This window comes from Perna viridis, chromosome 12 (genome assembly GCF_037379345.1).
Source record: "Perna viridis isolate PV_CMFRI_1.1 ecotype Kerala chromosome 12, ASM3737934v1, whole genome shotgun sequence".
Taxonomy (NCBI): Eukaryota; Metazoa; Mollusca; class Bivalvia; order Mytilida; family Mytilidae; genus Perna; species Perna viridis.
In genome coordinates this window covers 20,299,418-20,434,014 of record NC_142456.1, presented here as the reverse complement: position 1 = coordinate 20,434,014, position 134,597 = coordinate 20,299,418, and the positions used below count along the sequence as shown (strand labels likewise).

Below are 134,597 nucleotides of genomic sequence, written 5' to 3'. Positions count from 1 at the left end.
GGCATGGAATATTGTAAAAAAAAAAACAAAAACAAAAACAAAAACAGCAAATTAAAACTGTACCTTTTCTGCTCATTTGTTCATGATTTAAATTCTAAACGTTCGTGCGAAATTGCATTTTTGAAAAAAACAGCCAGTTAGTGCATGGAAATGACCCAGTCCGGCGAGGACCAAAATCTTTCCGGATAGCTTTCACACCTCTTTACTTTCACAAGTAATGCGCTATACCCACAATCAATATTTTCACCAAGTTTCACCATTTATTTTTAAGTTTTACAAAATTAGACAGGGTAAATTTTGTGTACGAAACAGTGCACCCCAATCCTATCTGTATAGTGCAACCTGAGGCTTATTGCCAATCAATTGTGTGTTTCTTTTCAACCACAAAAAGTTCGTTGCATCACTTAACTGAATATAAAATGCCTAGTCGCTGAAAATTTACACCGACCTCTACACCTACCGCCATCTTGGTAACAATCCAGGAAGGCATATGTTTGTAAATATATGTTCTGGTTTGAATTCCAAATGTTTAAACATAACAACACAAAGAAATAATAATATGCAATTGCTTCTTGCATATGTGATTTTGTGTTTGTATTGAGCTTAGAAGGATATACATATACCTTGTAAGTATATACGAGCATTCAGTGAACTTTGAACTGATGTAAAATGTAGGATCCATGTACTGTTTAATCGTCTATTTATGAAGAGATTATATAAAATAAAACTGACCATTGTCTTGTAATATGTTTGCTTCGACTAACTTGACAAAAGTCTCAATATGTCAAACAATTTTACAAATAAATAGCCTTCCTGTTCATATCCTTATAAATGGCAAGGGCTTTTTATAGGGTATTGTTTCATATAGATAAACGATTTGTTTTGACATTTTATATGAATAAACATAGAACATATTATAGGCAATGTATATACATGTAGCCTTCGATAACAACTGGCGCCAGTTATTGTCAGAGTGTTGTCCCCACCGAAAATAATTTAATTTCAGAAATAACAAGCTTTCTGGCTGGACAATAATTTTGTGACTGTTACAATTTTTCGGCCTTTTTGAAATATTAACCGCAACAGCAGGTTATTTTAAAATGTGCACCACGTGATTGAGGTTATTATAGGGTTAAATGCTGTTTTTGCAGAACTTATCGATGTGTAAAATCGGACTATTCCGAAGGACTTTTATGTCAGGTTTGTGGGTGAATGGTCCGACATTACACATCCATCAATTCATAAAAAAACAGTGTTTAATCCTTATAAATCCAGTTCCATGTATATTTAATGTAATAGTTTTTTCTTGTAGACTATCTTTCAGTGAAATTGACACTCAAACTCGATAAGGCAAATGGCGTTATTGAACCGACGTTATATGGTTGCCAATTTCAATATTCAATGCATTTACGGGGTACTCTATTCTTTAAAAAAATGGTGTTTTAAAAATACAATACCAAAAATGAATGGAATAAAGCAGATAATACCGTTTTAAGCCTCTAAACGACTCTATCTTTTGTCGAAGCGATGGTAGACAATGGCGGATCCAGGATTTGAGTTTAGGGGGGTGGGTGGGCGTGGATTGAATTAAATGCAGTGCAAAGCAAGGCAAAAAATATTATGGGGCGAAACTTGTGGTAAATTGTTTCCTACCGATTTAGGGCGGGGGGGGGGGGGGCGTACGCCCGGTACGCCAGTCCTTAGATCCACACCTGGTAGACTACTAAGACATGTTGTTTACGATATGTACGTTCCATTTACACTTTTAAAAACAGTAACGGAAGAAAACAGACTTAGTGTCCGTGCCAGTTGAAGATATGTCAATTAATATGTAATTTCATATTGGCCCTGTCATAGGTTTCGGTCAATCATAATGGTCTCGACAGCCGTATTGGCCCTCGTCGATGCCTCGGGACCAATACGACCGCCTCGACCAATATGACAGACCTCAAACCTATAACAGGGCCAATATGAAATTACATATTTATTAATATATATTATTAACAAACTATCAAAAATCCGCTAAAATATGTCATAAACTGACCAATTGATATGTATTCAAACCGGGAATCTATACGGAGTCAATATGGATCAAATCAGGGCCAATACGGCATCATTACTTCCGGTCGTTTGACACCGCCATTTTGATTTGGAATTGGATTTAATGAACTTCGATCAGTCACCAGGACTAACAGCTGCAGAAACACTAAAAGATATTTAAGACTGATTAATGCAAATTAAACTACATGTTCTTGGTAAAACACGAAAACAACTGTTCTACAAATCATCAAGTTGAGTTGGTTAATAAAATGGTCAGTTAATATGTAATTTCATATTGGCCCTGTTATAGGTTTCGGTCAATCATATTGGTCTCGACAGCGTATTGGCCCTCGTCGATGCCTCGGGACCAATACGACCGCCTCGACCAATATGACAGACTTCAAACCTATGACAGGGCCAATATGAAATATATTTTATTAACATAAATTATTTCATACCGAACAAGTGATGTATTAAGTACGAATATAAAGGCCAACCCGTATGTAATATACATTCTATCGTTCCAAGTTTTTTAGGGTGTCAAATTAGAATTATTAGTTATTATATATATAAAAAAAACAAAAACAAAACAAAACAAAACAAAAATAAATAAATAAATAAATAAATAAAAATTGGCTAAGAAAGGAAAGAGCAGAAAAGTGCCTGGCAGTCCTTTTTTTTAATTATCTGGATCCGCTTCTGCAACATGTTACTCAGGTCTTATTGGCTTAATTAAGAAGATTTTATTGCTTTACCAGAAAACAGATCGGTGCTCCCCATAGAGGTCCACAATCATCGTCGACCAAAAACTAAAACAAAACTTCCGTTGGTCCAAGAAACAAAGAAAATGGTAACTAGTAAAACTAGCTTGTGAGTGACAATGTGGTACAAAAATAAACTAAAACCGTCAAACAGGAAGTTGATATCGCAGCAGTCTATACTATGATATACCTAAATGAAGTAACGATCAAAATATTGCGTGGCCTTTATTCGTATAACAGCAGGAAAAACTGTTTAATGAAAACATTGTGCATGGACGGACGGACATCATGATGTCATTAAATGCTTTCCGAAAAGCGGGGTAGATATAATACATGAAACAAAATGCAATAAATAAATAAATAAATAAATAAATAAAACATAAATAAATTAAAAAAATAAATATAAATAAATAAATGAAACATAAATAAATAAATAAAAAATAAAGAAAAAAAAAGAAAAAAAGAAATAAAAAAAAGAAATAAATAAAAAAGAAATAGAATATCAGCACAGTAAATAAGATATCAAAGTATACAAATTAACAAACTACACACAGAAGATATATAAAAATAAAAACAAAAGCAGAAAATTATAACAATGATTCCGATAACAAATAAGACTTCATGGTGCTTAGGTACACCATATCGACCGAGTTCCATTCCATAGAGACCTCGGTTGATGCATCGTAATAATCCGTTTTTCAGACGAATTAACTTTTGGTTAAACCTATTATCTATTGCATCTTGGAAAAGTAGTATACAGCATAATCCACTCGTTTCAAAAACAATACAGATGTCTATCAACCCCTTGGAATAAAATCGGTCGTTAAGCAATGATTAATGAGTACTTCTAAGGACTATTTTTCTGCTTATCTTTCATATGGTTATGTATAAAACCAAATAGTATCACGCATTGGAAGCAACTTGGGGATTCAGAAAAAAAGACACAATGACATTTAGTGTTCATTTCGGTATTCTATCGTATGAATTAAGTATGGAGATATGTTAGGACAATTTTTTTATGGTGCAGAGTATTTCCTTAAAAGCAAATAGATTATTCCCTTGTTTCAAATCATCATCTGAAATAAAGAACAGGATAACTGCGCTGAGTATAATTATACAAAGGTGACTTAGACTAGATTCATCTCACCAATCATTTATGACAAGAAATAAGTCGATGAACAATGTATAATCTTCAAAATATGATGACTTTAAGAATTATCAATAGTTGAATCGTTGTTGTTTTAAATTTTGGCACAAGAGAATCGAACTCATAGAACACATATTAGTAAGTCTGGTAAAATATAAAACTGATTTTTCATGATCTTTAGGAAAAAATGTCATGTGATCATTCTGTTCCTATGGTGATGGAATACACAATTAAAAAAAAATTATATCCTAAATCATGCGAATACTTAAATATGATATGATCATAGTATGTTTTAAAGCGTGCAACCACTGCGGTTTATATCAAACCGAATGAAAAATGCATTCTAATATGACGTGTTGCCCAAAACGGCGAAACACATATGACCAGCGTCGTGGACGTATGACTTTTTTTTTCTGACGTCAGTAGATAAGTTTTACCCAACATATCGACGACACAATATAATTTTGCTCCAAAATGGTCGCCATTTCGTGCAACATATTCGTTGAGTCTATTCACAAATATAACTCGATTCATTATACCTTCAAAGATCAAGAAATAAACCCCTAATATTTATTCTTTCTTCGTGTTGTTACATTCACAACTATTTGGAGTCTATAAAAGGAACAAATAACTACTCTAAAAAATCTTCCATGATTATAGCCGATTTTAGAAATCTTCGAAAAAAATTATCAATACAATTTGATTTTCAAGATTCATTGCAATTGTTTAAAATGGCTCCCGGCAAAATGGCTAACTGACACAGGAATGTCAATTTCTAGAATTTCATTTCTTTTTCATATACGATTTTATTTTGGATTCGTATAATAATATTGATGCTGATGAGAGTTTACCACTGGTTTGAAATATTATTAAATATGAGTAGCATTTTTTTTGTATTTATTCTGTAAAAATTCAGATAGCACTTGGCTTGTCTCTTCATCCCCCGTATTATGTAATCCAGACACGACATTCATTAGAAAAAAAATACACTTCCGGTGCACCAAACTCATACTTTCTGTATTTATTTATGTGTGATTTTTTTTTATCTTTTTCTCGGTTGTTGTTTGCATCTGCGTTATCTTCACTTTACAAATTTCACGCTCCTATCCATTTTTGGTCATTAATGTGTCGTTGTGTCATTATAATGTGATGAAGGTGAAACCTGTTAACGCTCCCGAAGAAACATTAATTAAAAACAACTTTAATAATTTTTGTCAGCTCTGATTTGATATTTTATACTTATACTTCAAGTATGGCAACTTTTGTAATGATATATATTTGTCCTAAAGCATTATACTGATTGTCGTGGTCTGATATTCTATTGGGCGAAATGTCCTACATTCATAAGGAATTATTGGTTGTCATTGTCCGAAATGTCTTTGGGTCGAATTGTCCGGCACTGGTTAACATTATGGTTCTTATATTTGCGAAAAAGTCTTCAAGGATTTCTTTTGTTACATTTAGTTTTGCTTCATTCTGTTCCATTTTGTATAGTTAAATTACGTTTTTTAACGATTTGATTCATTGTATCGAATTGATTCGTTTCGATTCTTTCTTCTATTGACTATTTTCGTTTCTTTTTGGTTCGTTTTCGTTTCGCAGTTTTTATGACCCGAGAATTATGGGTAATATTAATTACGTAATTTTCGTAAACATCTAGACGCCATACTGCAGACTATAATGCCAACCCTAAATTGGAAAATCTATTATTCGATCTGTATTTAATTATCGAAACTAGCAAATATTTTCCGAGACTGGTTGGCTCTCAATCACACTTTTAAAAGTATACGCAAATAAAGCTGCCATTATGCTGTTTTTCAGCTCCGGTAAATGCAGGTACAAACCGGATATTAATGCTTTTTCTTGCCATAAGTATGCAGAACCAAGTTGATAATACAACCATAAACGATCCCTTGGGGAGCGTATTATTACTTTTTGATTTGATTTAAAAAAAAAGGTCTTTTTCCATATATTGTATTACTGTTGTTGTTTTGGCATTTCAGACCTTACAACAAAGTATGTTTACATTTGTTGAAGACCGATTTTTTTTGGTGATCTCTGAAAATATTTTTTTATGTTGGATTTAGGTTATACTGTACGCTGGTGCATTTCACCATTTCAGTTCTTTATTTTCCATTCGTCACTGTCTCGTGATGGTTGGATATCGTTTTTACACTTGACCTTACGTAAAGTGAAATTATAGCGTGTGTGTGTGCATTTTATACCGCTGCTAACAAATTGTGTATGTCGATCGTTGCGAGTAGATACTCGGTGCAATAAATTGGTTTTTAGTTGGTTAATTGCTTAAATTTTACATCAAGGTTCCAAATTATAGAAGAAGGGATAATAGTATTTGTTTTGTTGGCCGAGTGCAATAGAACACTTGATCATTCTCAGTACCAAAGGACAAATGTTCTGGTCTATTGCATCCAACCCATTTAATAACTGTTTTATTACCTAATTTGTCTATGAGATATAATAAAGAATGGAAATGGGAAATATGTCAAAGAGACAACCATTCGACCAGGAATAGGAAATTGACCGCTCCATGTTTACGAATTGGCAGACGAGAGTCACATCTACGTTTTTACAGGCTAGAAACCACTAATTCCACTTCCCATAGGCTTCTATGCTAATTTCACAATATTCAATGGCTTCTCTGGACTTTACCTTAACTTTAACCTGCAGAGGACTATATATCAGCATGATTCTACATATGTTAGCTCACAATCCTCAGAATGGCATATAGGGTTAGCAGACTTGCAGTGCAGTACTGGTCACCGGAAGTAAAGTGTCTATAAATAGAATGGGAAATCCCGGTGTTTTCACGAGATATGGGTATATTTAGAAATCATTATGGAGATTAGGCTTCACATCACAAGAAGCAAAATGCACCTATAAAATGTACAGAAATGTTTTTCCTTTCAGAATCTGTTTAAATTTTTTAAATGAGATCAGAACTTTTTTCACAGCACTATGAGGAACAGGGGTAATTTCTGCGTAGGACTAATTTTGCGTACGTTCCAAATGCTCATTGGTTGAATTGGTGGTCTGTAACCTTACACACGAGTTTTTTGTGTGTAAATTCCAATTCAATGAAGCGCTTAAAAAAGTTCAACCAATCAAAAGGCTTAGATAAAGGTCATTATGGGGTCAGTGCAATAGACTCCTCAAGGAGACTATTGCACCGTGCAATAGTACATCGACAGTGCAATAGATCGCCCTGTCCTGAATAAATTTTGAAAATAGAGAAAAATATGTGTATATTTAATAAACAAGATAAAACCTCATAATTAGGTAATAATTATTACTATCTCCATTTTTTCTGCACCTCGGGTTTTGTCGTAAGTCATGATCTTCAATTTTTCCTTCGATATCAGTTACGCTTACTCAATAACTGACGTCGTCATCCATCTACAACCTCATACAAGACCATGACATTTTAATTACTGCCCTTTTCCCCGTTGGAAAATTATAGCTTAAGGTGATAGGAAGACTGAGTAAGTGTAGCAATTAGGATAAGAGAAATAGTTGACTAGTCTTTATTTGTTAAGATGAATATCCCTGTTATCATTACTAATGTAATTTAAAGGGCTCCACTTTGGGAAAACTGAACAGAAAAGATATCAGTTTTTAAATTACTATTTTCTGTTTGTCGGAAAAGAACAAAACTATTTATTCACCGAATTACAACAACCACCTCTTAGCTTTGTTATCACTTTATTTTGATAAGCAATAGAATTAATTATATGAAATGGTTTACGTATATATGTTACAGCACGAATGAGAATCCAATAGGAAAAATATACTAGTACCTACGGAAATTTCTGACTTATCCTAAATAAAGTGATTTCAAACGACGTTCACTTAACAACTTCGTGTGAAAAGGCTGGATTCACATTCACATTTCGCGTGAATTCTTTCACCAATTACTTTGCTCAATTCATGTGAAATTTAGGTGGCAAGCATGTGAAATTATATGTAAATCAAGTGAACAAATTTTAGATTCCACTGAATGTCTAGTTAGATTGAGATGAATATTTCAGTTCGTTTGTTTCTGACACACAAAAAAAAACCAACAACAACAAAAACAAAAAACAAAAACAAAACAAAAGCAAAAACAAAAACAAACAAAAAACAAACAAAAAAAACTAAAAGATAATTATTTTGTTCTCATTCAAACTACAAAATAAGATGATGTGTCAAAAGCTTTAACAGTAAAAACGGAGATCTCTTATTTGAAATGAGCGGATACTGGATCCTCCGGAATTTTTATTACAACGTATACTATTTTTTTTTTTTTTTTTTGTGTGTGTAAATTTAAAGTTAAATCAGTTTACTCCTTCCCAATATTATGAATACATTTAAAAAAAACTTTGTGGTGTACTAATTTTCGCTACTTTTGTGGCTGACAAATAAGCTCGAAAACTGGTAACTACAAAATTGAATCTGGTTAATTTGCAATCGCAACTTCTCTCGGCCAATCTCGTTGTTTCCGAGCATAGCCGGGATTGGCCGAGGATGTACCGATTGGTTATTTTGAAGCGCCAATCTTTTATTTAAACCGTGAAAATTGCTAAAAGCGAATGTGGACATTCGACAGAATTTACCAAAATCAATTTGTATACAGTATGATAAAATGTATTTTTCGTCTAAAGTTAATAGGTTGCAGGAAATCCAAATACATAATATGATACCTCTCATTCCGCATTGCTAGCTTTCCTTTCTGTGGCAATATCCTTTCAGCACCAGCAACTCTTTTGTTCTAGTCGAAAATTATAGTTATATGCTTTCATGGTATAAGTTAATGGCATATCGATATCCAATCATACAGGTGAGAAACTAAAATATGTATTGCCCTAAAGCATTGGACTTGCAGAGGAAAATTTCTCACAAACAACAGTGCTGAAATAGAATGGTGTGAAAGTGTATTTTTTTACTACTAATATAAAAAATACAAATAGTGCGGAATATTAAAATGCAATTCAACCAATTTTCAAATGATTAAATCTTTTACTCAATTGATTTAATTGGGATTAGAGGGACATTCAAATATAATATGTTTAATCAAAATCAGAAATATTTCCTAAGAATGTTAAATGAGTGGCCACTGATTTTAGAAATCATTAAAAAAAAGCCTTCTCTTGACATCGCTATCCTAATCAATTCACTTTTATCTAAATTTTACCTTTTTCTTTGTGTAAAAACAGTGGATGATCCAAAAGGTGTTTATAGGTAGAACCCTCCTTTTCCCAAAATCAATATATTAATTCTCGAGTAAATGTGGTGAAAAAGGAGCAAATTATAAGCTTGAATTCGCTTTTTTACATTTTACCAAATCACTAGATCCAGCCCTAAAATACATTTATTTTCTGGTTGTATATGATTCGTGGGAGGGAATATACCATTTCCCTGTGATTTCTGATGTATACAACCTTATATCGGAAAGCAACAACTGTTCTTCTTTTGGTCATGTCATGAATAACAATTTAATATTTTCGTTGTCAATTTCAGGAACTAGAACAGACGTTTAAGATCGTATTCCACCACTGATATAAAAAGCTATGATTTATTTAACCCTTAGAGACCATACAGATGCCTTTTCTTTGCTAGAAAGCTCGTTATTAGAAAAGTAAATTCTTAAATGTTAAACATATCGAGTTACTTTACTTGGATAACAATTAACTTTCTAGACACATTTGTTGAGCTGGAATGAGTCCTTATACTTTTATTCGATTCTCCATGGAACCAGTTCAGATAGCATTAGAGTGAGCATGTTATTGTTGTGTATTGAAGTTGTCAGATACATGGTACATATACAAATGTACCATGTATCTGACAACTTCAATACACTATGGGAAAGTGATACTACGGATAGTTTCTACTGATCTTAGAACTCAACTTATATTGAAGTTGTCAGATACATGGTATATGGAAACACTTAAGTACCTATATAATGAAGAATAAATAAACATGGCGAAACGGAATTGACAAAAAGCATTTATTTATTTGTTTAACACTTCATTCCCTTTCTTTAATAATTCAATGGTTATTTTTTTTCTTTCGAAAAAAAACCCCTATAGTATTGTCCCTTCCGACTTGTTGGCAATTATGTGAATTTTACACAAAGCGGTCTCCGTAATTGGATGGTTCAGACTCCCGATTAGACAAACTCATGATGTATTATTTTATATGTCATATGATATATTTTACTGTAATATTGATAAGTAGCTTGCCTAAAAGTAAGGCGTTGACGTGTTTTTTGATGCGTTGGACATTTCTTTTCACTAGTCATGACAATAATGACGTTCTGTGGAAAACACACACGCAAATATTGTTCACGTGAAATTTATATGAAAAGAGTTCTCTTGACCGTAAACATGAAGTTAATATGATTTTCACCTGCACTTGAATTAATATGAACTTCATATGAAAAATTAATATGGATTTAACCTGAACGCTGTCACAAAATTTTATTTTTATTATTACCAAGTGAAGTTGAAACAATGTATGTGTACTCCATAACCTTATGTTTTAAGTATTTATTAAATTATATCAGTGCTGATATCCTCTTTTGCTTGAATAACCGAGGAAGAACAGTTGATTTCTAGGATCAGTAGAAATTATCCGTAGTATCAATCTCCCATGTAACATTAATATGACAATAGTGTCAATTACGTCCATATTTGTCATACAAGCAACCCACAACATTAAAATGATTATAGAAACTATTCAAATGTCAGGTTGATGATTCTTAGTCACAGATATGTACTTGTATTTAAAAGCAAATACTTAGCAACATTTAAATGACAAAAAAAAAAAACCAAAAAATTCTGCCACGGCCTCGACTTTTTCTGCTGCGAACAGATATTTATGAGGGCTTCGTGTTCAAGTGAAATTAGTCTATATCAATTTTTGACAGTATTATTGAATAATAAATAAGATTTCGACAAGAAGACTTGCGCACATTTTGTAATATCGTTGGGGTCATTTTTACATTTCAAGTGCTTCTGAATAATGCACAAATGATACCAATTACTCAGAATGCTTTTATAATTACAGGTCGGTTTATCTTTTACGTATGATTCTTTAAATGCAAAAACTTATCTCTGTCAATATATACGAACTTTTGTCTTTGTTAACGCGTATATCTCTTCTTGTCTCATTATGCTTTTCAAAGTTTTTTAAGCAAGTAGTCACAAAATAACACCAAACGAATAAAACGTCGATTAAATTATAATTAAATATTCCTACGAAAACACTACTTTATACCGTAATGTGAATAAAATAAAAGAGTAATCACGGGAACCAAGGTTATAACGGTAATCAAAAGAATGCAATCCAGGGACAAAGACCAGACATGGAAAACAGATATACTCAACAAAGTAATTAAAATCATACATACAAAGTAACTGGGAGCATGGACCAGGTGCACCGGTAGGGTAAGCGTCATCTGCTTTTTTAGAAACACCCGCCGAGTTGTTTATAAAAAGTCAAGTCCGGGGTAGACAAACGAGGAAAGGAAAACTATGAACCGTTGAATAAATTAGTTTTCATAATGCAGTTGGATTTACCATAACGATCCACGAGTTCATAATCAAAAGAATCCAGGGACAATGACATAGAAAACAGACTTAAACAACAAAGAACATAAAGTTCTGATGACAACAAAGAACATAAAGTTCTGTGACTGGAGATAACATTACAAGAGACAAATTATTATGTCTTTCAGTGTAAGTTTTTGTAAGAATCAGGCAAAATGGGATGAATCAGGAAAACGCACCGACCTGACAGTATAGTGTTACTCAATGATGCTTTCTTATTTAAAAAGATCATTATTATTGACTACGCAGACTTTTTGTATCGCGCTAGAATTCTATCAAATGGGCTTCTGGTGCAGGGTTATGTTGCTGCAAGATTGAAGTCATCACTACAAAAGTTTTATGGTCGTCATCATGAACTCAAGGATCGTTACGGTGTATCCATCTGCGCCATGAAAACACAGTTTTTAGTGGAGTCGGAGTTGCTCATATGCTTTTGTTACTTTGTATATATGATTTTAGTTACTTTATGTTTTTTGTTGTGTATGGCTGTTTTTCATGTCTGGTCTTTGTCCCTGGATTACATTCTTTTGATTACCGCTATAACCTCGGTTCCCTTGATTACTATTTGATCTCTGCATCATTGAATTACTAACCAATACTTCAACTGAGTGTTAAAAAATTAGGATTTTGACAGAGCTATCTGTCCTTGAAATGCCATTTTTTTCTGTGCATTTCTATGAAATTATAACACATTTTACCGAAGTGATATGGAAAATCTTGTGTTTTTTCCTTGATTCTGATGGTGCAAATAATCAACTTTAATCTTCAAAGTTGTGTTTTTGTTCATACCATGTTTCACCCACTGTCTGATTCTGACATTTAGATGTACATGCCCAACAGCAAACGTTACTTCTTTCGTGCCAACTGGTTATACAATCTTATCATCTCCATAAGAGTTATGTACTGACAAACAGACATGAAAACTAATTTAAAGATCACGAAAGTAAGCGTTCTATTAATTTTAGAAACTATCAAATTATACTCTATGGAACTAGCATTATAAAAGAGCAAACGTAGATATTTTGTAATTTCTATGTAATTTAGTCATGCATGACCGATTATCACACGAAAGGACAAATGATTATTACTAGAAATAATCAAATATCACTAAACAAATTTAAAGACTTCATTCACACGAAATAACATTGTATATCGATATATGCATATGCATGATTTCTGCTATGCCTTCAGATATTATCGATAAAGGTTAACCAAAGCTGGAATATTCAAGACATAAGGAAAATATATTAAAGTATCGAATATACAAACAAGGATCAAACCATTAATTGTTTGGACAAAATAACACTGGGAATTCTCCAAAAAGCTAAAATCAGTTAACTTATATAAACTGTTGTTTTTTTTTATCAATTTGTATTTGCCTGCCTGGATTATAAAATTTGAGTTTTGCTCTTAGCATGAATACTATCGATTCAATTGTCCAATAAATACAGAAAACTAATACTAGCAAAGTACGTTAAAAAAGGATACTAAAATACCAGTTCTAAATACGTTCTTTATCGTCTCGATGTTTTTTTTGTTTTTGTTTTTGTTTTTTTTTTGTTTTTTGTTTTTTTTTTAATTTAATTTTTTTTTGCGTTTGTTTTGTTTTGTTTTTTTTTTGGTTTCTAACAATCAAACAAAACAATATTACTGTTTTAAATGTTTTTAAAAATCTATGATACATACATTGGTGGTTCACTTGAAAAAAAAGTGAAAGTTTGTTGCGATCATTACATATATATGTAATGAATGAGCATCTAAGATAAATAAAAATGCCAAAGTATTCCGCCTGTATATTATGGTATAAGCAGTCTATTCTACGTAATATTTTTAATTCTAGTTTGATATTTATATTGCCACAGTTGGATGTGTATTTTTTAATTGTGTGCATAAAATAACTTTTATTGTATTGTTCGTTCAAAAGACTATTCAAGGAGGCCAAGATTCTCATGAAAATCAAACGAATGTAATCAAAAGCACTTTGAGTATTTGTGTTTACAATACTTAGTATTATTGTTGCGTAGGAGGTGTCTTTAGCTACGAATAGATAATTATATATTTAATTAACTAAGGCACGAAAAAAGATAATTCTCATAAGAATAGGCCACGAACTTAATCAGCTATCTTCGTCTGATCAAAACCCGATAATGTCACTTTTATTGAAATTATTGTACCTCATCAAGATGTAACCATTTAGTGTTTGGTATTTGGGAATTGGAATGCAAATGTATTTGTACAACGTCTAAATGTTGTCGGAATGCAATTTCTGCTGCTAAAACAAATATAAATATTTAAAGGGATTCTACCAAGCATTAATAAATGGTCACAGATATAAATTCTAAAGACTAAAACATATGGTGGTACGTTATTGTGCGAAGCTTTACATCTATGCTTTTGGTCGACTTCACAATTTTATGATATAAAACTACAAGTCCTTCTCTACTTCTTAGGAAACGTTAAAATTCCTAGTCGCGTGAGCAGATATGCAGCACGGCAATTTAATCTTAAATGACTGCACTATTGCAAAAGATATATGCAACGAAAGTGAATGTCGCGTGCAGTTCTAAAGATAACTTATATTTGCACTTTTAATACATTGAGATATACGACAAATTTTCACTTAACCTTTACTGTAAGGTTTATTTCTTATTTGAATTGATTTATTGATCTTATATGAGTAAACGAAACCTTTACGTAATTTCCCTATTTATTATATTGATGAATGCTTTGTATTTGAGTATAAGTTATAATTTAAATGGTATGTCAGAGATATAAATTTTAAATGGGGATGGGACTTGGGACTTGATTCGTACATTTGGTTTCAATATTGAGGGACTAAAACACATGTTTCTTTATTTATTTCAAAATTATATATAATTTAGCTCAGATAAAAGTTTGAGCGCCGAGGAATTAACAGAAAACAGATTATAGATGTTAGGACATTGTAATGATAAAGAGTAATCGAGGGAACCAAGGTTACAGCGGTAATCAAAAGAATGTAATCCAGGGACAAAGACCAGACATGGAAAAACAGACATACACAACAAAGAACACAAAGTAACTAAAATCAAACAAATAAAGTAAATGAGTAACTCGGACTCCACTTAAAACTGGGAGAATGGACAAGGTAAGGTAAGCGTCCTAAATAATAATAAAAAAAAACATGAAAGATTCTATGTTGAGAGAGATATTTGCTATTCTGAAAGGTAAATAACAACGGAGAATTGTGAAGGGGAATGTTGCAATGACTCGGCTGACACCAAACATCCAAATATGAGCTTATTTTCTAAATACTACCCCTCCCCCTTTACAGACATGTACACCCATAAAAAAAAAATACAAAAACACAAAATAGCAAGATATAACGTATAAATGCGTTGACTTTCATTATACCAAATGATTTGGATTTTTATCTCATATCAGTGTCTGATTTCTAACAGTCAATTTTTAAGATTTCCAAGACAAAAACAAAAACAAATATTTTTATAAGTACAACTAAAACAAAATGAAAAGAAGTTCTTTAAATTTGCCTTCCACACAGCTGGAATAATATCCTATGTAGACTTTCTTGTGAAAATTGTGACATCTCACAAACGTGTTCAATACATCTTGCATCGATAGATTACATCCAATTTTGCAATCACTGAACCAATTGTCTTAATTAAGTCTCATTCTCTGTAAGAATCAGGCAGTGGATGAGACATAGTATAAAAACCCACCATTATGAAAGTTACGTTTGACTATTTGTACCATCAGAATCAAGAAAAAAAAAGACAAGATTTATCATATCATTTTTGTTTTTGCAAATTGAGTTATAATTTCACTGAAATGCACTGAAAATGGACATTTCAAGAGCAGATAACTGTCAAAATCCTAATTTTCTTACACTCTACTGACCTACATGTATTGTTTAGCGAATCCAATGATGCAGATATCAAATAATTGTCTTTTCAAATAAAATGTCTTTGCAGTGGGAATGCCGTACTGACAGGAGGGTTCCACTTATTGGTCACGTGGGAAAGGGGAGACAATGTAATTTTCGTTTCGCGTTTTGTTGTAAAGAAACCGGAAGTATACATGCTTGCTAAAAAGGCATAAAACACACCCTTTTCACAGAGTTAATCACTAAAATATTTAAAAATAAATGTTTTTCAAAGACTTAAGATATGTTTTAGAGCAAACACAACCTAAAGGTGCAACGTTTTGTCGGAACGATAATTTAAAAAAGGAGGACGTGTTTTTTTTTTCTTTTATGTTAGGAATACCCCTGGGCTATAATTAACTGACACAACTGCATCCCCTGCCTTCTGATTGGTCAATAATGTCATTTTATGATAGGAATGACGCAGGGCTTTCCAAAAATACTAAATACTACCCATCATTCTGTGTGAAGCGTAGTAAATAAAGTGGTTGAAAATTTTTTGGGTCATCTAGACGATGTTACAAACGATTTGAAGCTATGTAGAAAGATACATGCTGTGAGTGTTGTGTACAAATGATACCTAGCCCAAAGCCAAATAGCTCATCATGTGTTTTATGATTTTTTTCGCTATCACTATCAACTTCCTTTCTCGTAATTCATTCTCGATTAAATCATATTTTTTTTCTTTACTCTTGAAGGACATATTAACGTGAACATTTATTTCTTTTTATAAATTGTGTGTGGTGGGGGGAGGGGGGTCTTTTGCAGTGATATCTGTGAATTCTTTAAAACACTGGTTGTTTTGTCCAGTTAAATTATTAAATAACCGTCTGATATTTTAGAAAGCTAGGTCTGCAAATTATAAATGAAAATCATGAAAAATGCACTTTTTAAAAGAAAATGTGGGAAGAAGGTTGTACAGGAGCTGTAGATCCAGAGATTTGTAAAATTAAAGAGGACCTTTTTTCTTCCTTCAAAGTATTTCTTCATTAAACATTGAGGTGTCAGAGTTTTCATATCCCCAGTTTAAATGAATGATGCTTTCTAATTCCTGTCCATCTGCGTGACAAAATCAGAGCTTTCAAAGCATGAACTAAATATTTTCCAAAAACCAACGCACACACACACAAAGAATATTAACACTTGTTGACGTCCAACTGTACTGTAGAAATTTGTCATTCTTTTATAATTTTCATTATTATGCATATAAAACTACTGCATAATTACATTTTATCAGTCAATAGATAATTTTCCTACTAATATATGGGATTTAAAGATACATGTATTACACAATGTTAAACATAAATTTTCTGAAGGTAGTATATAAGAAAGGGAAATGATTTTCTGTAAAGGACTTTCGTGGATATTTGTTCCTTCTAATGTAGGTCCATAATTGTAATAATTACAAGATATCAAAATATGTTAGTTCTATATAAAATATAATGTATAACTTTCAAATTGGTGAAATATTTAGTCAGAGTATGTTTATTCTTGCAGAAAAGTGAATTCTCTTTGTGAGAGGGATAGCTACTCGTCAACAATTATTTTGATCGGTTGGCATGTAGCATCAATACCAGTAACTTCAGATTGACAAAGACCACATAGATGTAAGAAAGACACAAATAATTAAGGTTGACTTGTGCATACATGTACATTTGTATTGAAAAACAGCTTCTACATTCATACATGATAACAAGTGTCTCAATGTCAGAAACTTAAAATATTGCCTTGTGTGATTAACAAAAGCAAACTGACACAGATTTCTGTTCTAAAGCCGAAAATACAACTATGAATCTGTATTAAATCTTAGCATATTGAACCTGAGCGAACGACTGCTTCTTTTCAATTTAAAATTGGAGATGCTAATAATTTCCTTAAATTAACTTTTGTTTTATCTTGTTCTTAAATATTCATTTTACAAACGAGGAAATACATCATGGTAAGTATTAAATTTTTATACACGAGACTTCAATACATTTGTAATTTCACTGTTTTGACAAATGATTACACATGCATATTTATAAGTGGTGAAGTGTTGTCCAAAATATCTTGAAATAAAAAAAATCTACAACTTTTTGACAGGTATCAGCTCGTCCATTGTGCCAAGCCGTTAAAATGGCCGTCAAAATCTGAGTTATATCTTGGTCATGTTTGGAGTTGAATAGAATAATGACGGGTGTTTCTGGAATCGAGAGGCTACATACACATCTTGCCGTCGTAATTTGTAAAAAACAATCCCGGAGATGCAATTGTGTCAGTTATTTCGGATAGTGGTATTTACCCGCCAACCCTCGCCGACGAAGCGCCTGACCATCCAGGTAAATTTTGAAGAAAGTTGGCATAGAAAAATGTTGACAGTATGTCAGTCACCTCGAAACATATGTTTTCTTATACAAATCAGTTTATCTGGATCTAAATTCTAATAATTTATGACAAAACAACACAATTTTCAGAGCCGCACGATGTAAATAAAGATCAACTGCCAAGACGATACTTGCGCCAATACGAAAGAATCGGTGATAGACTTATCTTTCCGGTGAACAATAAAATGACTACTTTTCTACCTCCGCAGAACGCGGCGCTCCGACTGTAGAGTGAAATCATATTGTCAGACAAGTAGGTTTTTCACATGAATATTTCTGGTTTTCCCCATTTTGCCTGCACTTTACCTACACTTAAATACTATTGACTATGATACCCACTTACTGAACATATGTTTCAGTATCACATTTTAACAATGTTTTAGAATTAAAAAATTGTGTAATGTTTTACTAATTTTCAATGATCTGTGGGTGTAATAAAGTAAATCTTTGTTTTGAGCCACAAATAAATGAAACCTCATTATACTATACTGAACCAGATAACCCGCTTTACCTTAATTGGAATTAAACTTTCTTTTGAATATTTATACAATTTGTACAGCAATCACCTGTCTAAACAAAACGCTTCCTTTAGTCCATAAGTGGTTCAGTTTGGACAGATTTTACTATATAAGCGTTAGCTACGGTGACCCGATAATAATACAGGTCTAACTCACTAATAAAAATAAGTTGTCTTATTAAGTATGAGTAATCTTTCTGCATGACATACAGAGTTTCCTACACTGATGTTATTTTCAGTAGAATAGATTAGTCTGACCTTACAGAACATATTTTGTATGTTTCATAATGATAGACAGTATCAGTGAAAATGAATAAAATGTACTAGAGGAAGATAATAAATATTTTGTCCGAGAAAGCTAAGATTGGAAGATAAGAACATGCGAATTATTTCCAGAATAGAAACGACTAGTATTTCAAATATTGTAAAGGCATTTTGGTTGCCCACATAGGCAATCAATTTAAGAAGCATAACGGAAGTCATACCTTTTTAGGAAGCACATCATTTAGAGATTTCCCCATGAGCTGGTTTGCGTTAGCATGACAGACAGCTCTACGTCAAAACTCACGCGGTGTGATCTGGAGAAAATGCAACATAATAGTTTTTACCGGCTTTATAAGAACAGTACCGCTATTTTTCTGGTAATTGCAATGGAGTTTAAGATCTTCGGTTTATAATCCCAGCTAACAGCAGTCTAACCAATGAAATCATTGAAATTAATACGGCGTTATATAAGCGTTTTCCGATAAGTTTAAGGTATAAAATGCATTAGTTCGAAACTATAAAAAAAAATTCACCTTAAAGAATTTTTTTTGAACTCATACAGCTGTGACATCTATATCAACACCGCCTGCAAAAAGTCCAGCGCCATAGACCGCTCGGCCAGCTAGGCTATAAAAATATAGCTTTCGCTGGCCGGGTCTTCCCTTCTCGTAGGATTAATCTAGGGCTTTAACTTAATTCACGATGTATGGTAGTATGAACAGCTAATTTGGGTGTTATGTAGGATAGAGGATAAGAAAATTTGCAAATTTGACCGTTCTTACATCTTTTGGAATTTTTCAGACCCTTCTGTGCTTACGTTTATCTTCCCTGTATCAATTTGATCCGATGAAGCAGTGTAGCGAATAGAGTCGTCACATTCTGACATATATTCATATATATAATGTTACGAATGAACCCGGCGATAAGCAATACTTTTTGTCATAATTAACAAAATATCGTTTTTAAACATTGTTTAAGTTTTTACTGAAAAAATGATTAACAGAATTCACTACATGTGACTTTTGTATATAACATCAAAATGAAAAAAAATATATGTATATATAACCTCGTATAATAATTACTTTAAACCCTTCACAAAGGAACAGCAGTTACATGCACTGTACGTCATGCACACTTCTTGTTAATAGGGTTTAGCCATATAATACATTCCTCAGTCGCAATTGTTAATGGGAAAATTAATCAAAAATCTATTTAACAGCATTTTCTTTGATTACATGTAGAAAAGTATGGAGTTCAGAATACTTAATTCCTGTATCACAGCATTTGGCAATTTATAGCTAGATTAAACTCATCCTATCAGGCAATAATCTAATTTATGTTCGTGATGGAAAAAGGTTTTAGACTTACCATTGATCATGGTATTTAATGTTATATCTAACTTTTGCAACATTCGTCACAACATAGCTTAATATAGAGCATTTGAAATAACAGATATGTACAGACCACACGCACTAAAAGGGTTATTGAAGTCGGTTTGATCTTAAAAATTAAAAAAAAAACCATTTGCAAAGTGAGGGTATCTGATAATAGGGTTGTCGGTCCTTCCTTTGCACAGAGGGATACCCGTCTTTTATCCTTTACTCCTTTACTCCACCTACACATTATATTGGAGTTTAAAGCAACATGAAAACTGATTTATTCAACGGGTCATAGTTTACCTTTCCACGTTTGTCTACCCCGGACTTGACTTTTTATAAGCAACTCGGCGGGTGTTTCTAGGAAAGCAGAGGACGTTTACCCTACCGGTGCACATGTTCCATGCTCCCAAGTTTAAGTGGAGTTCGGGTTGCTCATTTGCTTTTGTTACTTTGAATGTATTATTTTAGTTACTTTATGTTCATTGTTGTGTTTGTCTGTTTTTCATGTCTGGTCTGTGTCCCTGGATTACATTCTTTTGATCACCGCTATAACCTTGGTTCCCTTTATTGCTCTTTCCTATAATCCTTATATTATTACATATTCCCATTGTGCAATTCATATTTCATATTTTGACCAAAATCAATTCGAAGGTCAAAGGTGTGCATTATGGCAAGGGTGAATGAATTGTAAATTAAATGAGCATTGCTCACACTGTTTGTATTTATGTCAACGTAGGTATGACGCAAGAAGACTAGATTAGAAAATTAAATCTTTTAAAAGAAATTCTTCGACAATGAACATTTCTTCATCCGAACTTGAAGTTTTTAAACAGGTAAATAATAAAGCTGACACTTATAGTAAATGTATAACATCCGGATAATATTGGACATCTCTGTCTGTATCGCTTCATCAATGCAAATTTTAATTAACTTTAAGTAAAGGACGACATCGGGTGAAATCGCTGTAAGCATATTAAGTCTCGGTTGGTTTTGATTGTGAATGTTTAAATTTTTGCTTCATTTGGATAACTTTATTAACAAAAAATCACCAATCGTTAAGCACCAAGGATCCTGCCCAGGTTGTATCAGTTTAGACACCGCGTATATTTAAACTCGATTTTCCTCTATTTTTCATACTTATTTTTTTTCAGTCTTTTACAGCTTAGATAATTCCACTGACGTGCATTTCATAAATATACATGTATCATTATTCTTTATATAGGTGTACATGATATTTCATGAGTTGTTTTAAGGCTAAGACTACATATTTAGAGAAAAAACCTTTTCAAACAACAGTATTTTAGTTTTACGTTAATACATTCCTCAATAGCGTTCAGCTTTTATTTCCCTGGGTGGACTGAACTCTTCTTGTTTGACGTAATTCATTGTCATGGGAAGAGATAATTGATAATCCTACATATATAATTACTATGAGCTGTCCTTTTCTTTTCAAGAATTATAATTATTTGAAGAACTAAATGATAGATCAATTAACTTTTGGCATATCATCATATTGATGTAGCAACAAACATATATAAACCGTCATGAAATTTCATTCGCACAACTTAAGAAAATATTTTAAATATTCAATTGTAGCTAATGATCTTAGGTCTTGAATGTTTACCGTACTTTCTGTTATCTAAATAGACCAATATTGGCTAATATACTGCTTCAAAATTCAGTTGGAAATTTAATACAAGTTTTAGTATTAACCAATGATCAGTGATCAGTCAATAGTCTTTAAAGTTGTCAGAAAGTTTAAATTAGATAATTTGTTTAATGGCAAATGCAAGTAGTGTTCCTTCCAGTTATAGATTAAACGAAAGAGTAGGCCACTTTCACATTTGCTATATACGTCGAATCTGGTGGAAACTGGTTTAAGGTTTTAAACTAGACAAAGAAGGATATCGGATTTCATGTCTGCGAGAACAGTAATAGTTATGTGGAAATTCGTCTACAAACATTAAAATATCCGAAATGCTTCCACTAAATATTCCTTGTAATCATCGAATCCAATTGCAATGTCATTCGATCCTACCCCTGTTGACCTAAGTTGACCTCGAAGATTTGTTGAGGAACGGAAGTGAATGTGAAGGTTGCCTATATGTACATCATTTTGTATTTTCTTTATTTAAAAAAAAAATATCAAAGATTACAATAGTGACATTTTAAATCCCACACACAATTTTATAGGCGACTTCAAACCAAATATAATCTAGCTATCAACTAATAAATTCAATAAACACATAAGAAACACTTTGATTGCTGATTGTATCGTAAATACTTGAAAAATAAACAATAGCATTATTGACATTTTGTGACCAAGTATGTGATCAATATAATATTTAATACAAGTATGCAATAAAATTTCCTTTTAAATGTTGTTACACTACTTTGTAGCAGATCTTTAAAATAAATATAAATTATGGGATTGTTCCATAATGATGGCCATTCCAGTTGAAATGCAGATTCATATCTCATTGTTGGCTCGTACCAAGTGGTTTGCCTAAAACAGCACTCCTGACGAACCAGAAGTAGAACGAGAGAAATAACTTTGTGAAATTACATGTTTGAAAATAGATATATGATATATGATTATTGAAAAAATAAATAAAAATAAAATGAAAATCTCTGACCAGTATTGACATAATTTTGCGATGTGTACTACCTTATACCGAAGATATATTTTGTATGCTATGATATTTTGCAAATTACATGTAGGATTTTCATCCTACCATCAAAAACAAATTCTACTTATTAAACGCCTATTATCACGAAGTTAAATTTCCCTTCAAGGTTTCTAGTTTATCTATATTGATCTATCTTATCACAATAATATCTTGTCAACTTTGTACCGACGTTTGTACATTTACGAGAGTGAAACATAGACTTACAAATCTAAATATAAATCCAAGGCAACTATTCCATGATCTGTAATGAGAATAATTTTTACTCTGATTATATTGTTAGTGTTCATTACTTGTATTGTCGGTTTCGATCGAAATGAAATGGAAAATATGATAGTAAGAAAAGTAAATGACGCGAGGTCGATTGATATTCAGAGAATTGCTGATCTTGAACAAACTGTTAAGGAACAACAGCAGATGATCAAGAAGCTCTTGACAAATTGCCCGGGTGAAAACTGTCAGACTGCAGTAGTTTATGGAAAACAACCTCGGATTACGGAGCAAGAAGATGGCATCAATAACCCTTCAAGCGACATTCCACTTCGAGACTCTGATATTGATACAGAAAACGCAAAACCACTTCCCGTGACGACATCACAATCTTTTGAAAATGAAAGGATAAGACGCAATTGTCTTCAGAGCCGTGAGTTATATAGATATATAAAAAAAAACATGCTTTGAATACCACAAAAAAGCTCTCCTTTTTTGGGTAGATTTTAACAATGTTTCGCGAATAAAATTGTAGCGTTCTTTGTTTCGTCAAACTTCAGAAAGTTAAAACTCCAGCGATGATCAATTGCCTATGGAATCGCAGTAAAGTAATAACTTTTAGAAATGAAGGTATGTTTGAATTAATTGTGGCAACAACAGTTAAAACAGGTCTAGAAGCCATATAACCCAATCCGTGTGGCCGACCGTCTTTCATGCATAAGTGTAATACTTTGTGAAAGTAGTAACTTAAATGAAATGAAACTTTGAAACGTGTCTATATACATATTAAAGGTGTGCAACACATATTGTATATGAATATCACAGATAATTCATTCAAATTCTATTTATAAAAAAATTCTTTTCAGCAGTATACATTCTTATAGGTAAACACTACTTGAAAATCAACCCTACATTCGACTATATGCACTCCCTGCCTCCTAATAAAGTTGTTTTTGTTATGTATATGTATATATGGTTAAAAATATGACAATGACGTAAGACTAGACATGATTCGTGTTTTCCTTACTTTTTGACAAATAATCCATCCTTTTTTTAATCTTAAATAACGACTACCTTAGCATTGAAATATGCATAAAAGGGAAGGTGAGAAGAAATCTTGTAAAAAGATACAAGTACCTAGCGGGCACACCACGTGGATTCAACGTTGAAATCACGTCAGTTATCCACGTTGATTCAACGTTGAAAGATGGCGTTGATTTTAAAATTGAAATGACGTGTAAACTTGACGTGGAATTAAAGTTGAATCTTAACATGGAATCCACGAAAATTATACACTCAATATCCCCGTGAATCAACCTTGAAATTGTTCATTCTAAATCAACTATTCGCCTTTTACTCTCATAATTAATGCATCTTAAATCACTTCCTTGTCCTGCTTCATTCTTAAACAGAAAGTTTGATATTTTAATTCAAAATTTTATTTTTCAAACAATATAGTTTATGTTGAAAGGATATAAAGTGCTTGTAGTAATGTCTATGCTTCTACTACAGTGCAAATCTTCTCCATTAATGTTGTAGTTGTTCCTAGACAGATTCCAGAGCAGTTAGTCCATCATTGAAATATAATATGGGATAGGCATTGCCTAAATCAGCGAGCACCGTGAGCTTTACCATACATGTACCGTCTGTGCGAGACTCGTAAAAATAATAAAGGACATTACAAAGAGGGGGGTCGACCAGGATGAAAATTTTGGCTTCGCAAGTGCAAGATTTTTATTTATATATATATTTAAACAGCAAACAAACTCGATATTTCTATTTGAAAATATGTCTTGTTAACTAATGGGGGAGTTTTTTTCAATAAATGAATAACTTGAACATCCATCCCCCCAAAAAAAGTTACAACCCCATACCCCCCTTTCCCCTTGCTCTCAAAATGGTCAATAACTTTACAGCACTTCGCAATACTTTACCCCTTAAGGGCATCTCTAGCAACATCCATTTCAGTTTCAATCTGTGCAGATACCGGAACTATTACAGTTCTCCACGGATGGTGGGAATATTTTACATGTGACGTAAAAAAAATTCAGACGCCAACTGCAAATTCCAAACAAGAAAATTGCCTTATCTTAGAAAACTATGCTGCGATTTTGATAATATAATTGGAGTTATATTTTTTTCCGAGGCGGGTTAGGTTCTTGACAATAGCAACAGCGGAACAGCGGATATACACGTACGTACATCCACATGTTTCCCGAAGTTTTTATAGAAATTGTATTCACTTTTTTAAATAAGTAAAACAAATTGGAAAAAAAACACTTGAAACTATCAGAAAAGATGAATATATTTTTACTGAAACGTAATCTTAACCTATATTTTTTTATTTGTTTGATTGAAGGAAATGATGAATTTTCTCCGTAAGGACAGTCACTTTTTGTTACTTCCGGGACATGACTCTTTTTTTCATTAGTATATTGGGGAACCTCAAGGGAAATTTAGAAAATACACGTAATAACCGTAGAGCTCACACCGCTTCGCGGCGCTCGCTACTATATTAGTAAGACTCTCATGATGGTTTTGAGAACAGTAGTTTTTCTTCAATGATGAACAAACTTTTTTAAAGTTTAAAACTGAAAACGTAAAACATATAAGCATGTTTCTGTATTTCCATTAAAGGTCAAGTTGAAGGACAGGTTGCTTTCTATGCTGTCATGACTTCAAATGAACCACATCCAGGTTTGCATCAAACACTGGTTTTTGATTCGATCAGTATAAACCTAGGAAATTCCTATAACAAACACAGTGGAATATTCTTTGTGCCAGAAGACGGTTATTATGTGTTTACGTGGACAATTGTTTGTACTTACAACTCAGTAATATATACCGAAATAGTAAAGAACTCGTCTCCCTTTGGAAGCCTGCTTACCAACAGCGAAGACATACATGACCAACACACGACATCTACTTCTGCAATTACTGAGCTTGCTCAAGGAGACATTATTTTTATTCGAATTAACCCATCTTCTCATCAACTCGTTGGTGGAATATTGAGTGATAAGTACCACAGAACTTCTTTTAGTGGTTGGAAATTGTTTTGATCACTAGAAAAAAATAAAAAAGGAAAACATATGAATCATATTTTACTTATATAAATGCTATTGCCTTATTTCTTATTTAATTCTTCTTTATTAAGATGAGGTTATGATGAAATAAATTTCATTATATAGTAACGAAAATTTAACTGAAAAAAAAACAATTATCATTGAAAGGAAGGTAAATTTATTCTGTGAAAACAGCTTAGCGTTCCGAAATTGAAATCGATAATATTGTACTGTTGTCAAGTGTAAACAGAAAAAAAGCTGACGCAGATTACTCCAAAATTCACTTTATCTATTGTTGAAACTGCCAGATTAATATAGAATGTCGGCAATAAATAAATAAAAATAAATAAAAAAAAACAAAAAAACAAATAACTAACTAAAAAATAATAATAAACTGAAAAATACAGGGGTGTCAGTGGTTGGGTGAATCATGAATCAAATACGTCAAAATGAAAAAAATCCAAAAAACAAAAAAAAAAACAAAAAAAATCACAACAAAACAAAAAAAAAAGGTCTGAAGGTAAGCGCGGGAAGCAAAGACAATCTACAAACACAATATGGCGACTGAATAGATTAAGTTATACATTAAAACTAAAGATAAGGAAACATGACGTCACATAGACAATTTTGAATAGAAAACAATGAGGTCAATTAACAGTAATATAGAATACAGAATTTTGGTCGATATTAGAAGTAGTCATATGTTCAATAATAATTAAATTTGTAACTAACATGCATTGTATTAATACAAGCACAACAGTGTGTCTATAACTATACTTTCCATTGCATGCTCGTGTAACATGATATCTGCTCGGGACAATATTCACAAATATAAATACAATAACCCTATAAAGCAGAGTAACAGTTACCCAATCAACTTAAAACGACTAAAAAATACACTTTTACTCACGAACATGCTCACACTCAAGCAGTGTTTTCATATGTACAAAAATACGTCATAGCAATAACTTTGGTATTTGTTCTCTTAATTTTACGAAAGAAAATGAATACAAAACTCAGCTTTTACTGCTAGGTCTTCATAGGAATAGCTCGTCAAAAATACATGCTTCATATTTTTTATGTTTATCGATTAGATTGTACCGACTTGTCCAAAGCTTTATTCGCACAACTGGACACAATATCATAAACACTTAACGTATCTTATACTAAGTCATTTCAGTCTCGGTCTGTTCGTCATTTTCTTGTTTTTGTTTAAGGGGGTAGACCTAAAGTAAGGGACATAACTCATGAAATCAGTGATATGTTTGCATCATACTCAATTTCACCAAAGCCTCTCAAGCTTTCGTTTGAAGCAGAATAAAATGAATACGAGTTGATTAGATGCTAACTTAAGATTGATGTAAAATGCTGAATACAAACGTTCCAATGATTTTTCAATTATACTGCTACAAAATGTTGTTGTTAATTTGATATAACTTGTGTTGTAAACATATCGTAAGTGATCAGTCAATAGTCACAAAAAATGTTAAAAATAAAAGATCAAATCATGTGTTATTAGATAATGTTTAGACACTGTTGCCAAAACATATATTTATCAAAGAATATTTTCTTTGGTTTTAAATTCATTATTGATTACAATATTGATATTCTTATCCCCCCACACACGTTGTAGGCGACTCTTAACTGCAAATTCCAACAAAGTTTAATCTTAATATCTAACTAATAAATTCAGGGAACACATAAGAATCACTTTGATTGTTAATAATGCAATTATCGTTTGACGAAAACAAAAGTATTGGATAGAATATGTGATAGAGTAATCAAGGGGACCAAGATTAAAGCGTAAATCAAAAGAATGTTATCCCGGGACAAGACCAGACACGGAAAATAGAAATAGGCGATAAAGAACATAAAATAACCAAAATAATAAGTACAAAGTAACAAAAGTAAATAAGCAACTCGGACTCTACTAAAAACTTGGAGCATGGACCAGGTGTACTGGTACGGTAGATATGCAACAGAATTGCCTTTAGTGGTGACATTTTCCAATATTAGTGTACTATTTAACACCAGACCGAAATCACCTCGGTGGTTACAGTGTAACGTGCTCGCCTCGAGTGTAAGGGAGTCAGCCGACTCACAACAAAGATCTAACTTTAAAACTGGTAGTCTGCGATTTTTTATGGGATAGATTGACAGCTGGTCGGCTTGGAATGGGAATAATGGGCCCGAGTGATGTGAAATGCCTAATGATGCGTCCATGAACTAGCACATTTACAATACAAACACCTGTCGGAATAGTAAAAAAGGTCTGTTCGATTGACCAATCTTTCCCTTCCTGAAATGCTTGGAATATCTGCCAAAGGGTGTTGAACCATAATCAATCAAACAATCAATTGTCAGAACGAAAAAAAAAATGATGTAAAATCCTTTCGTCTGTTCCATTAATCTGTTCATTCCAGTTGAAATACATACTCGTGTTCCATTAAAGGCTGGTACCGAGTGGTTTGTAACAGACGAACCGGGAGAAGAATTAGTGAAAGGAGGTTTGTAATGGGAAGCAAACCCTGGGTTAATTCTAAGTTACCCTTTAAGGATAAAGATAGGGGATAAATCAGAACATTTGGTGCTATTCACAGTCATCATTTGGGAGTGTCAGATTTATAGCTGTATACAATATCTCACACTACCATCTTCTTCATGTTTATTCACAACATCCCAAATTTACTGATTTCCGAATACGTACCTTAATAAACTGAATTATCCCTTCGGAATGTTATTTAGATTTAAGTTCAGTTACACTTAATGTTCTAACCGCCTTGCCTGTTACCTTGAAATTGCCACCAAAAAAAAAAAAGAAAGAAAAAGGCTTACTACAAAGACATAATAACATGATAACACTTTCAAATATCTTACGTCTTTAATACCAAACAAAAACTTCTAATTTAATTAAACATCGGAAAGCATTATTATTCATTGCCTTGTACTTCTTCATGTTCAGACAAATATGCTCGAGATATATTTCGTTTAATATTACATTTTCTGGAATGTTCAATGTCTGTTGGAAATATGTTAAGCGTTTTTTTCCATAATGTATCCTTATCAACTTCAGTCTAAAGCTTTTCCTTTAATTTTAACAATTCGTACATAATATTAGTCGTCGTTTTAATGGTGCAGATAATGATGATGAATGAATATATCGGCTGAAGATATACCAAAGCATCAAATAAAACAGCAATTACAGACTTTAGAATCCAGGCACATGGCCAAAACTTTAAAATAAGAAACAGAAACTATCTATATATACAATACAACTAAGATAATGCTACACATCGGAAGTGCTCCGGAAGGGTATATGTAAGCATGCCCCATTTCGGCAGCGGAACCCGTAAACTATATTAAAACACATGTTTACATGAGCGCCGGGATAGTTTTGAGAATTTCAGAGCTAGATAAAAGACATTGGATCTTCAAAGATTTGATATAGTGTCCTAAAAATTGAAGCGTTAAGAAATATATATACTTGTCTTCTTAAATTTCTGTACCTCTTCAACTTATGCCACAACAATGCATACAGTATTAATCACCAGAATATTTTATGTTACAAGGAAGCATTTATTACGTATCTTAACCCGTCATTCTTCTCTTCAACTTCCGCAGGAAGTTATGATCTTATTAAATTCATTAATCATCTAAGGTTTGCTACACATATAATTTTATCAGAATATTTGTATTTGAAGGGGATATCTTTTCTCTTTGCTTTTTGGAAATATAGTGATATTGAATAACGAATACAACAGAAACAAATCTTAACCACACGTACTTAAAATTCATTTAAATTATATAATCACTCTAATTTGCACGCGTTTAAACCCAACACATGCATCAGCTGGAATTAAAATGTATGATGCAGTTTTAAAACTGTTTTACAATGATTTTACTTTAGACAAAACACTCCATCAAAATATCTGCCTGGTGTTTTAACAGTGCAATACCCTCTGATAATTTATAAACAGCCTTAGCTCTTTGCACAAAATTACAGTCTTTGTTCAGATTGTTCTACCCCAACACCAATTACCTCTGATCGTTCGACTTGTTATTTAACAGATAAAAAGAAAACGGTTAATTAAAAATACTAAAATAGTATGAAAAATCACGGACGGAATATGATTAGCATGACGTTCATTATGTCACTTTTCAATTGAAATATATTTCAATTAAATAACAGTTGAACAAGTGAGGCATCACCGTTTATCATATTTTTGTTTCTTTTTGTTTATTTTTGTAAACACATTTAGAACTCAATGTGACAAGAACTCACTTTTATGTAGAGAGATGCATCAACCAGTTTGAATTTAAAACACATATTAATCTTGTCCCAATAACCCTGTCGCATGGATATCGGCAAAAATAATAATACACAGGCATCGGACATAGGACAAACCAGAAATATCATAATCCCAGTTCATGGCCTAAACATGAAAACAGGAAACAGAGACCATATACGTGCACAATGTAGACAACAGAATATAAAATACAAATATATAGATTGAAGATAATGAAACATGACATATCACAACTTTCAATATATGAAATTCCACAAAAACCGGGAGTGGCATCAGTTGCTTCAAAAAGGTAAGCATGCCCTGTTTTGGAATATTTTCTGAAAAAAAATGAAAGTAGAAACAAACAGTATAAAGCAACAATGAAATCGATTTTGGTTGGTTGGGAAATGAAGAATAGTAACTATTTTCTTTTCCCCGGAAGGAACCTAAATTGTCTGAAAATACGTTATTTAAAAGTATCCAAGTACTAACAGCAGCTCCCTTAATTCAAATATTTCAATTTCTCGTCTACCGCTGGATAGTTGTTTTTCTTTCCTTAGAGTTACAAAAAAAAACAAAGTAAATATGTGGAATATATAAAAAAATATAAAATATAATTACCAAATTGGTTGATCATGTCATGAAAAGGAGATGTTTGTATGCATTTCCATAATTTTTTGTTTGTTTGTTTATTTTATTATTATTCTTTTTTGCTTATTTACATTCAATGTAACAAAGAACAAATTCTTACATACTGTGTTACACATCAAAAATGCTGATTTTTCCACATTTATTAACTCCTATATACCACTGACCATTTTTACTTATTAATATATTATTCTTTTATATATCCTACACTTGCACTGGTGGTTGACCAAGGCCCCTTAAGCTATTCACCAGCCAAGTAGTCAGACTTGTTTGATCCGATTTATAACATACATTTGTTACAGAAATTTCCAGAAAAAAAAAGATATTAACAAGCCATGTATAGCACGTGGATGAATTTCTCTTTGCTGGATTTGGGTTTCAATTTCGATATTTATAATTGTCAGTAATTTTTATTTGCAATTTGGTTTTTGATTTATATCTTCCTTTGCATTTGGTTCTTATGCAGCCGGTGAGAAGTGACTTCTTAAAACACGTGTACAGCATACTGAAAATTGCAACACACAGAAAGTATATCACCCAATATACAGAATCATATTGATATCTAATTCGAAAAATATATCATCTTGTTATAATTTGTCTGAGTGTGTTACACCCTCTTCAGCATGTGTGTATAATAGCAACTTTCTTTAAACATTTACGGATTGCAGTGCTCGTTTATATATATATTCGTTTTGTAAAAACGTTGCATAAAAATATATTTGTAAACATTACATTAGATATAATGAAAGTAAAGCTTAGTAACAAAAAAGAATATAACACTGCAAAAATGTAGAGAGTCACAAACCAAGCAGGCAGCTAGTTACTGTCAAAAGTAATCATCCATATACAGCAAGAGAACCAGGATTCGGACACTTCGTATTTTGCCTGAGCTCATAGAGCTCCCGTCGAGAATTGATACAGGCTGTAACCAGATTTCTTTTTAAGTATATTTATGGTATTGGCATGGGTTATTTGTTATAGGAACCAGAAAATGGCGTTTGTCTAATTTTACCGTGGATCTGACATCGTTTATCATGATTTGTACACTGAATAGGATAAATGCCATTGGGTATTTCATCCATGCCACTGGGTATCTCATACATGCCATTAGGTATCTCAGTATCATTTAAATCAAGTCATTGGGAGAAATAGATTTAAGATATGCCTCCATGGAATAATTGGGGAGAAAGTGTGGAGCGCTATCCAATGCCACTATCAAACTATAGGCCATATTTACAAACCTTTAAGACAGTAAAAGCTATTGAATCGTCACTCTTTGACTCTGAAATAATTTGAAAAACTGCAAGACATAAATTGATATTGAAAGTAAAACAACAAAACCAAATAAAAATAAATTTTAAAAAATGTCATACATGTTGACGAGTTAAAATTGCCCATTTAGGTCGCTATATATAAGGGATCCAATTTGACATTTACCTACAGACTGACCATTATAACCAGTAAAACAAGACAGTGAACAACTTAACAGAAAATACAATGTTTACATGTGTACGAATAGAAAAATGTTTTCTTAATATCCAGATGATAAAAATTACTCAGTGCATCAATGTGATACGTAATACAACGTTACAAAGAACAAAACAAAACAAAAAAGATAAATGAAATTGGAGTGAAAATAGAAATTAAGATATTCCATTCCAGAGTAGGAAGTATAGTCAAACACCAGAACAAAGCCCAACAGACGTAAATTAATCACGCTGTCATATTGTCCATTTTTGTCTTTTGCAAATTTACATAGGAATGGCAAACGGATTTTTTTACAATTGATTTAAAGTGGTAGACATAGGGTAAGGGACAAAACTCTTACAAATCATTGGAACGTTTGTATTTACCATTTTACATAAATTTCCTGTAGGCATCAAAGCAACTTGGACTGATTTCATTCTGTTTCAAAGGAAAGCTTGAAAGGCTTTAGTGAAATTGAATATGTTACAAACATATCACTGATTTCAAGAGTTATGTCCCTTACCCTAGGTCTACCTCCTAAAATGAACTCAACTGGAAGTAAACTTGGATTGGCACACTACTGAATCACATTCTACTTTTTATTGAAAAAAGTGTCTACCAGAAATTTGCATCCAACGGTTTTTTCCTCAAGAGTATACATTTTAGTTATGATAAATATCCATGCTATCTTAAGGTTAAAAATTCAGTTGTTAAATATAAGACTTATTATTGAACGCGACAACACTCAAATGATTTGAAGAACACAATCTACAATTATTGCAAATCATTCTTTTGACCAAGATAAGTGATAGGCAAACAATTCACATGATACAAACTATCGCTCTAGGCCAATACAGAATGACTGGACAGCGGTTTTATATCGATATTAGCCCAGCTCCATTCCATCTAACACAGGACGCTTGAACCATATATTGTGGCTTCAACGGCTTCAACGTACGTTGCACCTAAAACACTGGGAGCCTGTTTACATGTCCGAAAAAAACTGAAGTTTTCAATTGCTAAGATATGGTTAATTCTTTAATCAAGGAATTTGATTGGACCTGAAGAACTCTCAAAGATTGGAGCGAAGACCATACACCATAATATAGTATTATTGCATAAGATTTTCATATTGCCAGCCAAGGACCAACAACTCCGCCAATATGGAAAACCGTATGCAATCTAGTCAAATACGTCATATTGCCCTAGGCCATTATGGATTTAAACCAGGCCAATATGTCGTATTGGACGGCTAAATCCCGTATGGGAGGGATTAATCCCGAATTGGTGCACCTTTGTATTTTTTATTGTACTGACAGATTTCATCATATTTAGGCTCATACTAGAACTTAGTAAAAAAAAACTCAATATTACAGGTAGTCAAAGAAATGATCGCGGAAGCTCAAACAATGTCACCTAACTGTATAAGTCGGAAATATCTTTTCATTGTTTGCCTAAATCAGCTTCATTGGTTACAACATGTCCACTTGAAACAGAGAAGATCCTATTGTTCTTTATTCTGCAATCATCAACATTAGAAACTGACTACCTCTAGAGACTTAGCGTTTTGAAATTTAAGTTATTTCAAAGCAAAGAAAACCCGGTGCAAAATTTAATGTTGTCGAAAATACACCCTAGATGACAGGAAACGTAATACAATCCTTGCGCAAATTAGGTGATGGGCTTTATTTTTAGACACTGATCTTCAGAAATAAATACTGTAAAAAGTCCTATGGATACTTTAATTAAACACCATTCCACTACTTCCAAGAATGCCTTATTTACACGGAAGCTAGATACATGCTCTTATTAGAATTTACTTCGGTCTTAGAATTTTGTGACATTTGTCTCGGTCATATCCTAAGTTCACTAGTAAATGTGACTACTGACCAGTATAGATCTGTATGAACATCATTTAAAACCTATTAACAGAACTAAAACATGTAAAAGATCGTCATTCACATTACTCCCTATTAGAGTTTGCTAATTCATATCGTATCATGATGGAAACATCAATATGTACCCTTTCCCATCCACCTATATATTTTTTTTTATTACATACCATTTTTATCATATTATAGATACATATATTAATGCATCTTAATCTGTTATGTAAACATGTAATTTTATAGTGCAAATACAATACTGTACTTGTAAATGGAGAAGACTTCAAAATATGAGGAAAATAAAAATGATGAATATGTCATTGACACAACAACCCCACCGTGATAAAAAAAAATATCAGCTCAAGGCAAACTATGGGTCTTCAATGAACGACGAGGAGACCCTCACACCACAGGGCAAACTGCAGATTTTCCCCAAACACTACTATACACAGAAAAAGCGAAATTATTGACTTCTTTAAATCTGTAATGTACAAACTAAATCCTGCTGAATAGCATTCTTCTGCGTTTTTCCGTAGGGGCTAAACCACAGGATCACAATGGATAAGAACCTGATGTTATCATGTTATCATAACTCCGTAAACAACAGAATAATTTCCCCTGTGATATAGAAGTGAATACTTTCCGCCTTAATATGGGTTAAATGTTTATATCTGAAGATATCCTGTACCGAAGAAACTTTTTTTCAGCGTATTGGCTTAGCTTATTCAGTATTAGTCCACATAAAATTCCGACACTGCCTATTCCTGTGATTCATGGTGAAGAAAAGCCAACCAAACAACGATGCTTTTTTAGTCTACATATGCTGTATTTTCACATAACGATAATAATTTCTGCATTTAGATTTGCAGGTTAAAAAAAAATAATGCATTCGTCTCCCACTACAATCAACCAGATGAAACCAAACTAAGAACCATAACTCTTGCAAAGTGCCAATTTCATGTATAATCTATATACATTTTATCTCAATATAGCAACAACCAATGAAAAACTAAGGCTGGTTTTGTGATCAGTAATTATTTATAAACAAGAAATAAAAGTGAGATCGGTGGGCTTTTACAATACATGAATCACCTCTTATCTAATTTTATGAAAGACTGCTACTTAATAGAGGTATCATAACGTGATGATATATGAATATAACAATTGACATCCATCTCATCAATAGGAGATATGCCCCCAACCTCCGCATTCCCAATCGTCCCATTTCCACATACCCCATTGCTACATTCCGCACCCACCATGTCCTATTCCCCATTCATATTCACAATTGCTGCATCCGAAATGGTTCGTTCGTAAACAAATTTCAAATTTAATTAGTTACGTATTTTTTTAAATACGATATGTTGACTTTATAATAAAAGAAATATTTATTTATCTTAGTTTACCATTCAGCATCGCCCAATACCACATTCCCCATCGCTTCAATGCCACTTTATTGGAAACCTTATTCAATTTAGGTATTGTGGTGTTTCCAATCAATATAAAAGTGTAAAATAAAAAGCGGGTTTTAATTCACCTTTTAACATGTAAATTGGAACAGTACACATTGGATAAATCTAGATTTAAAACTCTTGTTCCTGTTTGATTTATTAACTTTTTCCTAATCTGTCATTACGGCAAGAAATGAAAGATAATGACAAGATATCCCATTGAATACGAAGCAAATTGGAGAATTGAGTTAGCTAAATTACAACAGTGGTATTGAATGACAATTAATCGTAACGTTGATGCTGCACGCAGATTAAATTGTAACCGATAACGATTTGGATCTTATACAATCAAGAAAAATATTAAATGAATGCGTTCAGCAAACAAAAGTCCTACAATAAAAAAAAAATATCACACAACTAAAGTATGTGTAAAGATATTTATATTGAATAAGATTGGTAGGTGAAAGTTATTGTATAATCTACTAAGACGACAGATTGTAGCATTGGACCAAACAGATTTTGCCTGAAATAAACATTAATCGTTTTGATTCACTCTGACACAAAGTCTCATAGTAAGTCTAAATGCTTGTTCAAAACATTTGTCAGTTTTAAGATCACTAGTTCATTCGACCAACGAGCATTTGGATCGAAGGCAAAACAGTCGTTTGTAAAAATGACTACCTGTTCCTCAGATCGCCATGTGAACTGAGACTGTTTCTCCACGGAAAAATATTTTTACATTTATATATAGACAGTTTTTTTCTTGTAGGGTAAAACGTTATCTCCGCAATAGTTTCAAAATAAACCCTATCTACTGAAAATACTGGGATAGCACATGACACTTGTAAATTTTTCATGGCCGTCGACCAGTGCTGTACCCCGAGTCTGCCAACATCATCAACATCATATACCATTCTGATGGTTTGGAGCAGACCCATGTAAAATTATGCTGATACTGGTCACTGAAAATTATTTTTTTTATTTAACACACATAGCACTTGCAAAATGTACAGTATCTGTATGGGATAAACTTCTTAGTTTATGGGGTATAGGGCAATTGGGAATGGGGGATGGGGCATTGGGTAATGTGGCATTGGGAATGGGGGTAAATGAATAGGGCAATATGAATGGGGCGAGGGAATAATTGTTGATCAATCAAAACTGTTCTTCCTTTTTGCTGCAAGCAAAATACATATCATAATTCTATGACAGCAATTAAAATAATTTTTAAACAAGATTGTTTTAGAATAATTTTTAATTATTACAGGTGTCGCAGTTCATTATTCGTTGACATTTTTTAAAATATTAACCTGAAGTACATTTGTTATTGATTGAAAATGCTCGCGCTCATACGATTTCTAAACGTAAATATTTTTTGAAAATTGATACTGAAATAATTTTGTGTCGCAGACACTCGTATTATTTTGATATTGACAATTTAAACACATTGAGCAATAATAACAAGACCATTCAAAAAATAATAAAATGTTGATTCCCTTAGCTGTCAATTGGCAGAAGCATGTCGTTCGTCGCAATCTCGAAAAGGATAATAATATTGCCGCTTTTAATATTTTATACCAGAATTTTAGGCCATTATTGAAATTATTTACTGTTCGCATCCTTACAATATGCAGAATTGTGTCATTTTTCAGTCATTGAACTGAACTTAATATGTCACAGCGAAACATATGATGCCTATTTGACAATTGTAACGTTTTAAACAATTATATAAGACCAAAAAGGTAATTTCAAGTATTTGGACTCATTCAATTTGCAAAACATATCTCATTTTCAAGAATTTTGTCTGAAATATATGTATCACAGCCATCAACATAATAATGATATGGACAATTTTAACAAATTTTACAATTATTATAGACTAATAGGTATATTTAAATTGTTCCCACACATACACTTGGTAAAAATATGTCTTTTTGAAGATTTTTGACTGAAATATGAGTGTTGCAACCACCAACCGGATACAAATATTGCCCGTTGTAATATTTTTGACAATAATTTTGGACCATTATTGAAATTAAAATTGTTCGTAGCCTAACAATCTGCGGAAATATGTCATTTTCGAGAAATTTGATAGAAATCGATGTGTCAAAGCACATGATACTTTTTTTGACAATTTTAACATTTTAAACAATAAAATAACACCATTAGGGACATTTTAAGTGTCCCACTCTTTTTATATCCAAAAAATATCTCATTTTCAAGAATTTGGTCTGAAATATATGTATTACAGTCGTCAACATAATAATGATATAGACAATTTTAACATTTTTTACAGTAATTTTATACTAATATAAAATATATATAATATATATAATAGGTATATTCAAATTGTTCCCACACATACACTTTGTAAAAATATGTCTTTTTGAAGATTTGTGACTGAGTGGCGCAACCACCAACCGGATATAAAAAATTGCCAATTTTGATATTTTTAACAAAAATTATTAAAAATTTTAAATTGTTCTCACCCTTAAAATTTGCAGAAACATGTCTTTTTTTCAGAAATTGTATTGAATTGAAATAAATGTATCACAGCCCATATATGGTGTTCATTTTAACAAGTTCAACATTTTAAACAATAATGTTAAGTGTTGGCACTCATTTAATTTGGAAAAATATGTAATATTCAAGAATTTGGTTTGAACTATATGTATAACAACAATCAACAAACAACAATCTTGACAATTTTAGCATTTTTAAGAATAATTTTAGAAATCAAATTCATTCACAATTTATACATATATCTATAGTTTTAAGAATATTGTGCATGATTTCTCATGCAGCTCGGATAGGCGATAATACATGTAAACAATATGCAAATATCGCGTGATTTCGGTAATTCTCGAACTCGCCGGCGAGATTCTGAAATAAATATTGATTGCACAAAACTTTTTGCATCCTTATGCATTACATGTCTTTGATAAAACATTTACTTTACTTTTCCTTTCGGAATGGGGAAAGGCATTTAACAACGGGAAATAAGTCGATGCAATGGGGGATGGAGCAAAGGGGAATGGGGCTATAAGGAATAGGGTCTGGGGCAATGGGGGATGTGGCTGTGGGGAATGGGGCATGGGGCAATGGGGTATTGGGCAAGTGGGAAGTTTATCCAATACATGGACTGTAGCTTCAACAGCAGAATAAATATATATATTTACGATGTTAGAACTGTCTAATTTGCGACGCAAATGTTTGGTCGTTCCGTTCCATCTGTACCAAGTCCAGCGCTCTAGATTACTCCGACAGCTAGGCTACATAAAAATAGATTGATAGCTAATACATTCGTCACATTCATAGACTATGTAAGTATTGATTTGTTGTGACATGAACCGTTTATTTGATTCTCTATCCTACATAACAACACTCAGATAAGATATCCCGGACTACAATACATCGTGACATCGTGTACCAAGTTACAACCCTAGATTTATCCTACGAGAAGGAGTGACTCCGCCTGTGGAAGCTATATTTTTATATAACATAGCAAACCGAGTGGTCTAGGGCGCTGGACTTTGTGCAGGCGTTTTAACCATAGATGTCACAGCGGTACGAGGGAACGACAAAATATTTGCTTCGTAAATTTGACAGTTCTTACATCTTTTGGAATTTTTCAGACCCTTCTATACTTATGTTATCTTCCATAAATCAATTTTGATCCGATGGAGCAATGGAGCAAATAGTGTCGTCATATTCTGATATCTATACATATTAACTAGTTACATCAAAATTCAAAATGAAAAGGTTTTAATAATTTGCATTTTATGTCAACCGCGTTTTTAAACGACTAAAACTTCATGCAATATCTTGGGCTGCTCTTTAAATCTATATAGATTTCCTGTTGCACATTGAACGTATTCACTGTTTTATGTGGTCTCATTGTCGTCCACTTTTGTCGTGTGTTGTGTTCTAATGATGAAATAGCTTTAATGAAATCCAAACAATAATGACACGAAAATTCGATACAAACAGCCGACTCGAATCAATGAGGTCAAAAATAATAATTTAGTTCGGATAAAAACTGTTTTTCCGTTTACATAGAACTACTTACACCGTGAGATGATCTTTTTTTTCTATTTGTACCCAGAAATCAAACTAAGAAAAAAAATAAAATCATCTTTAACAATTCATATTAACATTTGATTTTCAAACTCAGATTTTACCACAAGACACTGACAGTAGGAAATTATCTTTGACATATCTTTGCAGAATTGATAACAGAAGCTTTTTTTTTTACTCTCGTTTGATCATAGAGACAGCTTCGTCAATACTTGCATATTTTACCTTACACATCTGCTCATCAATAAAGCGATCAACAGAGTTGTTTTGTGGATATGAGAGGTTATGAATTAAGCGGAAATTTCCATTCTTTTTTTTTTGTAGTAAGAAAATAGGAGAAAATCTGGAAGTTGGGAAAGGAGGTGAAGTAAAAGGACCAACAATTCTGTCTTCTCATTTCTCTTTGTTTATCTTATCTCTGACAAATTGTACATTTTCAATAACGCTTTTGAAATTTTGCTTATTAATAGCAGATGAGGCCTAGAGTAATGCAGTATAAGACCAAACTTTGATCCCATTAAAATTTCATTTGTTTATTTTTTTATTAGATTAGTACCGAGAGATTTGCACATATTTCAAGAACTCTTGTTATTTTCATTCTTTTCCAGCATAATATTTTCCATAGATATATTAACGACAGAGGTCCATACATGTATATTCGGTATTCTGTTTTGTCTAGGTGGAATAGGAGGGGGTGACTGCAATTTGACCACCCTTAACAGACAAATCACCAATTTGTGAGTCAGGGGCTAAATGCATGTCTCTGTCAACTTTCAACAGTAAGGTCAAGTCTACATACTCTCCTGACCATATTTCTTAAAAAGTTTTAATGGTATGTGTGCACTAACAAAATCAAATAAACTTTTAATGGATGAGGGGGCATGGAAATGAATATGAATTTGAGGGTTGTCTGAAACGGTTGAGTGAGAGTCTTGTCCTTAGATATTCGTCTCTAAATTAATTGAAGTTGACTCTGAATCAAATCTACACATAATATTCAGTGCATTACATGTACTGGTATTGGGCGTCGACTGAGAGTGTGCAGTTGAATGGGTCCAGGTTTGGTTTTGATGCCGACTATTCGTCACAGCAGGGGCTTCATACACTTCTTGGAACTGGTTCAGACCAGATAGGCCGGAAATGTGGTCATTGACACTGTTGTCAGAAGCCGTACAACGTCCTGGTGGGACGAGAAACATCACCGTCAGCTAAATTCACTTTTTGAGCAGGCTTTCTCTTTCCTTTTGGAGGCATTGTCACTCTCGTAGAAGTTACACGTGTGCACATCGAAGTTGAACGCTAAAATTATAACTGAATACCCGGATGAAAAAATATAACTAATCAAGACGAAAACATTAATGGTATCATTTTCTGTATAATTAAAACACACATTATTGTCTCTTCGATTAAATCTGTCTATCTATTAGACCAAAAATCCTAATATGTCTTTGAGTCTTTGATATTCGACGAAAATTTAAGATTCATGTCCCATTGGCCTATGATATTGTCCTCTGACATCTATGATCATAGGCACCTACATGAGTTAATGACTTCTGAGAACGTTTATCATAGGTCACATAGCTAACAAGGGGAGTTCCGACGGGGAAATGAAGTATAATTATATAGCACAGAGTTACACTCGTTCCTTGTTGATTAGAATAGTAACACAGTAAGCGTCAGCAGTCATTTGTATTTCTTTCTTTCTTTGAGAACCTAGGCAATCAGAGATATTAGCTGAACAATTAACTCAAGGTTACAAACCAAAAAACAAACGAAAAAAAAAAGAGAAAATAAAAACAGATGAGAAAAATATAGATAAAATAATTTGATTACTTCTCTAAAAGATACACAAACTGTACATTAACTGAAAGTAAGATTAGTATGCATTAATAAAATTATTTGGATCGTCCGGGTTCTCTAAACATTTTAATGGATAGTCATGTTCGTATGTGTTTTGTTAAAAAAAAACAAATACAAATGCAAAACATAAGACAATTATTCACGTTCTGAATAAATCAAATACACAGTGAATTGTATCTAACGGAAACCACGTTTGAACTTAAAAAAACTATGATCGATTTAAACAGTTGTTCGGTTTACCAAGGTAAAAATGATACATTTCATTTGATATACAAGGACTTAAAAAATGTTTGTTTGGTGTCTCTTTCTAGATGGATTGTTCTGTTCCAATACTTTTAGATTTACTAAGGCCCTCTCATAAAATGCAACAATCTTGCAAAGTCGGAAAATGAATGATTTTACGCGACGTTATCTGATTGTCATACGACGTTTTATTTGAAAAAAAGTGCCTTAGAATTTCGAAAGGCCTGCCTGCAGCGGTTAGTCAGAGACGGAACGAATGTCTGCTGATGGGGAGAGCTTGTCTGTAACTATGCTAATCAGCAAAAACAATTCCTATGTCAAATACAGTTTTTTGCAGTGACATTACAAACAGAACATTGTAAGAAGTTGCCAAAATGACACTTATTGCAGATAACATTGTTTGTTTATAAGACTTCGAAAGCTATTTGTTTGATGTTGTAGCGTTATAAATAACGACATATGCTTCGATACACGAATTAACCTCAACGCGGGTAAACATGCTCGACAGAGCATCGCCTGTTTGCCGTTAAGAAACTAGTCATATTGGCATCGAAATAAATCACAGAAACTCCATTTTATTATTATTTTACCACGGTCTGGCCATTGGTGTCTTGGTAAACCAATGATAAAATGGAGATTCTGTGTTTTATTCATAGGTAAATGTTATAACTAGAACAAATAACATATTTTTTTCTGAAATAATAACATATATTTGGCATGAAAATCCAGGAACAGTTTTTCATATCAACAAGAAAACTATTTTGAAATAGGTGATACACGTCTTAAATGTTTGACAGGAGGTAAGTACTAATTTGTAATTGGACCATGATAAGATATTATTTTGTCATCATTCGACATCAATTATGTTTAAATTAGCGACTTCTAACTGTGGTGGTCAAGGTTGATAAGACCAGTTGTATTCCAACGGAGTTGCTACAAAAAGGAAATGAACTTAGTTGAATAACACGCTGTCGATACATGTATTATGACTATTATTTTTTTTGTACCAAGAAAGAGTCGAATATCCCATACTGATATTCAAATTAACAAATAAAGCAAATAAAAACAAATAATAATTATGCTAATAAACAAAACAAAACAAAACAAAAGAGAAAAAAAACCAAACAAACAAGAAATAAAAGCATAAACTAAAACAAAACAAAAAAAACAAAACAAAACAAAACAAAACATGAAGAAAACATGAAGATATTATTATCAAACCGCTATCGCCCGATCATTGTATTTTTCAATTTTGACTTTGCTGAGGGAAACAAAATAAGTTACATAAAAAATATTAGCATACAAAATATGTTAAAATAATATCAAGATTAAAAGAAAACAATATTGTGAGTATTGTGAGCCGGCTGAATTTTACCTTTGACCTTTAAATGATCGAGTACTAAAATCAATTCGCACCGAAAAACCTTGAACTAAAAATAAATTCGGGTTTTTATCCATCATTGACTCTGATATTCGACTGTGACATTATCAATACAAGTAGCTTTCTTTCAATTTTTCTTTTAAGTTTATACGTAACAGGACACCAATTATAACAGGGAAACAACTAAATAGTATTAAATTGAAAGAGGATCGGATTTTACCATTGACTTTATGTTCAAGTCAACTCATCCTTGTAATTTTATTGGGTAAACAAATGTTACATACAAGATAACTTACATTCAATGTGGTTCATTTAAGGACTGTTTTTACTTTTTGGAAAGGTACCAAAATATCCTTTGAGACAGTAAAATTAATCCTTATTATTACATTTAAATTCGACTTAAGTCAATGTCAAATTTTAGCGTTAAGGAGGTAGACCTAAGGTAAGGGACATTACTCTTGAAATCAGTGATATGTTTGTATCATATTTAAGTTCTCCAAAGCTTATCAAGCTTTTATTTGAAGCAGAATGTAATCAATCTAAATACCTGTGATGCTTTCATGAGATTCATGTCGAAAATTTTTATTTGAAGGAGTTGTGTCCTTTACCCTATTTCTTCCTCCTTAATCAATCTTTATTTTGAAATTATTTGAACCATGGACAGCAGACCGATCGACTTTTATGAAGTCAAAAAATCTCTACAAATCAGAAGGCTTATTACAAATTAAATCAAAATATAAATATTTGGATATATTCCTCTGGCTGTTTCATGTCTTAACCAACACGTCTCAAGATAGCGTTTTGATGTTACTTGGTCTAGTTTAGTATCGTACAGGGATCTCACAGATACGGTATGTTACAATTTGTACTTAACGATATAAATTATCACTTCGGAAATTTAGTGACCTTCATGGGCTTATAGTTATTCCATCTCTACAGGACGAAAACAAAACTTGTTGTTTGTAGATTTGTTATGTGTTATATTAACACATAGTTATGAAAATGATTATGATAAGAATACTATTTAAATTTTACGTTTCGCAAAAAGTGGGGAAGTAAACCCCCGTACGTATATTGTGCTTCGAAACTCGAATTTAGATAGATGCGGCACACCATTTTCATCATAAACACTTAATTTTGCCCAAAGTGTAGCCTTCTGAAGTGTTGGCGGGAAAATAAGTTACCATGGTAATAGACCTTCACATAGATTTATTAACACCCCCCTCACACACACACTTTGAGATTTGGAGTCATATTTTCCCCAAAAACCAAATCTTATCCTAATCAAAGCATTTTGAAATTATGGAAAATAGGCCGCCAAGACCGCAGGCAACTTCTTTTTTCAATAATCCTGTTTGGTTGGTCAAACCTTACTACTGTACCAAATACCAAGTTCCTAGACATCTAGGTTTCTAAGATATTTTGACAGTCTTTTATTTGGCAGATAATTTCAGGTACAACTTTAGATGGTTTAAGATACATTCCCTGAGATGTTTATGTTTCCCGCACGCATACCCAAAAGCACGCTAAATGCTCACCAAACGCACGATAAACGAACGATTCTATCGTGTGTTTAAACGAACGCTCCTATCGTGCGTTTAAACGGACGATAGACGAACGACGAAAATTAATGATATTGACATATAATGAAGACAGAAAAACTGGAAAACAAAATTATAAAAATAATAATTAAATCAAGAAAATAATCAAAGTACAAAAAAAAACGAACGCATCTATTATGCGTTTAAACGAACGCAAAACGATGTGTTAACACAGGATAAACGATGCACAAAAGCTAAAATGGGAAACGTGAACGTGTCAAGGAATGTATATGTTCACAGTTTCATATGAATCTGCCAAACGGTTTCTGAGAATTTATCCGGAAAATTTCATTTGTAGGAAGACGGAAGATGTCGGGGAAAAATAATGATAATAGTAATGATATCGCAAAATGTCGGACATGTTTCCTCCCGTACACATTATGGTCTCAAAACCTAACGATTTAGGTGCGGCACATTACTCTGACCCTAAAAACTTAATTATACCGCAATCAGAGCATTCGGAAGTTTTGACGGGAAAATTTGTCACCATGACTTTCACATGGTTTTGAAATTCCAAAATTTAGATTCATCATATCATTTACTAAGAAAACAAATTTCAACCACTATTAAATTTGGCGGTAAATTGGTTGCCAAGGTAACGGAAACTTTTGAATCTTCTTGAAATGTCAAAATTAAAACTCAGAAAGTCATTATTACTCTTATTCCAAATTTTATCCAAATCGGACCATTTTGAAATCCTTGCAGGCAAACCATGGCAACCGGTAACATATTGTTTCTTCATTTCTTTAAGAATAAATCTTGTTTGGAATATCAAGCGGTACCACTGTACCAAATTTCAAACATTTAGGCTCCTGAAATAGTACAATGTCCTATAATTTGACCTTTTTCCCTATTTGGCAGCCATTTTAAAATGGTGGCTTTTTCTGAGTTCTGAAAATTTTAGGTATAACGCAAGCTGGTACTGGATATATGTGCTAGGTTTCGTAAGAGTCGGCCATACGGTTTCTGAGAATTTTTCCGGAAAAGTTCATTCATAGGAAGACGGAAAATAATAATAATAATAATAATAATAATAATAATAATAATAATAATAAACAGGGTACAAACAATAAGTTATCGACACTTCGTGGTTGGTCACTATTAAAAGAAGTAGAAATAATAAGTCACCGACTATTCATGGTCGGTGACTTAATGATAACACTCAACGATTGATTTATTAAATAGTATAATGTTCAAAACTACTATTGATTTTGTTTATTTGTGCTTATATGCTTAGAAAACGATGGTAAAGGAAACCTATTGACCAAACTTTACGACGAACATAATGATGTTTTTATTCAGAATGTCAACTTTCCTTTCATTTGTGGTAACATCCCTTCAGCACCTGCGTATGGATTGTTCATATCACAACTCATACTTATACCAGAGCTTGCCGTAACTACGCAGAATTTTTGTATCGCGCAATACGTCTTACAATTACAACAAGTTTTATGTTCGTCATCATGAACTCGTGGATTGTTACGGTGTATCCATCTGCGCCATGAAAACTATTTCGTCTACCTCGGACTTGACTTTTTATGAGCAAATCGGCGGGTGTTTCTAGAAAAGCAGAAGACGCTTAACTTACCAATGCACCTGGTCCATGCTCCCAGTTTGTAATGGAGTCCGAGTTACCTATTTACTTTTATTACTTTGTATGTATTATTTTAGTTACTTTATGTTCTTTGTTGCGTTTGTCAGTATTCCATGTCTGGCCTTTGTCCCATGATTACACTCTTTTGCTTTCCGCTAGAATCTTTTGGTTGCTTTTTCAACTGATTTACTTGAAATGCACCGATAAACATTTTAGTTGTTTTATTTATGTACATTATGAAATGGCTAATCGATACTTGATTGATATTGGATTTGCTAATATACAACACAGCTGTGGTATCGGATTGACATAGAAATATAATTCCAGTTTTTACATAATAAAAAGCACATTATAGTTTTGTTGTATTTTGATTTTAGATCTGAATAAAATTAGATTCATTTGTTTTCATATTATGAAATATACAACAATGGAGGAGATCATTTAAACCACATGAAGCAGTAATTAACAAATGTAATACCTGTTGATGTTTCTATATTCAAAACTTTTCATATAAATTTTAAATTTTGCTCCAAATAAAATTCGATTAATTTTCTAAAAGTATAAATAAAAAATACAGCCATGGATCAGATGTTTAAAAGTACATGTCACAGTAATAATCCTATTGATAAAAAATGGATTGACCAAAAACATGAGATATGAAGACTAACGATATAATGATGCTAAAACAAGGATGAACTGGTAGTTGTGTCAGGATTTTGTATTGATTTATATATCTTATAGGGTCTATCGACAGGAACTAACTGTATACAAGTTTATTTTAACGTCATCTACAAATTCAAATCCAGTTTGTAAATCACATAACATTGAAATTGATATACTGACATTTGAAGTGAAGAAAGATTACGGTACCAGACCTGTTGAAAGAATTGATGTTTGGGGACAGAAAAAAACCTTATCAAAATTTTACGTCATTTTAACCGGTATAGCAATTTCTTAAAAGTCCTTTTCATGACCTGCTGTGCCATTTAATGGTTTTTATGCCAATATGGAAACAATTTTTCATTTTCAAAACAAATAAACAACAATTAGTTCCATAAAAGATGTAAATGTAACGGACAAATATAGAAGGAAAATTGCACAGAAAAGGAATGTTCCGTTTATAATCATTGAAAGATATGACACAAATTATTTTATGCTGTAGATTTTGTTAATCAAATATTATTTTCATTCATTGCATGTGCCATGTCAAACGACTGCAGAACTAATTATCATGCACGAGTAATTAATAATGATAAAGAATAACATACTTCAACTTTATGTTTGTTGTAATTTGAAAATAGCAATAATATATATATAATTTGCGATGCACATTTTTGGTCGTTCCCTCCGCGGGACTCGAACTCGTACCGCTGTGACATATACGGCAACACCGACCGCCTGCACTAAATCCAGCGCCCAAGACCACTCGACCAGCTAGGCTATATAAAAATATAGCTTTCGCTGGCCGGGTCATTCCTCCTCGTAGGATTAATCTAGGGCTGTAACATAGTACACGATGTATGGTAGTAGGGGGCAGTTCATCTAGGTGTTATTATGTAGGATAGAGGATTAAATTAATGATGCATGTCACAACAAATCAATATTATACAACGTCTCAGAATGTGACGACTCTATTCGCTACACTGCTCCATCGGATCAAATTGATGCAGGGAAGATAACGTAAACTTATAGAAGGGTCTGAAAAATTCCCAACGATGTTAGAACTGTCGAATTTGCGATGCAAATTTTTGGTCGTTCCCTCCGCGGGATATATATATATATATAGTAAATGCTGCTATACTGTACACATGTTGATCTCTCGTGAGCAAGCACTATTAGAACTAGAACCATTATATTCAAATTGTAATTAGAATGGTTTTATGTAATTGAATTATTGTAGTGGGATGAAGTCAATGGTTATCTCAGTCTTTTTCATTTAAAGAAGATGGTTTTTTTATACATTCTACTGTAAACCTTTTTCAATTGATATCTTTAAGAATAATCAAGGGAACCAAGGTCATAGCGGTAATTAAATGAATGTAATACAGGGACAAAGACCATACATGGCAAACAGACATTCACAACAAAGAACATAAAGTTACTAAAATACATACAAAGTGACAAAAGCAAATTAGTAACTCGGACTCAACTAAAAAATGGAAGCATGGGCCAGGTGCACCGGTAGGGTAAGAGTGAGAAAAATAGTACTAATGAAATTCATTTATGTTTACTTATATTCTTTTTTTTTTATTTATTTTTTTTTATTTAATTTTTTTTTTCTTATGTTAACTGCTGAGTAATATCCTCTCTGTTTCGTTGACGGTATTGCTTAAGAAATAAATCACGGAAACTCCATTTTATCATTGTTTTACCACGGGCTGGTCGTTTATGTCGAATTACTTTACCCCGAGTGATAGCAACAGCTCGTGGTAAAACAATGAGTTTCCGTGATTTATTTCAATTCTAAGATGACTAGGTTCTTCATATTTGTAATTCGACGCATCTAAGAATTTGAATCAAATGATGGTTTATCACTTTTTAACAACCATGACTGTGGTCTAAAGAGCTTTGATGTATGTCAAATTATAATTTCAAAATTGATGGAGACAATACAGATACATGCATTTATAATTAAATATTGTAAGAGTCATCTCCATAGCGCATTCTATATCTACTTCCTGTCCCACCAAAAGATCGATATCTATGAAACAGCGTCAAGATTATGCTTTGTGCTTTGTGTGTTCTTTAAGCAGGAATCAACTCTTGCCGAGCTCATTAACATAACTATACTAAAGTTCTAACCAAACCGTTTAATAGGAAAGACGTTGATAATTAATCATGAGCTATTGTTGTAGACTTCCGTGAAGATAAAGAATACACAAAAGGTCCCTCTTGTAATTGTTTGTAACACAGAATATATGATACGAAACGTATGAGAAGCATGCAGAATATAGAGCCATTTTGAGAGAAATCACCATAAAATCAGGTTTGCTTATCTCTTTGTTTCTGCGTTAGTGTCAGTCAGGATTTTTATTACCTTAATTTGCAATTAACGTCAGAGTAGATTTGTTTGAATATTGTTTCTTATAATTTTACCCAGAAAAGTTGATCGTTAACAAAAGCTTCTTCTATTTCTTGTCAGTGTCTCGTTGAAGAACAAAGTTGTCCACTGGAAAAGACTAGTACAATCTATATTAGATATCCAGTCGACACCTATTTATTCAACGTGTAAGGATTTGAACAACTATGGTCACCTCTTATTGTTAACATGTATATATGATGCAATGTTTAAGTTGTTTGTCACCTACTTTCTACTAGACGAGTTGAAAACATATACAGATCCACTTGCCGAACATTGTTTTCGTTCGCCCGTCGTCATCCTTTCATTTTCAGATAGCATTATGGACCACTGCTTAATAGAATCTTTTGGGTTAAAATATAAAGTTGTAAACATAATAACACCGTTTGTTTGAATTTGGTGGGCATTTAAAAGAATTATCCTTCTCATGCGAAAGAATAAGTGACGAACGGTCTATCAGTAAACGAGCATCAAGTAGTGCCAAAGCCGTACGGAGACCTAAGTGTCTAAACGACCTTAAAATCACCAAATTGTTTCTGGTCTGAACAATAACATTCTAAATTCATACGATATATCCTTTTTTGAATTGTGAAGATAACATGTGATGCGCGATCTTCCCATTTGAAAACTTATTAGACAAACGGTCTTACTGTAGTCTCAATACCGTAAAAGAGAGTTGTGTGAACTACGTTGTAAAGTCATCAAATAGAGATAAATTTATCCACATTATTTCAGACAACGACCTCAACATAAACAAAATAAACAAACAAACGATAGAAAAAAGTCGGATATGGTGAAATGCACCAGCAAATAACCTAAATAACAAATAGTAAATATTTTAGAGATCACCACTAGGTCTACAACAAGTGTAAACACACCTTTAAATAAGCTCTGATGGGCCCAACAACAAAAGTAATAAAATCCTCGATAACAGAACGATGGCAATTCTCAGAGAGCAAACCGAAAATAAAATGACACAAAGGTATATTATTGTCCAACCTCTTCTAACTTCGCACATGCAATCTGCGTTGAGATTAAACTAGTTTATCAAGGCCTGACCCTCACCCTATTTTTAAAGTAAAAAAAAATAAATAAATAAACTGAAACAACAAACAAACACGCCATGATATTCACTCAATAATTCATCCAATAGTTCAGCAGTCGATAAGCCAATCATGTTTTGTTTGACAAAATGTGCATTATAGACTATATTTCCGTAAAAATAACTGGGTGAAAATACCATTGTTTAATTAAGAACCTTCAAGTGTTTTAATTTTTTCTCAGAGTTTTGTAACGGTGAAAAGTTTGTTGATTTTTGCAGTTGATTGTTATATCGATAGTCCTTGTGCAAATTTTTTTCTATGACGAGTTTATAGCGCTCATAACAAAGTTACACTTTATTACAAATACGAGCAAATGAAACAGTTGTGAAATACCCTTTGAGAGTCGTCCGGGAAACTTCACCATCTAGAAATGAAAAATTAATGATAGGAAAATCTAAATCATCTCTTTTGTCATGAATCTAAGTATGAGAGTTCTTAGCGTAACATGTAAATCGGGAAAAAGTGTACGAGTTCTATTATTATTAAAGTAGCTCAACTTAACTTTTAGGTAGATATCTTAAACATAGTATTCAAAGTTTAGATTATCTACGGCCATGTGATCATCAAGATAAATAAACGTAGTATTAATTTTTTCTAACAGATAATAATATTTTAAATGACCTTGAAAGAGTTTAACCATGACTTAGTTTCATAATAGTAGAAAAAAAAAAGAAAACGACTGACTATGAGATGAGCACAATCTTCTGTATAATATCTACGTCATATAATAACCATGTTATTACCAGCTTTCTTTTGCACGTGATACACTATTTTATATGTAATTGCATAGTCTTTTACGTATCTGCACATTTATTTGTAATACTACATGATTTTTGTTATACTTGCTGTTATTCAATATGTTTTAAAGCTTATTATCGATAAGATCATATCATAAAGTACAATTCTTACACCAAATTAAACGGGACCCAGTTTGCAGCTCGCGTGGTTGTATCGGGATCTTTTTTTCTATTTTCTCGGCGTTCCGACAAAATTTGATACCGAAAGTTTTTATAACATTCATTGATATTTTGGCATAGAGCCAGTAGCGATTTGATCGGACTTCCACTGACCCATTGCGGGCATAGAATTATAACGCGTGCGCATTTCTTTTTTAGCTTTACAAGATTAATATAGTTATAGAACTTTCCGACTAAAACGATCCTTTTTATGAAATTCAAATACATATATAAAGTTTTTTTTTCTTATTGTATGGCTTACCTGAATAATACTACATGTACCTGTATATTGAATAGAGCTTTTTTTGTTTCCTGTTTTGTACATGAAGACAATCTATAGTATTTTGTTCCAAGTAATAAGACTTTTGAGGGGGTAAATGATTTGTTTTTGATTTTATGTAGTAGGCAATTAATCTTTAAAAAAATCAAAAGGTGATGATTTCAGAAAATTGCAAAGCGCATTGGTTCATTCGTCATATATAATTTTCTTTTCTACTGACGACAACAGGAGTTGAGTCTCTGATAATGTATAGAACAATATTATCATCGATCAATAATACTAAATATACACAAGTCATGTGAAAAGTGTGAAAAGAATTTGTATTTAATCACTTAAACAATCGAAGATAAAATGTTTATGAAACGGGCTTTTGCATCAAAAAAAAAAAAAAAAAAAAAGAAAGAAAAAATAAGATAAAGAATAATAATATTGTTAACGAACAAACTTATTTTTAAAAGCAATTTTTCTCCCTGCAAATAATCAATAAGTAATGGTAAAGTCCATGTCAAAGCGTTCTAAATGTTTGCCAACTTTGCGACGAAGGATGCTCAACAAGAATATTTATAAAACTTTTTGTGTGAGACAGAGAACGAGTACCCGCTATGCCGCTCACGGAAGACGCTTTCGATTTAATAATTGATGGAAGACGGAAGATGAATATCCGATTTAATGTTTGGTGGAAGACGGTAGACGAGTTCCCGATACCCTATTCCCTTTCAGACTCGAGATTAAATTCCGATGTAATGTTTTAGGCGACTGAATACGAGCTTCTTATATATGTTTGATAAAAGAGGGAAGACATTGTTCCAGATATTCTGTTTATTGGGAGAAGGAAGGCGAAGATAGACAATATTCTGTTTATTATTCGAATGGGAGACAGAAGACGAGTAAAATCACGTAAAATTTGAGACAGAAAGTTAAAGAAGCACGATGACATTCTGGATTCACGCAATCATGCAAATACATCTAACAATCAAATTCTATGGATAAAAATGCATTAGAAACAAAGATTCCAGCGACACAGAATCTCACATATCTATCTTGTTTCCATTATTCTGTCAAGAATTTATCCATTCAATCTTCTGTTACGAGATGAAATCCTATATATGAATTTTACATTCCATTAAAGTATTACTGCATTGGCAGAAATGTCACGAAGCAATCAAAGCATTTTGAATGGGTTCCTAGTTCCTACTTACACAGAAAAGTTTACTATATATATTTACCAAAACATCCTTTGTGACAATATGTGTATTGTTTAAAACATTATTCAACAGTATCATGTTTCATGCAAAATATATTCCTGAAAACAAAGGCAATAAACTGTACATTGTCAATAAATACTATGAATTAAGATTTTGTAGTGGGTTACTGTCGAAACGTTGTGTTTATAGATTTTTTTGCGAAATTTTGTGAAGAAGATTCAACGTCATTTTTTTCGTTAAAAGAATGTACAGTTTTTTCAACATTGATAAAACATAGTTTTTATGTGTCATTCGATCGAATATTTGGTTTTAAAATTTCGTTAAAAATGGCATGGCACTCTTCCGTTGCTATTTGTTTTTTTGTCACTTTAATTTTCCAAATGTACACCTCTACCAAATACAAAAAAAAAAAGAAAATGTTTTCGGTCTCTCTTTTTAACACTTCTTCAAGTATTCCGTACGTATATTCAATTCAACAGTTTTAAACAATCTTATACAACTATCATGTCATGATCAAAACTAAGTTTGGATTCATAACACCACAGCAAACTTACCACAAATGTGTTATACTACAATAATTGTGCTAATTTATTTTTGGAGCATATTAAATTAATGTTAGGTTCAAACATAATTAAATCCGGTTGTAATACCGCCATCTTAGAATTTTAATGAACAATCGTATGAACCTAAACGATATGAGTACACGTCTATCCTAGACTGTCAATTTTGACATTTAACATTGGATGATTGTTTTATATCATCATAAACCTCCTGCACCATGAGAAAAACCGCCAGTCAAATGATCTAATTAACGAGTATTTTGTCACATGATCAAAAGAGTACATTATCAAAATTGTCACAACAATAAAACTGAATCCATTGATGCATTGAAGGTTGAGTAAGCTTTTTTTATCCGATGCGACTTGCTAGTAGGTTTTTGCTCATTTGCTTTTGTTACTATCTATGTATGATTTTAGTTACTATATGTTCTTTGTTGTGTATGTCTGTTTTCCATGTCTAGTCTTTGTCCCTGGATTACATTCTTTTGATTACCGCTATAACCTTGGTTCCTTTAATTACTCTTTTAAACAACATCGTTTTTGTTATCTGTTTTGGTTGATTGTCTCCGTTAATTAATTTTCAAATGAACATCGTTTCCAGTCCCTTTATTTATATACCATAGTTTGTTTTATTCAAATTATATCTTAATATACTATTTACAAAGAAGCAAGCGCTTGTTATTTGATTATTTATTTCTAAATTATCATTTACAATACTTTATGAACATTTTCTGAAGTAGAATGAAGAATAAATTTTACAATTTACATTATGCTTTGCAAAATTAACAACATGTATTGTGCAACTATTTCATTCTAAAAATAATATCAGTAGCAAGAACCAGTTTTTTTTTCAGTTCAATGCGGAATATGTAGGTTAACATTATGACTCCTATTTTTATCTTTACATTCAATGTGATAAAATATTGAGTTTCAAAGTATAGTTTATGGAATTATGGAAGGCGTTGACAACTTTCTAAAGCAGTATACACAAGGCACTAGATACGACCTTGTTAAATAAAACATGTATTTCTAAATGAAAACGTAATGATGTACAAAAAAAAAACAAAAACAAAAACAAAGACCATTCTAATTAAATGATGAGTAATCAAGGGAACCAAGATTCTAGCGGTAATCAAAAGAATATGATCCAGAAACAAAGACCAGACAAGAAAACAGGCACGCACAACAAAGAACATTAAATACCCAAAATTATACATACAAAGTAACAAAAGTAAATTAGCAACTCGGACTCCACTAAAAACTGGGTGCATGGGTCAGGTGCATCGGTATGTTTTTTTGCTTTGCTAGAAACACCCGCCGATTTGATGATAAAAAGTCAGGTCCAGGGTAGACAAAAGAGGAAAGGAAAACTATGACACGTTGAACAAATCAGTTTTCATGGTGCAAATGGATACAGGGTTATGATCCAGGAGTTTCTGATGACGACCATAAAACTTCTGTAGTGATGCCTTCAATCTTGTAACAACATAACCTTGCTCCAGAAGCCTTAGTGTAACATATATAGCGAGATACAAAAAGTTTGTGTAGTTACGGCAAGATAAAGGAAATTGAAACACGTTTCAATTTTGAAATTTTCAGTTATACTGGGAGACGCTATTTGCCAATTCAAAAGGCATTTGTAACATATGATTAAGACAGCTGAAAGTGAAAAAGTGATATGTGGTCATCATAAAATACAAACTTTTTTTGGAAACTAAATATTGCACAAATTCCATGCTGCTCGGCAAAAACAGCATTATCCCCATACCTTTTTATACTCAAAGTATACTATTGCCTTTAAATATTATTTGATGTACGGACACACAATTGATTAATACTCTCATGATGATGTTAATACAAGAAGAAAAGAAGAGTTGTTTAAAAACAAGTTAAAGTTTGCCCACTGCTTGATATTGTACAGAGCGATTTAACATAATAGCAAGCATTGTATATTTCATTCCTCACCTCTCATCTAGTAATATCATTGGCCTAAGTGTCATGTATATATTCAACCTATTCTCTTTTAACGACAATGAAAAACACTTTTCATCTCTTGTCGGAAATTCTGGTTGAAAAAAGCATAAATTATTGGATTGGCCACGTTGTAACTATAGTGCATGTAAAACAAAATAATATTGCCTTGAAGTACTCGCATTGCCATTAACCAGGCAGGAAGGAATGCAATAATAAAGACTATTGTCACAATAAATAAAATTCCTGCAGTTTTAATATTGGCCGCTCTGTGTTTTCCTTTCAAAGATTTTGTCCGTTTTTGTTTGTTGGACTTCTTAGATTCAGGCTCTGGCGTCATTTGAAATGTTTCCACTTCGCCATTTTCCGCCATTGTCAATTTTGTAGTTACAGCACATGTTTGGGTCGTTGCACATGCGTTATGTGTAGTATTTTGTCCATTACTTAGAAGTTTACGCTTTGCTTTCCTTGAACGACGCAGGGCTAGTGATCGGAAAACAAGGGTATACAGAATGAAAACAAGTATGCAAGCAATGAGAAAAAGTGAGGCACAGAACTTTTGAAATACACTCCGAACTTGCTTTCCGATGTATATTTCATTCGGAATGCATCGGTGCTTATACAATGCCATTAAATCATCTAGCCCACCAACACTTTGGTTTGTCTGAAAAGTGATATTCTGAGCATCAGGTGCGGCTGTTATTCGGCTAATTGAGTTTTGGCGAGAAATGATGTCTAAATCGGTTGACAGGGGCATCGCACTAATGGTTGTGCCTGTAGAATTTATTTCCGTCTTTTTTACACTTGTAGGTTCATTGGGAACTCCGTGGACAAGAGCAGTGATAATGCCAAGCACTGCTGCAAATATTAACAAGCATATGATAGTTCTTTTTGCCATTACTGCATTCAAGATATGATTCCATGGCCTGCAAATTTTCAAGTAACGATCGAAAGCTATGACAACCATAATAAAAGCTGAGAATGGCACATTAGAAGTAATCAAAAACTGATATATCTTACAGGCACTGTCGTATTTTATTTTCTTTGCCACATACTCCACGGAAATTGTGTATGGTATAATTATCAAACACGTAAAAAAGTCTGTCCCGGCTAATGTCAGTATGAAGATTGTCGTTGTTGTTTTCTCCCTCTTTCGTGAATACACATATATGACTAAGGCATTTCCTATCGTACCAGCTAAACTGAACAGGGCGAGCATCACAATGACAACAATAATTGCTGGATAGTCCTCATGTCGTTCTAATCCAGACTTGTCATCCTCTGCCATGGTTTCTAGAATGTTTAGTCTGGAACATAAGGAGGTTTTATTACAGAAAATGTCATAAACTGTTGCAAGTTTTAGTAAAAGTTCAATGCTACAATACGTAAAATTCAATTCCGTTCTTCGTGTTTGTTGTACCAAAACTTACAGTGGATGTATATTAATGAGTGATATAAGTTTTGTGTTGAAAAGACGATTAAAATCATGACTATTTCCACAAGAATAAAAACACAAACTAAAAACAAAACACAACAAACTAACAAACGACATAAAACAAATGAATAAAGTACAATTATGAATATTATATAAAGCAGAAAAGAATTGAATGTAAAAAGTAAAACAAAAAAAAAATAAAATAAAATAAAAAAAAAAATTAATAAAATAAATCAATAAAATATAAAACAAAATAAAACAAAACAAGACGCACATGACTAACAAAAACAAACAAACAAACAAACAAACACCATCCCCCCCCCCAAAAAAAAAACAAAACAAAAAAACCAAACCAACAAACAAAGAAAAGTAAACAAAGAATACATTAATATGCATAAAAATGAATGTAGAAATTTAAATATGAAAACAAAAACAGGAAGAAAAGGAGGGTGTTTGTCAAATATGCACAAATCAGCTTTATCAAATGTGTATGACCCCATTAAATGCATGGTTCAAATAGTCTTCTCTAATTATAAAGTGCTTCTGCTCCAATCCCTTTCCAAAAACATATTGCAGTCATATTTTGAATTCACACAAGACATATCTTTGTACTAAAAGTAAAACAATGACATTATTAAAAGCCCACAGAGACAAAATACCATACTGACGGCCAAATATCCTCACTGCACTAAATTAATATTCAAAATGTCATATTCATCTTCAACTTAAAATTGCTATTCATAAATGGAAATCAATAAACCTTAGAAAACTAAAAAGATACTCACTCGTTTTTGACCATCTTAATCCATATAGTTCTATTTGTTACTATTTAAAACCCTGTAAGAAATAAATGTGTCTAATATATAAAACAAGCGAGGCTGTTGACTATAACAAACGATTTTAACGTCCTTGAATTCACGAAGATCAATCTTTATATTACACCAAGATCGTTAGCCAATATAGATATTTCGTATACAATTCAGATATACTTTTTTATTGCAAAAGAAGCTGTAATTGCATGAAGAGACGTTTCGTGTTTATAAAATTTATTTAAAATAATTATTAAAATTAGTTTCAAATTCACCACAAAAAGAACCAAATAAACACAAAACGAACAAAACAATTTTCAGAAAAGGGAGTATAACAAGCGATTTGAAATTGGAATTTCTAGGGAAAATGGTGGGATCTGTTGGCCTGTATATGTTCATTGCAATAAACTGACTATTTATTTTCAAGAAAAGGGAAGATAGAGTTAAAACGAACGTTATCTTCCTTCTTACCTAAATCCGCCATTAAAGAGTACATGAAAGATATCTACCTTGCAATTATCGTGCAGTTTATTGGATTGTAAGATTAAAAAATCATCATCTGATCATTCGTATAAACTTGTTGGAAAATCTTAGTATTATTGTATCTTTTAACAATTTACCTCCGATAAATAGAAACAAAAATGACAACAAATTTAAATATCATTCAGCAATATTCCACATTTTTTATCAACTTCTATGATACTTAAGTAAGGGGGAACGACCAATTTTGTTGTAAAATTCCCGTCTGATTGGAATTTTCAAATGCCAAGGAGCAATTGTATTGAACATAGAGTAGTTTTATTGGAATAATCAATCAATGTCTCAAGTTGTAATTTGTTGTTGTAAACGACTTGCTTTTGGGCTTGATTCGGTCAAAACTGTTCATCTTTCTATGGTTTAACTGGCATTGAATCCATACGTCGCAAAACATATAGGTTTTGATTCGTCGTTCGAGCAATTTATCGTTTAAGCACTACTGAAGATTGCAACACATGTTATTCATTTATTTAGGACGAGAATGGAAAACGTTTATTCAGGTTGAATGAAAACAGTCATAAAAACAGTGTAAACATTGTATTTAGGAATTATGTATGTACGAAAGGATTTGACATATGACAGAAAACCGTTTTCATATGATGTTGGAGAACGTGTGAATGCATTTGTAACAAACCATTTATTCTTTAAACATGTAAAGCATATAGTGCAATCTTCCCTTTGCATAAAATTTATAAATAATTTATCAAAACGATATATACAGCATCGTGTATTGTTCTTCCGCACCTCGGGTACCTGAACTAGGCTTCTAAATATTCCTTTATACTTTAAGGGAATAGAAACCCTTTTCAACATGTGGGGTATGTTGATTGACCTATAAGATATCTCCCTTACTGCCAAATTATCAGATGGCGGCACGAACTATGATATAAATATGGCACTTTTTATCTGATGCAGTATTAAGTAAACAACCCTAAAGCTGACGAATGTACAGTTTGTTACAATCAATAATGGTGAAAGTGGTTATAAAATTTATTTTACATTTAAATGAAGTTTAAATTTCTGTTAAATTGAATATATACAAGCTAATAGTGGAACAAAAAAGGCATATATTTATTCTATTTAATGCAAGTCATTGACACTGCTGATGTTACAGAACTCTTGTAAATCGTGTGTCGTGCATCGTGTATCATACATCGTATAATGTAAATGGTGCATGAAAAATGTTTGAAATAACAAACGTTTCTGATCGGTCACTACATAATTTCGTGCTGCAATGTCTTTTCGGATTGTTTAAAATTATAAATTGATAATTACTGCTATTAAAAATTTAAAATGTTTATTTAGAATTTCTCACCAATTAATTTTAGATACCTTTTAATTGAATTAAGAAAAAAATCAAAAGTTATTCAATTAAGATTCTTGAAAGACCCCTTTAACTAATAAAAATGAAGTCAATATTTCTGGATTTGAAATTTATTGCAATTCAAACAAGGAAAAATAAAACTTTTTCAGATTTTTTTTCTCATTATTGTATTGTCATGAAGAAGCTATACAAATTTAGTATTATATAGAGATACTTTTTGCCTGATGACCTGCTGTTTTGTCTCAACTGATATTGAATTTTTTAAAAACTTTTTTTTCAATTGCCAGTTCTTATTTTTGTACACTTCTGCTGATTATTACAAACAAATTCAAGTTGTATTATTTTTCATCATACATTTGTTTTGAATAACATTTATTACTTCACATATATTTTGTTTCTTGTATGACCACAGGTAAAGATAAAGTATTACATGATTATACCAGGGAAGGAGTAGTGCCAGAGATACGTCATAATCAAGATGCATGATTGGAAAAAATGTCAGCCTCTTGTTTTAATATTTTTCAGTTAATTAACACTAATTATTGAGCTTTGAAATTAAAGAAACACATTTCATGCATGTTAAAATATATAATATTTAATTAAAGAAAAAATCTTTTGGGGTCCGTAATCCCTTTATGTTTACGGGGATAGAGTTAGTATTTCCTTGATCCAACAAGCATTGCCTGATGAACTGCCTTAAGTTTCCTAGAAAATTGACAATTGGAAAGAGTGAATTACCAAAATATAGTCACTAGTTAACTTTCAATGCGTTCATGTTACGAGTGACTACATGTTGGTTATTCACGATAACCAATTTATTATCCTATTTATTGTATAGATTTCCCCCCTTATTTGCTGTTATTCTCAACGTATATTCAAATTTTGTAAACAGTGGATTTATATACAATTTGTGATGTTTTGGCGGAAGAAAGTGCGAGCGTGAAAGTGCCGAATTTATTTCACAGAATGAATTATCGAAAATTATTTCTTACATTTGGAATATTCGGTAAATCACTGGTATTCATACAATAAATCATCTTATCATATCTCTAGTTCATTAAGTAAGGCGGTTTCACTAGTAATATCCCTTCTGCAGTGTTAAATAACCATATTCCCTGAAAGAGTAATCGAGGGAACCAAGGTTATTGCGGTAATCAAAAGAATGTAATCCAGGGATAAAGACCAGACATTGAAAACAGACATACACAACAAAGAACACAAAGTAACTAAAATCATTCATACAAAGTAACAAAAGCAAATGAGCAACTCGGACTCCACTAAAATCTGGGAGCATGGACCAGGTGCACCGGTAGGCTGAGCGTCCTCTGAAATTAATGTTTATTGGGTTTTCATTTCTAAATAAAACGATTATCTATCATTTCAGTTTTGTAAGCGGTATTTTTTTTAGTTAATAAGCTATCATTGTATAATGTGAATTAGAAACATCGATGTTATTTGGATAACTTCTTAAAAAAAGAACTTAAAAACGGTATCATTTTTATTGTATGGTTGCAACTTAGTTATGTTCATTGTTTTCTTTTCTTGAAAAGCTTTCGTTGTGTCTGCACATTAATACAATGATATTCTGTCCACCATTTAGCTTTAAAACAGCAATTTAAAATGATGAATCAAAAGATTTTCAGGCTAATAGTATTTTATGACACTAATAATTAAAAAATAATATAGTATTTTTAGATTCTTGATATATTTACTGTCATTTAAACTGCTTTATACGAACTGGCATAATTAAAAAAATCTTCATTTTAGAAGTGAACAAGTGAACTATTACCCAATTACCCAATACATAAAAAATCAAGTCTGCTTTTGATTGAAAATATTTCAACAAAAATTCTCCATTGTGTCTTGGTTTCACGTGATGCTTAAACGAACAGTGACACTTACGGGCTTCCGTACTCTCATTATTTATAATATTCAGGGAATGACTGTTATATTTTTTCGGTCTATATATGAATGATCTCAATCAAGTGGTGCACACTAAATAACCTACGTAGCAGGTCATGTTCAAGTGTGCATCTCAGGCATTGATTATCACTGTGATTTCTAACTCTTACCGTGCGGGAACCGTATATATATATATACGGTCATGGGCTATTTTCCGATTTTTGGGTCCTGCTAGGAGAGTGAATGTGCTTTGAAATGAGGCTATTTTATATAGAGTTTGATAAAAATAATGACTTGACAGCTGAACAAAAGGTCATGAGTTAAGATGACCACAACGAGGTATGATTTTTTAGGGGTAGGGCTCAATTCTTGGCCTGCAACAATAACAGAATGGATCCATAGTGTTTCATTTTACATGATGTCTTTAGCATAATAATGTATCTCACCACTCCAATGATACCAACCCCATATACTAACCAATCTGAAGCCAATCTGAGACCAAAAATTGCAAAAAAGCCTAATTTTATTTTGACGAGGGACCCCTCTGGAGACCTCTAACCTTCCAGTTACGATTGTAATGAACAATTTTTGGCTGAAATTACCATTAGAGGGAACAAACGTTGAAAAAATAGAACTTTGGACACTGCATTACCTTTGATGAGCACCACATCCGGTGATAAATGACAAAAATCGCCAAAAATGACCATTTTCAGGCAACATACCCATTTTCTTGCCCACCATTTAAAATTTAAGTAGCTGTGAAGTACATAGGATAAAGGCGGATCCAGAGAGGGATACAGGGGTTTGGCACCCCCTTTTATCGGCAAATTTGTCATTTTGATGTATGAAATTGACGAAAAATGGCAAATAATGACCAATCATACCCCCTTTTGCTTTGGAACCCCTTTTGCCACCCCTCCTTTTCAATGTGTACGGATCCACCCCTGCTGAATATTTAAGTATGGTTCTGTCTGAAAACCCGTGTTTAAGCACAGGTCTATTTTTCCAGGTTTAGTACCAAAATTGGCATTGTCCACAACATCGCGAAATATATTTCTTTTAACAGCAATCATGACAAGCACACATATAATATTTTAACAACTTTGTGATATAATCAGCATAACTGCTTAATTCACCTGGAAACATTGTGCTGGCGGCTAAGGATTTTTAGAACTTTAATGGGCCTTGAGGGTATACGGCCATATAATATATCAACGGAAAGCTAAAATGAATGTAGTTTTAAAAAAATATTTCTGCTGTTATACTTTAAATAGAGGAGAGGTCGAAGAGTAATAATGACAACCACACATATTGCCCGGTATTGCTATAGAATGGCCATTTCATCTGAATTAATTTCAATTATCAACACAGAAACTTCCGACCTTTCTGTTTAATCTGAATTAATCTAGGATCTAACTCACTTGATTTGTAGGAAATTTTGCTGTGTGTTCTTAAATCTATTTTATGGTGTACAGATTGTGATCGTTTGTTGTGTTTATTGGTAACGTTTTCTGGCCAACGGATTAAGCATCGGTTGCTTCTTTAATAGCGCCACTTCCTCTTCAGAGCGAATTTTGACCACCAGACACACATAAGGATGAATCCATAAAGTATACGTCTAGTGAACAGCGCCAAGAATTCTTTTTTGTAAAAAATCAATATTTCATGGCAAACCAAAAAAAAGAAAAATATTTTTCACAGTTGCAGCTGCAAAACGCCGTACCAGTTATTTATCAATCGACGTTATACACATGATCATCGACATTTGCTTTTTACCTGTACTCATGTATGAGTAAATTACCCGACTGAATGACGCCAAGAGCTACTATGGCTACAGGGTAGTCACGGCACGCTAATATACGAGTAAACATTGCCGGTCTGTGTCAGTCGAATACTGAGACAAAACCATTTATTTATTGATATGAATTGAAGCATGCTATAATTAACACAATTAAGTTTGATCACTCCGGAAATTAAAGTATAAAAAATATATAATTGAGAAATAACAAATTATCATTAAAATGTACAAGACACTTTTCAAAACTGAATACCTGATCACGCAGGAAATGGATGCAATTTGTTTACAACTATTTTGCTGGAAAGTTATGTATATAAAACATTAAATTTGTATTGAAAAGGAAATTCAATTTAATTTAAATGTGTGTTTCATAATTTTTCGTAGCTGACAAATTATCAGGAAAATGATTTCAGCATGATAAAGAAAATCATGACGGATATGACTTTTTTTTCTCTCGAATATCATCTTTTAACCCGGAGACAAAATATCAACATGATATACAATGATATGCAAGTTTTTTTTTTTTTGGGGGGGGGGAAACAAGTACTATAGTTAAATATATCAATGTTTTACCGTTCTATTTATGATTTCTTTTAAGGCATCATATCAAATCCACTGATGAAGATATACATAGAAGGGGTGATTCTACTTCAATCCTCAACATTACAGAATGTTCAAAAGATATATATTCTTGGGGTACCAATATTCTTTGGTATTGTGATTAATTCAAACCATTAATTCAAATTTCAAACGAAATGCAAATTTTCCTTGGTGTCTTAGAGGCTTCGAAATAAAATATTTCATAAGGTCACAAACCACGAATCGATGAACACTGTAAACATATTTTTACATTTTGACGTCATTGACGATGACGATGATGTTCCCGTTGTATTTATACTATAGAAAAAGGAACAGATATGGTGAAACAAAACAAATGCACCATTGTATACCCTTTACAAAAATAGTAATGAACTTACAGAGATCACTTAAGGAGGTAGACCTAGGGTAAGGGACATAACTCATGAAGTCAGTGATATGTTTGTATTATATTCAATTTCACCAAAGCCTCTCAAGCTTTTGTTTGAAGCAGAATAAAATGAATTAGATGCTTATATAAGATTGTTGTAAAATGCTGAATACAAATGTTCCAATGATTTTTAAGAGTTGTGTCCCTTACTATAGGTCTACCTCCTTAACTCCAAGGCAATCCAAAGATTAATGACATCACAATCACAATGAATTACAGGTACAACGATCAGACATGGAAAACTGACATACACAACACAAAACCTTAAATAAACAAAATAATACGTACAAAGTACCAAAAGTAAATGATCAACTCTTACTCAACTAAAACTGGGAGCATGGACTTTTAAACTTATTGTACCGTGTTCCCTGTACCTCTCCAATTTCCGTAATTCTTTGCAAGTCATTAGTTATATAGTCAATCGCTAAAACGACTAGATATCTGAATTATGCTACACATGTATTAAGCAAACAAGATTTCATTTTGTGAGTAAAACTATTGTATTGTGATCATAAAACTCTTACAAATAAAAAAAATCATAAATGTTTTTTTCCTCGTTCATCCAGACGTTCATAATAATATAACTAACAAGGAAGCGTCTACAAAGATTTTAAGATTCATTGACATATGATCAATATTTCTTTAAAAAATACCTGTACCAAGTCAGGACCATTGTGGTGGTTCCAAGATTTTTAATTTGTTTCTTGATAATGTTGTTTGTTTGTTGTAACTTGTTGACTATTTCGTTTGACTGTTGCCGTAGGTTTATAAGTTTATAAGTTTTATGAAAATGAAAAGTAATTCGAATATGAAGTAGACTTTTACATGAAAATGTACACGAAATCAACCAAATGGTTTTTATCAGCAGATATTTATAAAGTATCAAAATAAAAATGAATCAATGAAATAAATAATACCTACTAAATTGGACATAAACCAAGTTCTATTCCCCGATTTGCACATTTTAACATCATGATATGGTTCATTTTTGTAAAAGGCATTTCATGAAATTATAGTATAAAGTTTTGACAAATTTCATTCAATTCCAATACCACATTTTACTGATCAGATTTCATGGAGGCGTAATTGAAAGATTTATAAAAGTCAAAATGCATACTGTTCCCCCATACGAACATTCGAGAACAAAATTTAATATTTATAAGCACTCCCAATTAACAATTTGATCTTATTTTTTTCTTGTTCAGGGCAGTAATCGTTTATCATTGAAGACTTGAACAACTTGCCTTTATTCGAGATTTTAGTGATATACTCTTCCAAATTTTAGTGCCATTTTGACGACCTGGTCCAAACAACTACAGAACATTAAAAAAACATTAGAATGCCGGAATAAAGTTAACATTGACAATGTTTGTTAAAAAGTACACAAATTTCATTTTGTCAAACTCGCTTTATCTAAATGTTAAACATTGGAATTTTTATTGCAATTAACGGTAACAATTATATACATATATATAAAATTACTGAGAAAGTTTGACGGTTTTATGGGCATCAGTTCTCTTTGATATGTATTGATAAAATCGGAAAATGATTCCCTTGTAACAAATCTGAGCTTGATCAAGATCGGTCAGTGCAAGCAGACATATTAATCATTATGTTCTATTTTGAATGAAAACAATTTGGTAGCATAAATCTAAATCTATAATAATAATAAAAAAAACAACCCATTTGTCCAGACTATTTCCGATAGAAATGGTGGGTGTGTTAAACCAGATTTCATCGCGCGCTTATCCTCCAACTCCAGCTTGAAGCGATGTATAATGTTCGAAAACCTGCCTTAACCTGACACATTTTAAGTAGTACTCCATCATACAAAATGTGATTCATGGGTAAAAAGCCTACATATTTTTATTTTTTTATATTTTGTTTGAATAGCCATAGTAAACAGAAATTTACATTCAGTTCTTCATATAACCCGTGTTCTTAGGAGAAAAAAACATTACATAGAATGCACAGTAGATTTCAAAATTAATACAGATAACTCTGTAAATGCCACTCAAATACAATAGACTGTATTGAAATTTCAATGTTGATTACCTCCTAAGAGCAGGCAAATTTGTATGAATAATTGCACATTTCTTAGTATAGACCCATAAAAGAGTAATCAAGGGAACCAAGGTTATAGCGGTAATCAAAAGAATATAATCCAGGGACAAAGACCAGACATGGAAAACAGACGCACACAACAAAGAACATAAAGTAACTAAAATCATACATACAAAGTAACAAAAGTAAAAGAGCAACTCGGACTCCACTAAAAACTGGGGGCATGGACCAGGTGCACCGGTAGGGTAAGCGTCCTCTGCTTTTCTAGAAACACCCGCCGAGTTGTTCATAATAAGTCAAGTCCGGGGTAGACAAACGAGGAAAGGTAAACTATGACCCGTTGAATAAATCAGTTTTCATGGTGCTGATGGATACATCATAACGATCCACGAGTTCATGATGACGTCCATAAACAACTTAATTACAAAATAAGAAACAGTAGCCTTCTATTTTATTTTATATTTAGCATGATTCTTACAAAGACTGTTACTTAAATTCAAATTTATAGATTTTTATATTTGTGTTTAATTTTGGCAAACTGAACACATGTATGAACCAATACGCAATGTGAATATAAAAAATGTTCGATGTAGACAGGATTAAAGATAACAACAAAAGTTCTGATGATAATATATATGAAAAAAAATGATAAGAAAAAAGATGTAATAGAATTTTCCAATGCTTTTTATCATAGAAACCTTTATCAGCGGCATTAGAATCAAATATACATATATTCTAAATACCCCCACCAAAAAAAATGTAAAGAAGAAGTATTCGATACCAAAACATTCGAGATAGGAAGCAAATCCCATCAGCAAGTAGTTCTACCATGTTCAATACAAGAAATGAAGCATCAATGTTTTGTTATATTTTTAAAAGATTTGTTTTTCAAGCTATCCTGCCTTTATTAACTTGTTGTAATATAATTTGTTTGTTGAAAATGTCAAGTTTATCGGTAATTTGTTCCAAAATGAGAATTTTATTTCACTTTTAATGTTTCTACGTTAACCTAGTATGACATAAATTGTTAGAGAAAGCTAGTTAGGGACGAATTGCATCTTGTGTTAGATCATACAAACAAGTCAAGTGCCAGCAGTTTTCGTCAATATCGCCATGATTTATAAGACTAGCTATACCAATCTTTTTATAACTATACCATTAGAAACGAGTTATTTATGTATCAAATTTTAATTTACATTTGTATTTGTGAAGAAATAATATTTCAAACATGAATTATAGTTAGGTTAATAAAAGTCAATTCTGTTTTAACATTATTTTAACACGAGTTCCTCATTTATGTTCCGTTAAATAAAGGGTTAGAACACAATTTTCAAGGCAATATTTAATTCTAATTTAACTAGTCAGTACCTTGGGCATTGTACATCAGTGTAATTTTTTTTCAACCTGGTCATTAAAAAAGGGAAATAGTTTACAATAAAATGCTCCTCATTCCATGTCCAGTTTTGGTGATCATTTTAACGATTATGTCTTAAATTCATACAAAATACAGCCTTCAATAGTATCACTTCCCCATTTGTACCATCCCTGATTCCTCATTGTCTAAATCCATATTCTCCTTAGAAATCATCAACCCGATACCAATCCCACTGCATTTGTTTTCAAATTATCAAAGAGTAATCAATGGAACCAAGGTTATAGCGGTAATCAAAAGAATGCAATCCAGGGACAAAGACCAGACATGAAAAACAGACATGCACAACAAAGGACATAAAGTAACTAAAATCATATATACAAAGTAACAAAAGCAAATGAACAACTTGGACTCCACTAAAAACTAAAACTGGGAGCATGGAGCATTTAAATTATTAAATGGAATTTTATATTTTTAAATTCTTCCACTAGAAATTGTCATCTCTGACTGATTTTAATATTTTTTCAAATAAATGAAAACTATTTTCCCCATCCTATCAATTTAAAATCCACATCCCCATATCCGATCTCCAATCACCACCTCATTTCCCCTACCGAATATACCAAACGATAGGAAGTTTACCACATACTAGTACTGCAGCCTAGAACCTAAAAGTGAATTAACTAAATTATTAAAATTGAACATGAACGACCTTAATACCTCAGAATAAACTTCCCTTGGACATAAGTAAGTGAAATCATGATGCAAATTCTAAATTATTAAAAATTTTTAAACCCATTTAAAGTTTAAACCCAGGGTAAGTTTGATGATTCTTGTGTTCTAAGTATGGAAAGCTTTTATGAGAATGCCATTTATAACGTAAACGGCATGAAATCAATACAAATAGATTATGCGTTTTGTTTTCAAAATTCTATAATCACATTGCTGTAATCTTCTTTGTAAACAGATGTTTTTTTTCACTAATAAGTATGATTTTATTTTGCGTTTTTATGGTCCGGACATTCATAAAATCGTCAAAAATCTAAAAAAAAACTCAATCTAATCATTCCCTATTTCATTGATTTATTGTGATGTGCACATGAAGATACTAAATAAAATTATCACAAAGCTGTTATTTTGAATCAGGTAATTTCACAGTTAAATATCAATGTTTATGTGACAAGACCCACTAAATATGAGCTTTCCATCATATAAAGATACCATATCTGATCGTCAAAATTGATATAATGTTGTCGTTCTATGACAACCTTATTTCTCTACATTGTTGAGCTAAGCCGTGGGCACCAATGATGTAAGCGACATCCGCAATTTGAAAGAATGATTTTTCTAAATAATCCGTGCCTTTAGTTGGCATAGGCAGATTATTTTGACGATTTTTTTATTTTCACGTACGTGATTTTATAAACATACTGAAACAGGCATATGGACAGTAAATGTCAATTCCTAACACTTATATCTCATACCTTTTTTTAACAAGAAAGTGAATTAGAAAATACATATAATATTTGTAAAAGAAGATGCGATGAAAAGAAATAAATACATAAAATATTCAACAAAATAAATAATTTATCTTACTTCTTATTCAAACGAGTTAATCATTCCAATTGAATGTAATATAATTTCCCAAACACATCCTCTATTGAAAATTTGAAACAAATGTCCACCCATAAATTTTAGTATCTATACAGTTTAAGAGGTTAATATTTATTAAATCTTTATCCGCGATAACAATAAATTGATAGCCATCTGCACAACTCAGTTTTGAATTAGATGTAATAGTTTTTGAATAACTCGCGGATCATTACGGTGTATCCATCTGCATCTTGAAAACTGATTTGGTCAACCTGTCATTGATTTTCTTTCCTCTTTCTTGCACTTGACTTTTTATGAGCAACTCGTTACTAGACGTTACTAGAAAAGCAGAGAATGCTTACCTTACCAGTGCAACAGGACCATGCTCCCAGTTTTAGTGGAGTCCGAGTTGCTTTTTTACTTTTTTTGTTTGTGTTATTTTAGTTACTTTATGTTCGTTGCTGTGATTGTCTGTTTTCCATGTCTGGTCTTTTGTCCTGGATTACATTCTTTTGATTTGCGCCAGAATCTTTGGTCACTCTCTCATATAATTTGAAATTGATGACACTTCAGTTCTATTTACAACGGTATTTCTATTTCAAGATAAAAATAAATCCTCCTAGAATTTTGCCATTTCTTTAGTATTTCCGGAGCAGAGATTTTCTCATACATCAAATATGAAAACAAAATACAAGTTTGACAGGATGATAAATCATGGTACTTTTTTACAAGAGAATGGTATTAAGTATGGCTCAAAAGTCTTAAGAAGAACATGACAGTTGTGAAAAGTATAATGTTATCCGTATACGCATGACCTTTTCTCCATTTTACGGGTTTTTTAATGAGGATAAACTATTCGTACGAGTGTCTTAAGCTGTGTATGCTGAATGAGATACTAATCAAACAGGACGCAATCGAACAAATATTTTGATATTATATATTTGAGTTGAGTTAATATTAGTACAGATAAGTAAGAGACTAGATTGCTCTGATTTGTGAAATTAACTAAAATCATACAAAGTAACAAAAGCAAATGAGCAACTCGGACTCCACTAAAAACGGGGAGCATGGACCTGATGCACCGGTAGGGTTTTTGTTTGTTTGTTTGTTGGGGTTTAACGTCCGAGCAGCAATATTTCAGCTATATTCAGACGATGAACATGATATTGATGATAAAATGAACATGAAATGATGATGAAATGAAAAGGGATGGGACACAAGGACAATGGGGTCGAAAAATTTTGATTGCCACTGGAAATAGGGAGAGGTGGGTAGGGTCGGGCAATTTGGCCTCCTGTGGCAGAGCCCTATGGTTCCTACTCCGGGAGAATACCACAGTAGGGTTTTTTAACGTGCGAGGAACGTGGCATCTTTCCCAACACGGTGCACCACTATGGTTTGCGGTCAGGTTTTCCGTATTGTAGCCTGACAACCCCAGCATGTAACACGCCAGGGCTACCCCACTCCACCACCTGGGGCACACATCCCAGTTGCTCTGTAGGCAGAGCGCCCTAGCCCCCGGCTTGGATTCTGAGCACTATTTAGTGGCCTTTTACGACTAGCTTAGCGCTGCTGCAGGCCTATTCTTATAACACCCGGCAATGCAAATCCTTCAATTCAGATTGCAGGGAATGCTCGTCTTTTACCTCAGACCTTTTTTCAGACAGAAGATGATTTAGACATGTCAAAAACCAAATTCATTTTTATTTCTTTTCAGAAACAGTTACTTATAGCATTACCAGTCTTAGTTTTTTTATTTGGTTGTTCCGCTTTCGAGATAAAAAAATCATATAGATTGTACATGACATTTGCACTTCGCAAGAGTTATCGTCCTTTGTTTAGCTTCAATGGTTGTAGTGGGATATAAATGTATGATGTTCTAAAAAGTGCAGATCTGAATGCAGAAAAATTTGTTGTTATGTGAAAGTATAGCATATGTAGACTGAAAAACATCATTTTTGGTGGGTTTTTCTGAACCATGAATCACTTTACAATTGGCAGTGTCAGAATTTTATGTGAACTGGTGATTAAGTGAAATTCGTGCTGTACGTTTTTTTAGGTGTACTTTTTGGTTCTTATATGTTGTGCAATAAGATATTTGTATGTAGTATTTTTGATGCTGTAAGCCTTGTTTAGTCCAAGGATTTCTTTAGTTTAACTGCTCGCTCCCCTTTCAGAATTTTTATTAATATCTTTATGGTGATATCATGACTTGTATTTTCATGAAACGTAGAGCAAAAACTAAATGTAATAAAGGCGATATTGTAAAAAAGCAGATTCAATTTTATGGTTTTGTAACGAAACCGAATATTTAATATTTACAACCACCCGGGGAAATAGCAGAATGTTTCAAATTTCTGGTTTATGCTGATAACAAATTTTAAGATATTAAACAGAACTCGGGGAGAACAACATTAAAGTATAGGATTTTTTTATGATCATTGGTTATAAATCCATAAAGTATTATGAAGTAATCATAACATTATGATTTATTGAGCCTGGTAAAATATCACAGATAAAAAGAAACAAAGCAGCAATGTCATATTATATAATGTCCTTTCATTCGATGACCAATAATAGTAGGACTATATATTCAGATTAAATAATGTAATGAGCTAGTGACCTTTTATTGTATAGGGTTCTTTATTCGTTATTAAAACTTAAACCACAAGAGGTATTGTTATCTCATATTCGACTTAAATTGATGGTTGTTTGCCAACAAACATCATTACTTATTCCAATAAGATGGTTTTGGTTTTGCTTATCATATGATGCTCGATTCATAAGTTAATCATATGATGCAAACCATATGATTTTCATGTGTTGCATATTTGCATATGTATAGCTTAATTAGTGATTTATATATATTGAATTTGTTTAGATAAATTATGCTAATTTTATTAAAATAATCAATTTCTTTTCCGCTTCGTTTTACACTATTGCTACAAAAATGCAAACTGATGAGATCTTTGTACCTGTCCATCTTTGAGAAATAAAGAAATCGCAGTTTTCTCTACGTATATATTTGAAAGTTACATCATGACGGAAATGTTATGTATTTAAAATATGCAGTGAAATTAGCAATAATCATCAAGGCTATAACAGTTTGAGTTGCCATGCTGTATTTACCTACTAGTAGGGTTCAGTTCAGTAGATTTAACCTTTTTTTCAAAACAAATAAATAGATATTTTGAATAATGTCAGTTCTGATATTATAGCGATGTTTTTATTGTCATCAAATTATTAGTTATTGAAATTGCATTTTTGACTAAAATGACAAATGACAAATATTCACGTTGTAGTCTCTACACCATATTGTATCGATAATATTTCTTCTTATTACCTGTACATAGATAATAAATATATAGTAATAGATATTTGCTTAGCAGTTATCCACGGAAAATCCCGAGAAAACATCCGTGCTTATATATCGTTTTGCATGTATTTGCATTGAAGCTTGAGCTGTCATTGTACATCCCGGTGGGGTTGTTGTCTCTTTGCCATATTCACCATGTCCATTATCAATTATAGTTTCTGTAATGGGACTTAGATTTATTCAAACAGTTAAAGTCTACAGTTAATCCGGACAGACTTTGCTAACTGTCCTTGAAAAATACATTTAAATAAAAACCAAGAGAGAAATTAAATTACTTCTGATGAAATGAACCGCTTAAGACAAGTAATTTTTGTAATTACTTCGATGATATAATAAAACATATGTGTGTGGGAAACGTCTGTTATTGGTCAAACAAATAGAATAAAAGATGGTTCTTCATACATTGTTAACATGCGTATCCATGTATCACTTTGTTTTTTTTGTTGTTGTTTGTTGGGATTTAACGTCCGAGCAGCAATATTTCAGCTTTATTCAGACAATGAACATGAAATGGATGATAACATGAACATGAAATGAAAAAAAAGGATGGGACACAAGGACAATAGGGTCGACAAACTTTGATTGCCACTGGAAAAAGGGGGGATTGGTAAGGTCGGGCAATTTAGCCTCCTGTGACGGAGCGCTATGGTTCCTACTCCTATCGAATACCACAGCAGGGTTCTTTAACGTGCGAGGAACGTGGCATCTTTCCCAACACGGTGCACCACTATGGTTTGCGGTCAGGTTTTCCGTATTATAGCCTGACAACCCCAGTATGTAACACGCCAGGGGTACCCCATTCCACCACCTGGGGCACACATCCCAGTTGCTCTGTGGGCAGAGCGCCTAGCCCCCGGCAAGGTTTCTGAGCACTATTTAATCACCTTATACGACAAGCTTAGTGCTGCTGCAGGCCTATTCTTTTAACACCCGGACCTTCACGGGGCGTATCACTTTAAAGGTAAAAATATATAATTTCATGTATGTATATGCGATTTTTAATAAAATAAATTCATTTAGATGTACTTCGCACAAATTAAAGTAAAACCCGTTGAGTATAGTTGGGATATTGAATGAATGCTTCTACATATTTACTTTCATATTTCACCTTTCTTGGTCCTATCAATTTATATGACGGAGGCCCTTATCTTTATTATGTTAACATCGTAACTATAGAATATAATTGTCGTCGTAATCCACAGTTTAAATCAGACATAAAGGAATTCTAAATGTTTTTACTATTTCAAAGATACCATTTATCAGTTTGCAATTACTTTTACTTGTGGATGTGAGCGACGTAACAGCAGCAATATCTTATATGAAACATTAGAAGAATGTAAGGAAAAATCGTGTATTGTAATTCACGGCTTTTTTATGTTTAACATTTTTGCGGGAGAAATATCTTACAAAGCAAACGTTATATAACCCAAATTACTATAACAGTATTTGTTTTACAATCAATAATGTGGTTTAATCGTTTTTCAGAATAGATAAAAAGACAAATAAACATTCTTGTATATTAGCCTTGACCTACATCTTAAAAATACGCGTACATTTTGTTAGTTTATGATATACTGTATTATCTTTATACATTTATTAGTCGTTCAAGACATTACGACTCAAAATGGCTATTTAGATGTTTTGGTATAGATAAATTTGCGACAGATGTAAAACAATTTGCTTTTAATATTTGTTATCTGCGCACATTTGTTGTATTGAAAATATGAAATACAACATCTTTGCAATTAGCTGTCATATTCGTTAATTTATGTGTCTGTGAAATATACCTTAAGTTTGAATTATTTCTACTAAATTTTATTTTTCCGTATAATTTCATTTGATATCCACAAATAAAATACATTAAATACGCGAAATAGGTGTCTATATATTTATTGTCTTGCAAGACAAAAAAATCGACCTAAATAAATTCGTATGCATGTGATTTCTGGTGACCTTAATCCACACATGTGCTGTGAGGGTCGCTTCTTTAATAACAAATCTGATTGCAAGGCGAAGTAGTTATTCAACGGCAAGAATATAACGCAAGGATCCTTTTAAGATTTACGTATTGTGATATAATGTGGCGTAAAAATATGGTTATTATTTATTTGAAAACTAATCAAGAAATAGATTGAATGAAATGAAATGAAATGAAATGAAAACAAGACATGTACTTACATATGTATCCGTGATTGTTATTTGTTACTAAGTTCAAAGTATTTTTAACGCAGGCTAATGTGCTGTCGGCAATCTTCGGAAGTAATGACGAAAAATAATTAGATCAGAGCTATCAATCTTCTCTGATTAAAAGAACACGTTGTGTTCACAATATTCTGTAGGTATTATCGACAATAATTTCTGCATTTGCATTACTGCAAACTTATTTCATTGAATCAGAGAAATTCAGTAGAATCAATAGCTACATGTAAATGCAGCTTTAAATAACACATTAAAGTACATTTTAATACGGATTGAGTGTCAATGCCAGTTGACACAAACAATAAACGTCATTTAATGTTGGTAAATAAATCGTTTATACAATACCAAAATAGAAACAATGATAGAACAGTAATGCAATACGGATAGAAAAGAACAAATATACATTAACCCACCACCCTATCCCCCCGCAAAATATAATATTAAAAAATAGATAAACTAATAAACATACAATGAAAAGAAAACGGACTAAAAACAAAAGAAATGAGAATAAGAACAAAAGCAAATTAAACATCTAAACCAGCAAATCAACCCCTCCCGAAGGCAAAGGTAACATAGACAAAGAAAACGGAAATAATAAGTAAATCCTTCTGTACGCAGCGATCATAATTTTCATGCTCCTCATACCAAACTGAGAAAGATTTAGAATATCAAATGATAATGTAAAGTTACAATTGATATTCAGAATATAATTGTAGCATACCAATTTCATAATTATACCTTAATTCATTGAATTACAGTTACCAAGTTTTCGCTTAATTTTTTCCAATTTCCTGGCGTCAATTTCCCATAATGTCTTAAATATAATGCTATATCCGTTACGACGTCATTACATACAATCAAATTTACACTTACGACTTTTTGTAAAATTGATGCCTGAAATAAGGCAAATTAATTAGTGACTTGAATTGGTCACATATTTCTACAGATTTAAGTAGCATATTTTTTTCTTTTCACGCGAGTTACATTAATGTACAATAAGAACATGAGTAATTAACAAAACAGTTATTATTTACCAGACAAAATGACTGAGGTTTATTTTGTTACTGATTAAAAACGGTTGTCAGATTTTATTAAGTAGGCATTGATATGTTTCTTTACAACAAAACCAGTACAAGTAACGTTATGTATCCCTATGATAGCTTAGTAATTTCAGTTATGAAAAAGCAAGAGTAGTCAGGGGAACCAAGGTTATAGCGGTAATCAAAAGAATGTAATCAAAGGACAGAGACCAGACATGGAAAACAGAATAAACAACAAAGAACATAAAGTAACTAAAAACATACATACAAAGTAACAAAAGCAAATGAGCAACTGGGATCTTACTCTAAAAATTAAGATCTTGAGGCAAAACGAAGGCATTATAACAAGTACTACTGGGATCTTACTCTAAAAATTAAGATCTTGAGACAAAACGAAGGCATTATAACAAGTACTACTGGGATCTTACTCTAAAAATTAAGATTTTGAGGCAAAACGAAGACATTATAACAAGTACTATTGAGGTAAAATATATTTATTAACGTTTAAAGTTAGCTTTATTATGGCAATAGCTATATGTTTTAGTCTGTAGGTTATTTGATATGTTTATATTCTAATTTATTAAGCTGTTACAGATCATCTTTTTCCATTGAAGTATTTATCCATATAACAGTCTGTTTTTTATGGAAACTAATAATGAGAAACCCAATATTTTGATAAAAAAAAGAAGAAGAAAAAGTATATTGGACAATTCACTCGTGATGAACAAATATCCGTTCAATAGTCAAATGCATGTATATCAAAATGATCTGTAATGTTCTCGTTTGGGATTTCTATTTTTTTCGTTTGTACTTTTACTTTCAATTTCAATTTCGAACGTTTTTCAAGCACAAACTTGACGATAAAAGCAATTGTTTACGATTGTGAGCACTCAAATAGTTCAACATTAAGATCTAATTAGATCAGATTACTAAGAGTAATCAAGAGAACCAAGATTACAGTGGTAGTCAAAAGAATGCAATCCAGGGACAAAGACCAGAAATGGAAAACAGACATACACAACAAAGAACATAAAGTAACTAAAATCATACATACAAAGTAACAAAAGCAAATGAGCAACTCGGACTCCACTAAAAACTAGAAACAAGATTATATCTTCCTAATCAAAATACTTTTCATCCCGTCTGATTGTTATTCTCAATTTGAAGCATAGGGCGGCCCGTAATAAAAAGGCTGTAACAATGATCAATTATTGCCAATGAAGAAACAGTATACTTAACATCCTGGAATGGCAGTAGAACAGCGCATGAACATGTTCTTAGAATGTTTTAAAACTTTAGTGGATATGAATTAAATTTTAAAATTCAAAGACATAAAGATCGATCATAGTTTTTACATGTACTCCGTCTAAAATATACAAATATATAATTGAACATTAGGAAAAAGGACAAGAAATTATAACTGCTTCACTTAATATATTAAGTAGCGGTCTTTGTAAGAGTCATGCAAATCTGAAAAATGGGATACACCCAAACGAATGCTACATATTTTTATTTTTGTTTTAAGGGTCTACACTATGAAATCTGCTTGTTTTTATGCGATAATAAACATTGAAAATCCAAGATATTCTATTGTATTTGAGTGTCATTTACAGAGTTATATCTCTTAATTGTAAAATCTACATTGCATTCTATGTAATTTTTAACTCCTGAGAACACGGGTTATATGAAAAACTAAATGTTTATTTCTATTTTATTTATGGTAATTCAAACAAAATATAAAAAAATAAAAATATGTAGGCTTCTTACCCATGAATCACATTTTGCATGATTTTTAGCTGGAGTGCCACTTGAATACACCAATCGGGAAAAGTTTCGCTTTTTCTGTTCAGGATACATTGGCACTTTGAGATATAGAAGGTGGAGCGAGGTTACATACTGTGGGTGCCTTTGGGTAAATAACGTAGAACTATGAATGCTAGTTACAGATTGCGTCTTCATTTATAAAACAAATCTTTGTAAACAATTTTTGGAATGGTTTTGAAGGACGTTCTAAATATTAATTTCTATTATCGAAGATATTTACGATAGTAAGGCTTTTTCCTTACGGGCATATGGACTTAATAATGGACATATGGAGCTCCGGATAGCCTCTGGCAATTTAAATTCTCTCAATTATCCAACAAACTAAGGTGTGACGTCACATCGAAAATATGAATTCAAAGTATATCACTGGTTTATTAAATGGAAAGTTATCTCAGTAATAAATAACCCAATCAAAGTAGCCACGTACTTCAAGGAAGGAACATAAATTATTTATCTTCTAATTTGCAAAATTTTTTTTACCCGTATATAGTAAATTCATTTTTTTCTGTATTGCGAGCAATTATATCAATAGAAATAACGGTAACAAGCAGCTAATGATACCAATTATCATTTATAATCATATGCAAACTCTTTTTATGATACTAATTTTTACTTCAGGTAAAAAAAAGAAATACGATGCAATTTTAAACATCTTGTTTAAAAAAGCCTTATTAAAACATCTTAATTGATTTCAGTAATGAAAAAAGAATATTTAAGAATAATAAGATACTTCTATTTATAAACGCTTTTTCAATTTCTTGGACAGTTTTGAATGTAATAGTTTCACTATTTATTATAGCGCTGGACTATGGATATTTAAGGAAACAACTTCGTTTGCGCTGTAAGTATCGCCAATAACAAAACAAGTTTGCCTTAATGTAGTAGACCTAGGGTAAAGGACACACAACTCTTTAGAATCATTGGAACTTTTGTATTCAGGCTCTTTATATCAATCTCATGTAAGCATCAACGTAACTTGGTCTGATTTCATTCTGTTTCAAATGACAAATTGAAAGGCTTTAGTAAAATTGAATGTGATACAAATATATCACTGATTTCAAGAGTTAAGTCCCTAACCCTAGGTCTACCTCCTTAAAAGTTCCTGTTACCATCAACGGCGTTTATGTCTTGTGAACATTTCAGAGAAAAGAATGTTTAATGTGAATAAGTTGCAAGAAGTGTTAAGAGCCAAACCATTTTGACTGATATCTTTAAAAGTAAATTGATACAATGACAACTTTCTTTTTTATACTATTGTTGAAGGTCAGACTTTATCAATTTGTCAAACATTACAAAACAATGAGAATTACATTAGTAAAAGAGTTGGTTTGGTGAGCCATTTTTTGTGAAGTACATCGAAATATTCACTTCAAAAAAAAAATAAATAAAAATATCAACTTAAAATATTGTTTTGTTACTAATTCACTTACAGCTGATATGATTTATTATTACACTTTAGAATTATTTCCGTAAGTTTCAATTATTTCAATTCAACCATTTCATGTCATAATATTTTTGTGATTAAAGCTGCTTTTATGAAGATCGTTAGAGTTTCTCGTTAAGTAAATCAAATTTTAAATTTGCTTTCAACATAATTGCGGAGATTTGTTGACTAAAATCCAATTTTGTAAACAGTATCCTGTGAATATGTGGACTTAGATTTTATTATTATTATTATTATTATTATTATTATTATTATTATTATTATGCAAAGATTTGTTTTGTCATTAGTAAAACTGGGAATGACCGGGAAACTCGATACAATAATTACTGCTTTGTGCTTAGCTTGGCGGGAATTTCTAGAAAAGCGAAGACGCTACCGGTGCACCCTGTCCATGTACCCATTTTTTAGATGCAGACTGAGTTGCTCATTTAATTTTGGTGCTTTGTACATACTATTTTGGTTATTTCAATTTCTTAGTTGTGTGTGTCTGTTTTCCACGCCTGGTGTCTTTTCTTAGATTAGATTCTTTTGATTTCCACTAGAATCTTGGTTCCTCTTTATTACTCTTTTTTAATGAAATAAAGAGTAAACAAATACTAATCTTTAGAACATTACGTTTCGAAGATAGAGTTTTTTTTTTCAAAGTATCAAGAAAAAAAACGGATTAATTCAAAATTGGACTAAAGGATGAGTGAGGCCATATTTAATTAACCTAAATTTTTAGCAAAAACATATCAATACGACAGTTTTAGTACGTCAAGGACAGTAGAAAAATATTAGATTAAATAATGAACAATTAAAATCACATAGAAATAATGAATCAGGTATCTGTTGCCTTTCACCTTAACAAAACTGTGTAAATATTGTAAGGTATAAAAAAAAACAAACAAAAACAAACAAACAAAAACAAAACAAAACAAAACAAATCACAAACAAACAAACAATCACAGCCGCATTATTTTTTTAAAAATTTTTATTATTTTTAAAAGTGTGTTAATAAATAGCTTCGGAAAACATAGAACATGCAAATGTTGATATTAAAACGTTTTGAAGGACGAAGGTTACATTATCATATCTTTCATTATGATATGAATTATATGAGTTCACTTATTTGATGCAGGATATAACATCCTTAGATGAATTTAGATGAAGCACTTAAGGCGTAATTCTATTATAGTGTTTAAAATGTCATATCGAAATGTCGTTAAACTGATTTATTTTGCGCTATTTTATCAACTTGATCTTGTTCGGTTTGACAAATTTGTCTTCAGCTAAGCTGGGTTCAATAATGGAATTAAAATTGAATTTTTACAAACAGTACCAAGAAGTAACATGTCCAAAGATGGAACTACTGAAATGTATTAATTTAATCGAAATTTTGTTTTGTTTAACTCAATTTTGATAATCATGAATACTGTCAACTCATTAAGCTCAATTAAATTGAAGCGGTAAGACTACTTGATGCCAAACAAGTCATCATTCTATTTGTAACATTGCTATAAGTTTGCAATTTTTAATTGGAGCTTCAAGCATTGTGCATTGTACTTTGATACATAAATATTGTGTCTTTATTTATTTTCCCGATATGACCTTTATAAATTTTAAATATAAAGAAAGAAGAGGTGGGATGATTGCCAATTAGACAGTCATCTAGAAGAAGCGAGGCAATCCTGGGTATTGAAAGAGTAATCGAGGGAACCGAGGTTATAGCGGTAATCAAAAGAATGTAATCCAGGGACAAAGACCAGACATGGAAAACATGGACATACACAACAAAGAACATATAGTAACTAAAATCATACATACAAAGTAACAAAAGTAAATGAGCAATTCGGACTCCACCAAAAACTGGGAGCATGGACCAGATGCACCGGTAGGGTAAGCGTCCTCTGCTTTTCTAGAAACACCCGCCGAGTTGCTCATAGAAAGTCAAGTCCGGGGTAGACAAACGAGAAAAAACTGTAATATATCAGACAGTTTCTATGTAGCAGTCTTTATAAAGTTCAGACGGACAGAAGGTGATTCATACGTATCAAAAACTTATTTACCATCAGTTACGGACCACATAACCAGTCTTAGTTCGTCATCTGGATGTTGAACTTTTGAGTTGACAAGTATATGGATTGTACAGGTGTTAAGACTCTATTCACATTGTATTGTAAAGCAATAAAACACATTTAATGGTCAAGATTAGGAAAAACGTATGATCAATTCTAAAAAATTAGACAAGTAATTTCCTATTTATATGGATAATCTTTCAAACGATAACCGCCAAGTTGACAAATGATTTGATATGGTTGATTTATTTATTGCTATGTGTACACAGATTGAATTTGGCAATGAGTAGAGTAAGACTCGTTCTAGTTTCCTTTTCCTTTTCCGGAATTTCTGATGTACAACTATTGAAATCCGACGACCGGTATGCACTTTATTGTTTGCTTATATTACAATGCAAAATCTTCTATTCTAAGCTTTTTCTTAACACTTTATAATGTGGAAATAAATATTTTTCATTTTTCTTGGAATTTTACACGAAAATATGTTTTGCCTTCCTTCATATACTGAACCCAACGCTCTGAAAATGACAAATCTCTATGCATTTGAATGGTAACATAGGACCCGTTCTCGGGAAACCACGTGATGAGTCTTACAAACCCAACTCAGTACTAATACATTTTTGTGTATTCTACTTGTTTCTTTTTATGAATCGAAATGTTGAATATGTAATAAAAATGAAAGAAGGACTAGGGGAATAGGATGCCATCAAAAAGGGAAATATTACATTTTTTGTAGGGTAAGGGACACAACTCTAACGAATCATTAGAACGTTTGTATTCAACATTTAACACCAATTTCATGTAACACCAAAGTAACTTGGAGTAATGTAATTTTTTTTCAAATGAAAACTTGATAGGCTAATATCACTAATTTAAAGAGTTATTTCCCGTATCCTAGGTCTACCTCCTGAAGTTAACAAAAAATTACCATTTCCAAGCTGAGCATCTTAATTAAAACATAATTTGATAAATCAAAATGCACTTTTAGTATAATGAATATCGGTACAAATTACCCTGACATTTGGTACACTAAAAAACAACAGAATCCAAGTTTATGATTAAACAATAAACAAATATATCTACACAAAATTGTAGCAAACAGAATGAAAAACGATTTCATATAAAAACTGAAAGTAGAATACATTTGAATAATCACATCGCCTACTTTAAGAAAACGCAAAGAAAAAAGTTATGTAATTTTTATGAGATTGTGTAGAAAAAAGAAACAATGAATAAGTATACAAGTTTGTTGATTTGTTAAGATTGACGCCAATGTTTTTTTCTGTATTTAAGTTAAATTAATCAGCATATTAAAGTTCAGTAGACTATAAGGTTTTCGCCGCCAATTCTGAAAACTTATGATGAAAATACCCATGAAATTTCAACCTAAAAGCGGTGATTAAATTTCCAGTTACTTATTTCAAAAGACATCCCATAATTTTATTTGCATTTACTATGTTAAGAAATACAATTACTTACATGTCTATACTGTGATGGTTACCAAATGATCTTTATCGTCGTGAAACAGTTGTTTCGTATTGATTACAACGGAGACCATAGCATACACAATAAAATGATATAGATTTTTATATTTGTCTATTGAAAATAAAATATAAAGTAAAATGTGTCATTTTCATATTTTTTTTTACAATTTCAAAGGTTAGCTGTTTGAAAGAACTGCGAACTGTGAAAAATTACCAATTGACAAAGAGTATTGAAGGGAACTAAAATTCTAACGGAAATCAAACGAATGCATATAGGGACAAAGAGCAGACATGGAAAACAGACACACACATAAAAGGACATAAAATAACCAAAATAATACGTATAAAGCAGTTCAATTAAATAAGCAATTAGAACTCCACTAGAAGCATGAACCAGGTAAACCGATATGATAAGCGTCCTCTGCTTTTCTATAAACACCCACTGAACTGCTCATATATAAAGACTCAAGCCCAAGGTAGTCGAACGATGAAACTATGATATATAGGTTCTCATGGTACTGATGAATAAACGTAATAAGCAATCAGTTTGTGATGACGACCATAAAACTTTTGTAGTGATGTTTTTAATCTTGTAGCAACAACATACCCTGATCCAAAAGCATAATTGTAGGAAGTTTAGCACGGTAGTCTGAATAATTACGGCAAGCTCTGGCATTACGTATGAGTTCTGATATAAAAACTCCATGCACAGGTGCTGAAAAGATGTTACCACAAACGAATGGAAAATTGACAATAGGGAATGAAAATTCGTTGCATTTGTCGGAAAGTTTGGCCAAAAGTTTTCCTGTAACTCTAAGTGTAGGTCAAGATATGAGGCTGACTCCACAGTTTCTTAAGTATCCCTTTTTTCAAGCTCGGTGGCGTAAATGCGATGTATCGAATCCCCGAAACTAGGATTGTTTACTGATAATATGTCATCTATATAACGGGAACTGTGATCAAATGATCTGACTAAACGATGTACCGTCAGCTAAAACGTCAGCCTCATAAGAATGGAGGAATAGGTCTGCGAGTAGACGAATACAATTTGTTCCTAATGGAATACCGACCGTTTAATGGAAGATGCATCCACCACATTGGACATATATGTAGTCGATAAAAAAAAGTTGTTTTATCCATTTTCTTGCATAGTCTTTCACGGCACCCATAAGAAATTTAAAGTTAAAATTCCAACATATTGAGCGTGGTTCACGGTACTTGGGACCTTTAGTTGTCAATATTTGGGATACTTTGAACAAAACATATACAAACTATGACGACATCAATAATTGCATCGTAAACCATTAAGACAATTATTTTGGTAGTCTTTGACGGGTTTGTAGTCGGCATGTAATTCTAATTTTATAGTAAGGTTGACAATAATATTTATTTTTTCTATTAGTTTATGCATTATTGATGAGAAATGATGCATATATTGCACAGAATTATTAAACCGACAGCTTGAAATGTGTTGTGTTGCAATTAATTTCATTGCGTTGTTTTGGACACACAATCAAACGTCGACTTGATGAGGAATGTAATGACATATGGTTATCAGTCATCGTTGCATTAAAGTAGAACAAACCTATTATACTCTGCACATTAACAACACAAACATTTCCGAGTCTAATAGATAAAATAAACTGTACAATAGTAATGTAATTCATTTGGTTATATGATTAACAGAAATAAACAGCGTTATGTAGTATGAACTGCTCAACGTTATTTTAGCATGCCAAGAAAGACGATCATTATCATGTTAAAATTATGAAGACGATTTATACAAACAATTGAATACAGAATTCATGTTGATATTTGAAACGTAATCAGATGTAGACGTTTCAAAATTACTTTATCTAGTGCATTTAAGTAGTACTCCAGCTAAGAATCATGCAACTTCTGTAATATTTACCCCCACCCCCCCCAAAAAAAAAAAAAAAAAAGGCTACAGAATTATATTTTGTTTTGTATTAAGTAGCTTTACAGGCCTATCTCATGAAATGCATAATTATTCATTGCAATCAGTTTGTTCTTCGGGGATAATCCACATTGCAAAGCAAATCCATTGGTTTCTACTGTATTTTACTGTCAGTTACAGGTTACAGAGTTATCTTCCTTTAGTTTAATTCTGCAGTACATTCTATATAACTTATATCTTTTATGAGCCGGGTTTATATGGAAAACGTCATGTCAATTTCTGTTAAATATGATGTTAAAAAAAAAGGAAGAAAAAAAAACAATATGTAGGCTTCCCAACCATGAATCACATTATGTATAATTCTTAGCTGGAGTACCACCTTAATTGATTAATTGCCTTTAGATAATGATCCCAAATTGACCGGAAAATAGACTTCCATTTGGACAATTAAACTAATGGTAAACATAGTTTGACCTTTTTTTTACCATGGAATAATATTATGTTCGTTGGTGAAACAAATTGTGTAGTATTCGTTGCTTGGTAAATGAAAATATAAACTGTTTGAAAGAAATCTACGAAAAAGACACAAATCAAAGACATTCAACAGTAAAGAAAATCTGCTAGGATAAATTGAAGTACATTTAAATTGTTTTTTGTGAAACACATAATAATAACTAAAAAGCACTTCATAGCCAATGAAACAGAAATTTTAAATTTAGGTTCCATTGTTGATCGGTTTTTGTGAATACAGATCTCCTAGCATATATCCCTAATCAAATAGAAAAGATAAAAGAGCATATACATAGATATATGTACATCAAACTGGAATGTGCAATATTCACATGACTTGTATTTAAAAAAGAAAAACAACCATTGACGAAACTCATGACTAGGTCTAAGACTAATGTTGTCAATCTTGATACCACAGAAAAATGAGATAAATTCTCGTCCAGGGAGGGTACGATCAATTTGCTATAAATTTTGCAGTGCAATCGTGTAGATTTAAACCCTTATGCATATTCATAATTTATCTTCAAGCAGTGTGCGTTTGGAAATCTTACATCCTGAAACGTCGTCATTATTTAAACCTCGGTTTTAAACAAATACTAGCAATTAAACTAGTTTAGTGCGGCTTACCTCTAATTAGTTGTTGAGTTTCACTTATATCACACAGGATAAGTTTATATTAAGGGGAAGATAACGATTCAAAGTTACGATAGCAATAAACATTTGTTCCCTTAATAGTCATTTGGAAACAGTAACGATGCTACACTATTAAAAAATGTAATATATTCTTTCCCTGATTGAATGTAAAACCTGTTATAGTGTCAGCCTGTTAGAGCTGTGTTATCTCATTTCTACAATAAATAACATACTTGGATACGTTCGTTATCCCTGATTACGTAACAGACAAACATGATCAAATTATGTAGGAAAAGCAATATGTCTTGAGTGACAGTAAGAATTTGTTGTCAATGTTCTTACTAAAGCGTGGAAACTGACTTTATAACAGAAGCCTGTTTGTGTAATTTGATAAGCTATATTTCTGACATTTATCTATCAAGAAAACGAACAAGCCAAAAAAAAGTAATACAAATTGTTCAAATTGGATAATGGATGTACAGATTCAATATTGTACTTATGTCTTCCACAAATTTCAATCCCAGGATGCAGTCTTGAGGTCGGATTTATAGCTTACCAACCGTGTGCTTTACAATAATATAATAACAATGATATTAAAAAAAAAATTTTTTTTGATTAAATCTTTCTTAAAGGCAAATTAATTTTAAACAGAATATTTTGCTAAAATCTCCAACAGCAAAACTAAGTAGAACAATTCGTTGCAGAGTATGTAAAATTATACTTTTCTATTCAAACTATCAAACTAATATATTCCGACAAGCTCCGATCAGCGTCTCGCGTTCAAAATTCACTCCAGACAATGCAGTCAGCCCTCGGGAAAAAAGTGAATAATTTTATGCGATGCTATCTGATTGTCAAACGACGTTCGATTTGAAAAATATCCGGGAATTTCGAAAGACTTGTGTGCAGCGGTCAATAAAAGAGGAAACGAACGTCTGCCGCTGCATGAAGCTTGATATTCCTACTTGCATAGAACAAGTGGGAACAGTCAGAGACGTACTACTAAATAAATGATTAATATGGACTCTTTCTGCTTACGTCCGTTTTTTGTCGATAAAAAGTAAAGCATTTCATACAATGAAACAATAAACGTAGAAAATACCGGGAGGGCATGACTAATTTAAGAATTTATTCCTGGATGTCTGGCTTTATGCTTATTTTATCATATTTAGGCACTATATTTGTCATTATTTTCACTGATGGTCACTTTTGTCAGTGAGGATCTCCTTACGAAAATGAAATATTTGTCTCTTCAATTTACCCTCCCATATCATTTTTTTTTAATATACAATACAATTTTTTCAACTGTTTCAACAATTATATTTGAAGTATATAATTATAATAGGAAAGATTCATAATTAGAAAACGAAAACTGAATCGCATATACAAATAAACAAACCAACGAAATTTCTTCTCATCCTGTAGCACTGATATAGGTCATTCGATCATTGTGGAAATGCTGCTCTATGTCGCTAAGTTCAGTTTAGTCTAACAAAATATTAAATCACGGTCCTCTCAAACACATTTCATTCTTTGTGAATGATATTTCAATGTTAATTTTCTGGCATGATCATATCCTTCCATGCTTGGCCGAACAGTCATACAACCAATTAGTATTTTGAACACGCTCATTATCAGTCTCTGGATTTGTTCTTCTTTATAATAATATATTTTATAATATAACTGAACATCTGGTAATTCACTAATTGTCGACGATGGTACCGGCTATGAAGCCATGTGCATTTGTTTACTCACCCAAACGATACATTTTACATCTGGTTTTACTTGAAAGTGTTCATGGAATGGCATAATGTTTGACCAAAACATTAGATATTTATATGCATTCTTATGTATACGCTAGGATCATAATATAATAGAGTCGTTTCTTAAGAAATATTATTCACTTTGTTGCTTTCATGATTAGTAAACGATTACAATCAATAAATACAATGAAAAGTGACCCGTTCATTAACATGAGTACGCAAGTGCGAAAGGGGTTTTACCTAGAGTCTTCCTTTGTTTTTAAAACGAACATGTCACGCCATGTTAGAATTCTCAATCATACAAATTGCTACCGAGGGTGAGCCCTTAACAGCTAGGGTTCATGCCAGTTACAAACCTATGTGGCGTCAATCAATTATTTTGCTTTGTTGATTTACTGCCTATTTAAGTTGACTACCTAGTTCAACGCATATTTGATTTTAAGAATGAACTGTAGGTTGACCGAAATAAACAAATGAATTATAACTTTCTTGCAAATACGCCTGTAACAAGAAAATGTGGTATTATTTAAAAGGATACCGCGCTTTTACAATGAATTAATTGGAAAGTCGGGTAATAGCGTACCCAATAAAAAAATTAAAAAAAAGTACTCAGATATTTCCTTGTTTCGTAAACAAAAAGAACTAATATGCTAAACCCGAACACGCTATTGCAATGAATTACTTGAAAATCAGTGATTATATATGATTGTTGTTATAAATGAGATAAAGAAAAAATAATAATATGTTTTCCATGAAGTGACTAAGTGTCAAAAGAAAATTGTCTTTTTATGTTGATGAATTCGTGGACCCGTGTTCTAGTTTTTAGAAAAACGTGGAAGTCAGCAAATGGAAGTTTGTTCAAATTTTTATATTCTCAAATTCTAATTATAGTTAAAATGGTGATTGACTGGGTTCTACAATGCAATAACATGCTGCACCATTACTTGACTAAGACAAAGTCATTGTTAACTGTGAAATTATAGGGACAGCTCTCTTTCACCTTTTCCAGATAAGATCTGTAACGAGAAAAACTAAATCGTTGTACATATATCCTTTGAAGAATATAAAATAACGTACCCATCTGCGCTTTGCAAACTGGTTTGTTCAGCGTATCAAAGTTTTCCTTTCCTCGTTCAACTACCCCGGACTTGACTTTTTAGCCCCGTGCAGGTCCGGGTGTTGAAAGAATAGGCCTGCAGCAGCGCTAAGCTTGTCGTAAAAGGCGACTAAATAGTGCTCAGAAACCTAGCCGGGGGCTAGGCGCTCTGCCCACAGAGCAACTGGGATGTGTGCCCCAGGTGGTGGAATGGGGTACCCCTGGCGTGTTACATGCTGGGGTTGTCAGGCTATAATACGGAAAACCTGACTGCAAACCATAGTGGTGCGCCGTGTTGGGAAAAATGCCACGTTCCTCGCACGTTAAAGAACCCTGCTGTGGTATTCGATAGGAGTAGGAACCTTTGCGCTCCGCCACAGGAGGCTAAATTGCCCGACCTTACCCATCCCCCTTTTTCCACTGGCAATCAAAATTTGTCGACCCTATTATCCTTGTGACCCATCCTTTTTTTTCATTTCATGTTCATTTTATCATCCATTTCATGTTCATTGTCTGAATATAGCTGAAATATTGCTGCTCGGACGTTAAACCCCAATAAACAAACAAACAAACAAACTTGACTTTTTATTAGCAACTCGATGGGTGTTTCAAGAAAAGTAGAGGAAGCTTACCCTACCGGTACACTTGGTCCATGGTCACAGTTTTTAATGGAGTCCGATTTGCTCATTTGCTTTTGTTACTTTGTATGTATGATTTTAGTTACTTTATGTTCTTTGTTGTGTATGTCTGGTCTTTGTCCCTGGATAACATTCTATTGATTACCGCTGTATCCTTGGTTCCCTTGATTACTCTTCATTATGTACATTCGGCGCGTCTGAATCAACTTTAGGTTCCTATCAATATACAATTTGCAGACAACGCTTATAGTAAAAGTGGTTCATGGTGCAGACAACCCAAGTATACAAACAATGCTTTTACCTCTGCATAAATTATATTCGTATGTTACTGTAGTTAATTCTGCATACAGATATGTATGCACAACCTATATAATGTTTATTTCAAAAGTTCAACAACTGAATGGCAAACTAGGACTGGTATGTAACTTTTTCTGAATAAGAAATTAAGGGTGAATTCGGTTTTTTTTGTTGACATGCATAAATACCTCCTATCTTAACTTCATCTTTTAAAGACTTGTAATGAAGTATGGTTTATTCTTGCACCATATAAAGGGTGATCAATACAGTTAAAACATTTATCAGTCTAGAAACCTTAAATGTATTTTAGAGCCCAAACAAAATCAGTGTGATTTTATGTTCGTCCGAAATAATTGATTGATTGATTATCATTTGACATCATATGGCAGAGACTTCGAAGTCATTTTTATTAAGACTTTTTAAAGACTTACAAGTGAGGACATTGATGTTTTATGATAATTGTTTACGGATATTAAAGTCTTACAACTAAGTTCGCGTGGAAGGGTAATAGGTAGAAGAGATGACAACCGGATAACAATGTGATAAAATCATATGAAATTCTTAATTCATTGGTAATATCGAAATAAATCAAAGGCAAATGTCAACATAAAAGTCAATATTAAATTGATTGGAACTACTGACAGAAAGATTCAACCGAGGAGTTAGGTTGTATTTTATTTTAAAAACGAATAAACTTTTATTCATGAACACATAGTGATCAATGTCATTTATTACTAAAATCCCTATGACAATTGATGCATTTTCTACTGATTTGCGTATTGAATACAGGCGATGCATTATCGCATAAAAATACTGTACATATTGTCAGCTGATATTGCTAAAATGCATACAAATTTCTTAAATGCTTATAGTATAAGATACTTACTGATTAAGATAAGATTTTCCAGTTTTTACCCTAATGTGCTACATATTTTTGTTATACGGACTTCCCTGTTGAATATTCCTTTTACTACAGCCCTGGGTATATCACCCTTTAATCTTTTTATCTTTTTAATACAAAATGTGGGAAGGATTATTATGATAATACAGTAGAATTACAACCTATGCATTTGCAGCAACTCTTTATACTTTTATCCCCATACTCAGTTAAAATCCCGACTCAAAAACACTATTCATCGTTGTGGCTCCAAAAAATAAAACCGGTACACCTATATACAGATATGTAGTGATCGTGATCGGTAGAGATTCTAGATACTCTATAAACGATTCCCAATCATCTTCAAAAATATATCTTGATTCTTTGATCTCAGTTCCACTATACAGATGACGTATTATTGTTTAACAACCATTGTTTCGGGATTTTTTTACAACCTCAAAGAACTTGAGATAAAGGATGTCACAAATGTTTGCTACCGGTAAACTGGTCCATGCTCCCAGGTTTTAGTGGAGTTGCTCATTTGCTATTGTTACTTTGTTTGTTTGTTGTTTGTTGGGGTTTAACGTCCGAGCAGCAATATTTCAGCTATATTCAGACGATGAACATGAAATTGATGAGGAAATGAACATGAAATGATGATGAAATGAAAAAGGGATGGGACACAAGGACAATGGGGTCGACAAATTTTGATCGCCACTGGAATTAGGGAGAGGTGGGTAGGGTCGGGCAATTTAGCCTCCTGTGGCGGAGCCCTATGGTTCCTACTCCGATAGAATACCACAGTAGGGTTCTTTAACGTGCGAGGAACGTGGCATCTTTCCCAACACGGTGCACCACTATGGTTTGCGGTCAGTATTTCCATATTATAGCCTGACAACCCAACATGTAACACGCCAGGGGTACCCCATTCCACCATCTAGGGCACACATCCCAGTTGCTCAGTGGGCAGAGCGCCCTAGCCCCCGGCTAAGGTTCTGAGCACTATTTAGTCGCCTTTTACGACAAGCTTAGCGCTGCTGCAGGCCTGTTCTTTTAACACCCGGACCTGCACGGGGCTATTGTTACTGTTACTTTGTATGTATGATTTTAGTTACCTCATATTCTTTGTTGTGTATGTCTGTTTTCCATGCCTGGTCTTTGTCCCTGGATTGCATTCTTTTGATTACTGCTATAACCTTGGTTCCTTCTATTACTTTTTAACATTACACACCCGTCAAGTAGAAATATAACGGTCATGCTTTATAACTTATTGAAGAAACCTAACATAATCACTGTGATTTTATTTTCGTTCGAAATGATTGATTGGTTATTGTTTAACGTCCAATGGGAGACACTTCGTGCACATTAGGACAATACAAAACCGACTCAACATCTCGGACTATTACAAAACTTAAAAAACATCATGTGTATTAAGACTTTTTTAAGACAATTAAGACATTGATGCCTTATAACAACTAAGTTCACATCATGGAAGGGTAATAGGTAAAAGAGAGGCAATCGGATAAATATGTGACGATAGCGTAGACAATTCTTAATTCTAGTTGTAATATCGAAACAACCCAAAACCAAATGTTAACTGAAAAGTCAAAATAAAATTAAATGGACGACTGACTCTGAATATCTTCTAAGGAATGATGATGCTTTTTTTGTCCATATCAAATACATTCTACTTTTATACATGTATTCCTGAATTAGCACTTTACAGTGATCAGTTAACATATATTGATTAAAATTCATTTTAAACTGATGTTGCTGCATTTTGTTTTTGCAAATACGATCATTTGACAATAATACTTTAAAGGATTGACATGCTTTGTGATTAAAGTAAAACATTTTGATTTAGTGATTTACATTATGTATACACATGTGTTTCATATGACTAATTTTTTACTTGATATAAAACATTGTTGATACATTCTAGTAAAAAAAACTAAAACAGATTAACATGGTGAAATATCTAAAATTATGTTAATTAGCACAAAAGAGTTTCTATTGCATGATGTATGCTATAAAATTTTAATGCAAAACTTAGCCTTTGTACCGCAAAATGACCAGAGTGTGAATATGCCAGGATCAAAATGATTGCTGACATCATGATACAAATAAAAAAAAATATATTTACTCTTACTTTAAGCCCGAAAAGTTGCATAAATTTGTGATTAAGTATTTCAATAGTCTGACCAAACATGTAAATTTAGGGTTTTTACCAAAAATCTTGTTTTACCGTAAAAGACAAAGCACGATCTCATCTTACAATTTCAACATTTCGAAGACTGTAGGCTCATAATTTTAAATATTACCGAACAGTACAATTTAATCATTATACACAGACAGAAATGCTATGTTCAGTCACTCATTTAAACCAGTAACATAACGTCGAGCAATTGTAGCATTCTTAAATACATTTTTTTTCCCTTGATGAATGTATAATATTTTTTTTAATTTTAATTTTGACAATAGGATAATTAAATTTGTCGGTGAAATAGGCTTTTATTTATTTGTTTTTTATGCTCTTGGCTAAGTTTTGTACACCCGTTAACTAAAAATATAACTTGAACTAAACGGATATGTTTTTTTATCAACATTGTAATATGAAATTTATCGAAATAGATGAACAAACTAAGGGATATGACATGCAAGGAAGTAATTTCTTACTTTTTAAATAGTAATCAAGAGAACCAAGATTCTAGCGGAAATCAAATGAATGCAAACCAGGGATAAAGGCTAGACAAGGGAAATAGATACGAAACAAATATAAATGAGCAACTCCGATTTAATTTAAAATGTGAACATGGACTAGGTGCATCGATGGGGTAAGTGTCCTCCTCTTTTCTGGGTCAACCCCTTCGTTGTTAATAAGAAGTGAAGACAAGGGTAGGATTCAAGGAATTGTGAGATGTGACAAAATCTCACTGATTCAATGGTATGGTATAATATATACATATCTAATTTTAAATCGTAAACTATCACTTATCTTCAATTTTAGTCGGATCATTGTAAGATATACTTCTAACAGTTTAACAGTTCTCTAACTGATTCTTTCTATTAAATACGTTAAGATCAAAAGATAAAAAATCGAAAAAAATTATCCTAGATGAATTAAAACTCTTTGACTCTGACTGAAATTATTCGTATAAATTATACATGATGTAATAGAGAGCAGTAAAACTTAAATAAAATCGGATTAATTTGAATTACTTTCACGACAAAATGCAGATCAACAGGAGGATTTAAATTGAAAACGTTTGGGTTTTTAATGCAGAATGTGTTTGATGTGTTATTCAATAAAAATAGTTTGCTGAATCATACTTCAAAGAGCAATTCTGCATAAGTTATTATGGTCGTGTGTCTTGGGATACATATACCATATATTCAAGTAAACGTACACTAAACATCCTTTAAAAATCAGGTTTAGTAATATAATGTTGACAAAGGGATTATTTCATGTTCTTAAATGCAAAAAAAAAGGAATTGCGGTCATTATATCGGTGTATCTGATCCACACTGTCAGTGTTTAATGGAGTCCGGGTTTCTCACTTGTGTTTGTTCCTGCAGTTAATTTGTCTTATCTTTGATTTCTTGATCTGTTATTTATTCTGAATATTCTGTTCTTTGTTTCTAAGCATTGTAATATTTCTTGTTTAAATGAAGACGAAATTAATAATGTATATAGCTAATATATCCACTTCTTCTTAAGACTTAGTCTCCAAAAGGTAATGTGATGGGAACGTCGATTATGGGTATTCCTGGGCCACATTCTTATGATATGTACTTACTGACAGACGGACAACTCATTGAATCAGCGCATTGCAAGAAAACGATACTTATATATAGAATACCATTATTTCCTGAAAATGAACTGTAAGAAAAACGCCTACATTATTGACGTAATATATATATATAAATAGAGATTTATGTGAAATTCACGTGAAGTCATACATTTTACATGATTTTCGCATGAAACATATCTAACATGAAATTCATGTAAAAAGTTCAAATGAAATTTACATAGATGGTAGAATCAAATTTGCTCAACTATGTTGAAAACCATTTTTCATGTATCGATCAAATCGTGCATTCTTCAAGAATGGTAAACCAGAAGCCAAAAAGTATAATCCAATCAGTACAAAACATTGTTCTGCATACTATATTCAAAATTATTTTTGCGGTTGTTAATTTATGCGAATTCTGTCATATGAACATTTTCGCACGTATTAATTATTGCGGTGTCAAAAAAATGATAAGCATTATAAAGTGTTAAATGTCACAGTATTGCAGGCACATTTGTACATTAATCTGTCCACTGCAAAAATGTAAATTTATATCACCGCAAATAACGTTAACAGCATTGGCATTCAATATACAGGTTGCCTATGAAAAGAGTCGACTCTACTATCTCCCAAACACTATTACTCTTATACGATATATAAAACACATAGAGGCTCTATGTCTGGAAAGTTTTAATCCTGTTAAATTAAAACTCATTAACTCTTATGAATTTATTTCAATTTATTTGAAGAGTGATAACTGGAAACAATAAAAATAAGTACTCAGTAGATTCATTTAGATGGATAACTGTTTCAGTTACTTGATTTTATTTCATGTAGCATGCTTATAATGCGTTCCATTGTGATACAAGGCATTACACTGATGACGAATGATATCATTTTAGCACGTTCCATTTGTTTAAATAAAACAAAAAATGCTAATTTTACATGAGTCATGCTTGTTTGTAATGAAATATACTGGAACCAATCAACCGAAATGGAAGAGGGAGCATTTGTGTGCTATAAGACCTGACTGAACCCACCATTTCTATTGCAATGCATGTACTAAATCAAGACCATTGCTTTGGTTGTCAATTTTCCGGTTTTTATTATGACATTGCGATGGTTATATGACTAATGTTTCAGACTACTGCCTCGAGTATAGCATTTCAGTATTTTGTTATTACTTTTCATAGTTGTCCACTTTCACTTATTAATTACATTTTATATAGAACTGTTCTTGAATAAGAAAGTACTTAGACAAAAAAAAATTGATAAAACTGTTGGTTGGTTTCGTTAAGGATTGACTATACTTCGTATTTTGATAAAGTGAGAACGTTTGTTCAGATAGTTTTGTTCTGCCTCGTGTAAGATCAAAGAGTATATCATCTGATATAATCTCTCCAATCTACATGCATTTAATGCATATATTTATCGGTGTTAATTTCAAAAGTTGTTAAAAGAAATTCAATCGATAAAATATAAACTCAAGATTGTATTGGCATTTAGTGCAACATGCTAAAAAAAATCAACTGGCCAAATAAGGCTGTTTAATTCGTTCAATTCTATGGTCATTTACTGATATGCGAAGAAATACAGTAAAATTATGAAGGCCATTAATATTAATTAAATACAGTGTGATATGTGTAATTGATAATACAAAAACTTGCTATAACCAGAAAAAAAAAAAAAACAAACAAAAAAAAACCAAAAAAAAAAAACCAAAAAAAAAAAACCAAAAAAAAACATGAAGTCAATGGGGTTTCACTATTTAAAAAATAATGACCAGTGAAAATGTCATATTTATATTGAAAAGTAACAAACGCGATTGGGTGTCTTCATGTTTGCCTAAAATATCATTGTTAGCTTTTCCCCTTTGCATTTGCAGCTTGTGTACTTTTAATTTAATCAACAATACAATTTAGTTTCATCTTTAACCATAAATATGTGGTGGCATGTTATTCTAAGCTTAATTCTTTAGAAGTCTATCATAATGCTTAACAAGCATGTATGCATATAAAGTATTTATATTCCACAAATATATTTTCTATTCATATACATTTCGTCTGTTAAAAAAATATTGAGTAATATTTATGACCGTATCGATATGCATAGTAAATATGAAACCAGTGAAATTCAAATAACTAACGTATTGAATTAACGCAGTTGAAAAATGGAATTCTTTAATATTTCTTTTTTTTTTCAATTAGGTACCAATTACTGATTAATGTCATTCATATGCGTGTATACGGAATTCCCGATATAACAAATAGAGTCAGCTTTTGTTTTCACAGTTTATGCTTTGGAAAGTTCAACAAGGCATAAATGATAAAATTGCATTTTAAAATGTAAACCAAAAAAAAAAAAAAAAAAAAAGCAAAAGCCATTTTCCAGCAGAAATGGATGAAACCGTAATAAATAATATAAAAAAAAACAATAACAAACAATCTAAACGACAACTATGATCTCATCAAAGACTAATTGATTGGATGCAATGTTCGAAAAAAGGTTTCCCTTGAATAATAGATAACGCCCAAGGCTGTTGTAGTTGTAGCTCATGTTTTATCTGAATAAACATTGAAACTTAAACAATCTACAAATGACACAAAATTAGGTTCGGCGTTAGATATTATCAAAGGTCGAGGTTTTCTGAGCAAATCGTATCTGCGTCGGCTTATTGTTCGCGATATATCTAGAATTGAAGAGTTTCAACCTCGTTTATACTGTCAGCGCTTTCAGTGTTACTAAAAGAGAATGCAATAATGGCATAGAATTTATTTAGACGGTATATTTGTTCGATGATTTGTCTTAAAAGTTTCAAAAAGACAAATTAAAAGGGGTATTCATATCACCAGATAATTATAACTCGTTATAGATGATCTGAAATGGTTACGTTATCAAGAACAATTCATAATTACAATATTAAGTAATGTTTTTGATTCTCAAGCCAGCACCAATCCATCAACCACCCCATCCCCCAATAAAAAAGCATGGAATCAAAGCTTTTCTCATTTTATTTTTTTGTCATTACAATTTAAGGTTTTATTAAAGAATTTTGTCCTCGTCATGATGTTCTTGTACAAACTTAAGGTTCATCATCGAATTTTGACAAATATTGGCTTCATAACACCATAATTGTCTTACAAGTACAGACAAACGTGCACTTTTGAATCATTTGAAACATGGATGGTTATAAAAAAAAATACAAATTCATTTTCTGCTTAATCTAGTTTGATTTTGTTATGGTATTCCTACCAATTCTCCACATATTACCAAATAATCTAAATTAATTGAGAATAGATAGTGAGATATTTACCACACATAAAAGATGACTTCTGCTCTAATGCTGGTCAATAGAATGATTAAATCTACTTATACACAACGGTTGTTTTAAGGAGGTAGACATGGGGTAAGGGACATAACTCTTGAAATCAGTAATGTGTTTGCAACATATTCAATTTCTACAAATCATATTAAGCTTTCATTTGATATAGAATGAAAGAATAATCAAGTGAACCAAGTTTATAGCGGTAATCAAAAGAAATCAATCCCCCAAGTTACTTTGATGCTTAGATGACAATGGTATAAAATGCTTCACACAAACGTTCCAATGATTTGTAAGACTTATGTCCCTTACCCTAAGTCTACCTCCTTAAACAGTTTAATGAATGCACTATATCAACTGAAACTCAGGTGTATGTTTATTCTGTCAGATTCTTCAGAACTGATTAAAACAGTACTTCATAGGTCAAGTCAGTTTTTGATTTAATTCTACTTAAGATATATTCAGTGAAATTGAGTAATTTGCTAAAGATGAACCTTGAATTGAAATGGCATTTCATAAATGGTATATCTATACAGTTCAACACAAGACAACCAGACTTCTTTAACTTTGTAAATTACATTCCTATTTCAAAAAAAAATGTTCATTGATACACAAAGCGTATAATTCTATAATTCCCTAGAAAACATTGATATTACTTCAATAAAAAAATCGATAGATTGCATCTTTCTTAAAATGGAATGAATGAATGAAAGATATCTTGAGAGTGAAATCGATCCTTGTTTCTGGAAATCAAACGAAATTATATATTCATGTATCTTTTAATACCACATTTCAAGGTATGGTCCAGGGAATTTTGATAAAACTGCTATTGATAGTACAATATTCTGCATTTACGTAGGGGTGTAATGTACTTCAAGCTTGTCTGAGCGAAAGATAATGTGCGTGTTTATTCAAGAATTGCTAATTATTTTATTATACATTTTTATGCATTTAAAACAAGTCTGTCGGAAGCGGGTGGTGGATGAATTATCGTCCTAAGTTACTAACATATTTTAGAGTGTAACAGAACGGGTGAAATTCAAGAAAGTAAATATTTCAATTTGGAGGATTAAAATATCAAAATCATTATTAAGTTCGAGAACTGACCATTGATGATGATTCATTAAATGTTTGTTTTATTAACAACAGACGATAAATTTTGTGTTCACAAATGCAAAAAGACCTCTTTCATATATGAGAGTTTTTACCCTTACAGTAGAAATCCTTATACATGTTGACGTGCTGAATAAATCAGTTGATTGTTGATACAAAGATGTTAAATAATAGCGTTGAAAGATGCAACTATCTTACATTTATTTGATACGCAGCCTAACCCAACACTCCAATCGACCCGATATTTATAGGGACCGGGTGTTAGGCGCATGAACGTATGAACCCCTCGATTAAGGCAAAAAAATCAGTATTGCAAGGATTTGTATGTAAAACCAAAATATATCAAAATGATCTTATATAAACAACATGCTCATAAAATCCCTCAAGTTCTTTCGAACAAACGCAGTCAACGGTTAACAGTTAAATATTGACCAATGTAAATGAAATATTCCCTTTCCGCTACAGTGACAGTTTTCTAGTTCCGTATTAAGGTCAAACATTTAAGTTTCTGACTCTCCTTTACTATGATGGACGTCTTTCCTTCGTTTGGCTTAATTCAATCTGGTTGTATATCAGGTTTGGTTGAAGTGAACGGAATAGCACTTATTATATGTCAGAAGGCTATTCCTCAATGGTATTATTAATAGGTAATTCGATGAAAGGTTTCTAAGAGACTTTTACTGTGTAACTGTACACGATTGACGCGGTAATTAGTGTTTGCATTGTATCGCTACAAGTTTCTTGTTGCCCTTGTCAATATGATTACATGTATCTTTACATGTGCCCATACCTGTATGTCTGTTTTCCATGTCTGGTCTTGGATTACATTTCTTTGATTACTGCTATAACTTTGGTTCCCTTGATTACTCTTACAATAGTAGGTGGTAATTCAGCAAACCTTTCTTTCTTTTTTTTCGCTATTTTAGGAGAGACATTTAACGCAAAAACAAAGCAATCGTGAATGTTTACTTCAAAGAAAAAATACTACAAATGACTTTTGATTCAGAAATCAAAATAATATTTTCCATGGCAAGGACAAAGACTAGACTAGAAAAGAAAAAAAAAAACAAAATAAAACGAGCAATAACCAAAATAATAAGTACAAAGAAACGAGAATAAATGAGCAACCCGGACTCCACTAACAACTGAGGGCGAAGATATGCACCGGTTGGGTCGTCCACCTCTGTAGAATGCCCCGTCGTCGAGTCTTATGATGCAGATGGATACACCATGACGATCCAATATGATTACGTGTATTTACGCTAATATCTGACATGACGAATACTAGAGGTACTAAAGGAATGTAGCCACATATATAAAGAAAGTACTAAACGAATAGTTATTGTTTAATACTTATAATATATAATTTAATATTTGAAAAGGTTAGAAAAATGACCACGAAACCAGGTATTATTTCTTTGTGGAAGGAACATGGTAAAAATCATTCTTGGGTAAAAGTCATGAAGTCTATCAGGAATAAATATTATCTGTCCTGTGCTGTTTTAATAAGTTATTCTAATAGCAATGACGGGTTGACATTCCAACCTTCTTTTTTGTAGGGTTTTGTTCTACAAAAAAGAGGTGAGTACTCATCTACTAAATATAGAATTAAAACAAACAAACAAACAACCGAAAACGAAATTCAAATTTTATTTCGTAGTAATACATTAATATTTTATAGGAAATTGACGCAGATTATTTTAAACAATGAATACATCCAAATTGACAAATACGTTTTCGAATTTTGTGAAATACACATATAGAAAAGATAGTCATGAATTCATTATTACCGTACAACTAAGCCTTCCCAAGTTTTTTTGTCTTTTTTCTGGCGAGAGAATATTAATATATTAACAAAAACTTGAAATATACTTCCGAGACAAGATTTCGTTGACTGTTGCAAAAAAGCCAACGGATACAAAAAGAAAAAAAATGTTATAACCGTGTACCCGTGCATAGTAACGTCACAAATGAATTCCTCAGCACAACGATTGTAAATTCGACAAAACTGGTCGAATGTTACTTTTGTCATAAACTCGTAATTGATACATTCTGTTACAACTGATACATTAAGGCGTCTTTGTAGATATTGTAGGCTCCTTCTTATTCGGGACCATTATATTTATGGCCAGAAGAAACAAGCTCCCGATTGTACATGCTCCCGACTGTACTTGCAGAAACCGAGAGCTCAAAAATAGCATCTTGGCAGCTTCATTATCGTATACTTGGTAAATGCAATTGAGAACCACACAAGTCTTGGAATCATAAGGTTGCTTCGATGATTAAATACAAATCGAACCTAAGCTTTCTCTAAGATCACGATGGTAACAACATGGCCCCTGAATATTTACGAAAATGACATAATCAGATTATCAACACCTGACAATTCGTTTTGGACCATGACAACCCACACTTTGAAAAAAAAACTGACACTTTCGGTCTATACATATTTCAGTCCATGACAATAAGAGAATGTATAAGGAAATAAAAAAACGTATGTCATATTTTACTATTATAACAGTACTATAACAACAATTTTGTTTCTTCGAGAGCGTTTAAGGTTTCACCTTCCTCATATAATTATCAATATATTTTGAATAGTTCATCTAAAGTCTACAACGTTTTATATTTTGTTTTGCAAATGCCAGTTGATTTGAACAGTTCTTAGAAAAAAAGAAACTGTAGTCTTGAAACATAAATGAATTAAGAAATACGATCCATCGGTCAGGGTTCATGCAATGGCTATTAGGCAAATTTGAAATTGATAATGCAAAGATAAAGGATATCTAATCATAACTCTTTTCTTTGTAAATTGTTATTGAATATAAAGGCGTATAATTTTCAAACTCAGGACAAGAAACATTTATAGAGTTTGCTTACGACAAGATGTTTAATAATTTCAAATATAGGTTTTGCTTAGTGACGATTAATCAAGCACAGCTATGTTAATAAAAAAGGGACTTGTTTGTAATCTAAGGATTCAATTTACATTTATTTGTAGCGTGGGTAAACGATAAATATAGGAGAACATCATCCAGCTAGTCAAACAAATTGTTCATCGTCGATCTTTTCTTTCCGATTCGTGCCGAATTGGTATATTGTTTTTATTTCTAGTCCATACATTGTTATGATCTTTATACTCGATGAGTTATTTATATTTCTTTCCTACGTGTGGCCCCCGATATTGTCGCTAGGATAAACTGGTAGATCATGCAAGGGTTGGAAAGTAGGCGGAGCCAAAGTATTGAATACTTTCATTGACCATATATCACCAGTGAATATACAATTAACATATTTGTTTTGCTCAAATTAAACGATTGCAGTTAAAGTTAGAAGCATTCTAAACCTCCCTTGAGTATTAAACAAACAGAGATTTGATATTATCAACCCAAGTTGTAAGTTTAAGAAGTTATAAAATACAATTATATGTCGACAGACGCTTCAGTAATTGCTTTGATTGTAAGTAATAGAAGTAAAACTCGAAGTAAGTTGTTGGATAAGTTATGACGTATATGAAATTGATGTTAAGACAGTGTTTTTATTGTTTGCATTTTTTCTGAATGATTTTTTGTAGTTACATGTACAATTACAATATCATGTACAAAATTAAAGGTGAAATAGTATTGCTGATATTTATGTTTCAGAATTGAAAGGAAAATAATATACATTTCACCTAAAAATTTCAGACAAAATCCTGAAAAGCGAGTAAAGGACCAATCCATATCAAATTCATACACTTTTAATAGTAGAAATGAATCACGATGCAACTTAAAGCCCAACGATCAAACGAAGGTTCCTTAAATAAAAGAAACGATCACAATATTGTCAGGAAGCTATATAAGGCCTAGCGGGCCGAGTGGTCTAGGGCGGAAGACTTTGTGAGGGCGGTGTTGTCATGAATGTCACAGCGGTAAGAGTTCGAGTCCCGTGGAGGGAACGACCAAAAATTTGCATCACAAATCTAACAGTTCTAACATTGTTGGGAATTTGTCAGACCCTTCTATAAGTTTATTTTATCTTCCCAATTTAATCCGATGGAGCAGTGTAGCGAATAGAGTCGTCACATTCTGGGACGTTTATATATATATATATATATATATATATATATATATATCTGCAGATGACTTTGTTCTATTAGATAGATATTTATATATGTCCAATTTTAATCAACCAAATCAAGAACGATATTAACGCATGCTATTTGGAAAATAGCAAAAGTAATCATACACAAATTAACCTACGTGGTCTTATTACATTAAGAACAATAACTCTTTATGTATCAGATTCAGAAAGTAAAGTGACTTTTCTGGGGTTTTGATACATAATTCACTGTTTGTTAGATGCACATGAAGACTGCTAAGGCCATTTTATAATTCAATAATTACAATTAAAAAAATTAAATTTAATATAATAAAAATATAATACGTATCAATTTTGCTGTTTACTAATTTTAGATATTTCCCGTTGGATAGAAAAGCACGAAAAACAGTATCCGCAAAATTAATTTGTCACAATATCATCAGATTTATCTTACCTTTCTTTCAGCCGAATGAATATGGAATAATACTTACATATGATATATAATAAAGTGTTGAATATATTTCAATTAACTTAAGACAGAAGTCTAGGCAAGTTAAAACATTAACTTTGAATATTGTCATACCCATAAACGATAAGAGAAAAACCCAATTGTTTTCACATCTATAAATACAATAAAACATATACTCACATGTATAGCATATAAAATATAATCACATTTCAATTAACTGGAACAGAAGACATGTTTTCACATCGAACTCTTAATGACATCTGTTAGAGTTTGTCCATTTCATTTATACTCTGCCAAAGGAACTGCGACAATTTGATTGAACAGCTTGCAGCGCTGGTCTGTATGCGACAGGCGAAAATTACTGTGGTTGACAACGGGTTCGTCTGTTCCTCTTTTATAAATAGTCGTCTGCTTTATGATACTGCCAATATAAACTGAGACCCGCTAACAAGAAATACAAAATCCATACAAAGTATGGATAAAATAATCACCTTTATAGTATGAATGTGTAGAAATAACGAACATAGGTAACGTAAGTAGCTGTCTTTGTAAGAATCATGCAAAATCTAAAAAATGTGATACACCCCCAAAAAAGGCTGCACGTTTTTATTTTTGTAATTATGTTGTTTATGTGTATATATTATGAAATATGTAATTATTCATTCAAATCTGCCTGCTCTTAGGAGATAAACAACATGGAAAATCCAATAGATTCTATTGGATTTGAGTGTCATTTACAGAGTTATCTCCCTCAATTTTGAAATCTATAGCGCATTCTATATAATTTTCATCTCCTTTTAAAAACACGGGTTATATGAAAAACTGATTGTTTTTTTCCTGTTTACTATGGCAATTCAAACAAAATATCAAAAATAAAAAAAACATGTAGGCTTTTAACCCATGAATCACATTTTGCATGATTCTTACTGGAGTGATACTTACGTCTTTTGAAAGAAACGTGATAAGATAATGCACATAGATTTTACAAATTATTTTTTGATGGTTCTCTCGATATTAGAGATACAAACAAGATACACATATTTTCTTCTTTACCTCGGTACTACAGAAAGGCAACCTAACATAATTAAAGACGCATTCATGTTAATATGATTAAAAGTTAAGAGTTTATGTGTTCCAATTCATCAAAAATCATTTACATTCCGTAGACAATGCAAAATTGCATTATTGTAGTGGAAACAGACTTTGAAATTGATGGGTCTCTTTTGACAAATTTGTTTAAATTGTATGGTCTAAATCGAATCTTCAATTTCCTATACGTGAATTGATCTGCTGATCTAAATTTTAATGTTTTAAGAGCAACAACAAACAATCAAACATAACAAAACATTCAGGGTATGTCAGTCTTATCATGTGACCCCGTGATTTCACGAGAATGGGTCCTAGTCTACCATTCAAAAGCATGGAGATAAGTAATTTAGAGAGCGTTGAGTTCAGTGTTATAGGCAAAACATTTCTACATGATAAAGGTATTTAGAAAAAAATAAAATAGAAGATTTTGCATTGTTCTACATCGTTTCGAGTACCCGGAAGAAAACGAATAAATGCAGACCGGTCTCCGGTTTTCAAAACGTTCTACGTCGGAAATTTCGGTAAAGAAAAGGAAATCAGAACGAGACTTAAATACCCTAAAAAAAATTCACAACATAAGGTTAATGAATCGCGTCAGATCAATTGTATTAAGTCACGAAGGCGCAAACTGATAACAAATTCAAAATACAGATTCGTACAAGTACCTTATATTCACTGACACATAAACATTACAAGACACAATAGTACATGCTAAGAGTGTTAGACTTTCAAATTATATCTGTCAACCGGATCCTCCTAGCTCCATTGAATGATGCACTTGTTTTAGCCAATGATACATCTCCGCCAGCACTGCATCATTTATTTTTTTTTTTAAATATTTCAGGATAGTTTAGTTATATATATATATATATATATATACATACCTTACGATTCAATATATTATGACAACATGACGATAATTTCTAAATTTAAAATAGGTGTGTTTTCTTTATTTTAGCAAAGTATCTTTTATTTCTGAAAAGCTGCTTGTAAGCAAAATAAACATGTTATGATACAAAATACAAAGGTAAAGTAATGGCTATTAAAAAGAAAACATTGATTGATACTTTATTATTATTACTATGAAAAAGACAAAATCTATTCTAAGTTTGCTGGCAAACAGAACGCATAGACATCACGATCATACAAGGAATAAGAAATAATTATAAGATCCAGGAACAGCTGCATTTATGATATAAGATTTTTTATTAAATACACGCAGATTTAATCAGTTCGTGACCGGTAGTTTGCATCGAAACATTAATACTTAGACAAATACAGGTTTAACAATAGTTGAACAGATCAAAATCACTAGAATTCTGACTTACGAAAGTTTAACTTCGGTGACAACATACGGAAAACAACAATATACCCCACTAACAGTTGTGGGTTCATCAAGGAGGGGGTCCGTGGATTTTTTCCCCTCCTTCCCTGTTTTGTAAATATTGCATAGAAGTCGGGTAAACAAGAGTAAATGTTAGCTTCAAGCCAATGTTCTTGGACATTTCTAGCACCCCTTTTCATAATCTCTTGATTCGCCCCTGGTTCACTTGTTTTCAAACGACCAATCACTTCGATGATTTGTTCTCTTTTAAATAAACAACCTCACCGACAGTTGGTAGCATGTAAAATATACTAAAATACTTCATGCTATTTGGTACTTTTAAGTTCCAATTCCACTTTAACTTTTTTGTACAGATATGAATGGTTCTTACATAGTAGAATTATCGATTTGTTCAATAGTGCCACAATGTTTTCCTTCTTGGTAAAAAAGATATTGAAAAAAAAAATAATAATAAAAAACAGTGAGATTGTGAAAATTTTAACTTGACACTTTAGTTTCTTATTAGTTTGGCCGCTTATATACGCATATCACTGCTAATTCAACTTTTCCGGTGAAAATTGATGAATTAAGTTAGCTAAATTTCTATTTCGACTTAAAAGTTATCAATAAAATCAACTAATGCCGAAGCAACGCAGTTCCAATTGAACGAGGGCAAAGTTTGATTGAAATTCATTATTATGAATTATTATTTTGAAAAAAAATGTCCATTAATCAAATCTCCAGACCTCTGGTAATTTTGTAAATCAAGGTACATCTGTAACGATTTGAATCATTTAAAGACAATAAATACTTTCCTGATTACGTAAATTATATAACCAAATAAGATATGTAGACAGTACAACTAATGGCAACTGTCGAGTAATGGTCCATTTTCAAAGTGTACTCAACGGTACCAAAATTCTAGCGGAAATCAAAAGAATGTAATCCTGGGACAAAGATCAGACAGTGAAAACAGATAAACACAACAAAGAACATTAAATTACCAAAATAATACACACGAAGTAACCAAAGTAAAGAGTAACTCGAACTCCACTAAAAAACTGGTAGCATGGAAAATGTGCATCGGTATGTTAAGCGTCCTCTACTTTTCTAGAAACACCCACCGAGTTGGTAATAAAAAGTCAAGTCCAGGGTAGACTAAAGAATAAATGAAAACTATCATACGTTGAACAAATCATTTCTCATGGTGCAGAGATGGATATATTATAACGATCAAAGACGAACAATCTTTAGTACAGCGTTTTGGTACAAAATCCAAAGAAATATATTTTAATATGCCAAAAAACGTATAGAAGCCTGGAAATCCGTCCAAAATACACCAAACAGGACAAAAATAAAGATAACTTAATGAAAACTTTTCATTTTTTATATTTGGTTAGCTGTTATAACCTGTTCCCTGTTTATATCAAGCAACTCGAACTCTACTTAAAACTGGGAGTATGGGCCATGCGCACCGGTAGGGTAAGCGTCCTCTGCTTTTCTAGAAACACCCGCCGAGTTGATCATAAAAAGTCAAGTCCGGGGTAGACAAACGAGGAAAGGAAAACTATGACCCGTTGAATAAATCAGTTTTCATGGTGCTGATGAATACACTATAACGATCCACTGACGACCATAAAACTTCTGTAGTGATGACTTCAATCTTGTAGCAACATAACCCTGTTCCAGAAGCCTATTTGTTAGAGTTCTAGCGCGATACAAAATGTCTGCATAGTTTCGGCAAGCTCTGGCATAACGTATGAATTGTGATATGAATACTCCATACGCAGGAGCCGAAGGGATGTTGCCACAGATAAAAGGAAAGTTGACAATTCTGAATGAAATTAAACCACCATTAATTCACTTGGAAATACCAGTTGCAAGTAATTAGTAACTAATTTTATTTTCCAGTTTATTCGTGACTTTGCAGGTTAATGTAATATTTATTATTCCATTTCAAATTAATGATTATGAGTACTTTTTACACGAAATAACACAAAACAAATCTTGTAATTTTGAATAACCTTGTTTTTCATGTCAGATATTTTAGAAAATTCATGTTTTTAATTTAATTTTATTCAAATATATTTATATTTGGAAAATGCAATTTTTGAATTGATTAAGATAATAAATCATTAATGGATGTGTTTTTGATGCATTAATGATCCAATGGTTTAAAGGCTGATGAAAGATACAGGACAAGCCTCCTGTGATAGCAATGAAAGGTTTTAAAGTCCACAGAAAGGAATATTTTAAGAACACTAAACGTAATTAAAAAAACCCCTATACTTATCATTCTTAATACCTAATCTTATACAATGTTTTTATTTCGACAGGAAATAGAAAGTGTCATTACATTGAATGACAGTTTGGAGTATGTTTTTATGTAATCGTTTCCCGAAGTTCAAATATGAAGAACAAGTACTTTTGTGGATCGCTATTCAGTAAATGGAGAAGTTACGAAATCATTGGCTACTAAATCTTTACGCAAAACAAACTAAGACGGTGTAATTAAATACCACATTGATTATTTAGTAAGAACGTAATTAAAATATTCTATACAAGTCAGCGTATCGTTATTTTTGATTAGACACATGTATTCACCATGAGTCGTGTTAGTTGTCTCCAGTCGAAGCATTTGATTTAACGCAAAAGAAAATAATTGAGAATAATATGTGTTCTCCTTTTTAGCACATAGAGCAGAAATAAGAACAAATACGGATGAATCGCAACGGATCACCAGCGTATTACCGATTACCTAAATCCAAATCAGAAAATACTTTCAGAGGACACCAAAAGGTCTTCAAATTTGAGCACAAGTATGTTAGTTCTGAAAGATCCTAAGAATAAAATTAATATAAGTAAAAGGACGATGACAGTTCTTCAACTAAAAGGTAATAAATGTATAACAACACAAGGCATTTTAGAACAAACATCTCCTGCCAATGTACAGGTGCATGAAAATTAACTTTACAATTTTCATAAGGCCTTAACTATCCCCTTCATTGCATGGTCAAAAATGACATTTAAAACAAACCCATCATAACATTCACCAAAAATGCACCAATTATCAGGATGAAACTCCTCAATATACACCATATGGAAAAAAGGAAATATCAACTGAAAGATTGCTTGCAGTTAACAAAAGCTGGCTCATATTAAAAGATTACATCACCATCTAAAGTAAACGATCATTTCCGTCGGCTTTTTGAAATAAAGCAACTGTTATATCATCATTCGTAAGAAATTTCGTATAAAATTTTAGTAGTATGTTGTAAATTCCGAAATGATTGCATTGTTTCTGTATATCTTTTGCAAATGTTCACAGTCATTTGAACTCAGATAACTATTTCATTGCATAGAGGTCATCTTAAAGATGTGTTCTCTTGAAAAGGTTGCACATTATTTAAACCAATATAACAAAAGACTTTTCAAAATGTCTAGTTTAGAGAAGTTTTCGATTCAATCGGGGTTCGCTTAAAACAGGTTTCAGTTGTATGATATAGTACTTAAAGCACTTTTTTAGTTTATTAGTGCACCTGAACATTCAACGAGGGTGCAGATGTACTAATGTTTCTTCTAATGCAAATTTAAGGCATTTTTTGTTAAGCTATTAAAGTAACTTTGTTAACATTACTAAGACGATAACAAAAAAAAAAAAAAAATGACAAAATATTATCATGCTGTTAAAGTAAACCCATCAAAACGTTTGTAATTAGCATAAGTCTGTATATAAAAACAAACAAAGGTTTACATTTCTAGTTCATTTATCCCCATAAAAACCCCATTTATAAAAACAAATACTATTAAAAATAAAACACCACACTTTAAATAAGATGTCGAAAAATCATTTTGCCCCTTTTATCATGCTTTGAAGAAAGGAAATTGGTTCCGAGCATGTTTTAAACGACACTAATTCATTAGGCAAATACAAGACAGCGACAGATATACCGTCTCGTTTTAAGTACGTACAAATATAGAACTAATTATGGGTAAACTGATATGACTGATTTGATGTGTCAAATACTTAATGCACAATGCTTTCAAACATTTTAGTCTACTCTATCATGTTTCTAAAATTAAAACTAATTAGTGTCATAGTCCTTCAAAATGTTATGTCACCTTAACAATACTACTTAATCCTTTCGTTTTTGCTAGTGTTACCTCTCCGACATATCAACAATCGGGAGTTCAAAACAATATCCAGAAGTGAATAATAATGAAATGAGAAGGGTAAAAAAAAACAACAAAAGAAAATATGTTTTTTACAAACATATACGGATTGTTTTTGAATAATGTATAATTTTGCCACGTTTGCAATACAGATTTTCAGTAGGGTAAATATACCACTCCCCATTCCCAAATGCCTTATTCCTATACCGCATTTCCCTATGCCCCATTTTCCATGTCCCGTTCATTATTCGTCCATAAGTAATAAACTCGGAATATACATGTTACGATGTTTTAAAATTCGTATTCTAAAATATGAAATAGGCATTTACTATAAAAAGCGAGCTGCGAGTTTCATCTTACTTTAAATTTCATTTTATTCTCAAAATCAAGCAGCTTCAGCAATATGCTTATTTTCAAGTTTCGTACTTTGTTCACTTTGTAAACATTATTAGCTCTCCATGGTAGGCGGGAAAAGTTTACACATAAAGTATAACGTAAACAAATGCACATAAAATATTTTTGAAGAAACTGACCGTCCATTTCAAGATAATTATGGATGACTTCCCTATCTTAGAAAAGCTGTGCTTCGATTTAGATAATACGATCTAAGATAAATTTCTTTATTGTGGCAGGTAAGGTTCTTGAACAGCCAGCCGAATTGAATAGCGGAGAAAGATACATACGCACATTTCCCAGATGTTTAAACCATATTCATTTCTTTTCAGAAAAAGGAAGAAAAATAGGAAAGACCCCAAAACCGACAAGAAATGATTCACTTATTTCTCCTGGGACGTTATCTTTAATCAATCATTTTTGTGTTACATCTGGTATCTGACTTTTTTCGTTATTATATTAATATATTATATATTTCCTATATATATAAGGGAAATTAAGATACATGTAATAACGGTAGAGCTCACACCTCTTCGCGGTTCTAGCTTTCATCTTTTTTAAAACAATACATTTTATATTAATTTTTTTGAAAGGACTGCATCAGTAATACATTTCTTAAAAAAAAATTATACCCAATTTCTCATTGCCGATGCCCTATAATCTGGTTCCCTGGTCCATATCATAAGCGACCCTAGGATCGCTAAAATATAGACTCAGGTCACCACCGATGGATATGCACAATATAGGAGAAAATTGCCGCTTATGAAATTAAGTAAAAATCAAGATGAACTTATCTAAATTAACTTATTTTTTGTGCATTTGTATCGAAAGGTAATCTAAATAATTTAAAAGAAATATGTAAACGTTGCTTTTTTTTACATTTGAATATTAGAACGTATTAAATAAATGAAATAACGTCATATCCACTCAGCCAATCAAAAGACAGAAAACCCGGGGTTCCAGGTTACGATGCCCTATTTCTCTATGGAATACCTGATTCCCATGACTTCATACCCCATTCCATGGAAAGTTTATCTCATTCAGGTGTTGTACAAACTACTTTGTTCTAACCCGTTATATATATGATAAGACAGATCCAACGTTTCTTAAAGTTTAAGTATTCTATTCGTTTTGATGCTGTTAAATGTGCCGTCTATGTTGATTGCAATTATGTAAATGAAAATATATTTTTTCTGTTGTCTTCTAATTACTGTGAGACTAACTTGTAACGTTACGAAATGTCATATTAGTACATAAAAGGAAGTCTAGTTTCGTATAAAAAGCAGCTCTAAACTTATATCAAAGCAAGCTCCGAAACAGCCTCTGATGTTCGACATTCACTCTAGACGCTGCAGTTAGCCCTCTCAGAAATTTCAAGAATCTTAAAAAGTCGGGAAAAAGTAAATGATTTTATGCGACGTTACCAAACAACATTTGTTTGAATAATGTCCGAGTTAAAATGATGGATGTCACCATTTAATTCGATATATCGTTCAACAACGATCTTTCAACCAAACATAAACATTTTTATTATGGGTTGATATAGATTCATATTACACCCCCGACGGGAACCTTAATCTGAGTATTATAAACTAGGTTCTGTATACTTATGGCAAGAAAAAGCACCGAATCGGATTTATACATCCCGATTCAGGAGTTTAAAAATAGCACCATGGCATCTTTATTTGTATATACTTTGTAAATGAGAACCAAACCAATCTCAGAAAATATTCGTTAAATCCGATGATTAAATACAAATCGAATTCAAGGTTTTTCCAAGATGGGGGTTGACCACAACAGTCAACTGCATTGCGCCCAGATTGTAGGAAAATTACATAATCGGTATGACCAATTATTCTTTGGTACTTAAATTTGCGAAACGATAACGAAAAAAAAAACGAAATGAAATGAATCGGAACAAAACTATTCGAAAACAAATATTCGAGACAAAACGAATCATAACGGAATTGAATCGAAATAAAACGAAACAAATCGCGACAGAATGAAACAAAATGAAATGAATTGAAAGAAACGGGGGCGGACCCAGGATTTGAGTTTAGGGGGACGTAAATTGAACTAAATGCAGTGCAAGGCAAAAATATTAAGGGGTGAAACTTGTGGTGAAAAACATTTTCCTTACCGATTTAGGGGGGGGGGCGTAGGCCCTGTGCGCCAGTCCCTGGATCCGCGCCTGATAAATTCTTGACACGACCTAAAGACATTTCGGACGATAACTATTCGGAGTATATACAAGGACATTCAAACCATATTGGAACATGTGGAAGTTTATTAAAATAATATAACGAGGCTTAAAAAATGAAAGGTCGCATGAATTTATGTCTCTGCGGGAGAGCTTCAGTTTTCACCTGCCTTATATTAACCTTAGAATTTACAGTCAAATGTGCCACATAATAATCATATGGTGCTCGATTCACATGATAAAAAATGGCGCATGATTAGCACATTATTCGCATTTGGTAATTCTTGCTGAAGACATTTGTTTATGGAAAATGGTATGAATATCACACGAAAATGATAATTGCATGATTATCTAATGACAAGCATGTAATAACTATAAATAAAACCATATGATTCTGATGTGTAATATTTTTGTCTTTCAACACTTGTATATTTTTCATTTGGCATTTCAAAGTCAATCAATCGATAGCCTTAACTAACTAAAATGCAATGTAGGCGTCAGACGATATATTGTTAATCAAAATAATTTGAAACTAAATCCTAAATTTATTTAGCATCTGTCGAAGCAAAACATATTCAAAATAAGTTTATGTCATTTTAATATGTCTTAAACTGGAAGAACTGAACTCAATTCTTGAAATTATTCATTAAAAAGCAGGTCTTTTAAAGACATCTTCTATCAGATTTGTGAAAAGATCAGTGATCTTAAATCAAAATATAAAATTGTTTGTCAACTTTAATTATTCATTTGATTGAAACTTGATATTGAAATTACAATAAATTGCATTTTTAAATCATGTTTTGCCTTTGTTTGTGATCTAGATCTACTTTATATGCCTGTCCTTTTGTTGACTATATGTATTAGTGTATGTCATTGTCCGTCCGTAGGTTAACATATCGTGAAATACCTCAAACTTTTTTCATCAATTCTTGGGTGAAATATTTTTGTGAGATTATTTGGTATAATGAGCAGGAGCTTTCTCCCGTATTATTTTTTTCTATATGTTTGCTCCGAATGAAGATATTTTAGAAAAAATAGGCAGGCAGATAATGTGCTAAACACTGTTGTTTATCTTTAATTATGGACTGTAACAGTTAATATTTCCTCTCACATCATATTAACAGAACGCACATATCAGATAACAGTAGCACAATATTTGCAAAGGCCATGCATTCATCAATATTTGTCAGTGGCAATGATTTCCATGATCAATGAAAAATTACAGCTGTTCTCATGTCCTGTTTAAATTAATTAACTTTCTTTCTATCCCTAAGTTTAAGTTGTTATTGTAACCAAATAACACTGTAGTAGGTTGCTTTTGATGTAATGATGTCATGCTAGTACCTCCTTCAAATTTGGTAAATATTGCTCATACAAAGCTTTTCCACCTCTACTACACTCAGTAATGAACCATGCATTTTAGTATAATACACTGGAACCAGCCTAAACCCAATTCTGAAGACTCGGATTTCTAATTAAAAAGGATACTTTATATATCCCTTTATATTACTTAAGATACCTTAAGAACATTGGTACATGTTTAGCGAACATCTGCCTTAACCGAACCAAACTACGGAATAAACGCGAGTTGATTCAGCGAGGTTTGGTTGTATACTGGACACTAGTGTTGCGTATTGATTGACTGTAATTCTCAAGTTTGCGCTAGATCTTCATGTCCTTTATACTAGTGGATTTACAGTGTAATGAGTAGTTAATCAAGAAGCGACTTAAGATCAGCAACTGCGAAAATTGACCCTGCCGATCGCAGTCAACATACAAATACACGCAACTTTAATTACAGTTATTTTACAGTTGTCGCGATGAAATTATTATGATAAAATACATTCTGAAATGTATTTCCAGGTCTTGGAGGATTTTAGGTAGAGTTAAGACAGTATTAATGTGTATGAGTTAAAGATGATAACTGTCTCCGTGTTATCGACGAAATACTAGATAATAAAGATAAAAACAACAAAATTACCGAACACTAATCCGATTAATATTCAAGTCAAGTCCAAAATAAATCTGGCAAAATAGATATTACACCATCGGGGCAGCTGATACCGCAATGGTCCTGAATTAGTACAGGCACTGTAGACGAAATTGTGGGTCAAACTTAGGTCTTACTGCACGCTAAACCTCCCTCTTCCATTGCGGCGCAACTGTACCAGTAGTATAAAAACATTTGCCTACTATTGTCATAATTAGTGAATCAGCGGTTACATAAGCACAAAGTACATTTTACAAAGAACAATCGTTATCATTGTTTTATAAGAAACTGAGTATATTTCAAATAAGGACTGAATCTAAAACAATATTTTGTAAGAGACCTTTCAAGACGCATTTCCTCATACCCCTGATTCAGGAGTCTGTTACTCAGGTATTTATGGCCTTCAAGGAATCAGAGTATGAAGGAATTTTGCTGCACAGGTAAGGAAAATTTATGAATGTAAAATTAAAGTCGTCTCTTATATCATAAATTTTAGTGCTGAGATACCCACTGTTGTCAAATTCGTGATGTAGGTCCAAATACAGTTTCAGAACAGGTTTTCGTCTGTAGTATCACTTATCTCGAGCTCTGGTGGATATACTGACGGTAATCATTTACAACATAAACAAATACATCGTACAAAAGAGTAATTTTTGTAGTTTTTTTCGATGCAAATTTTAACCCAGTTACGAAAACAAACATTACAGTAAAAACATTTTTTTTTAAAATTCAAGTCACTTTTCCTTTAGCTTAGTTAAAAATACGATCATCCAGTACAACGTCGCGTTTGTAACCTCATTATCGTTCGAATAACTTCGTTTTGTCACCGACGATCAGATCTAATATAACAATGTTATTAAATTACAATGCTGTTGTCCCCTCTGAGATGTACAACCTGGTAATTCATAGAAAATTACCGTGGATGATAATATAAAAGTAGTAAATATCTCCAATCTTATTATTTATACCATTAGAACAAACCTTGCGATTTACATTCTAATGATTTTTTTTGTCTTTTCCAATATGTGATTAAGTGGTCCGCAAAACTATAGAATGTTAATTTGGATAGGAAAGAAAGAAAAATGATAAAGGATCCTAAAATTTATTAATTTTGTGAATGCGGATGAATTTTAATAACGCTTTTAACAGTTTGAAACCTCCAATAAAATCATGATAGATTACATCGTCTGTATTTAAGTTGATATTTAACCGTATGTGTACAACATTACCTATTACCGTTTTGTTAATTAGGAATACAAGTCAAAATGCCGACAACAGCGAGAGATATAGTTGATAAAGGACACGTAGGTCGATAGATTAAGAACTTATTGATCAGGATTTCCCCAGATGTAACTCATTTTATGAGCAACTTGGTGGGCGTTTCCATTGTACCTTGTATATGCTCCAAGTTGTCAATGGAGCTTGGGTCACAAATGTGTTTTTATGTGCGTGATATTATGGTTATTTCATAATCTGTGTTTATGTGTCTAATAGCTATGCTTTGATGTTTTTTTTCAAGTTGTGTTCTTTTGAATACCCGTTTTTAATTCAATTCCATTAATTTCTCTTTGTTTGTGTAAGTATAGGCAATACATTATGTTCCCTTCTGTTTAAAGAAGTTATAATTAAAATACAGGATTCAGCTTAAAAAAAATACACGTGTGTGTTTCCTGAAATGAAAGATATTGCTTGTGAATTGTTGGTCAGCATTATTCCATCATGACTACGTCATACCTTATTCTAAAGTGTTCATTATTCACTGTGTGCCTTGCCACTGGTGTCTTGCAAGTAGCAGAAACCCTTTATTCATTAAGAAGTTTACTTATTGTCTCCACATTGACATTCACTAAAGTTTTGTTTCGTCTTCTGGGGTATGAAAATTAAGCATTCTTCAGAAATATATCCCACAAGCAAAAATAAATAATTCAGACATTATAAACCTGAATCATGGTTCAAGACTCAGTTGCTTAGTTAATTAAAGATAATACGTGAATGTTTTCACCATGCACAATTCAAATGCAGAGTATTATGCATTTTAAGTAAAAAAGCTACATAATGTTTAAAATTGATTAATGTGTTTGAACAAAATTATGTTGGGACGTTAATTTTGTAGCTGACATAAAACCAAACAAACACTTACAAATTATATTACTGTACTTTTTTTTCTCGTCGTTTTTATTTTTTTACGATTCAAATATTTACACCATTACATAATTTTGCATTATCCTTATGGATCGTTATTAGTGTATCCATCTGCACAATGAAAACTGATTTATTCAACGGATCATAGTTTTCCTTTCCCCGTTTGTCTACCCCGGACTTGACTTTTTATGAGCAACTCGGCGGGTGTTTCTAGAAAAGCAGAGGACGCTTACCCTACCGGTGCACCTGGTCCATGCTTCCAGTTTTTAGTGGAGTCCGAGTTGCTCATTTACTTTTGTTACTTTCTATGTATGATTTTAGTTGCTTTATGTTCTTTGTTCTGTATGTCTGTTTTTCATGTCTGGTCTTTGTCCCTGGATTACATTCTTTTGATTACCGCTCTAACCTTGGTTTCCTTGATTACTCTTAGACAGTAAAGTTTGATCTACTGTTGTTGTTTTTTTTTTCTAAAAATAAGATTGAAAAGAGGACTATACCAATACTCTATTTGACAAAATTATTTAATTAATAGAATAGTGAAAGCTGTGGAATTAACGAAATACCAATGTAAGGAAATATTACAATTACACATTACAAACCTTCAACGGTTATTCAAAAATATTACATTGTTTTATAAATCTTTCTGATATTTCACGAGAGTCTTGTTATCATTCTATACAATTACTGATTCCATTATTTTCATAGAAATCTATTTTTCTTAATTTTGTTATTTATTCAATAATTAGTATTTATTAGTTGTTAGGTTCATGGCCTGGTCGCCTGTCAAACCCGCTGTTATTTAATGACCCAGATTACCTATTTGAAGATTGATCTTAATTCTGTTCAGTAGGGCTATAACAGACAAGTCTATTGGAAATCGTAATAAATGATACCAGATTGACATCTAAAACAAATTGCTTGTTTTTTCATTGTGTTATTCAAGTGATTGGCATCATGCTAGATTACTAAAACGGCTGCGTTAAAGAACATTCAATACTTGTTTATTCATTGTAGTTTACGAATTCAGTAAATTGTAAAATGAACGCAAATAATTCTTGTTTTTAAGCACATGCGACAATTAAGTTAATCATAATACCAAAATGATTCTTGAGAAAACGTGAAAATAAATATTTATCATATTCTTTGGTTTATACATACAGAAGAAATACTTTAACATAAAGAAATGTTCTAGAGTCAATGATAGTTCCGAAACTCGGACATTTTAACCAAAATTGTACAAAACTGAAAAAAAACCGTATTATTAAAAAATAAATGAAAAAGCAAGATCATCAAGAAAGGGATGGAGCTGTTGAATAGATAGAAATGGTTATTTTATTTTGATTGTAAAGCAGAAGAACGGGGTTGCATGAATTGTTCATGAAACAACCATAGATGAGTCCCTACTCTAAATATTAACCAACGGAGAACAATGTCTAGCCTACAAAACTGTCTTCGAACGAAATCTAAATACACGCTCCTCGCAGCGAATGTTAGTTTCCTCACTAACTAACCGATGTAATTTTTGAAATTCTTGGACATGAAATAAAGAGTCGTTTGACAATCGGATTGCATCGCGTAAAATCATTTACTTTTTTCCGACTATCAACATTTTTGCATTTTCTACGAGGGCAGGCTGCAGCGTCTAAGGTTAGTACGGAATGTCAGCCGATGTTATGAGCTTTGACTTTAATGATACTGGAATATTAAATAACTGGCAACCATGTTTCAACAAATACAATTATAACCACAATAAGTATCTTTGAAAATTTTGTTTAATACGGTGAAGAAATGAAGCACAATGTACACGCGGTTGTCTATTAAATTTTTGGTACATGTACACTCACCCAATCAATCATTATTCCCTTTATTTTGCGTACTGTGTGCATTATATACATCGTGTACCATAATCGTTCTGTGCATTGTGTCAAGAAATTAGATAAGAAGAAAAGTAAATATGAGCATTCTTTTATTACTCAATCAATCAATATCTTTTATTTTTTTAGGAAACGACATCATGACCTTGTACAGTAAGTTCTGTCTGCTTCACGTGATGCATCTACCACATTGAGGTGTAGGTAAAATTCTGTAAGGTTGAAGTTCAGAAGATGTCCATAAGGTGTGACATGAAATTTTACTGAAGATAATATGTCGAACCAGTTATATAGAAATTACATATAGTCAGTCGAATTGTGATGACGACAATTAAAACAGAAGTGACGCTTGCAACAACTGCCGAACACATCCCAGTATGGAAAACTTCACTCTACTAAGAACGTATGACAATAAAATAACAGATCAGTTGCGACATTCATACTCCATAGAAAGGGGACGTTTTTACATGTGTAGTTCAACTTATAAAGGGTACGTTTAAAGTCACATTATTTCTATTTCAAACGCTCCTTTATTATCTACGCATAGTAAAAGGGTTTATGTTTGACGCAGTTGTCTCGTTAAAGGGCGTTATTTGTCAAACGAAATTGGCTTATCAACCCAATTGGTATGATAACATTAAAATGTTTGTTTTGATTGACAAGTAAAAGAAATTGAACTCAATATTAGCTTCCATAGTTTAAGTTGACGTTTATTGGTTTACCATAGGAATACAAAACAACTAGACAACGCTTAATTGCTTAAGGAGGAAGACCTAGGATAAGGGACGCAACTCTTAGAAATCATTGAAAGGTTTGTATTCAGCATTTGACATCAATCTCATGTTAGCCTCAAATTAACTTGGGGTAATTTCATTCTGTTTTAAATGAAAGCTTGATAGGCTTTGGTGAAATTGAATATAATACAAACATATCACTGAGTGCAAGAATTACATGTATGTACCTCACCCAAAGTCTACCTCATAAGATGATCAATACAGATTTGCAATACTGAACAACAAATATTATAAGCTATATAAAATATAGAAAAATTGTACTAACTTGCCATTTACGACAATTCAATAAAAAGTAATTTCATTAAAGCCCACACAATCATAGCCTTAGTTATATACATTTTTCAAATAGCAAACATTTTCTAATCTCGATACAAACTCGCACAAACGACACGATGCTCGACAGAGGTTAATTATGCCTGTTTAGTTAATGTCCTGACAATTCGGACATTAAATGTTTGTATATTTATATATAATAAATATGAATGTATACCGTACGTAATAGCTATGTCTATGACATAAAAGAAGCCTATACCAGTGAGGACAAACACGATTCCTGTTACTCGATATTTGACATAAGTTTCGAATCAAGTTAGCAAGATTTCACATAAACAAAACTGACGGAAGCAAGCATATGCACAGAGCAATACAAACGAAATCTTAACACAAAAAACGAGCACAATTTCCACGAAACACTCAAATTGGAATGTTACGTCATAATGAGTTTACGGTGAGATTCCACTAATTTCGAGTAAAGTACCTTTTGCATAGCTATATGGTAAACGTAAATATGATAGAGAACCAATGTTTCTTTTCTACCAATTCAACATCAGTATTCCTTTTCTTCATTCCCTGCTATTGTTGAAGAACTAAAATATCTACGCACAGTTACTGGTAGAAATTATTTTGGTTATAAATTGATTACAAATGATTGTCCGATAATAAAAATATGTTTATACTGGTAAATGATTTCCAAAAATGGACATATATATATGACAGACCCAGTTGATAATACAACCATTTATTACAGAGTATATGATTATAGAGCTGCCATGATGCTTTTTAACTGAAGGTACAAGCTTGGTATTCTTTCCTTTTCTTGACATAAATTTAGTGGACCCAGTTGACAATACAACCATTTATGCTCGCTTCAAGAACGTCATATATGCCAGTCCATGCCTGGCATTAAAACGTATAGGAAGCCTACGAAGTAGGCATGCACGTTATTTTTAATTGATCAAATATGTTCATCCTAAGGTACGAATTGAGCATTATGTCTAATTCGATGGATTGTATTTACTATAGATCATTCCTTGTAATATTCGAAAAATCATTGAAGATTCGGTACACACTCCTCCTTTAAAAGATGAGGAATATGAGCTCGATTTATTTTCAATCAGTCAAACACAGTTTTAAATAAGAAAAAAATCATAAGGGAAGAAGTAATACGCCCTATGATTGGATGATGAATTTTGTCCATCATCTGATAGACTAATTTGTGTAATGTTAATATGACGTCATCATTTTTGTAACGATTTTATTGTTAAAATATGATTATAGAATGTAATATAAAAAAATTCAAAAATCTTTTTGGGATAATTTCAAAGTCTGTGATGCACACCTGACAGTAACCTATTACACGGTTTATTAAGTGTGCACCACGTGAATAAGGTTATATCTTTATAGATAAACCAAAGTTAAATATTACAATTGTCTCACAAAAAAGCTATGTAAAATAGGTTTTTTATTTAAATCAGAAGAAGAGTTTATGACCCTTAGATAGACAAATCAAAATTTAGATACTAGCTTTTATAGCCCATGCATGTCACAGCAGTTAATTCGTGTTAACTAGTTTTGATCTACGACTACATTGCAACGAAATATGTAAAAGCAATGACCTTTGTTTCGTTAGTTAACAGAGCTATTTACTGGCTCTAGCGCCGCAAAACCTGAAAAATTACTTATGCGTAAAAAATTCTTTACTGTCTGTTATGTCACCAAGTTCAAAGACTTTTTCGGAATTACCATGGATAGTTGAGAAATTTTTTTTGTATTTCGTGTCGCCTTGGCCAAATGTTTATCAGTTAGAAAATAAACACCACAGACCTCGAAGAACTTAATTTTGTTTCTGCACGGATGACATTAAAGTTTTTAAATCTCATTTCTCGCATAAAGTGAATACATATGTGAGGGAATTAGTTCATCTAATCAAATTAATTCTAAAACGAAAACATTTTACTAAACAAGTTCACAAAATGCATGTTTAACAACTTAAAGACTGGCTTTTCATTTATGCTTACGAATTAGAATATGTAATTAATTTACCATTCTAATATGGAGTCCTTAACAGGCTTTGGGACCACACATGTGGTCGTTTTTTTATTGCCATATGAAGAGCACGTGAATTCTTCGGCGTGTCGTGTGTAAATTACTGTCCACTTTAATCATGTAAACAAATACATGTAACATTCCGATGCGTATCAGATGTTTTTATTCATTTCAGAAGCGTGAATGAACATCAAATTCTTATTTGATACAGATACTAAGCATTATGTGTTAGAAAAATAATATTATATTCCGTAAAAAATCACTTACACACATACTCGGGAGCACAAGCCACGTGCCACGTGCCACGTGCGCCATCATGTAACAACTATAACAATCGTCAATGATTGAAACATTGTACTTGTCCATGTGTGAACTCTGTGACCTTATAATTCAAACTACTATTACCATATCTAACATCGTTCTACTTAGTTCGCCCTTTCCTTCATTATAAAAAAATACAAAGCAAAGTTTCACTAACGACCATTTCAACTGACAAAGCTGGAATAAAGTGTAAAACCTAATATAGACAAATATGATGGGTCTCAAATTACCGTTATAGATCACGAAAATGAAAAAAGTAGCGTAATTGTCCTATTAGAATCGAAATAAATCACGGAAATTGTTTACTATCGGCTTAAAATTCATGCCGAATTGTTTTACCCCGAACGTTAACCCATCCAAATTTCCCTATTTCCAATATCACCATTTATCCTAGATTGGGGAGTTTGACATAGGCAAAAGTTCTTACTTATTACAGTAACTGAAAATAGATTGAAATGAAAAAAAAATCACATTTGAAACTATAGTTGAATATCATTCGTTTATATCAGATTTTCTATTTAAAAGAGAACCTACCTGATCAAACAGGTTGCTGTGCTAGAAAAAAGTTGCGTTTACAAGGCCATTCCACAATACGACAAAAGACAAAACCTTCAGTTTGACGATGCTGTTCAATCAAAAACAACAGCCGCAACCCGTAAGTGAAAAAGAGCAAACCAAAACTGACTGGTATCTTTGTCTAGGGAATAAGTGTATGTTCTATTTATCATGGATTTCCCGTTTTATATGACACATTGATAGTTGCCTGTTTTAAAGTGCATCATATACCTCTGAAAGTATTGAATACAACGATAATTACGACATCCGTGTTAAGTGATGTTGACGTACGATTACTAGCTGAATAATGTATTTACTTTTGAAATAGATACAAATGAAACGTATCATTATTTTCGTTAATGCAACATCCGGTCTGAAATAAATAAGGCAAAAAAAAAAAATATCAACAACTTAATTACTCTTTGCTTTTGAAATGCTAGAGTTGAAATTAATGTTTGATAATCCCATCACAAACGTTTTGATTCGAGTACATTTCAGATGCATTTTTCTTAGCTGAAAGCACAGGAGCCGTATACTGTAATGGACAACAAAGTAATTCAATTTCAATGAACTATAGGCAATGAAGGCAACATGTTTGACACCATTAAAAGTGTTATTACGGCAGCTGTAGATGGAGTTTATATCTTTTTCCTGCAGATCCATGGTATTGACTAGAATCCATGCATGATTCAGGATGGTGAATTACTGACATCAGTTTTGACAGCTGGTAGCAAATCTGACAGTACGTTAGCAGTCTACCGGTTGTGTGGCAGAGTGAAATGTTGATAGTTTATTGTGTTTTATAAACTCATAACTATTTTATATCTTTATTAATTCTTTAACTGTTTTCTCTAATAAAAATCATTAAAACAATCAATGTTTACTTAGTCTCTGTCTCTAGTATTTTCTATATATCACTATATAAGGATTAGTCTATATCTATAGGTCAGTTTATGGGTCATTGGTTTTGAGCGGGAATATTTCTTTTGTTCTGGACACTCTATTGAAAACTATTGAAGAAGGAAGCCATAATTTATTTTCTTTGAACTTCAACATAATTTGACTAAATCTAAAGTCTGTGGAAGATTTGATAATGCAATGAAGGTCAGTTTCTCTCCTTACAATAACAATTACCTTAATAGTTATTTTAATCATCTGTTTTCTGAAAATAATATTGTTTATTAATTTACAATATTTGATTGATTGATTGCTTGGTGTGTGAAATATGTGTGATCCTGTGAATGAATGCTAAAACCTTATAAACAGATATAGATAAAGTATGAATAACAAATAATCGATAACAGTAATATTAAGGTAATAATGATAATATATTTTTGTAAATAAAATAATAAATGGTTAAAATCCAAACTTGTGTACTTCAACTTATAAGTAAAATTGAGGTGTTACAGACAACAGTATAACTATTTATAAACTTAAAAATACTTAAAAGATAATATGTTTATTAAATATTCTAAATCAAGGAAAATAACTACGTTTTCATATTTTTAACATATTAGTTATTATTTTAATATTGTTCCTTCAGGTGGAATAAACAGCTTATGTAATAATTGTACTGTCCCTGGAAAATGAGGCCTCTTGCACCTCATGCGAGGTATGTTTATGTGTATTTTTCACATTTTGTATCAAATGTAATGTCATTGTATTGTCTTTGTATTGTCGTGTCTAAAAAAGCTAAATGTCTTGCTTAATTATTTCGACTTATTTTATGTTTCATATTCTTCAAGTAAATCGTACAGCAATTCTGCCGTTTTGCTGATATATATATATATATATATATATATATATATATATATATATATATATATATTTGATTGTTGGCTTTTTTGTTTTTGTTTTGTTTTTTGTTCTTTTTTGTGTTGTTTTGATTTGTTTTGTTTCCAATTACAAGCAGAAAATACATTCAAAAGAGAAAAGCTTGTTTACAAATAAATCTTGATCATCTAATTTTTTATGATCGATTTATCCATTCTTATATTAATGCTTCTTCCATACAAACAGAAATGGCATGATGTATATAACAAATGATGAAAAATTGGTCTCACTAGAAAAATAAATACCTCTTGTACAACTTACCCATTTTAGAAGGAGACATTTTTTGTCATTTATTTTTTGCATTTTGTTTAAGGTCTTGTTTTCGTTTTGATTGTTGGCTTTTTTGTTTTTGTTTTGTTTTTTGTTCTTTTTTGTGTTGTTTTGATTTGTTTTGTTTCCAATTACAAGCAGAAAATACATTCAAAAGAGAAAAGCTTGTTTACAATCAAATCTTGATCATCTAATTTTTTATGATCGATTTATCCATTCTTATATTAATGCTTCTTCCATACAAACAGAAATGGCATGATGTATATAACAAATGATGAAAAATTGGTCTCACTAGAAAAATAAATACCTCTTGTACAACTTACCCATTTTAGAAGGAGACATTTTTTGTCATTTATTTTTTGCATTTTGTTTAAGGTCTTGTTTTCGTTTTCTTTTGCTGTTTTTTTTTCAGGAAACCAGGAAATAAGATTTTAAGATAAAAGTTTTATGTTTTTTAAGTTTGTGTGGAAGGTTTTGTTTTTCAGTTGTAAATCGTAGTCTCTGCAGTGTTGTCTGTCGGAGAAGATCTTCTCGATTGTACCGTTTGAATTACCATTTCCTATTTTTAAATGTGGTTTGTATTTTATGTCTATATCTTTGCAAGTTTCTATTTTACTTCAAAGTTTATACCAGCAAGGACATGTTTGAAATGTTTAAAGGTATCATATAACTATGTTTAAGTGAAGAACCATAAAATCTGTGATGTCCATTAGCACACAAAACAGAAAAACATGAACGCTCACAATCGTATAGTATGAACATGTATTTGGTAGTACATGTACAAACATATTAGTTTTGCATATTATACTTTGAAAACCGGATATACAGTTCGTTAAAATACAATCTTGTACACTTAAACCTATTGCGACATCATATTCGGACCCATGACCCCTACAAATTTCTATCAAAGCTAATAACTTATGCTTCGAATGTTTATCAGGAGTGTTTCGCCTTAGTATCAATATTGTTGGCATAGTTTCATGTAAATCGCGAACTGCTTAAAATTCAAATAATGGGAAATATTAAGAAACATCTGACTTAAGTCATAATTACATTTATTCTTCCATCAAGATATTAAAATAATAATACAGCGATATTTTATGGACTTTCGATGTTTTATGTGCAAATAAAAGAATGTCGTTAGTAGTAAAATACTTTATACTGTGAAACCTGTCCAATATAACCTCCAATAGTCCAAAAACCGATATAAACCAGTCGCGTTATATAAATGTAAATGTAAATCTTTGTAAATCGAACAAATTGTAAAGTTCATTTAGGACAGGATTAACTGTACGAGACTCACATGATTGATAATGGATATTAAATAGACGCAAGATTTTTTTAAAAGCTATATAACGGTAACAAAGAAACCAAAAAAACACTTGAGATAAAGTATAATGCAGTCACTGTGAAATCAGTCTCATATCTTGACCTACACTTTGTGATCGATGGTTAAAGGAAACTATTGACCAAATTATATGACAAACGCGAGGACTTAATTTATATTCCGTATTGTTAACTTTCCTTTCGATTGTTGCAATATCACTTTAGCACTTGCATACGGAGTTTTAAAAACACAACTCATATATTATGTCAGAGATAGCCGTAACTACGCAGACCTTTCTAACCGCACTGGACTCCCCACGATTGGGCTTAAAAAAGATTATGTTGCTACAAAATTGAAATCATCATTACAGAAGTTCTATGGTTGCCATTATGAACTCATGGTTCGTTATAGTGCATAAATCTGCACAATGAGATAGTTTTCCTCTCCTATTTCGTCTATCCCTGACTTGACTTTTAATAAGCGGGTGTTCCTAGAAAGGCAGAGGACGTTCACCCTACCGGTACACATGGTCAATACTCCCAGTTTTTAGTGGAAACTGAGTTGCTCATTTACTTTTTTGGTCATTTAATGGTCTTTGTTGAGTGTAATTGTTTTCCCTGTTTTCCCTGTCTGGTCTTGGTTCCTTCGATTATTCTCACGCAAAAAAAAATTAAGCTAAGAGCATCAAAACGTCACGAATAAAAAGTAAAGCACTAACAATAAGATCTCCCAAAAAAAATTACAAAAACAAAACAAAACAAAAAACGGGAGAGACATCAAGGGTAGGGGCACCTGTCTTTTTGTTAGTAATCTGTTAATAATCTAGTAATGATACAGCTGGTCCGCGACAAGTGACGAACTGTATGAGCCAAAAACATATTTTCGTTTACAAAAACCGCGAATGAGAATTATTTAAATAAAATATGCTTCATTCGTATGTTTTTTATAGCTGTAAGACATTTTGTGCTTGTTATTCACATCACGACGAATCCATAAATTTCTGTCTTTCTGTCTTGAAATTGAAATCGTATAAAATACAAACTTTTTACTAATGAGGTATTTGTACTTTTATTTCGCGACAAATTACCCAAGAATCCATAATCAAGTGCATTTTTATTTAACTCAATTATAAATCTCTCACATATATGGCAGGGTGAATGAATGAGAAATCTTGATAAATGGATGTTTATTTATTCTTTGTTGCATTCACCATAAATATATAGACCGATACCATGTATCCATCTAGACAAAGACATAGAAAGTAATTGCTTGATGTTCATAGTTAAATTTCACAAAAAAGAACACACAAGTGGTTCTTAATAACAGCATACTAATACCACTTCATTCTATGTGGTTCATGTCTTCAAATAAATGTTTGCTTCAAAGCCTAACTAGAGCTTCAAAGGTTTGATAGTCTTAATTTTAGAGACATATCATGATGCCCGCTAGGTACAATTCATTGCCCATTTAAGGTTAATACTTATATTGTTTGTTTTTCATTCTACTTTTGTGTTTATTTGACCAAAACGTTACTGAAAGCGACATCTCTGAATGAATTTAACCAGCTGTCTTTGTAAGAATCCTGCAAAATCTGAAATATGTGATACACCCCAGAAAAGGTACATATTTTTATTTTTTTATAATCAAGTTGTTTTATGGGTCTATACTATGAAATGTATAATTATCCATTCAAATCTGCCTGCTCTTAGAAGATAATCCACATTGAAAATACAGTAGATTATATTGTATTTGTGTGCCATTTAAGAGTTATCTCCCTTAATTTTGATATCTACAATGCATTCTATATAATTTTATCTGCTAAGAGCACGGGTTATATGGAAAACCACATGTTTATTTCTGTTTACTTTAACATTTCAAACAAAATATCAAAAATAAAAATATGTAGGCTTTTTACACATAAATCACATTTTGCATGATCCTTAGCTGGAGTGCTACTTAAATTGTAAAGCTTGAAATTACTTAATTCTTGATTTCTCAAAAGGAACACGACTCAATATCTTTATTGACAGTGAAATCTCTTCAACTAAAATTCATCCAGCTGAAATAAAAAGAAATATTTTTGAATTCAAGCGTTACACGTGTTATTGCATGTACAAATAATATTTAAATAAAAATCAACTTTGTGAATATAACTATAGTATTCATCCATGTAAGAAAAAAAAAGCAGAGAACAAAACAAAACAAAAACAAAACAAACAAACCTTACGACTGCTAAAAATTTATGGAAAAAAAAAAGTTTAAACCGGTATATTTTTCCATTTACTATATTTATTAAATTCAACAAAAGAGTCCAGAATGGATAATGGGTTAACATTACGAATCATTCGTAAAAGCAAAACAAATATGCACACACTTATAACAATGAAAAACAGCAAAGAACATAATTCAAACAATTAAATTTTGTAAGATTTAATGTTGATACGTAATTCATTCATTCATATTAATAGGGTTATTATTAAATTTAAAATGGGATATTATGAAGCATTTTATTTCAATAATTCAATAACCTATATACTTAGAATCCTTTATGGAATTTAAGAATTTTTGGTTGAGACAACTATTTTTCACTTCATTTTTAACATTCCATTATACCTATATTAAGGTCTACAAAGTCAATCTGGTTTAGAATATTTTCGGTTTCCGTCAAGAATCGGTTTAGGCAGATTTCAATGTATAACATGAATCCTTTACTTTCATTTGAAATTCTCTTAGTGTCACCACTACATAAGTTCTATGGTCGTCATCATGAAATCGTGGATCGTTACGGTGTATCCATCTGCGCTATGAAAACTGATTTGTTTGTTGTGTCATAGCTTTCCACTCCTGTTTAGACTACCCAGGACATTACTTTTTATGAGCAACACAGCGGGTGTTTCTCGAAAAGCAGAGGACGCTTACCCTACCGGTGCACCTGGTCCATGCTCCCAGTTTTTAGTGGAGTCCGAGTAGCTCATTTGCTTTCATACAAATGTAATTGTGAATGAATGATTACCTGATATTTGACAGTTTTTACCGGTATATCGCGATGAACAAAGGCAGGAATAGTCACTTCCGTTATCCACACACCATCCCGAATGTTGGCAAGGATCTGGGTTGCAATCTGGATGAAAATGTGTTAAAATGTTGTTTATATACGTAGCAATGAACCTGTAGGTACGAAAGCCAACCCCCTTTGGAATAAATCGTGTATAGTTTACTTTGGGAACTTAAGAAATCTGTTAAAGTGAAAAAGTTATAAGGGGAAACTTATTTACAGGATAAACAGATTAATATTATAACATTCAATGTAAAAGACATTTGATCTACCCAAATTAAATGACAGAGATAGGATACATTAGTACATATATTTGTCGCGTAAATAATATATATTAATGATAAAATAAATAATGCATTCACTTCTATAATAAGAATGAAAATAAGTGAACAATAGCCACATTTAAAAGGTAAAAGGGAACAACTAAATACAAAAATACTGAGGCCAAAAAGGGGCGAAAAGATCTTATCGTGCGGACTGATACTACTTTAACAACAGATAACAATTTACGCTTAAAAGTCCGTTACTTTACAAAACAATGAATAAATATCCCGTTTCGATGGGTGCTTCTTTTCAATAACTATACCTATTGAGATAACTGATAAGGAGTTTTTTTAGAATCTTGGTTCCCTTGATTACTCTCTTATTTTTATATGGAAATTGTTTGACATCAATCGACAATAGTAAAACTAATAAATGTTAAACCTATGTGTAAGTTGTTAGTAACACACGAATAATATCTTAATGATAACATACAGTAATATTACTAAGACGTATACGTACGATTTACTGTTGCTGAAAATGTATTTTATATTCCATATTAGTTATAATATATAATCTTAGTCACGTGTGACTGATATCAACTCGGACCCTTTTATCCTAATACTTAAAGATAATTTGACGGTAAAACCGTGAATAAAAAATACGTTCAACGAAAGACAACTCTACAATGGCAAGGATTTTTTATCGACAACATCAATACCAAAAGAAGAATATGTCAATGCTGCCAAGTGTTGTCAATGTGTATGAACAAGCAGCAAATTTATATTAAGAATACCGTTAAACTGGAAAAATCATACTTACGACCTTTTGTGGTTGTCGCTAATTGAAATGAGAAAAAAAAATGAATGGGGAAAAAACGTCATGTCAAAGTATCCGTGAAATAAAAAAAAAATTGCGTACTGTATATATATTTTTCGAATTAGATACTCAAAAAGAATTAAGAAAAATGTTCAAAAAAAAAGAATTATGCATAAAACGACACAAGATAAATTAAAGTCGAAAACTTTTTCAACTTTATATGCAATCTAATTATTTCCGAAAGTGATAACTTTGACAAACCTATCAACTAGAGTTGTCATTACCAAATGAAGTATATTTCAATGCTGCTAAATGTGTTTTGAACTAACAGTTTTTATTGAAAATCCGTTTTTTTTGTTTTTTTTTTTTGTTTTCTTGTTGCAATCTCATAAAATGAAAGAATGTTTAAATATCTCGTTTGAAAAAATCATACTTACGACTTTTTGTGGTTGTCGCTAATTTAAATAAGAAAAAAAATTAGGCAGAAAAATTTTTCATATTAAAATATCTGTAAAATGAAAATTGCATGTTATTTATAATTTTCGAATTCGATAGACGAAAGACAGTTAAGTTAAATTTCAAACAAGAAATATGCACAAAATATCAACTTTCTAACCAATATTTTTTTACTGTAAGTGAAATCGTTGATAAAAGTATCAACAAAAGTTGTCTAAAAAGTACTAAAACTAATACAATTCATCATAATAGTTTAATTCAATTGTACAGAAGAATAATAACATTCTTCATTTTTGTACGCTACATGTCACTTCACTAATTTTCTGGCTAGATGTATTCACAATAACATGAAAATTGTGAAAAACGTGAAAGATAAAACAATGGAACCAGGATTTAACAGTCAACCAGTCAACGAAAGAACGTTTTAATGGAATAAGGACTAGAACAAAATAAAAGCACACAATACCGAACATAAAGTAACATACAGATAGAAAAATAAAGTAGATATGCAAATAAAAGTTCACTAAAAATACACCTAATAAAATTATATGACGCCTAATAAATATTAATGAGGTAGACCTAGGGTAACGGGCATAACTCTTGAAATCAGTGATACGTTTGTATCATATTCAATTTTCACCACAGTCTATCGAGCTTTCATTTGAAACAGAATGGAAAGACTCCCAGTTACTTTGATGCTTACATGAGAGTGATGTAAAATGCTGAATAAAATGTTCAAATGATTTGCAAGAGTTATGTCCCTTACCCCAGGTCTATCTCCTTAATATAGCGATGTAACGAGAAAACAACAATGCAAAATCTTGTGAAAGTATACAGATGTGTTGTATTTTTAATGCTGATAAAGTCTTACCTCTTGTTAAATGAAACCAGGAAAATGTAGCTACAAAGTTTAGTGTTGACATTAGTACACTTTAGCATGTGTGCACATATTGAAATCATGATCAGTTAACATATATAACATATACACTTATATAGATTAACGTTGAATTTATGGTATTACCTACGTAACGTTTGTAATGTTTTGACTACGGCTTTAACCAACCTTGCCCAGTGACAATTATTTGCTGCCTGTTTGCTTGTACTGCAATTTACTGGAACTGTTTCAATATCAAGTCAGGACCCTTCATGTTTTGACTGTTTTATACATTAAGTTGCATGAATAAGCGTGAACAATTTATATTCAGTAGATTCAAATGCATAAGGTTTTGTAAACCCGGTCAAAACGCATAGCTGACATGTTGACACTTGTTCCAACTCAGGGTGACAACTGCATTCCAAATTCATTGATTCTAACTGCATGTAGAAGTACATGCCAATAACAGATAGAAAAAAAAACAATGATTTTGTATATTCAAAGAATGCTTCGACTGTATCATGAGTTTATATATAGTGTGGTTTATTGTTATAAAAGTGCATTTGTAATAATTGTTTTGTAACACCACCAACTGACAGAAGGCATATTATATAAAGTATCTTACGTTTTGTAGTAGTTACTGTAATGGTAAAGCAAACCATATCAGGAATAAAAACTATTACACATTGATGGATAGAAGAAATAAAAAAAGTTGAGAATTTAAAAAAAAAGAGAAGAAGACAATTTATTCAATTCATATGTTTCTGTAAAAGACGAAACAGAGACACACAAAAATGATTTGTCGACTTTACACCACACTTGCAAAAATGCCTGTATGGAGCTGTAAAACCATTACATCATTTTCAATTAGGAGTAAATTCAAATTTTAACATTAACCATTTACCCAACACTAACCTTTCTTTAATGTTGTCGCTGAAATCAGATATAATAAAATTTGCAACTTTATTTGTGCGTAAAATATATAATACCTAGTACCATGACTTTACTGCCATTCGCACTACCTTTAAGATTGCATTATTTGTCACTACCTTGAAATTCATACTGAATTAAATTGCAAAGCTAGTAAAGGCTAACGAAAACATCGAATATGTTTTAAGTACTTCTCTGTCTAAGAATCGGGCAAAATGTACATAAGGTGTGGCACATGAAGAAAAAAAAACAAAGAAATGTTATTGTATGAACCAATTAATTATACCTGATAACAACCAGAAAAAAGAATGCAATCCATGGACAAAGACCAGACATGGGAAACAGACATACACAACAAAGAACATAAAGAAACTAAAATCATACATACCAAGTAACAAAAAGCAAATGAGCAACTAGGACTCCACTAAAAAACTGGGAGCATGGACCATTGATAAATCAATTTTAGTTGAAATGCAATACTGAAAAGTGGCGGGAAAATTTTCCCGCTATCTTTCCCTACATAAGTAGTAAAAAATATCTACATCAAAGATGCTTCAGGATAGAATTAAATAGCTTTCTGGTTGTTTTCTAGAAAATATTTAAGGCCAAAATGACTAAATTGATGTGCCACCAATTGCCTGATTCTTACACAGAATGGTACAGAAAGTTTCATCTATCTTTGCAATAGTCAATTAACTTAGATTGTTTCTAAATCGTTAATATAAAAATGTAAAATGTGCATAAATATACTCACTTGGCGCAGTTGTCACTGAAAACATGATTCAAAACAAAATTTAAAACAACAGTTAGCAAAGACAATCGAATGACCTTTTGTTATATTTCTTATTATCATTTAATGCATCGTTTGCAAATATATACTTGTCATATACCAATAAAACAAGATAATATGGACTAGTGTATCGGGTGAATATGATTCACAGACATGTCATTATTGAAATAAGAATAAACGAAACAAAAATATATAAAAATACTTATCTCTTAAAGACGCAATCATGGCCACAAAACGACATCATATTTAGTTTTCAACAAACGCGATAGTCCAAGACTTTCATTGAAATTTTATTGTATTATCTTTAAAATTTTACCTTGTATCTGACAGTTTTTTCCAGTGTATCGAGACGAACACATACAGGTATATCCAGAAGCATTCGGAACACAAAATCCAGAATGTTGACATGGATCCGGTTGGCAATCTATTGAAAATTTATCTGGTATTAATGAACACGAGACATCAAATATAAACAGAGCCTCAAAACAGACAGTGAAGGTTTAATAGAATATCGTAGTTTCCAAATCATCTTCAATGATACCGAAGAAGATAATATCAAAATAACGGAATGTTTTGTCTGCAAAAAGATGGGTGGTGGACTCGTATTTCAACAAGCTAACGGCATTCCAATGGGAACAAAGTGTGCTCCTCTACTTGCCGACCTATTCCTTGACTTTTTTTTAAGGTTGATCTGATAAAAAAAACGGAACATCATTTATCCAGATCCTTTGATTTCAGTGTCCGCTTTAAAGATGAAGTATTATCGTTTAACAGTACTGGTTTAAGGGATCATATACATCGCATCTACCTCAAAGAACTTGAGATGAAAAAGAATACTAAAGACACTGTGAAGTCAGCCTAATATCATGACCTAAACTAAGAGGTCGATTAAAAAGAGAAAAACATGACCAAATTATATGACAAACGCGATGACTTTTCATTCAATATGGTCAACATTCATTTCATTTGCGTATGGAAATTTCATATCACAAATAGTACGTTAAGCCAGAGTGACCCAGCCTACCGTTAAAAAGCAGACTTTTTTAATTGCGCTTGATTTCTCACAAACAGGGTTATGTTCCTACAAGATTGAATTGATCACAACAGAAGTTCAGCGGTCGTCATCTTGAACTCGTATATCATTATGATATATCCATATGCACCAGTAGAACCGATTTGTACAAGGTGTCATATTTTTTCTTTCATCTTTCGTCCACCCCGGACTTGACTTTTTATCTTGATTTCTTATAAGCAATTTTGCGGATGTTTCTAAAAAAAAAAGCAGAAGACGCTTAACTACGGGTGCACATGGTCCATGCTCCGAGTCCTATTTGCGTGCTTACTTTGTTTCTTTGTACGTCTTGTTTTGGATATGTTTTTTATAATGTATGTCTGTTTTCTCGTCTAGT

At 32.1% G+C, this 134,597-nt stretch overlaps 2 protein-coding genes and 2 long non-coding RNA genes across 6 annotated transcripts; 2 read left to right on the top strand and 2 right to left on the bottom strand.

Annotated features, from left to right (window-relative positions):
- Positions 1–22,842: 22,842 nt before the first annotated feature.
- LOC148601626 (uncharacterized) lies at positions 22,843–25,993 on the top strand. The gene is made up of 2 exons (XM_088556293.1): positions 22,843–23,327; positions 25,532–25,993. Exons 1-2 carry the CDS (start codon positions 22,934–22,936, stop codon positions 25,951–25,953), a joined length of 816 nt encoding a protein of 271 aa, XP_088412419.1. The 5' UTR covers positions 22,843–22,933; the 3' UTR covers positions 25,954–25,993.
- Positions 25,994–44,084: 18,091 nt separating this feature from the next.
- On the top strand, positions 44,085–56,562 carry LOC148601625 (uncharacterized). The gene is made up of 3 exons (XR_015917241.1): positions 44,085–44,106; positions 49,306–49,436; positions 56,415–56,562. It is a non-coding gene; the product is annotated as an uncharacterized LOC148601625 (long non-coding RNA).
- LOC148601624 (uncharacterized) lies at positions 54,321–122,686 on the bottom strand. 3 transcript variants are annotated; one of them, XM_088556201.1, is made up of 4 exons: positions 122,553–122,686; positions 103,577–103,817; positions 57,825–57,876; positions 54,321–56,911 (listed from the first exon to the last, which is right to left on the bottom strand). In XM_088556201.1, the coding sequence occupies exons 3-4, from the start codon at positions 57,836–57,838 to the stop codon at positions 55,657–55,659; spliced, it is 1,269 nt and encodes a 422-aa protein (XP_088412327.1). In that variant the 5' UTR covers positions 57,839–57,876; positions 103,577–103,817; positions 122,553–122,686; the 3' UTR covers positions 54,321–55,656. The 3 variants fall into 3 exon arrangements, with proteins under 3 accessions (XP_088412327.1, XP_088412329.1, XP_088412328.1); XM_088556203.1 differs by lacking the exons at positions 103,577–103,817; positions 122,553–122,686 and adding an exon at positions 82,885–82,931; XM_088556202.1 differs by lacking the exons at positions 103,577–103,817; positions 122,553–122,686 and adding an exon at positions 60,702–60,827.
- Positions 122,687–127,994: 5,308 nt separating this feature from the next.
- Positions 127,995–133,660, bottom strand: LOC148601623 (uncharacterized). Its single transcript, XR_015917243.1, has 10 exons — positions 133,505–133,660; positions 133,153–133,167; positions 132,384–132,401; positions 132,094–132,108; positions 131,466–131,495; positions 130,576–130,593; positions 130,142–130,159; positions 129,842–129,853; positions 129,017–129,124; positions 127,995–128,062 (listed from the first exon to the last, which is right to left on the bottom strand). It is a non-coding gene; the product is annotated as an uncharacterized LOC148601623 (long non-coding RNA).
- Between the last annotated feature and the right edge of the window lie 937 nt (positions 133,661–134,597).

Bases quoted from the DNA above. Each gene is read 5' to 3' on its own strand.
- LOC148601626 (XM_088556293.1), top strand. From the start codon at position 22,934: ATGAGAATAATTTTTACTCTGATTATATTGTTAGTGTTCATTACTTGT. The intron at 23,328-25,531 runs GTGAGTTATATA...TTTCCATTAAAG, and splicing joins ACGCAATTGTCTTCAGAGCC to GTCAAGTTGAAGGACAGGTT.